General features: G+C 40.4%; 1 protein-coding gene across 2 annotated transcripts; it reads left to right on the forward strand.

The window, feature by feature from the left end:
• The first annotated feature begins 3,149 nt into the window (after nucleotides 1–3,149).
• Nucleotides 3,150–76,209, forward strand: KLHDC3 (kelch domain containing 3). Of its 2 annotated transcripts, none has more exons than XM_060754456.2 (11): nucleotides 3,150–3,412; nucleotides 27,262–27,514; nucleotides 34,338–34,514; nucleotides 39,297–39,412; nucleotides 44,656–44,727; nucleotides 44,901–45,114; nucleotides 46,595–46,681; nucleotides 52,295–52,403; nucleotides 72,017–72,090; nucleotides 72,312–72,390; nucleotides 75,264–76,209. In XM_060754456.2, the coding sequence occupies exons 2-11, from the start codon at nucleotides 27,361–27,363 to the stop codon at nucleotides 75,328–75,330; spliced, it is 1,149 nt and encodes a 382-aa protein (XP_060610439.2). In that variant the 5' UTR covers nucleotides 3,150–3,412; nucleotides 27,262–27,360; the 3' UTR covers nucleotides 75,331–76,209. The 2 variants fall into 2 exon arrangements, with proteins under 2 accessions (XP_060610439.2, XP_067319534.1); XM_067463433.1 differs by lacking the exon at nucleotides 3,150–3,412 and adding an exon at nucleotides 21,983–22,005.
• Nucleotides 76,210–107,319: the final 31,110 nt, after the last annotated feature.

Genomic DNA, 107,319 nt, shown 5'->3' on the forward strand with positions numbered 1-107,319 from the left:
TGACTGTCTCTGTATCTGTTGTGTGTCTTTGGCATTGAATGTTTGTCATATTTGGGCATATGGAATATTTGTGTCAAGTTTGATCCAGATCCATCCTTGTTTGAGTCCACAGTGCTCTCTGGATGTAGGTGAACTACAACTCCCAAACTCAAGGTCAATGCCCACCAAACCCTTCCAGTGTGTTCTGTTGGTCACGGAAGTCCTGTATGCCATATTTATTTATTTATTTATTTATTTTAGCTACTTATACCCCGCCCTTCTCACCCCCGAGGGGGGACTCAGGGCGGCTTACAAAAGACGGCACAATTCGATGCCCATGTCCAAATACATACATTCATCAAACAATTAAAACAATTAAACAATGTACAGATTAAAAACATCAATACATAACACAATAGCACAATAGTAAACAATCTCATGTTTGGTTGAATTCCATCATTGGTGGAGTTCAGAATGCTCTTTGATTGTAGGTAAACTATAAATCCCAGCAACGACAATTCCCAAATGACAAAATCAATTTTTTTGAGTGGAGGACATAAATTGCACTGTTAGGTGTCTTGTGTCCAAATTTGGTGTCAATTCCCCCAGTGGTTTTTGAGTTCTGATGGTAGCACGAACTAACATTACATTTTTATTTATATAGATATACATATAGATGCATACACACACACACACACATATACACACACACATATAGATGCATAGTCCCTTCTCTAGATCCTCCTTTCTCTCCATTCACATACTAAATACAGCCCTCCAAGATGAACTGAACCACCTCAACTGGGCTCTACAGGCCAATGGATACTCCACCTCAGACATCAGAAGAACTGCAAGACCAAGAACAAGCCACGAGAGTAAAGATGAAGATCCACCCAGAGGAAAAGTGTTCCTGCCATACATCAAGGGAACCACTGACTGCATAGGGAAGCTGATGAGGAAACACAACATACAAACAATCTACAGACCCACCAAGAAAATCCAACAAATGCTACGTTCAGCAAAGGACAAGAGGGATCCTCTCACCTCTGCAGGAGTCTACCGTATACCATGCAGTTGTGGACAAGTCTACATAGGGACCACCAAACGCAGCATTGACCAAACACGCATCAAGGAACATGAAAGGCACTGCAGACTACTCCAACCAGAGAAGTCAGCCATAGCAGAGCACCTGATGAACCAGCCTGGACACAGCCTATTATTTGGGAACACAGAAATGCTGGACCACTCCAACAACCACCATGTCAGACAACACAGAGAAGCCATTGAAATCCACAAGCATGTGGACAATTTCAACAGAAAGGAGGAGACCATGAAAATGAACAAAATCTGGCTACCAGTATTTAAAAACCCTAAAATTACAACAGCGAAACAGCAGAAAGGAAACAACCAGGCACATCTTAACACCTCTCAACAAAAGATTCCCCCAGGCTCAGCCAAGCCTTTCAATGCTAATGAAGGTGGTCAGTTAAAACATTAACACCTAGCTCCAGCAGAGAAGAGCTCTTTGCCTCACCCCAGTCATTCCACAGATATATAAACCCATTTTCCTATTTCCAACAGACCTCACTACCTCTGAGGATGCTTGCCATAGATGCAGCCGAAACGTCAGGAGAAAATGCCTCTAGAACATGGCCCTATAGCCTGAAAAAACCCACAAGAACCTAGCCCTCCAGGTGTTTTGAAGTCCAAAATACCTGGAGGCAGGGGCGGCTCATCCATTATGCGAAGTAAGCGGTCGCAGAGTACTTTTTTTTGCCAGGGGTGCAGAAGAGCCTCTGTAAATGTCCCTCGACCGCCACTTGAGGAGCGCCCCCTCAGCTCACAACAGCCCTAGCAGTCCAGGGGGAGCCTTGCTGCTGGGCAATCCTCTTCCCAAAGGGGCTGGGCCCTTGAGCCTTGCCTAGCCCCTCTTGTTTCTGCTCCACCCGGCCATCGGGTGCGCAAGCAGAGCCGGTGCTCAATTGTTCTCCGCGTTCGATCCCTTCCCCATGACCGCCTCCATTTCCCGATCCCCCGGCGCCCCACCTGCCTCCTCTCCTCTCCCCAATCCATGGGTGGGCCAATGGGCGGAGCCGCTGCGCCTGGCCCGCTTTGGATCTAGAGGTGTGTCTGAAGACCCCAGCACGCGCACCAAAAGCCGCCTCTTCTCCTGACTTTCTCTTCAGCCATTGGGACCAAAAGAGAGAGAGAGAGAGAGAGAGCCCCTCCGACTGAAGGTATCTCCCACCTCCGCTCCCTCCTTTGTTTTTGCGCCTACCTTCAGGAAAGGTGGGCATCTCCACCTCTCTCTCTCTCTCTCTCTTGGTCCCAATGGCTGAGGCAAAAGTCAGGAGAAGAGGTTACTTTTGGTGTACATGCCAGGGTCTTCAGGCACGCCTCCGGACCCAAAGCGGGCCAGGCAAGGGAGCAAGTGCGGCAAGTGTAGTTACTGGCAAGTGTAGTTATTGTAGTTATATATTCTATGTAGTCTAACATTGTTATTGCTGTTATTGTTGTTGTTGTTATTATTATTATTATTTCTGTAATCCCTATACATTCTATTTAGTCTAACATTATTGTTATTATTGTTGTTGTTGTTGTTATTCCCAGGATCCCTATATATTCTATGTAGTCTAACATTGTTATTGTTGTTATTGTAGTCTAACATTGTTATTGTTGTTGTTACCTACAATGACGAACAGAAAATATATATCAATGATTGTTTGGGGGGTTGGGGGCAAATACTGTTTGCTTACCGTTGAAAATTACCTAGGGCCGCCTCTGTGTGTGTGTGTGTGTGGATATATATATATATATATATACATACACACACACACACATATAGATGCATAGTTCCTTCTCTAGAGCCTCCTTTCTCTCCATTCACATACTAAATACAGCCCTCCAGGTGTTTTGAAGTCCAAAATACCTGGAGGGCTGAAGTTTGCCCATGCAAAATGAGCTTGACATCCCTCATCTACACTGACCACATAATGTGCCATTATAGACAGTGTAGATCCAGCCTCAGTCAATATAAGGACTAAGCTACCTTGCCTACAATAACTGAACAAGGACAGGTAGCCTTCATGCCTATACAACACAAGGAGAGGCCTTCTCTCTCTCTCTCTCTCTCTCACACACACACACACACACACAGGCGCCATTGAGGACTACGCTTCCCAGGCGCCTTCTGTGGGAGGGACTCTCTTCCCCTTCCTCCTTCCCTCCTTCCCTCTTAGGCCTTCTTCCTTCCTCCTTTCCTTCCTTCCTTCCTTCCTCCCTTCCCCGAGGCCTGGCTGGCTGGCTGGCTGCGGGGGAGGAGGAGGAGGAAGGGAAGAAGAAGAAGGCGAGGCCGAGGAGGAGAGACCCCTTGCAGAGCGGGACGACGACGACGAGGAGGAGGCCAGGCCGAGAGAATGGGCGCCTTTCTCTGGTATGTCTATGGAGGGATTGTATATATGTGTCTATATTTAAGACCTATGCGCCTGGAGAGGCTCAAGAGAAGAGCGTCTGCCTCTCTGTGTAGGTGTGTGTCTATGGGGAGATGGTGTAGGTCTCTTTATTTAGTATTTATTTATGTATTTAGTAAGTGAATGGGGAGAAATTAGGATTGAGAGAAGAACCCCTGCATGTGGATTTCAGTGTATTGTCTATGAAGGCATGTGTATATTTAGTATACATCTGAGTATGTAGTATATGAGGGAGAGAATAATGCATCTGTATCAGGCCTGGGCCAACTTGGGCCCTCCAGGTGTTTTGGACTCCAACTCCCACAATTCCTAACAGCCGGCAGGCTGTTAGGAATTGTGGGAGTTGGAGTCCAAAACACCTGGAGGGCCCAAGTTGGCCCAGGCCTGATCTATATCTATATGTACACATGTGTATGTATATTTAGGTGTGTGTCTATGGAGAGATTGTGTATATATGTGTGTGTGTTTAGTATATATGTGTGTATGTAGTAAGTGAATAAAGGTAAAGTAGGATTAGGAGAAGATAATAATAATAATAATAATAAAACTTTATACCCCGCCACCATTTCGGGGAGGCCAGCCAGGCCCTTCAAAATACAATGCAACACAGTACAAAATACAGAATACAAAACGAAAATGCATCAAAAAATAAATTACAATAGCAGAGTGAAATAATACAGCAAATTCACACTCTTGTGTGTGTTTTTAAATGTATTGTCTATGGAGAGATTGTGTATATATGTGTATTTAGTATTTATGTGTGTATTTAAATGTATTGTCTATGGAGAGATTGTGTATATATGTGTATTTAGTATTTAGTGTATTTAGTATTTATGTGTACATGTAGCATGTGAATAAAGAGAAAGGATTAAGACTGGAACCCCCATATATGTATTTAAGTGTATGTCTTTTGAGTAGATTGTGTATATATGTGTATTTAGTATTTATGTGCATATGTAGCATGTGAATAAAGAGAAAGGATTAAGATAGGGACCCCAATTTATGTATTTAAGTGTATGTTTTTTAGTAGATTGTGTATATATGTGTATTTAGTATTTATGTGCATATGTAGTATGTGAATAAAGAGAATATATTAAGACTGGAACCCCGATTTGTGTATTTAAGTGTATGTCTTTGAGTAGATCGTGTATATATGTGTATTTAGTATTTATGTGCATATGTAGCATGTGAATAAAGAGAAAAGATTAAGACTGGAACCCCCGTATATGTATTTAAGTGTATCTCTTTGAGTAGATCGTGCATATATGTATATTTAGTATTTATGTGCATATGTTGCATGTGAATAAGGAAAAATATTAAGACTGGAACCCCTGTGTACGTATTTAAGTGTATGTCTTTGAGTAGATTGTGTATATATGTGTATTTAGTATTTATGTGCATATGTAGCATGTTAATAAAGAGAAAGGATTAAGATGGGGACCCCAATTTATGTATTTAAGTGTATGTCTTTGAGGAGATCGTCTATATATGTGTATTTAGTATTTATGTAGTTATGTAGTTTGTGAATAAAGAGAAAAGATTAAGACTGGAACCCCTATATATGTATTTAAGTGTATGTCTTTGAGTAGATCCTGTATTTAGTGTTTATGTGCATATGGAGCATGTGAATAAAGAGAAAAGATTGAGACTGGAACCCCCATATATGTATTTAAGTGTATGTCCTTTGAGTAGATTGTGTATATGTGTGTATTTAGTATTTATGTGTACATGTAGCATGTGAATAAAGAGAAAGGATTAAGGTAGTAACCCCAATTTATGTATTTAAGTGTATGTCTTTTGAGTAGATCGTGTATATGTGTGTATTTAGTATTTATGTGCGTATGTAGCATGTGAATAAAAAAAAGATTAAGACTGGAACCCCAATTTATGTACTTATGTAGTATATTAATAAAGAGAAAGGAGGATGAAGAGCAGAACCCCTGGGCCTATGTTTGTGTATGTCTATGGAGGGATTGTGTAGGCATGTGTATATTTAGTATACATGTGAGTATGTAGTATGTGAGGGAGAGAATCTAGAAAATGGACCATGTATCTATATCTGTATGAATGCATGTGTGTGTTTATGTGTATGTATATTTAGGTGTGTGTCTGTATAGAGATTGTGTGTATATATGTCTGTGTGCAATATATATGTGTGTATGCAGTAAGTGAATAAAGAGAAAGGAGGATTAAGAGAAGAACTCCTGTGTGTGTATTTAAGTGTATTGTCTATAGAGAGGTTGTGTATATATGTGCATTTAGTATTTATGTGCATATGTAGCATGTGAATAAAGAGAAAAGATTAAGACTGGAACCCCCGTATATGTATTTAAGTGTATCTCTTTGAGTAGATCGTGCATATATGTGTATTTAGTATTTTTGTGCATATGTAGCATGTGAATAAAGAGAAATGATTAAGACTGGAACCCTGATTTATGTATTTAAGTGTATGTCTTTGAGGAGATTGTCTGTATATGTGTATTTAGTATTTATGTGCATATGTAGTGAATGATTAAAGAGAAAGGAGGATTAAGAGAAGAACTCCTGTGTGTGTATTTAAGCGTATTGTCTATAGAGACATTGTGTATATATGTGAATTTAGTATTTACGTGCATATGTAGCACGTGAATAAAGAGACAGGCTTAAGACAGGAACCCCTGTTTATGTATTTAAGTGTATGTCTTTGAGGAGATTGTGTATAAATGTGTGTTTAGTATTTATATGCATATGTAGTATATGAATAAAGAGAAAGGAGAATTAAGAGAGAAACCCCTGGGCCTATGTATCAGTATGTATGTGTATGTCTATTGAGAGATTGTGTAGGCATGTTTGTTTAGTATACATGTGTGTATGTAGTATATGAGGGAGGTGATCTAGAGAAGGGACTATGCAACTATATATGTATTCATATGTGTATATATGTTTGAGTGAATGTCTGTTGAGAGATTATGTATATATGTGTTTTTAGTATTTATGTGTGTATGTAGTATATGAATAAAGAGAAAGGAGGATTAAGAGAGGAATCCCTGGGCCTATGAATGTGTATGTCTATGGAGAGATTGTTTAGGCCTGTGTATATAGTATACATGTGTGTATGTAGTATGTGAGGGAGAGGATCTAGAGAAGGGACTATGAATCTATATCTATATGCATGTGTGTATTTATGTGTATGTATATTAGGTGTGTATCTGTGGAAAATTGTGTATATGTAGCATGTGAGTAAAGAGAAAGGAAGATTAAGACAATAACCCCTGTATGTGTATCTAAGTGTATGTCTATAGAAAGATTGTGTATGTATGTGTATTTAGTATATAGTAGGTGAATGGAGAGATAGGCGATTGTGTAAGGTATGGGTATTTTATGTGTGTGTGTGTGTGAGAGAGAGAGAGTATATATGTAGGATGTGAATAGAGAGAAGAGGATTAAAAGAAGGGCCTTTATATTTGTATCTATGTGTATGTCTATGAGGGATTGTGTAGGTCTGAGTATTTAGTATATATATGTGCCTATGTAGTATCTGAAGGGGGAGAGAGGAGGATCCAGAGAAGGGACTGTGCATCTGTATGTATAAATCTAGAGAGAAAGGAAGATTAAGAGAAGGGCATGTGTATGGAGGGATTGTGTATGTATGTATATTTAGTGTATGTGTGTATATGTAGCATGTGAATGGAGAGAAAGGAGAATTATGGGAAGGGCCTATGCATCTGTATGTATGCGTATGCATATGTGTATGTATATTTAAATACGTGTGTATGGAGAGAAAGGAGGGTAAAGAGGAGAGCCTATGTATGTGTATATTAATATGTCTATGGAGAAAGTGTATATGTGTCTATATGTTTAGTGTAACATACATGTGTGTATTGTATGTGAATGGAGAGAGAGGAGGATCAAGAGAAGAGCCTATGTCTGTATATATGTGTATGTCTGTGGAGGGATGTGTATGCATGTGTATTTAGTATATATTTGTGTATATAGTACATGAATGGGGAGAAAGAGAGAGGAGGATTAAAGGATGGATCTATGTCCTTTTGTGTTTAGTGTATATGTGTATATGTATTATGTGAATGGAAAGAAAGGAGGATCTAGATATACGCATGTATATATGTGCATTTATGTATATGTGTATGTAGAGAAAGGAGGATTAAGAGGACAGCCTATGTAATGTGTGTTCAGAATATGTTTGTATGCAGTATGTATGGAGGAGGATCAAGAGAAAAGCTTGCTTATGTGTATGCGTATTTATGTGTATTTAGTGTGTATATAGAGAGAGGAGGATTAGAAGAGCCTGTACATGTGTATGTATGTGTATGAAGACACTGTGTATGTATGTGTATTTGGTGTGTGTGTAGGTAGGGAATGGAGAGAAGGGAGGATTAAAGGAAGAACTTATGCATGTGTATGTGTAGGTGTGTGGAGTAAGGATATGGAGAGAGGGGGATTAGGAGTAAAGCCTATGCATGTGTATTAGGAGTAAAGCCTATGCATGTGTATAATTTTCAGTATATTTCTGTGTATGTGGTATGTGTATGAAGGGAAAGGAGGGTTAAGAAAAGAGTATACATGTGTATTTAGGTGTATGTGTATCTGTGTGTATATAGTATGTATTTGAAGAGACAGGAAGAGCAAAAGAAGAACCTGCGTATACACCTTTACGTAGGTGTATGTGGATGGAAAGATTGTATATGTATGTATCTTCAGTAAACGTGTGTATGTAGCAAGTATGGAGACAAATGAAAACTAAGAGAACAGCCTATGCCTGTGCATGTTTGTTTAGGTGTAGGGGTATGTGTATTGATGCATATGTGCATTTAACATGTGTATGATGAGAAAGGAGGATTAAGGGAAGAATCTATGCATGTGTATGTTTTTAAGGTGCATATTTACATGTATGTGTACATACTATATGTATGTAGTATGCGTTTGGAGGGAGAGGACAATGGAAAGGAAAAAATGTGCATTTTTCTGTGTATGCATTCTGTGTATTTATGTGTACCGTTGGCCTTCATATTCATAGAGTCTGCATCCATGGATTCAGCCATCTACAGCTTGAAAATATCCCCCTGCCCCAAAAAATAAAAAATAAAAACCTCAATTTTATACACAATAATATTTAAAATAATTGAAATATTTCTCTTATCACCTGTATAAATTAGGACCTACATTTCATCTGTAAAGTTCCCAATCCAAAATCAACACACGTTTTTGAAGTGAACTATTTAGATATGTCATGTATTCTGCAGGCAAAACACTGAGGCCAACAGATGCTTTTTGATGATAACTTTGAGCTCAGCAGGTTGCAAGTTTTCGGAATGTCTACTTCAGAAGCTATTAATTACTTCATATTGGCTTGGATGTGAGTATTGGTTCCAGAGATATGACACAGAAAACAGCACTTTTGTATTAACATGCACATTCAACCATAGTTAGAAATTTTAGAAAAAAAACCCCGTTACATATAGATCAGGCAGGCATGGGCAGATTTTGGCCCTCTGGGCTTTTTGGACTTCAACTCCCACAATTCCTAACAGCCGATAAGCTGTTAGGAATTCTGAGAGTTGAAGTCCAAAACTCCCAGAAGGCTGAAGTTTGCCCATACCTGGTATAGATGCACCCTTGTATTTTTGAAAATAGCAGACGTAGAGCATGGCCTCTTAAATGTTTTCTGCTTGTGATCCCTTTCTGCCCAAGAAAATTTTACATTGCCCCAGGTATTTAGGTACTGTATATAAAATAGGTATAAAAATAATTTACTGATAATAAATCAGCATTTGCAAGGCTTGCTAAACAGGCTGATTTTCCTTTTTATGACGTACAGCTGAAGCATCTTCTGCAGAGTCCACTGTAAACACTTCACAACAGAGTCATGCTAGTAGATGACATTCAGAAATCTTTCACTGTTGCCAAATTTTTCATGATCCCAACACTGAGCTAAGAGGACCCTGTTTGTACGTTTTTTATATTCTTATATTTTATGCTAAATGTTCTAAATAGTATTTTATGATAGTTTTATTTGCTTATAATTGTTGAGGCATCAAATTGTTGCCAACTATGAACTGCCCTGAGTCGCCTCTGGGCTGAGAAAGGCAGTAATATAAATGTGGCAAATAAATAAATAAATAAATAAATAAATAAATAGAGTTTGGGACCCACAGGTTAAGAAGCTGTGACGTAGAATAAACATGAGCATTATTCTTGGAAAATGATGCTCACAACCTCTAGACTAGGATTTTTATTTTTCCTTTCTCTGGTAGGAATATCAACAGAGTTCTTGTCAGTCTCACGGGAGGAAATAGGTTTTCATTGATTTGCCCTTTCATTCTCTTGGGCTTCTAAGGATCTCCAGAAGATGTGGTGGATTTCTAGAAATGGTTGGATAGTGCCATAGGAGGAGAAATTCCTAAAAAAATCCCCACTGGTGGAATCCTCCACTGGATTTTGGACTTGTCTGTAAAGAAGATAACTTCTTCCATTGCATCTAATTAGGATTGACTCATCAGTTCCTAAACCCTTAAGCCTGTTAATTCTTTTATAAACAAGCCTCCTATGTAGGATTTGCACATAGGACTGCACAACCTTTTCTAGCTGCTTCCACTCCCATTGTGTCATAAGATTAAAGTCGTGTAACATGGATTTGCTGTAACATGGTGCTAATAACGATCTTTGGCATATGCAGTTGTCTTCCTAAGCACAGTTAGAACAAGTCCAACCTTCAATTACTCAGCTGCTTTTGAGCAAACGGGTATTATATTAGGAGAATGTTTCTCAACCTGGGGATTATATTAGGTTGAGAAAATTTCTCCTAATATAATACCCGTTTGCTCAGGAGGGTCCTGAGGGGGGTTTCAGAGAGGTTGCCAAAGACCATCAGAAAATACATATTTCTGATGGTCTTAACCTTTTTGGCAGAGAAGCCTGAAGATATTTCCATCAGTCTTTCTCTTCCTTTTGGTGTTGGTGAACTACAAGTCCCAGAATTCAAAAGCAGCCCCCCCCCCCAACCCCACCAGTATTCAATGTTGGCCATGTAGGTAGTATGCCAAATTTGGTGCAGATCCATTGTGGGCTGGGTTGAAAGTGCTCCTTGATTGTAGGTGAACTACAAATCCCAGCAATTACAACTCCCAAATGTCAAAGTCTATTTTCCCCAAACTCCACCAGTGTTCACCTCTGGGCATATTGAGTATTTGTGCCAAGTTTGGTCCAGATCCATCATTGTTTGAGTCCACAGTGCTCTCTGGATGCAAGTGAACTATAACTCCAAAACTCAAGATCAGTGCCCATGAAACCCTTTCAGTATTTTTTTCTTGGTCATGGGAGTTCCATGTGCCAAGATTGGTTCAATTCCATTGCTGCTGGAGTTCAGAATGCTCTTTGATTGTAAGTTAACTATAAATCTCAGCAACTACAACTCCCAAATAAGAAAATCAATCCCCCAAACCTCACCAGTATTAAAATTTGGGCATATCAGGTATTTGTGTCAAATTTGTTCCAATCTATAAAAATACATCCTGCATATTAGATATTTGCATTATAGTTTATAACAGTAGCAAAACTACAGTTATGAAGTAGCAATTAAAATAATTTTATGGTTGAGGATCACCATAACACGGGGAACTGTATTAAGGGGTCGCAGCATTAGGAAGGTTGAGAACCACTATATTAGGATGTTAACTTGGTTGCATTTCACATGTTTTAACTGTGAAACTCCTATGCAAACTAAAGCCTGGAATGGAGAATTGTGTCATCTTCCATTAACTCTAGATAACATGAGCAATGATGAAACAGTACAACTGTAGCCTGATAACAACTGGACGATTACAGATTCTTCATTAAAGAGTAACATATTTTCTCTTTTTTGGGAAAAAGGGTGCACATGTAAAAAATTCAATTGTTTACTCTCTGTTGTTTTGCTGTTGTAATAGCAAACATTGTTGATATTAACCAGAAAGGCAGACCGGAGTGCTAGAATCATTGTCAAAAACTGTCAAAGGAAAGAAAATATGTTGAGAAATCATGCACAGAATTGTAGAAACACTAGAACTGTTCATATTTCCCCCTCTTTATAATAAGGATATGGAGATGACATGATTTCTCATTAAGCATCTTTCATATTCTAAATGCATTACAATGTTATAATAGAGTCATAGAATTGTAAAGATGGCAGTGACTATAGGCATACTACTCACTGATATTCATAGCTAAAGCATTTCTGACAGATGCTGCTAGCGTCTGCTTAAAAATCTCTGACAAAGTAAAATATGTAATTAACAAAAATATAATGGCATATATTATGATATCCAATGTGTTCGCAATATTAGTACTCCTTTCTTTGAAGCAGAAGTACTTCTAGGTCTCAGACATAATTGCCAAGAACGTTCTGACACCACTTTAACTGCCATGAGTCAGTACTATGGAATTCTGTGAGTTGTAGTTTGGTGACACACCAGTCATCTTTGGCAGAGAAGGGAAGAGACTTTGCAAAACTACAGCTCCCGTGATCCCATGTGGACAATTTCAACAGAAAGCAGGAAACCATGAAAATGAGCAAAATCTGGCTACCAGTATTAAATAACTCTAAAATCAGGACAGTAAATAAAGAGGAATACTCAAAAAAACAGGGGAATTCCAGATAAGAATCAATCAGGGACAGCTAACACCTCCAGGCAGCAACCAACTAGGCTTTGACGCTGCAAGGCCATTCAATGCTAATGGAGGTGGCCAATTGCAACATTCACGCTTACCTTAAACAGACAAGAGTTCCTTCTCCCACCCTGGACATTCCACAGATATATAAACCTCACTTGTCTAGTTTCCAACAAACCTCTCAACCTCTGAGGATGCCTGCCATAGATGTGGGCGAAATGTCAGGAGAGAATGCTTCTGGAATAGGGCCATACAGCCCAGAAAAAAATACAGCTATTCAGTGATTCCAGCCATGAAAGCCTTTGACAACACATTAAAGTAGTCTTGACTGCATTGATTATGCAATGTAGATGCACCCCTGATTTGATGAACTCAGTTGTTTTTTCCTCCTGCCCTCAAAGATAATTGCCAGATAGCTGTTATGATAAAAGTTTAGGTTGTATTTTAAGTTTCTGTTCAAACTAGTTCCCATTCAAAAAACAGGGGAATTCCACATAAGAATCAATCAGGGACAGCTAACACCTCCCAACAAAGGATCCTCCAGGCAGTAACCAGCTAGGCTTTGAAGCTGCAAGGCCATTTACTACCTCTGAGGATGCTTGCCATAGATGCATGTGAAACGTCAGGAGAAAAATTGCCTCCAGAACATGGCCATATAGCCCGGAAAAACCTACAACAACCTATAGTTTAAACTGTTATTAATTTCTGCAGAATGTAGGACAAGTCCCAATTCAATTATATTAATAGCTTGTCAGGATGCCCTTCTCAAGAAGAGTCAGAAGAAAAGATGTGTTTTTAGTTTTTCATAACCACTTAGTTGCCTCTTTAATTGTGAAATAAGATGCAAGTTTGGTTTTTGTGAAAATATGCATAGGGAACTATTAAGGAACTGCACCTGTCATTGGGAACTATTATGAGTTTCTTCCAATCTGCCAATAAAGCCTGATTATACATAAAGGACCCTTTTAAAAAAATGTAATGCACTTAAAATCATCCATTAGCAAAAGTTCTGTGGGTGAGATATAACCTGTAAAAAACGAAAATACTGTACAATAATGAAAGAAAGTAGTTACTAAAGATATAAACCCAAGGTAGAAATGGCAATAGATGATTAAATATTTCATTCTATAAAAACAAATTAAAAGCAAGCAGCGGTATATTTGTCATGGAGGCTAATGGGACTCTGGAGATTTTTTATTAATTGAGCAGTTAATTTTAGTTAAATGAAATTCACAGCATAGCCTACAGTAACATTATCAGTCAGTAGGTGGTAGCTTACTGTAATCACCTCAAAGGAAGCTATTTATTTTTTCAGTGGGCCTCCAGGTAGCTCCATTTACTGTTTCCCTTTACAGAATCCCAAACCCTGTAAGAGAGATTTCAAGGGAGAATGTATCTACACTGTAGAATTAAGGCAAGGTGACACCACTTTAATTGCCATGGTTCAGTGCTTTAGAATCGTGGGAGTTGTAGTTTCACAAGGTATTTTGCTATCTCTAAAACACTGTTGGTGACTCACCAAAGACAGCTGCCACGATTCCTTAGCATTGAACCATGGCAGTTAAGGTGGTGTCAAATTAATTCTACAAGTGTTTGTGTCCCTTGTGCAGCTGGATAGGTCTGCTAATTATCCTGTAATACGTTTTAAATGTATTCAGTATATATTGATATAAACATTGTAAATGACTTTTGCCATTGAATGGGTTTGAGCGGCATTCCATGTAATTACACTACAATTTGTATTTATAGTAGTTGTTGTGGATGTGACATAGCTCTTGTGGGTAGACCAGTTTAAAATATGAGCACACATTATACAATTTCTAATGATGGAAATAAAAATGTGTGACTATGTTTTTGTAACCAAGTCATTTATTACTAAAATGCTTTTATAGTTCTGTTTTTAAAGCTTTGGGTCCAACCTATTTTTGAAACTGCATCTCCTTCTATGAACCAGATCTCCCAGGGAGGCCCTTCTCTCGGTCCCACCACCATCCTGCGTCCGGTTGATGGGGACGAGAGAGAGGGCCTTCTCGGTGGTGGCTCCCCAACTCTGGAATGCCCAATCTAGAGAGATTAGTTTAGCCCGCATTTTTTAAACGGGGCTTTGATCTTGAGTAGAATTCAGTGGTTGCATGTGAAGACTGATTGTTTACTTTAGTTTGGCACTTTAGTTTGTTTATTTATTTATTTACCGTATTTCTATACTGCTGTTCTCAGCCCAAAGGCGACTCAAGACGGTTTACAGTCGGTATAATTCAATGCCCCCAACAACATAAAATATAGTTAAAATATTAACCTATAGTATAAACCATATAAAAACAGTAAAAGCAATAAAAAAAACCATAAAACACAAGTTAATTGAAGACAGCCAGTTTTATCCTTAGGCACTATTGTGTTTTATAATTTTTTAGATTTTATTCTGTGATGTTATGTGCGTTGATTGCAGTTGTAATTTTATGTTATTGTTCTCATGTTTCTGTATTATTTATTTTATGTGCAGCAGTCTGGAGTGCTTTTGTGAGCCACCCCGAGTCCCTTTGGGGAGATGGTGGAGGGGTATAAATAAAGTTTATTATTACTTGTTTCCAGGGTGGTAGTGATCAACATTTATCAAGAATTAGCATCATTGTAATCATATCATATTATTGTGATAGTGAGTTACAAAAATGCCATTGCATTATAATGTGATAGCTCTATTCTATCTGCTCACCTACCCAGAGAGAGAGATAGTGCTGTCATACTATTATAGCATAATACTACACCATAATACAATAATATGAATTTTAAAAACTTTTGGTCACTGTTTTAGCAGTTACCAGAAAAAAAAACCTTCTGGGTTTCATTTAAATAAGCAACCAAATTGGGAAGCATTTTAGCAACAATTAAATCATATAAGGTCACAAAATTGTGTGTATCACTACCAATATCATAATTAATATGTGCTGAGTTGTGACAAGCAATTGGGTTGCAGTAAATTCACTTTTCCAATATATCATCCATTTCCAAACCTTGCCATTTAAAAGATATGGGAAGGAGCCCCTTGGTTGTGCAATGGGTTAAACCCTTGTGCTGGCAGGACTGAAGACCGACAGGTCAGAATTTCGAACCTGGTGAGAGTGCAGATGAGCTCCCTCTGTCAGCTCCAGCTCCCCATGCAAGGATATGAGAGAAGCCCGTACAAGGATGGGAAAAATTAAAACATCCAGGTGTCCCCTGGGCAACATTCTTGCAGACAGCCAGTTCTCTCACACCAGAAACGACTTGCAGTTTCTCAAGTCGCTCCTGACACACACACACAAAAAAAAACCATATGGGAGAATATATATGGCAGCAAGTCCCTTCAAGACTTGTTTTCTATTTTTATGAAAAATTTATAATTTCTGTGATTGGAAAAATCATAGAAGAACCTTCAGAAAAATACAGGATGATAGTGATTAGATGAAAGATAATACGGATGCCTTCTTGAAAACAAACTGATAAAATCTGGTGATTGTACTTGGAAGCATTTACAATGGAAGCACTTTTTCCTGTTTTACAGCTTTTCGAGTTTGAATCTTGGGGTAAGAATGTTTCTTGAAACTCCTGCAAATTTCCAACACAGCTATTTTTGTGTGTGTTGCAAGACTGTGATGGTTTGGTGGGACAGGAGTGAATTCAAGGACTACTAATATATTTGGAGTTGAAAAGTGAATTAAGATTGAACAAAGGCTTCTGTGTTTTGGTCATTGGCAAGAGCTGCCCTTCTATAGCAGTTTCCTCTCTCAGTTGTTCAGATGACTAGTAGTGTTCATGGAATTTCTGGCTTGTTTCATGACTTCTTTTTATAGCAAGTTCGTGTCTAATGCACATCCTTAGAAGATTCCTGGGATTTTTGCTTGAAGGTGGACAAGACTCGGTACAGAATAAACTAGGTGGATAGGGAAATGCGGACATTGTGGTTTTGTGGTGTATTATTGAATAGAACGAATATAATGCAGAATAATGTTATGATGCTAGGAGGCAAAGATCTTCCTCTAACTTTCACGGCATATATTGGACTCCGTTTGTAGGGAAATACTAGAAATAGTGATTTTGACCAAGCCATGGAATGCATTCCCATGAAGCTTATACTGCTGCAGCTGCAGCTAGAAGAAAAACTTGAAAAACTGCCATTATGACTTGATGCTTCCAATCCATCTGCATTTTTCCATGTAACTGTATGTTCTCATGGTGTAGTTTGCTATAATAACTTGGGAACAATAGGATTTTTAAAAAGGAAGAGAGATAATTCTATGTTTAGGAATGTGTCATTGGCAATATCCTGACTTTGGTTATTACCCATCTCACTTTTCAAATTGATATCCCCTACTATGGTCTTAGAGCAACGTTTCTCAACCTGGGGGTCATGAGGGGGTTTCAGAGGGGTCATCAAAGACCATCGGAAAACATATTTCTGATGGTCTTAGGAACCCCTTTGGCAGAGAAGGCTGAAGATCTCTCCACCTGTCCTTCTCTTTCTTTTTTGGAAACAGACAGCAAATCCTCCCACCAAAAGCCCTCCTCCGCTGTGATTGGGCAGCCTCTCAGCCAAGAGGAGGGCTGTTTCTTGGACTCCAAGCAAGGAGGGAAGAACAGGAGTGTCTGGCACATGGCAGCGTGGTGCACATGTGCGGGCGAGGGAGAGCATGCGAGGCTGGAGGGAGGCTCGTGCCAGGAAGTCCCTTCAAGACATGGGGGTTCTGTGTGAGAAATATGGCCCAATTGTATCATTGGTGGGGTTCAGAATGCTCTTTGATTGTAGGTGAACTATAAATCTCAGCAACCACGACTCCCAAATGTCTAGATCTTTATCCCCCCCCCCCCCCCAAACTCCACCAGTGTTCACACCTGAGTACATTGAGTAGTTGTGCCAAGTTTGGTCCAGATCTATCATTGTTTGAGTCCACAGTGCTCTCTGAATGTAGGTGAACTACAACTCCAAAACTCAAGGTCCACCAAACCCTTCCAGTATTTTCTGTTGGTCATGGGAATTCTGTGTACCAAGTTTGGTTTGATTCTATCATTGGTGGAGTTCAGAATGCTCTTTGATTGTACGTGAACTATAAATCTCAGCAACTACAACTCCCCAAATGACAGAATAACCCCTCAACCCCACCAATATTCAAGTTTGGGAATATCAAGTATTTGTGCCACATTTGGTCCAATGAATGAAAATAAATCCTGCATATCAGATATTTACATTACAATTCATAACAGAAGCAAAGTGACACTTATGAAGCAGCAATGAAAATGATTTTATGGTTGGGGATCAGCACAACATGAGGAACTGTATTAAGGGATGGCACCATTGGGAAGGTTGGGAACCATTGTCTTAGAGAGAAGAAAGTCCATGTGAGAATAGGTGTCCCTTAAGATAGATTTATTGCAAGCTGTAAAAAATTTCATTTTTTTAAGTCATAGATTGTAGTCAACAACTAATTTGAAGCAAGTGGATACCAAGGTTAGATGCTCAGAGCAGGAAGTACTACTTGTGGTCAATTTTGTGAACCAGCAGAGAGGTTTCTGAATAGTTTCCCCCCCGACAAACTTAGCACATTGTAGTAATCAACTCTGAGTGTCAATTAAGGAATTTCTGTCCTCTTGGAAATTCTAGAGTATTTCTTGTCTCTGATGTCAGAATGGCTGCATTGCTGAGAGGAAGAGGCAGGGGGCAAGAGAGGATAAACCCTCCAAGACACCTTCAGGTGGTCAACTGAGGAGAATGACCACTTGACTGGCAGCTGCTGCTCGACATGAGAAGATGGATTAAATTTATGAGGTGGGAAGTGTTTGGGAATTCAGGATTAGATAAATTCAGAGTGGGTGGCATGCAAATGTCGCTTGCTGTAGAAGTCGGTTCCTCTTGATTTTAGAAGACAGTATCTGTTAACTCGACTTATGTAAGTGACCTTTCCTTTGGGGGAACTTTTTTACAGTTGGTATTCTTAACAGGCACGAGCAGTCTCTCTTTCTTCTGGTATGTTACATTCATTCCTCCATCACTTTAAAGAGGGGACATTAAACCAGAAAGGACGATTAAAACACCTGGGGTGTGTTGTCAGACATAAAAAAATTGTCATACTTCAGCCAGTGGTAGAGACAAAAAATAGTAATGGAGGGGTTGCAATGGTTAGGGGGTACAGTAGCTGCAGATAATGCCACATAGTTGGTGCCAAGCCTGAGCATAAAATGTGCCGAATGTTTGCTTGAAATAGATGGGGCCTTGCCAAGAATATTTGGTGATGCATTGGCTTCACAGTGCAATGTTGTGGATATGTTACCAGATTGCTATCCTCCCTGCAGTTGGTACTCCATAATACTAAATTATCCACTGCAAATTGTCTCCTTTTCAAGGTCATAAATAGAAAAGCTGCCTCAGAGATCAAATGAGTTTGGTTAGTACCTTCTTTCTTAAAAGAAGGTGTTTTTGTAAACTATCCATGCGTAGTTCCAGGGTTTGTGGCTACTCCTTATTTTTCTGACACATTTTACTTTGCCCTATCATTTGTACCATTAATGAACTAAGGGTTAGTTTCTTGAAACTACCAGGTGTAAAAACCCATGGCATTGTTTACAGTATTATTTTAATATAGTCTAACAGTATAGTCTAACCCGCAGTACTCTACAATGCCTGCTTTGACAACATAGCACAAATACATTAAGCCCCACAATTTCCCCCTCCACCCTACATAATATATATGACTTCCTACTCCTCAGGCTGAAATTACCAATACAAAGATTAATCACTTCCTTATTTGTGCCTGGTATATATTAATCTTCTATCTATTTTTTCTTTGCAGAAGATTTCAGTATTCAGAACCTCCAAGTATAATATCTTCCTCCTTTTAAAAAAATACTCTATATACTTGAGTATAAGCCGAGTTTTTCAGCCCCCTTTTTAGGTTGAAAAAGCCCCCCTTGGCTTATACTCAAGTCAAGGTTATTTATTATTTTACTGTTGTTATTATTGTTGTATTACATTTATTATTTTACTCTATTTATTATTATTATTACATTTACATTATTTTTCTCTGTTATTTTATTACATTTATTATTTTACTTTCTTTATTATTACATTTATTGTTTTACTCTATATATTATTGTTGTTATTACATATATTATTTTTCTCTATTTATTATTATATTCATTATTTTACTTATTATCATTATTATTACATTCATTACTTTATTTTTATTATTACATTCATTACTTTACTCTATTACATTTCCATTATTTTACTCTATTTTTATTATTTTTATTACATTTATTATTTTACTCTCTTTTATTATTGGAAGGATACATGAGCACGTTTATGTTGAAGGAGGTTAATATAATGGTTTAATCAGAATTGAACAGTCTTATCTTAATTACAGTTTTCTGTAATTATTCAAAAACATTTAAACTACTGATGCTTCAATTAATGTAATTTTATTGATAACTATTTTTATTTTTATTTTTGAAATTTACCAGTAGCGGCTGCATTTCCCACCCTCGGCTTCTACTCGAGTCAATATGTTTTCCCAGTTTTTTGTGGTAGAATTAGGAGCCTTGGCTTATATTCGGGTTGGCTTATACTTGAGTATATATGGGTAACTTAAAAATGTTTCTCAGCCCTTGTAAGATTTACCTATTGACTCCTCTCTAATCATTGTTGACAATTTATAAATTTCAGTTGTTTTAAATATTTTCAAACAACTGAAATTGTTGTTTGAAAATATTTCAAACAATATCTATCTCTGTTTTTTTCCAATTTTGTTAATACAACATTCTGGCTGCCAAAATCATACAGTGCACTACTTTGATGTCTTAATACATTCACTGCAGATACCCAAAAAGAAATGTTCAGGGTGGGAGAAAGAACTTTTGTCTGTTTGAGGAAATGTGAATGTTGCAATTGACCAGATTGTTTAGCACTGAATAGCCTTACAGCTTCAAACCTGCCTGGTTGCTGCCTGGGGGAATCCTTTGTTGGGAGGTGTTAACCTACAAACTAGTATCTACAGACCCACTAAGAAAATCAAATGCTACATTTAGCAAAGGATAAGAAGGATCCTCTCAACCCTGCAGATGTATACCTTGCAGGTATACAGCTGTCCACATCTGCAAGGTATACAGCTGTCCACAGCTGTATACCTTGCAGCTGTGGACAAGGCTACATAAGGACCCCCAAATGCCGCACTCAAACACGAGTCAAGAAACACGAAAGGCACTGCAGACTAATTTAGCCATAGCAGAGCACTTGATGAACCAACCTGGACACAGTGTATTATTTGAAAACATAGAAATGCTGGCCCACTCTAAGAACCACCATGTCAGACTACATAGAGAAGCCACTGAAATCCACAAGCATGTGGACAATCTCAACATAAAGTAGGAAACCATGAAAACGAACAACATCTGGCTACCAGTATTAAAAAAAAAACCCTTAAAAATCAGAAAAGTAAATAAAGAATGAGACTAAAAAAAACAGGAGAATTCTAGACAATAATCTATCAGGGCCAGCTAACACCTCCCAACAAAGGACTCCTCCCAGGCAGCAACCAGCCAGGCTTTGAAGCTGCAAGGCCATTTAATACTCATAAAGTTGGCCAATTGCAACATTCACACTTCCTCAAACAGACAAGAGTTCAATGTATTGAACAATGTATTTCATGGCTGGAATCACTGGGTTTTTCCTAGTTCCTTTTTCCTAGTTCCAACAGACCTCACTACCTCTGAGGATGCTTACCATAGATGCAGACGAAACGTCAGGAGACAGTGACTCTAGAACATGGCCATATAGCCCGAAAAAGCCTACAACAACCCAGACAAGAGTTCTTTCTCCCATCCTGGACATCATTCCACAGATATATAAACCCCACTTGCCTAGTCTCCAACAGACCTCACAACCTCTGAGGATGCCTGCCATAGATGTGGGTGAAATGTCAGGAGAAAATGTTTCTGGAATATGGCCATACCGCCCAAAAAACTCACAGCAACCCTGTATTTTGTTAGATAACCAATCTGTGTACATCGCCTTGTAAAAGATTTCATGGAGGCTGTAGCATGATATATCGTTTAATCCTCTGGTCCACATTCCCTTCAGGTTTTTTTCGGGGGGGGGGGGGGGAGGTATTAGACACGGCGTAGCTTGATATGTGTGCGCACTATCCGATTCCACTTCTTTGTTTATTCTCCTGTCTGCTACTGATACCACATTGTTTTTCCTCCTTGTCCACATTTTACTGTACTATATCACAAGGACAGAATGTATTTTGAAATGTTGTTCGGGGGCACCTTAATGATCACAATCTAAGCATTGTCTGTAGCACTCACTGTGAAGCCCCTATTCAAAGACTAACAAAGCTACTCTGAAATGTTGCTATACATGGATCTTCTAGGATCAGTTGCAAGTGCAATACTTTTATGGTGAATTTGAACATAGATGGAAGCAAGCCAGTGACTTTCAAGGGTCATCTTGAATGTGAAAACAGTAATATGAGAATGGTCTTGGCCCCTGGCTGTTTGTCAAGTTGTATGTCTTGTAGATCTTGGAGATTCACAAGTTTGTTGTCTTATTTTAGCAGCTGCATAAGTGACTCAGTCGGCCTAGCAGTCAGTTCACTGTTGACAAAGCTGCACCTCATTAGGAGAGACCAGTAATTATGCCGGAGTGGATACTGGCTTCCATTTCCTGCCGTCTTGGAATAAATAACCAAAGGAGTGAGTAAATGTCAGGAGTGAGAAAAGAAGTTGGATTATTATTCTGATGGATGTAACAGAGAGTTGGGATGTGCCTGAAATAGAACAGTCTATATGGCCTGCTTCAACCCTGCTGGGGCTATTTTTAAGTACTACTAAAGCATGACCACAGCCTTTCAGGTTACATATCTTGGACAACAGAGACAACAGCATGGTAGGAACTTCATTATTATATCTATTTCAGGGATGGTGGGTGTAGGATGGTTATTAAGTTGGGAGAAACAAAGCTTCATTATTGCTGGTAGTGGTGAGAATGTGAAGATTTGTTTGTCCCTTCCTGAGCTAAAGTCTAAATGGGTGTATTGAATATTGTCATATTTCTTATTATAATTTGAACTCTATGATTTTACCTATCATGTAAGGCATAATAAACAAACAAGGCTATTTAGACAATTTTGAAGTGGAATGGAGAGTGCATTGGGCACACCTTAAGATGTCATTTTACTTGGGTTCCTTCTCTGTCTTTCACAAAGATCAAAGTAATTTTATAATATTTTTACAATCTCATTTTATGTTTATTTTGATCACACAATGTAACAGAGTTTGAAAAATGTTCTGTTCCTGGTTTGAAAGTGTTATTTCCTGTTTAATTGTGCGGTACTTACTTTGAAAGTAGTTGCTAGACTCCAGAAGCTTTGTTTTTGTGGCTGCCACAAACTGTGTTTAATGGTTGAAGTTCTGTGAGATACTCATTGAAAAACTATAGCAAAATGGGCTACAAGGTGTCCCACAAAAACATGTTTTGGCAGTTTAATAAACTTTTTCCATGTTTTTATGATAGAACCAATTAGGAAGTGACATTTATTACCCAGGAACAAAAATCATGTTACACAGTGTTATTATTTTTGAGGGGCACTTCTAGGGCAAGTCTTGTTTATTCCATTTAGAACTATAATTTAGTTCATGTTCTTGTGTTTACCCTGTCTCTTTTCTCCAGTTCTTCCTTTGTTGTCTCTTTAGAGTTAGATTTTATATTGTCAGCTTCTTGAAGCAGCAACCTGCTCTGTTTTACTTTCTAAAACATCGTGGACATTGATGTCACTGTGAACAAAATATACTTTCCCTTGCTTGTAGAGAAAGTTGTTTAATATACTGGGTGTAAAAAAAAATGTTTCTAAAACTTCTCCTTTCCACAATATGGTGTTAGCTTTTTCCTTCACGGAAGGCAGGTGGACTATATCAGGTATGGGCAAGCCCAGGCCCAGGGGACGGATGTGGCCCTTCCTATCCTTCCTCTCTCCCTCCTTCCCTCCCTTCTTCCTTCCCCCCTCCTTCCCTTCTGTCCCTCGCTCCCTTCCATCCCTTTTGTCTTTCCTTCCTCCCTCCTTTCCTTTTCTCCCTCCCTCCATTCTCTTCCTTCCTTCCTTCCTTCCTTCCTTCCTTCCTTCCTTCTCTTCCTCCCTTCCTTCCTTCCTCCTTTCCTCCTGGGGGATGTTTAGCTTGGAGAAGGTAGAGAGGAAACATGAGAACCATGCTTCAGGATTTAAAAGGGTGTCCCATTGAGGAGGAGGAAGGGGAAAAGTGACTTTTTGCTGCTCTGGAGACCAGGGCACGGGGAAGCAATGGTTTCAAATGGCAGGGAAAGAGATTCAACTGAAAAGATTAGGAAGAATTTCCTGAGAGTAAGAGCTGTTGGAGAGTGGCATATACTGCCTGAGAGTGTGGTGGAGTCTCCTTCTCTGAAGGCTTTTCCTCAGAGGCTGTCTATCGGGAGTGCTTTGGTTGTGCCTTTTTGAATGGCAGGGGGTTGGACTGGATGGCCCTTATGGGTCTCTTCCAGCTCTAGGATTCTATATCAAGAGTAGGCAATTCAGAGAGGAAAGGGAGGGAGGGGACTTAAGGAGAACCCCCACTCTCCCGGCCCACTCATCCCGCTCCAGCCCACCATGTGGCCCCCAAGTTAGAAAGTTTGCCTATGCCTAGATTAGATGGTCCACGTGGTCTCTTCCAACTCTTTGATTCTAATGTTATATTTTCAGAAATGTTCTTTGCTGCTTAAAGATTTCTGGAACATCTGTCTACCAGTCCAAAATTCTCTGAGAAATATTGAATCATTTTCTCATGATAAATTGAACACATGTCTTGCATAATACATTCAAGCACCTGGATTAGTTCTGAATTTGTTAGTGTAAGTAGGAACTGAAGAGTTAAGCAGATAAATACTATTCTTTTCGGTGTTATTTTGAGCATTTGTATTGCTGAAATATGTTGTGATACTGTCCAAATGCTTAAGCAGTTCAATGTCCCTAACTTTTCAGACAAGATTTGGAGAACGCTCACTACAGTCATCACAAAAGAGAAGACTGGTCTTGATTTTTTGTTCTGTTTTAGATGTATAGCTAGGGAATGGTGTGTGGGTTTAAATCTCTAACTACTGATTTTCTCTCAAGGACTCATATTTAAAACTAATTTTCAACAGCCTACCTGCTTTCCTCCTACTTGTGTTTGAGAGAAGTCTGGCATAGACCTTGAGATCACAAAGGGACTCCCGTTTATTCTTCTGGGTCGCAATAGTATTAGAATATTAGATGATGGGGCTTGTAGTTCAGTGAGACTCAGGACATCTCTGGCTGAGCATTTTAAAGGACCCTCCCTAAACTACAACCCTTAGAATTCTGCAGGAGGCAGCCACAGGATTTCAGATGAGATACATACTCTTTGCCTACTCTTTCAGCTCTAGTGTGATACTGAGTTCCGCTGCTGCTGTGGTTAGTAGCTTGCTTCTCTTCCATTTGTAAGTCAGAGACCACAAAGAAGAAGGGACTGGTTGCATATCTGTAACTGTAGTTCTTCAATGGTTTCATCTGTGAACTCTCACAACCTTTCAATTTTCCTTGTTGTGACCTGTTTCTCCTTACATCAGTGGTTCTCAAACTGTGGGTCCCCAGGTGTTTTGGCCTACAATTCCCAGAAATCCCAGCCAGTTTACCAGCTGTTAGGATTTCTGGAGTTGAAGGCCAAAACATCTGGGGACCAACAGGTTGAGAACCACTGCGCAACACTGGGTACATAAGCTAGTTAGTAATAAATGGTTGTTTTGAGTGTGTCACTCTCTCCCAGCCTTACAATCTCAGAGAAAGGTGCAGACAGTCCCCTTTTAAATAAATTCTTAAATTGTTTTCATGAGTGTGCCAGTCTTTTGCCCTTTAATCACACTCTCTCACCCTCATTACAGGTTTTGTCATCTCCCCCGCCCCCTTCAAAATGCATTTTAATACATTGATTGCTTCCTTGACTGGTGAAGAAGTGCTGGCCATGGCCTTCAGGTCTGTAGGTTTTTGCCTCATAGGCATTTCATGGCCTAACTCCCTAAATGGCACCACATTCAACCTTTTCTTGGAAGTCATAACAATCTCTTAGCCCCAGAGCAAGGTGCAGGCACACATCTACATGCAGGCACACAAAATATAAATCCTCATTAAATTGGTTATTTTCTTTTGGGGTAGATGTCCCAATTTTGGCCTTCAAGGCTGTGTCATTTGCCTCATTGTAGGCCTCATTTTGTGGCTTTAATAAATAATACTATTTTGTCTGCCAGTAGCCAATCCTTTCTATCTATAGCAGTGGTTCCCAACCCTGGTCAAGGAACCACTTCACCAGGGACCATTCTCCAACATTAGTACCAAAAGGGTTACAAATCAGTTTTTGGTCAACTTTAGATTTGGTTTGGTTATTTGGGGTGCTAATTCAGAAAATTGCATTGGATGGACCACATCAGCTCTTGTTTCTGATAACAAACACATGCCATCCAGTGGTCGCCATCTGCTCGCCCACAGAAAACCATATTTAATAATCTAGAGCTGTTCTAGTAGTAATCTTTTGTAGGTAGTCCGCCTTTCCCCTCCCGACATCCCTGTTGCCTTGACATTATATGAAGGTTTTGTGAGACCAATCGCTTTTGTTGCTGTATGGTTTCTAGGCAATGGTGTAGCAATTGTGAGGCAGCAGACCATATTTTCATTCTTGCAGACTATTGGTGGTCCACGGACTACAGGTTGGGAACCACTGATCTATAGACTGCCCCTTGTGTTTGCATCTGAGCACTGCATACATACATATCTATAGACCAGCAGCTAATGTTTTCTATACACTGCCCTCTTGTGGTTGCATCTGAGTGCTACATACATATTTTTTACGTTTTGGGGTTGCTTTTGTAGTTCAAACCCCTTAATTATTTTATGTTGGAATACGAAGGATGTGTATGCCAAGTTTGGTCCAGATCCATCAAGCTTTGTAGCGGCCTTTGTGGATCAAACAAACATACTTTGACTTTTGTGTATATCGATGTTTGCAGTGTTCACCCTAGAGGTATTAGAAGGAAGAGACATGAATTTAGATAACAGTACAGATTGCTTTAATATATATTTCATGCATTGTTTATGATCCTTAATACATTGGCTAGCATATTATTTAGTTAAGAGTTATAGTCTGCTTTCCCCCTGACAAACTCAGTGTATCACACATGGCTCTCTTCTTCCCCACTTCATCTTCATAATAACTGTCCTGTGAAGAAGGTCACACTAATAGACAGTGACTCGCTCAAGGTCACTGAATCTATTTCATGGTTCAGGGGGGAAGAGCACCTGAATTTCCCAAGTGCCAGTCCATCACTCTAATGACTACACTCTCCTGGTTCTCATGCAGAATATTTACTGCAAGGGTCTCAGCGGTGAGTGGGAAATCTTGTGGGGTAGAGCAGTTTTGAGTCATGTGATCTGGTTGGATTCTAAGTTCTGCTGTATGGGCAGAACTATGTATTATAAGAAGCACGATTTGCCATTGAAAGTGTCAGCCATCTGGTAGTTTATTCCACCTTCTGTCAATAATATGTGATACATCTCACCTTGTATTTTGGCATAATGATGCTGAATGTTTCCCCATCAGTGCCAGACAATGTTGTGGAATTAGAATGACGCTCAGGTTTGAAAAATTCCATTTTGAAAAGCAGCTGCATTGTTCTTATAGGGATTTTTTCTGGAAAGGGCAAAAAACACCTCATAGTATAAACACACAGAACATATTATAGCCAACTTATGTTATTTGTTGACTTTAAAGTATGCATTGCATAATCAATGAGGACAATATTGATTCTAGCTGCCATCCTGATTATTTGAGACTTAGCGAACTCATCTGAACCATTTTTGTGCAGCAGTTAGGCATTATTTTTTCTCATTAAATATTCTGCCCTATCATAGACATGTCTGGGTAGCCTATTACATTTCTAACAGGCTTAATTGCTTTCTGACACCCAAGAGTGTTAAAAGAATGGAACAATGAGAGATAACTTTCTAAGAGGCTATTAAAATCTTACTCATTGGGAAAGCTGTTGTACAGGGAAGCGCTGGAGTCATTTTTGCACGATGCCTCCTGGGCTGTGCGTTTGAACACCTGTATTCTTTGTCTGTTGCAGAATTTGTGCCTGTGAGCCAACATGGTTGGTAGCCCTATGGGCATGATACTCTGATCCTGCCACCCCCAGCTTGGGGGAATCGAGCACTCGCAAAAGGGAATGTTACGGTGGACAGTGCATTTAGAAGGTGGGCCCCGGAGAGTGAACCACGCGGCTGTGGCTGTTGGACACAAAGTCTACTCTTTTGGAGGCTACTGTTCTGGGGAAGACTATGAGACACTGCGACAGATTGATGTTCATGTATTTAATGCAGGTAAGACTCATTCCTGAGATCTGAGAAGCTGGCACTCTTAATATGCATGATCATTTTTTTAGAGTGTCATTGTTCCTTTTTCCAGAATTGTGGATGTATAAATGCAAGGTGCATGTTCTGTCAAACAGAGAATAACTGTTTGAGTTACCCCAGATGAGTGGTTCTCAGCCTGTGGGTCCCCAAATGTTTTGGCCTTCAACTCCCAGAAATCCTAACAGCTGGTAAACTAACTGGGATTTCTGGGAGTTGTAGGCCAAAATTCCCAGGGACCCACAGGTTGACAACTACTGCCCTAGAGTATAAAAAGTGATGTTTTGACCTGTTTTGAACATCCAGGAGAAATCATATTACATCCACACTGAAGTCACTCCACTGACTGGCAGTTAGTTTCCGGGCAAAGTTCAAAGTGTTGGTGTTGACTTTTAAAGCCCTACCTGGTTTGGGTCCAAGTTACCTATCGATCACCTTCTCCCATACAATCCACTCCAAACACTTAGGTTTTCTGGGACACAACTACTCCAACCAGCCAGAACCTGACTGGTGACTGTCATCCAGAGGGCCTTTTAATTGACCCCCCAAGAATGTGGAACGACCTGACAGAAGAACTCTGACAGCTAAATGAGCTGTCGAAATTTAAAACACATTTGAAGACTTGTCTCTTCCTTCAGGCTTATGCAGCTAGTTTTAATCATGAATTTTAAACTTGCATTTTGTATTCACTATATTTTAAACGTTCTGTGTATTTTAATATATGTATTTAGTAGAAATACATTTTAATATGTGTATTTTATATAATGATTGTGTGTCTAGCTGTGTTGCAACCTGCCTCGAGCAATGAGGGGAAGCTGGTAAGAAATATAATAATAATAATAATAATAATAATAATAATGACTCTAACACATTCAAAGGTGGCAGCACAATTGACAAGAAGCAATTGGAAACGCTTGCATGGTACGAGGATTTAAAGATCAAACTGCAAAGTCTCTGGCACAAGCCAGTAAAAATGGTCCCAGTGGTGATCGGCACACTAGGTGCAGTGCCTAAAGACCTTGGCCTGCATTTAAACACAATCAGCGCAGACAAAATTACCACCTGCCAGCTGCAAAAGACCACCCTACTCGGATCTGCACATATTATTTGCCAATATATCACATAGTCCTAGACACTTGGGAAGTGTCCAATGTGTGATCCAGTACAACAGCCAGCATAGTGATCTTGTTTGCTGTGTACTAATCTTGATGTGTACCTAATATTAGTAATAGTAGTAGTAGTAGTAGTAGTAGTAATAATAATAATAATAATAATAATAGTAATAATAATAGTAATAATATCATCAACCCCAGGGTAGCTTCCAATGAGTCATCAGATTTAGATGATATCATTGAGAATTTAAAAGTATACCAAGCTAGAATAGTTCTTCAACTGATTCACGTACAACATATAATATATGTGTATTGCATGGTGGAAATTATGTATGTTGTGGCATCAAATTGTTGCCAGTCTGTACACCGCCTTGAGTCAACTTTGTGTTGAGAAAGGTAGGATAAAAACGCTGTAAATAAATAATAATTGTTTATGAGCCATTTACCTTTGTAGGGCAAAGTTTTCAGGGAAGCAAGACTTTAGGATTTACAGTTCGCTTACCAAGATGATGTATGTTTTGGGAAAGGTGTATCCCATGGAATGAATCACTAGTAAAGAAGTCATTTGTTCATAATGAAATATAAATGAAATCATAAATTATATTGGAGGAAAAACAAAACATTTATTATGAAAGCCAAGTTCTCTTATCATAAAAACAGTCAACCATATACACCAGCAAAAAAAAAAAAAACACAACAAAACATTTCACGCATTTGCTGCCAAAAATGCAGAGGAGGTCCCTTTGTTGTTGTTAAATTTCTTGCTCTATTGGCTCAGAAATGTTTTTAAAAATTCAGACATGTTCTTTCCAACAAACAAGCTGGACAAATATCTTCATTATTTATACAGCGAACACAACTGTGAGTGGCAGAATTTAAATTATTTTAAGACTATTGTAAGCAAGAGAGTGCGAAAGGCCTTCATATTGGTAACTCAGTAAGAATCCCTAAGTAATAAGAATCTGAGGATGGAGCAAATATTAAGATTTGAAACTAGCCAGTTGTTTGTTGAATATTGTAAATGTGAAGTAAAATCTATTAAAATGAAACCTGTTCATAGTTCACATTAATTCAGGTTAAGAAAACAAGCTGGCTTTTATCTGTTTTGTTACATGTTGGTTCATGCTGATATCATGCTTACAGTTTGGGGCACCCCAAGCAGTTCAAAGAAGGTATAAAAAGCTGTTTAATCCAATTGATAAAGCTGAGAAGCATCATTAGTTAGTAGCAGGAGCCCCCGGGTGGCTCGTGCTGGCTGAAAGGTCGGCGGTTCAGATCCAAGGAATGGGGTGAGCTCCTGTCTGTCAGCTCCAGCTTCCCATGTGGGAATGTGAGAGAAGCCTCCCATAGGATGGTAAAACATCCAGGCGTCCCCGGGGCAACATCCATGCAGACAGCCAATTCTCTCACACCAGAAGCTACTTGCAGTTTTTCAAGTCGCTCCTGACACGGAAAAAAAACCCAAAACAACAACAACACCACACAAAGAATAATGCTTTCATGCTTCATTCTGCATCTCAGAAGTTGCAGCTTCTAAAGTCGTGGCAAACTTAGGAGTTCAAGAAGGAATGGCACAATATGACCTAGGTGCAGCTGAGCCATATAGATGCCCAATTAAACTAGTCTTAAACTGGAAATACCTTTTTTTTTAAATGTGACAAACTTTTGGCAGCAATGAAATGTAGCTGAAGTTTTACAAACTAATTGCACATTTTCCTTTTCTCTCCTCTGGTCTGTGACAATCAAGCAGTATCCTTCTATCTTTTGTCCTCCATGGAGGGTAGAGTTATTCCTAAGTCAATGTGTTCTTCAGCCTTCACACTTGATAGGTAGCTTGATTATCTTAGTCGTAACATTTGCTTCATTACAGTGTTCCCAGGCTTTCATAATTTCTGAACAGCTTCTTTACCTATCCTTTTTACTTCTTTTTTCTGCCATATAGGAGACATGGAGTTAATCAGCATAGAGGAGCCAGACCAAATTAGGGTTTTGCAAAGAACCAAGGACTCAAAAACCGGGTGTCTTTTGTCACTTCTTATTCCTGGATGGTTCTTAATTTAAGGGATAGCAGTTAAACTAATTTTTTTCTCAACGTAGGTGTAACTGAATGGTTGTATTTATTAGCACCATAGGTGTCCCTGCATAGCAGGAGGTTGGACTGGTTTCTTCCAGTGCTATGATTCTGAGTGTGTACACTTTATTTCACATTGAACACAGGAGTATTTGCAATATTATCATTGACTTTTCTCATATTTTGTTCAATGTAGTTTACATAGGAACTATCAGTATAAAGCTTCTTGCATACCAGTTTGTTTATAAAAGCTCATTTAAAGCAGCTGAATGAACTGTAAATTCAGACATATATCATTTACCGTATATACTCGAGTCTAAGCCAACCCGAATATAAGCTGGGGCTCCTGACATGAAAAAAAACCCTAATTTTACCATTAAAAACTGGGAAAACTTACTGACTCGAGTATAAACCGAGGGTGGGAAATGCAGCAGCTACTGGTAAATATCAAAATAAAAATAGATACCAATAAGATTGCATAAATTGAGGCATCAGTAGGTTAAATGTTTTTGAATAGTTACATAAAACTGTAATATAAGGTAAGATTGTCCAACTCTGATTAAACCATTATTTTAGCCTTCTTCAATGTTAATATAATAAATGCAATAATAATAATAGAGTAAAAGAATACATGTAATAATAATAATAGAGAAAAATAATAAATATAATAATACAATCAAATAATTAATGTAATAATAATAATAGAGTAAAATAATGTAAATGTAATAATGATAGAGCAAAATAATACATGTAATAATAATATAATAATAATAACAAGTGAAATAATAAATAGCTGACTTGGGTATAAGCTGAGGGGGCTTTTTCAGCCTAAAAAAGGGTTGAAAAACTCAGCTCCTATTTAAGTATGTACCATATATATTTATCCATTTATTTGATATCAGAATAGCTTCCTATATTCACATATAGGAATTTAGGAAGCGAACACCCAGTGAATACCCATCCTGGAAGTGTTCCTAGGGGCAGGAGGGACTAATAATTGGTGAATCTTGAAGTCCTTTGACTTCACTTTGCTTTTTAAATAAAAAACTCTCAGGGAAGAATGTGTGCTTGTTTCACAAAATGCTGATTATTTCTTTTTATGTTGCCACTAAACTGAAAATTGCTCTTATATGGAAGAATGGCTACAAAATTCAGTATTAATAGAGAAGAGGTTATGAAACATGGCATCAGCAGAAAAATTTACTCAGCCAATAAGGGCAGCAATATTGAGTTGCACTTTTTCTGAGATTTCAAGTTCCCTTTATTGCATACATGAACCAATATAGATGAATCATTGAACCATAGAATTGGAGGAAACCATACAGACTATCCAGCCCAACCCCCTGCTATGCAGGGAAGCACAATCAAAGCACCTCTGAAAGACCTCAAGGGCCATCCAGTCCAACCCCCTGCCAAGAAGCAGGAAAATCGCATTCAAAGCACCCCCGACAGATGGCCATCCAACCTCTGTTTAAAAGCCTCCAAAGGAGTCTTCACCAGACTCTGAGGCAGAGTTCTGTTGTTGAACAGATCTCCCAGTCAGGAAGGTCTTCCTAATGTTCAGGTGGAATCTTCTTTCCTGTGATTTGAACCCATTGCTCTGAGTCCAAGTCTCTAGAGCAGCAGAAAACAAGCCAGCTCCCTCCTCCTCATGTCATCCTTTCAGAAATCACCTTATCAGTTTATGGAAGATACATTTAACTTGAACCATTTGTTTTGTTGGATTTTGACATTCTGTGTAATTAGAAAGCCATTGTCAATAACTTTTTCATTAATTTTTTCCCATTAGTTGATTGCTTTTCTTGTTAATCATCATTTACTGTTGTTGTTTAAATAAATATGGAGCCTTATTACCCACACACCACACAGGCTTTCTAACAAACACATTATGCTAGCATGTGTTTTTATTGTGTATGTTCCTACACATGACAAATGCTTGATGCCAAAGAAAAAGAGTTCTCTGAAATGCATTGTCGAAGGCTTTCGTGGCTGGAATCACTGGGTTGCTGTGAGTTTTCTGAACTGTATGGCCATGTTCCAGAAACATTATCTCCTGTGAATTCACACTTGCCTAAAACAGACAAGAGTTCTTTCTTCCACCCCAGCCATTCCACAGATATATAAACCCCACTTGCCTAGTTTCCAACAGACCTCACAACCTCTGAGGACGCCTGCTATAGATGTGGCCGAAACGTCAGGAGAGAATGCTTCTGGAACATGGCCATACAGCCCAGAAAACTCACAGCAACTCAGTTTCTTTGAAAGTTGCCAGAGTATTTGCAGATCCCGTTTGATGAGAATGATGCTTAAAGCTCGCACCCTGTTCTGTAGCTTCTTACAGGCTGTTTCTGTTAGATATCACCCATGTTGTTGCTGCCTTTTAGGAGGAAATCCTGTTCTGTTTTCTTTGGAATGGACCTAATATTTAGTTTGAGCCACTGGCTTTGCAGGACAGATGGTATGAATAATCAAAAACAAATGGGTCAGATGTATTATGTAATGTGCACATTCCAGCTGAGAATCAGAAGGAAATCAGTTTCGTAGAATTTACAAGGTTAAGTAGGTTTCAACTGAACAGGTGCAATGGGTTAATAATAATAATAATAATAATAATAAACTTTATTTATACCCCGCCACCATCTCCTCAAGGGACTCGGAGCAGCTTATTGAGCAGCGGTTCAAAGTTAAACCTTATGCCAGCAGGACTGCTGACCGAAAGGTTGGCATTACGAATTCAGGGAGTGGGGTGAGCTCCTGTCTGTTACCTCTAGGTTCTCATGCAAGGACATGAGAGAAGCTTCCCATAGGATGGTAACACTTCCAGGTGTCCCCTGGGCAACATCCTTGCAGACAGCCAATTTTCTCACACCAGAAGTGACTTGCAGTTTCTCAAATCGCTCCTGATATGAAAAAAAAAAAAAACCTGAACAGAATGGTAGATTTAGATATAGGAAGCCCATGTACCTTTGGGTATTCTCTCACGTATTGGCGGTCACAACATTATTATGAAAATAAACAGTAGAATTGTAAACCATTTGACAGTTGAACCTCTATTTCTATGTATACAACCTTGTATTTTTTAGCTTACCGTTTAGTTATTCGTTCCACTATTTCAAGTCCATAAACTGTGTGGCTTAACTGTTAAGCTAAGTGGGGGCTTCAGAGCATTTCATTTTGTGTGGAGGGTATTTGTTTGTGTCAATCCATTGAATATACGTTTCTGTTAGGGTTGAAATAACTTTTTCAAAGGTTGGAAATAATCTTCCTTTCTTCAAGGCTTTCTCTTTTTTCTAGCACTAACATTTAAAGAATGTCACATCTTTCTGACATGTATTAACCTCCTCCGCATTTTCTCTGAGTTGGATTATTAGCCTTTAAAAATTGCTTATGTTCTGTATCTGTACAGTCTTGGTCCTCCCTCATTATGGCATTTACCACCTACATACAGTTAAGGACATCATATAAAAATTGTGGTTTTTTTCTGTAACTAGTAAACAAGCCATTGTTGGTATTTATATTTATGTATTTTTCTCTGTTTTGTTGAGCTGTATTAGTCTAATGCTTGAAGGAAAGCTTGGCCAGTAAAACTCTCTCCCCCTTTCTCTTTTAGTCTCTCTGCGCTGGACCAAACTGCCCCCCGTATGGACAAATAGCAGGGACCATGTAAGGGAAGTTCCTTACATGAGATATGGACATTCTGCAGTGCTCATTGATGATACCATCTACATCTGGGGAGGTCGCAATGATACCGAGGGAGCCTGCAATGTATTATACGCTTTCGATGTCAGTAAGTGTTATCTGCAAGAGCCAGAGTGGTATAGTGGTTTGAGTGTTGGATTTAGGACACTGGGAGACCAGAGTTCAAATTGCTGCTTAGCCATTGGATGTCGTTGGACAAGTCACGGAAGGCAAGGAAGATCCCCCTCTCAACAAATTCTGTGGGGAAAAAACAACACAACACCCATGTCACATGGTTCAGAATTTCTGTTGTACCAAAGTTCACAGTCTGCCTCCATGTTTTATCTGGGAAGATATTGACCATAGAACCACAGTTAAGGACAATAAAATATATAGAGAGAGCATATTTTTGGTCACATAAGTCAGCAGAAGAAGCAGCAGCAAATACTATAATCTGAAGTTATTTAAATCTGCAGATATTGAACCTGCAAATGCAGATGGACAAACATAGACAGTTTCAAAGTGCTCAATTTGAGAATGTGTGCATTCCAGGGTTTGTTGGGTAGGTAAAGGTTTTCCCCTGACATCAAATCCAGTCGTGTCCAAATTTGGGGGGTGGTGCTCATCTCAATTTCTAAGCCAAAGAGCCGGAATTGTGCGTAGACACCTCCAAAGTCATGTGGCCAGCATGACTGCATGGAGCGCCGTTACCTTCCCGCCAGAGTGATATCTATTGATCTACTTACATTTGCATGGTTTTGAATTGCTAGTTTGGCAGAAGCTGGGGCTAACAGCGGAAGCTCACGCCGCTCCCTGGATTCGAACTTGTGACCTTTCGGTCAGCAAGTTTAGCAACATGGCACTTTAACTCACTGCGCCACGGGGGGCAGGAAAGTTAAAAATATGGTTTAGGATGCAAATAGACTAATACGGTATTGATAAAAATAGGAATGAGATGTAGATGGGGAGATGGGATCGCATGAATCAAATGAATCAAAGAGATGCTGGTGAGGAAAGATTCATTAGTAATTCAGTAGGGAGCCTTGCTGAATTACCATATTTGTAACTTTCCTACCCAAGAAACCTTGGAATTCAAACATTCTCAGATTTGCCACTTTGAAGCTGTCTGTTGTTGTCCATCTGCATTTGCAGGTTCAATATTTGAAGGTTTAAATATGGGTGTTCAGGATGTGATTAAGGCCTTTGAACTCATAAAATAGGATAAAAAGTCAAAAACTGGAAAACAGAGGAGGGAAAAGGTTTGATCTGGCAGATGGGCCAGTTAGGAAAAAGCTTAGTTGTGTGTGTGTGTGTGTAAGTATATGTGTGTGTATATATATATATAGGCAAAAAAGTATAATGGCACCAGAGAGGAAGGAAGTGAAAAGGCAGAAATTTGAATCAATATCACTTTGGTTGAGGCACCTTTGGAGAAATCCCTATTTTTGAGTTCGTTTAATTTAAAAGATATATTTTCTAATCAACGTCCTGATGTTGTTGTACTGCAGCTCCCATCAGCTCCAAGACAGCACTGCCAGTGTTGAGAGATGATGGGGTTTGTAGTCCAACAATATCTGGAGAGCCACAAATTGTCAACACTTTATCTAACTGGAACTAATTCCTTTGACGTTTTGAAAAAAACACATGGTTCAATATATTTATGTTACTATAGCGAGTAGACAGGGGCCTCCTGGTGGCACAGCAGGTTAAATTGCTGAGTTGCTGAACTTGCTGACTGAACAGTCAGCGTTTCGACTCTGGGGAGCATGGTGAAGTCCCACTATTAGCTCCAGCTTCTGCCAACCTATCAGTTTGAAAACATGTAAATGTGAGCAAATCAATAGGTACCGCTTCTGTGGGAAGGTAAAGGCACTCCGTGCAGTCATGCAAGACACATGACCTTGGAGGTGTCCATGGACAATGCCGGCTCTTTGGCTTAGAAATTGAGATGAGCACACCCCCCCCCCCCAGAGTAGGACACAACTAGACTTAATGTCAGAGGAAAACTTCACCTTTAGTTATAGCAAGCAGACATATATAGAGCCTCTGCTGTATTCATGTTTAGACATAGGACTGTTTACTCGAACATTCCCTGGAAATTAGTCATAATCAGGAAGAAGATAAGAGCCCTAATGTACAGCAAAACTGGCCATCACTGAGAGATGGAACAAAGTCTGCTATGCTTGGGCTCTCTTCCAAACCTGGTTTGTTTCTTTCAGCACATTTGCTTTCTCAGTATCTTGAAGCTCATTTCAGCTATTGATATGCACAGAATTCTGTTACGTAAGGTGTCAGCAGAAACCTGCCAAATTGGTTTTGCATTTGCAACTTATAAGTGAATAGTGGCTGAAAACTTCACGGGAGAAAGAACAAAACTCAGACACAGGAGAACTCCAGACAAGAAACAATCAGGAACAGCTAATCACCTCTCAACAAAGGATTCCCCCAGGCAGTGACAAGCCACACCTAAAAACTGTCAGGCCATCAAATGCGAATCAAGTTGGCCAATCCAAACATTCATACCTAGCTCCAACCTCTCCCACCCTGGACTTTCCACAGATATATAAACCCAATTTTCCTAGTTTCCAACAGAGTTCACAACCTCTGAGGATGCCTGCTATAGCTGCAGGCGAAACATCAGGAGGGAATGCTTCTAGAACATGGCCATACAGCCTGAAAAACCTACAACCGTTGTCCTGCAGAGTCGCCAGCAGCCTTGTGTTCCCTTGCTTGGGCAATTTTGTCCTGTCCCTGGAAAGTAAGCCACGCTGATCCTCCCACGCTAAAGGGAAAAGATAGAAGCCCTCTGGCGTGAGTCATTTCAGACTAGACAAAACCCCGAGGCTGTTCTACAGGCCATTGTCCTTTACTGCCTTGCAGATGTCATCTAGATTAGATGTCACGGCTCACTTCAGTCTCTGGTTTCATATGTTGCTCTTGGCCGAGGACTTTGGGGATAACACATGAGTAGATTTAGAAATCCAGGCATGGCAAAAATCCCAGTAGGAGCAAGGCTCACTTTCCCTTTGTGCTAATCATCTCCCTAGAGTTTATGTTGACCTTGCACTGGGCGAAAGTACAGCTCCAGGTTGCCTGCAGTGAATGGCTCTGAATGAAAGGGAGGTGGCAAGATATTGGGTGGATTTTGAACAGACCCCTCCTTTGCTACTTTATGGCATAAGCAGTTACTGTATACACTCGAGTATAAGCCGACCCGAATATAAGTCAAGGCACCTAATTTTACCACAATAAAACTGGGAAAATGTATTAACTCAAATATAAGCCAAGGGTGGGAAATGCAGCAGATACTGGTAAATTTCAAAATAAAAATCGATATCAATACAATTACATTTATTGAGCATCAGTAGGTTACATGTTTTTGACTATTTACATAAAACTGTAATTTAAGATAAGACTGTCCAACTCGGATTACTTATACTCGAGTATAAGCCTAATTTTTCAGTCCTTTTTTTAGGCTGAAAAAGTCTTTCCCGGCTTATACTCGAGTCAATGTTATTTATTATTTTACTTTGTTGTTATTATTATTACATTTATTATTTTATTGTTGTTATTTTTACATTTATTATTTTACTCTATTGTTATTGTTACATTTATTATTTTACTGTATTATTATTATTACATTCCATTATTTTACTCTATTATTATTATTATTATTATTATTATTATTATTATTTTACTCTATTTATTATTATTATCGGAGGACATGTAAGCATATTTACATTGAAGAAGGTTAGAATAATGGTTTAATCAGAGTTGGACAGTCTTATCTTGAATTACAGTTTTCTGTAAATATTCGAAAACATTTAACCTACTGATGCCTAAATTAATATAATTTTATTGGTATCTATTTTTATTTTGAAATTTACCAGTAGCTGCTGCATTTCCCACCCTCGGCTTATATTTGAGTCAATCCATTTTCCCAGTTTTTTGTAGTAAAATTAGGTGCCTCGGCTTATATTCGGGTCGGCTTATACTCCAGTATATACGGTAAATCATTCTAACCTTCAGTGTAAATGTGCTTACGTATCCTCCCAATAATAATAGAGTAAAATAATGTAATAAAAATAACAGAGTAAAAAAATAAATCTATTAATAGAGTAAAATAATACATGTGATAATAAATAGAGTAAAATAATAAATGTAATTAAAATAATAAATGTAATAATAATAACCCAGTAAAAATAATAAATAACTTTAACTCAAGTGTTAGCCAAGGGGGGCTTAAAAAGGGGTGACAAACTCAGCTTATACTGTATATACGGTAAATTGGTGGCTAGTTGTGATTACAGAATCTTCTCTTCCTCCTAAGAATTATCTGTATTGTTTTCCTGATGGTCTTCCAGAACATATGCTGCTGACTTTTGGATAATCGTACTGTCCTTCATGAAGAACATTTTTCATAGACTTGAAAAAAAAAACAATTTCACCTGCCTTTTGATATCTTTCGAAAGGTTTGCGAGCATTTCTTTCAGCTTCAGTTTGGAGTAGTTATATATGCTGGGGTGAAAATGAACCCACATGAAATGTGATGAGTGGCTATGGGGAGTTTTTCAAAATCGTGAAGCAGAGCCTAGAAACATTAAATTTTTTGAACGCACCTCTTAGACTCCCCCAGCCAACATTGCCACAGGCCTTGCTTTTGATAGCACATTCTAGGAAGTTAAATCCAAAGCTAGCTTGCAACCATCCACTAATCCATTGTCTTGACTGGAACGTTATGAAGTACCAGCTCCTTACAAGGATAGATGTGCATTGTATTTTTAGAATGATTTTTCCCTAGGGTATTCCCTTTGCTATTCATTCCTGAGCATGCCATTCTGGATCTACTAGTAACAGCTTATCTCTCTCTCTTTTATTTCTTGCCTATTAGGCACGCACAAATGGTTTACACCAAAAGTTTCTGGAATGGTTCCAGGAGCAAGGGATGGACATTCAGCTTGTGTCTTGGAGAAGAGCATGTACATTTTTGGAGGCTACGAACAACTAGTAAGCTTTTCTCTTTTGTGTTTGAGCTGCTTGGAAAAATGCTGCTTTCCATTCTTCTGTATTTGATCTCTTTCTCCCCCTACCCCTCCACCCCCATTTACCACCTTTCCCCCAAGATGTTCCTGTTCAAAGACACTAAGAGTTCTAGGTAATTCATGCTGATATTATATCAAGCTTTCATCATGGTAAGATGAACAGTTTTGCTCAACCTGAGGGTCGGGACTACTGGGGCTGTGTTGTGAGGGCGTGTCAGAGGGGTTGCAAAAGACCATCAGGAATCACAGTATTTTCTGTTGGTCATGGGAGTTCTGTGTGGCAATTTTGGCCCAATTCTATCATTGGTTGGGTTCAGAATGCTCTTTGATTGTAGGTGAACTATAAATCCCAGCAACTACAACTCCCAAATGTCAAGGTCTATTTCCCCAAGCTCCACCAGTGCTCACATTTGGGCATATTGAGTATTCATGCCAAGTTTAGTCCAGATCCATCATTGTTTGAGTCTACAGTGCTCCCTGGATGTAGGTGAGCTACAACTCCAAAACTCAAGGTCGATGCCCACCAAACCCTTCCAGTATTTTCTGTTGGTCATGGGAGTTCTGTGTCCCAAGTTTGGGTCAATTCTATCGTTGGTAGGGTTCAGGCTTTTTAATTGTAGGTGAACTATAAATCCCAGCAACTACAACTCCCAAATGACAAAATCAACCCCACTAGTATACCAATTTGGGCATATCAGGTATTTGTGCCAAATTTGATCCCGTGAATGAAAACACATCCTGCATATCAGATATTTACATTGTAATTCATAACAGTAGCAAAATGACAATTATGAAGTATCAACATAGACAATTTTATGGTTGGGGGTCACCACAACGTGAGGAACTGGATTAAGGCATCACGGCATTAGGAAGGTTGAGAAAAACTGATGTAGAATCAGAGCTGGAAAACACCACAAGTCCAACCCCCTGCCATGCAGCATTACACAATCAAAGCACCCCCCACAGATGGCCATTCCAGCCTCTTAAAATATCATTAGAGAAGCAGATTCCACCATACTTGGAGGCAGCATATTCCACTGTGTAAGAGCTCTCATTATTAGGAAGTTGTTTGTAATGTTTAAGTTCAATCTCTTTTCTTGTAAGTTCCATCAAAATCAGAGGAAGATAACACACATGGGCTGATTTAAATAGCTGATACCGTTGTTCCTCTTCCACCTTCATGATGATGAAATTGTCAGCAAGGCAAGTAAGGAATTTGTTGGACCTGATTTTTGTGGCAGAGTTTTCCTTCCAACAAAGATTAGGATAGTTGAAACCTCTCAGTACTGCTAAATCTCTCCTCTCTAAATGGACTATTTTCCCTAGCTGCTTATTCCAAGTCCGTCCCCCCTCTCACTGTTGGATTCTTGCATTATGCACCCACTCAGAGTATTATCTCCAGGACTTGAACTCCTGTCCTCAAGAATAATGTCTTCCTCCTTCACATAGCTCAGTTTATATTTATGAAACTCTTAGCAGTTAGGTACAACCCATTACTTGCAAGTCCATCCTGGTGAAACAAGCACATTCTCCTCTATCAGGGCACCCCTGGACCAGCAACAAGGATGATCACCATCTGGACTCAGCCTGCATCAAGGTCCAACATTAGGCTGAGATAATAAAGATTTTTATACCTTGCCAAATCAGAAAAGGCTACGTGCCACTCAGAACAAAGTCCTAATTAATCACACCTGTTTTCCATCAGCCAGCTGGACTAAGGTATCTTTCCTCATTCCAAGGCCCTACCGTCCCAATTAGTTCTTAACAATGAAAGTACGCAGATGAAAAAAACCCTTCCCTTAAAGGAGACTTAATTCCTTTAGGGCAGTGTTCTTTTTTCTTTTTTTTTTTATTATTGTTAAAACTGTTTATTTTGATTATGGTACATAACAGAAAAGCAACCCATGGCAAATCAGATATAATCAGGTACCAAAATTTTTGACGTGTACATGCCTCTCTACCTTATTCAATCAAACAGTTAATTTTGCCGTTAAGTAGGGCAGTGTTCTTAACCGTCCTAATGCTGCGACCCCTTAATACAGTTCCTCATGTTGTGGTGACCCCCCAACCATAAAATTATTTTCATTGCTATTGGCATTTTGCTACTGTTATTAATCGTAATGTAAATATCTGAAATGCAGGATGTATTTTCATTCACTGGACCAAATTTGGCATAAATACGCCCAAATTTGAATATTGGTGGGGTTGGGTGGGGGATTGATTTTGTCATTTGGGAGTTGTAGTTTCTGGGATTTATAGTTAACCTACAATCAAAGAGCAATGATGGATCTGGAGCAAACTTGGCACGAATCCTCAATATGCCCAAATGTGAACACTAGTGGAGTTTGGGGGAAAATAGACCTTGACATTTGGGAGTTGTAGTTGCTGGGATTCATAGTTCACCTACAATCAAAGAGCATTCTGAACTTCCCACACAGAACCCTCATGCCTTGAAGGGACTCTCTGGCGCGAGCCTCCCTACCACCTCACACACTCTCCCTCACCCGCATATGTGCATCATGCTGCCATATGCCAAACACACCTGCTGTCCCCTCCCTGCTTGGAGTATCACAGCCTTCTGTTTCCAAAAAGGAAGAGAAGGACAGGCAGAGAGATCTTCAGCCTTCTCTGCCAAAGGGATTCCTAAGACTATCAGAAATATGTTTTCTGATGGTCTTTTGCGACCCCTCTGAAACCCCTTTGTGATTCCCCTTAGGGGTCCTGACCCCCCAGGTTGAGAAATGCTGATTTCAGGCTTTTCAGGGAGCATAGACAGAGAAGAAGCAATGAGCATAGGAAAATGGAACAACTGCGCACACCACGTGGCTTGCCTCCTTGAGATAACAATGGTTTTTCACAAATCTCCCTTCCATATGCAGTGCCTTGCAGTGTCATTGGTTCCCACATGGGCCAAAAGTAAGAGGTAACAATCTCTGTTTTGTTAATCTCTCTGTTACATCATGAATCTTTGCCCCAGGATGATAGCACAGCACGCGAAATCTCCTGTCAGGCCCACCAGCCACTGCTTCTGTTCCCCTCAATACGGAGTCCCTTACCACTACAATAAGTCTTTCAAACTTGAGACCTGTGTCTGAAAGTATAGACATATTTTAGAGTTCAGTGCTTCTAATATTTCTTTGTTCACCTCAGCAAATTGTTGTGCCAGTGCGTATGTTGGCCTGTTAACATTTCAAGCATCATTGCTTTTATTGTCAAGCTTGTTGGCCAGTGGTGTCTCTCCTGTCATCCGTGCTGTACAAATATTAGGTTACAATTGTAGGTATACATTATTGTGTCATAAACTTCTAAAGAGTTGATTTGTATCAAGAGGATAAATGGATGTTAATTCACACATAAAAACAGTCCTCAAAGGAGATGTTAAAGGTAAAGTACTTCAGTAGCGTGTAATGTCAGATGATTATCCAATATTTTCTTAACTGCGACCAGAAAGAGATTTCACAGTATTCTGAGCAATCCTAATGTCATTTTTAACATGTACAGAATGGGTTGCTGTATGGCCTTGTTCCAGAAGATTCTCTCCCAACGTTTCACCCACATCTATGGCAGGCATCCTCAGAGGTTCTGATGTCTGTTGGAAACTAGGTAAGTGAGGTTTATCTATCTGTGAAATGCCCAGAGTGGGAGAAATAACTCTTGTCTGCTTGAGGCAAGTGTGAATGTTGCAATTGGCCACTTTGATTAGCATTTAATGGCCTTGCAGCTTCAAAGCCTGGCTAGTTGCTGCCTGGGGGAATCCTTTGTTGGGAAGTGTTAGCTGGCCCTGATTGATTCTTGTCTAGAATTCCCCTGTTTTTTTAGTGTTGCTCTTTATTTACTGTCCTGATTTTAGAGTTCTTTTTAGTTCTGGTACCCAGATTTTGTTTTAGGTGGTTAGTATCTATAAGAATCAGATAGGGCCAGCTTACTCTTCCCAAAAAAGGATCCTTCCAGACAGCAACCAGCCAGGCTTTGAAGCTGCAAGGCCATTAAATGCAAATCAAGGTGGCTATGAAAATGAACAATATCTGGATACCAGTATAAAAAAAACTAAAATCATAAAGAACAAAACAGTAATTCCAGACATGAAACAATCAGGGCCCGTTAATAGCTCCCAGCAAAGGATTCCCCCAGGCAGGAAGCAGCCAGGCTTTGAAGCTGCAAGGCCATTCAATGCTAATCAAGCTGGCCAATTGCAATATTCACACTTGCCTCAACAGACAAGAGTTCTTTCTCTCACTCTGGGCATTATTCCACAGATATATAAACCTCACTTGCCTAGTTTCCAACAGACCCCTCAACCTCTGAGGATGCCATAGATGTGGGCAAAACGTCAGGAGGGAATGCTTCTGGAACATGGCCATATAACCCGGAAAACTCACAGCAACCAAGTGATTTTGGCCATGAAAGCCTTTGACAACACATCTGTTTTGCCATTGGGGAACTGAGTCACTTGAAACCATCAATGTCCAAAGGCCTTCACTTGTTTTTCAATGACAGCATCATGTGCTGGATGAGACCATTTTCAGTTCATCTATGACACTGATTAATGTCAGGGAGGCAGGATGCTGAAGCGAAATAGGATATGGTTGGAGGATTAGTGGAACAAAGCGCAAATATTCATTCATCTCTGACTTTCTCTTTGATAGATCCATATTCAACAGATCTAGCCAAATTGTATATTTTACAGGTTGCTGCTAATTGATTATTCCTCTCAGAATATTTTGCTTCAGGCTCCTCCGTTCTTACTTACTGACATTTAACAACTCTTGCTGAGGTTAATGAAGGTAACTTACACTCAGCGCCTATTTGAAAAAGGAAAAAAGCCAGGCACTCAGAAGGAGTGGTTATTGCTGCAAATGATGACTTTAATCTCATTGCTTCGTTTTTGTGTCTATAAAACGATGTTTTATGATGGCAGGTAACTATAGCAAAACCCGCAGGGCTCATAATTTTGTATTCGGTGTCTAGTTTGAATCGTGTGTACTGCGATGAGGAAGTATTATTGAACAGCTGCTTTGCTTTCTGAAACACATCGTTCAGTTCCCTAAATATATATTATTTCCATTTGGAAATCCTGCAGAATTAAATTTTATAGAGTTTACACCTCTGGAGAGCAAGTTAGCCGAGGTCTCCTTCAGGAACTCTAGATTCAATTAGCCTTCCTACTTTTGGCTTATCTGTTCGCTTAATAATTCCTCTTTCTTACAGGCTGATTGCTTTTCAAATGATATTCACAAACTGGATAGCAGCAGCATGGTGTGGAGTCTGATCTGCACAAAGGTCAGTTGCACAAAGGTATCGGTGTGCGTGTATTTCTGTCCGGCGTGTGCCCTTGTTTCCTATTTAACGATTGTCTGCCTTGGTTTGAAGCCAAGCAGACCTTGAACACCCTTACTCTTAAAATAGCTTCCATTCCCTGAATGGACTGACTTAACTAGAGTTTCCTATTCCAGGGCACACCGGCTCGCTGGAGAGACTTCCACTCGGCCACTATAATTGGGACAAAGATGTATGTGTTTGGGGGAAGAGCAGATCGCTTTGGGCCATTCCACTCCAACAATGAGATCTACTGTAACCGAATCAAAGTCTTTGACACAGACACAAACTCTTGGCTGGACTCCCCTCCTACTCCCCTTCTCCCCGAAGGCAGAAGGAGCCATTCAGCATGTAAGCCAGCATAACACTTCACAGAGCACGAAAGGTTTGGGGTCTGAATCGGGCAGGATTCTTCCAAAGGTCATCCATTGCCCTGCTTTCTTGGAGAAAGCAGGCAGCACTGAGCTGAGATTTGGCAAATGTGGTTCGCTTGTGTCTCTTTTTCCATGTGCTTTTCCATTTCTACTAAAAACTTCCATGAGGGAGTTATCAAAAGATCTATTATGGGAAAATGTGGTGAGGAGAAAGGATGGGGAACAAGAACTACAAGTCAGTTGTTGATTGCCTTCTCCCCATCATCAGCTTGGGATGGATCTTGTTGACAGACCTTGGTTTGCTTTGAATCCAGAAGTAGCTCCAATCTTTTCTTCCAAGTCGAGTAATTAGTCTCCTTTTCTGTGAGTTTTGGAAGGTTCAGGAAGAACTCTTGCCTCCTTTCCATTCTTTGCATCATTCCAAAAATAAAAAAAACATCCAAAAACCTTTTTAAAGAAGGCTCTCTGCTCTTTTCAGCCTTCCTATTTCTCTTTCAAGCTCTTTCTTTCAGCACACATAGTGTAGGCACACAGATTGGGCACTTAGACTGGGCCCGAAAAACCCTTTTGTTAGGGAAAACTGCACTAAAATAAAGCAAAGCATCCAAAAACAAACAGGATACAAAAGTTGAGCATCCACTCATTAGCGAGCAAAGCCTGACATGTTGTGTGATGTGGCTGTAAAAAATTCAGAACTTAGGAGTCCAATCTTAAAAATCATAAAAGGTTTATTTACATTAATAAGAAATAAGCGTGGATGAGCTCCCTCTGTCAGCTCCGGCTCCCCATGCAGGGACATGAATCTTCCCACAAGGATGTTAAAATATCAAAATATCCAGGCGTCTCCTGGCAACATCCTTGCAGACGTCCAATTCTCTCACACCAGAAGCGACTTGCAGTTTCTCAAGTTGCTCCTGATACAAAGAAAAACCCCGTATTTCTTAATAATCAAGAACTGGGTCTGAGCTACTCTAACACCCATCTCTTCTAAGGTTTCAAAGAGAGGGACAAACCACTAATCACTACATCTCTCCTGACACACAAGCAGAGAGAGATCTCAAAGCACACAACACATCCTCTCCATACTAAAGTGTAAGAAAGTAAAAGTCATATTCGAAAAGGCTTACAGTAGAAAAGCATCCATTTTGAACTATCAGAATGAGAGCAGAGACAGAGAGGAGAGAAGAAATAGATATATTCCCAAATGTCATACAGGAGACACGGGGGAAAGGAAACCCTTAGTCTATTCAAAGGTAACTAAACTGTTCCTCATTGAGGAGCTGAGACCTGGGCAGTGGGGGTTGAATCCCAACACTGTTCTCCTTTTTCTGAAATGGTTTATAATGTGAAGCTAGTGAATAGTATCCATTCTGAAGGTGGGATACTCTTATTCAGTAAAAACCAACATCTCACTGAACTACATTTTGGATAATCTGACATGTTTCTCTTTCCTATAGTTGGCTACAATGGAGAACTGTATATATTTGGTGGCTACAATGCACGTCTGAACAGACATTTCCATGACCTTTGGAAATTTGACCCAGGTATATATGCTGAAACACCTTTTTATCACTTATTTTTCTATAATCTCAGAGGGCCCTTCCAGACAGACCCTATATCCCATGATCTGATCCCAGGTTTTCTGTTTATCCCAGATTATCTGGCAGTGTGGACTCATATAATCCAGTTTAAAGCAGAAAAACTGGGATCAAATCCTGGGATACAGGGCCTATCTGGAAGAGCCCTAAGAATCTCTATTCAGAGCTGCGGTTATGTGCTGAATATCTTTCACTTAGGTCACAAAAATACTCGGAGAGCTTCTACTGGAGAGGTCATATGGAGGACCAATTTGCATGTTTAGCTGCAGTTGTAATTTGCCATTATGCTTTGAGGCTCAGTCCACAAAAGGTCATTTTCTGCTGCCAAGAAGTCGTCAACATAAATAGTGGATTCTCAGAAAGTTCTAGGAATTCTTGCAGTTGCCTGGAGCATGGATCAGAAGTTGTGCAATGAATTCAGGTTGCCTTGACAGGTTGCAGCCTAGGGCTTCATGAATTTATAGGTTGTCACTGTGGGTTCTTATAGATTCTGCCTCTGATAACAGCAATATTATAGCCTGGCTTGGGAGCATGTGGTATCTGTAGAGTCACAGAGTTGACCATACAGCCGCCCAGAGCTGATTTATGGTTTGTTCCTTTGATGGATCAGATCACTCTTAAATGATAGTGTAACTGTATGGATGTTAACTGATTGCTTGAGGAGGAAATGTGTACAGAATTCTAGACTTATTCAGCAACAGCTGCAAAATCGGTATTGCAGCCATTTACTGTATGCATTTAAGCCAACATGAATATAAGCCAAGGCACCTAATTTTACCACAAAAAATGGGGAAACCTATTGACTTGAGTGTAAACCGAGGGTAGGAAATGCAACAGCTACTGGGAAATTTCAAAATAATAATTGATACCAATAAAATTACATTAGTAGGTTAAATCTTTTTGAATATTTACATAAAATTGTAATTTAAGATAAGACCGCCCAACGCTGATTAAACCATTATTCTAATCTTCTTCAATGTAAATGTGCTTACGTAGCCTTCCAATAATAATAGACAGTAAAATAATAGAAATGTAATAAAAATAATAATAGAGTAAAATAATAAATGTAATAATAATAATAAACCCTTCTGACTGACCCCCAAACTCCTCTTTTATTCTGCACTTTCAACTTTAATCAATCTACAGCTATATCCTTACATACTTACTATTAACTAAAGTTTCTGCTATTTTATTACAATCATGTACTTAAAAAAAAACTAAATAAATATTATTTTAAAAATAATAATAAATATGGAAAATGAACACATCAAACTACTCTGGGACTTCTGAATTCAGACAGATAGAGTTTTGGAGCACAATACTCCTGACTTCACAATCACATTAAAAAACGAAGTATGGATCATTGATGTTGCAATCCCAGGTGACAGCAGGATTGAAGAGAAACAACTGGAAAAGCTGACATGATATGAGGATTTAAAGAGCAAACTGCAAAGACTCTGGCACAAGCCAGTAAAGGTGGTCCCAGTGGTGATCAGCAAACTGGGTGCAGTGCCTAAAGACCTTGGCCTGCACTTAAACACAATCAGCACTGACAAGATTACCATCTGACAGCTGCAAAAGGCCACCTTAGTGGGATCTGCACACTTTATTTGCCGATACATCACACAGTCCTAGGTACTTGGGAAGTGTCCGATGTGTGATCCAATACAACAGCCAGCAGTGTGATCTTGTTTGCTGTGGATTTATCTTGTTGTGTTTCAAATAATAGAGTAAAATAATAAATGTAATAATAATAATAATAATAAATAAATAATAATAGAGTAAAATAATAAATGCAGTAATAATAGAGTAAAATAATAAACGTAATAAAAATATTAGAGTAAAATAATGTAAATGTAATAAGAATAAGAATAATAGAGTAAAATAATAAATGTAATACAAATAATAATAATAGAGTAAAATAATAAATAACTTTCACTCAAATATAAGCTGAGGGGGGCTTTTTCAGCCTTTAAAAGGGCTAAAAATGTAGCTTATACTCAAATATATACGGTAATTTTATGCAGGAATAACCAGTTCATTTAGGTACCCATCCAATCCTTCCACTTTCTTTAGAACCTTCAATACAGCTTACAGTGATTACTTATAGCAGTAAAACTAACTCTCAAAAATATAAAATCCACTTTAAAATAATTGTTTTTGTTCTCTTGGCTACAGTGAGCTATTAGAGGCCCAGGGAAATAAAATAATTTCACTTGGTGTGCCCAGGCTGACACAATCATTTCCTGGCAGATCTTACTGGGAAGACATTGACAGACTGGGGCACCATGACATGTTGGATAAATGATCTAGGAACTGTACTCCGAAAGATGAATTTATCAGGCTCTCTCAACATTTTCTTGGTTAGAGCCCTTTGAAGTAGGTTGACGACAATTACTTGAGTGGGTTTTCCATCCTCTTAATGTAAAAACGTAAGAAGAAAACACACCAGCGCCTGATTCATGCTGAAGTCTTTCTAGTCCACAACTCTCTTACTAACAATGACTATCCAGATGCCACTAGGAATCCCATATATAGGACCTGAAGGCAACTGTCCTCCCTTTTCTTTCTCTTCATAGAGTTGGAAGAGACCACAAGGACCATCCAGGCTAACCTCAGCCGTGCAGGAATACACAATCAAAGCCATCCCCACAGATGGCCATCCACTCTCAGTTCTAAATCCTCCAGAAATGGCAACTACATCACACTCCAAGGCAGCATATTCCCTTGTTCCTCACAGCATTCAGAAAACACTGCATCTGATGCTGGAAATTTAATATCTATTAATCATTTCTATTAACAGTGAGGTCAGGTAGTGAATGCCAGTTATTATAGCATGGCCACTAGCGAAAACTGGTGGCACAGGAGACCCAAGATTCAATTAAATATTGCAAATCCTGGTGAGGAAGGAGGAATGTGGAATGGAGTTGGGAACAAAATGTGTCTAAAGGAGGAATAGCTTGATCATTAACCACAAAATGTTGCATGTTGCCAGAATGAGGGGTGGTGGTAGAAATACACATGTTGGATGGAATATTTGGAGCGAACACCATGCACTATCATGGTGTTCATTACATAACTATGTATATACATTACATAACTATGCATATGTATATATCTATATACATAAAAATGTAATTTGTTTGTGAGATTAACATAACTCAAAAACCACTGGATGAATTGACACCAAATTTGGACACAATACACCTATCAGGCCAACAAGTGACCATTTATATAAATAAAAATGCAATGTTAGTTTATGGGATTAACGTAACTAAAAAACCACTCAACGAATTCAAATTAAATTTGGACACAATACACCTATGAGGCCAATGAGTGACCATCACTCATAAAAACACTAAAAAACACAGCAGAAGAGGTTAAAAAATCCAAAAAATAAAAAAATACATTACAGTGCATGTGCAAAATCACATATATATATGCAAACACATATATTCACATATACACAAATATATAAACACACTTATATACGCATACACATGCACAAAACACATATATACAGACCGGGCCACAGCAACGAGTGGCAGGGGACGGCTAGTCACTCATAGAAGCACTGGAAAACACAGCAAAAGAGACTTAAAAAGCCAAAAAACAAAAATACATTACAACACATGCGCAAAACCACATATATACACAAACACACATATATATATACACATACAAAACACATATACACAGACTGGGCCACAGCAACGCGTGATAGGGGATGGCTAGTGTGTGTGTGTGTGTGTGTGTGTGTATATATATATGTGTGTGTGTGTGTGTATACACACACATACATACACGTATGTATATATGTATACGTCCCCTGCCATGTGTTGCTGTGGCCCATTATTGTACATTTGTCACTTCTCTGTCTCCCCTATATAATAACGTAACAGCAGCCCTTCTCTGGATACAGATGTTGTGGAATTGCCCAATCCTAATTCATGTAGACATTAATCCACTAATGAAGACAAAAGCCCCTACAGAATCTTTTTTAAACAGATCCCATGTGATCATTAATACATAGATGCTTTGCCATTCATGAAATTGGTTTGGTTTCTAAGGTTGCAGTTGGCATACTTGGTGGATAGTGAGTTCCTTATATTAATAGGATGTCTTGTAGTGCAGACCTGTCTATTAGTTTGCCCTGAACTTGCTGCTGTTCCATTCCAATACTATCTGAGAGGAAAGCCTTTAAGATTTTCTCTTTCCACATTATGTTATGACATTCCTGGTGAGGGATTCTCATTATATGCATCAGGGAGCATGGGCATCTATGCCACTGTTTTCCTTCTACTTTTACACTCAATTTGCCCATTTCCTCCTGCAGGAGTAGAGGACTTTTCTCTAACTTCTGAATTTTGTAGAATTACCAACAGATGGCACTATGTCTGCATGTAGGCTTCCAAAGAATAAGCACAATTCTGCAGAATCTTTTTTGTCTATTCTTTATTTCTGAATCCCACAATTATCACCTCCTCTTTTGCGTTCCAATGCAATTACTTTTTTTTCAAGGATCGTTATGTAACAGGGATCTATGTTTAATGAACCCAGAACTAAATCAGTTGCAAACTTTAAATTCTGGTCTCCCTGGGCTTCCAAGGGAATTTTGAAGAGTTCCTTTTTTTACTTGGGAAGATATAATGTAGTGTTCTGTTTCTTCTGTGGTGTGAAAGGTATAAAAAAATCCCTTTTTTAAATGGTTGAGATGTTACACTTGTTTCCTGCCTATTAATAGTTAAAAGTTTTACATCAATTACTTTGCTGTATTGGAGCCCCCGGTGGTGCAGTGGTTTAAACTGCTGACCTGCTGAACTTGTTGACTGAAAGGTCATTGGTTCAAATCCGGGGAGCAGGATGACCCCCTGCTGTTAGCCCCAGCTTCTGCCAACCTAACAGTTTGAAAACATGCAAATGTGAGTAGATCAAAAGGTACTGCTCCAGCAGGAAGGTAACGGCGCTCCATGCAGTCATGCCGGACATATGACCTTGGAGGTGTCTATGGATAACGCTGGCTCTTCGTCTTAGAGATGGAGATGAGCACCAACTGGATTTAATGTCAGGGGAAAACCTTTACCTTTACCTATTGGTAAAAAAAAGAATATATAGCCTTATCAGAGGTCTAAGTAAACTGTTCATGTGTTTCTGTCTTTGCCAACAATATATCTAGTCCAGTGGGAATGACATGTCTAAGAGCAACAAAGCATTTTTGTTGGTGGGTGGAACTTATGACCCTCTGAGCACCCTTAAATCCTTGTGGGATGTTGAGTACATAAGCATTAATCCTTCCTCACACAGAAGGGGGTGATATCCTACATTTGTACCTGTAAAATAAAAATGGACAGATAAAACACCTGGAGCACAGTATTTTCAAGGTACTCTCCCTTTTCTTGTGAGTGAGAAGTGAGTAAACAGAGGTCAAGGAGGAATTGAGGGGTTGCTTCTCTGGATTAGGTTTGTAATCTTCCTGCTATTTGAACTTGTACTTACGGCTTGCCTGTACCACAGTTGCTTGAGATATTCAGCTTTCATCGTTCTGTGTGTTTTCTTCAGTTTCTGTTACCTGGAAGAAAATTGATCCCAAAGGGAAAGGGCCATGTCCTCGCCGCAGGCAGTGCTGTTGTAGAGTCGGGGACAAGATCATCCTTTTTGGAGGCACCAGGTGAGTGTTGTATCATCCCATTGGCTTTGGTAAACATTCTTCTTTTGGAAAATTCTTAAGCAGTAGCAGTGCTCCTTTCAGAGCACTGGTTCCCAACCTGTGGTCCGCGAACTACCAGTGGTCCGCAAGAACTAAAATATGATCCGCGGTCTCACTGTTACTACACCATCGCAACAAGAGCGAGTGGTCTCGCAAAACCCTCTTATAGTGCCAAGGCTTCTCCCATTTCTGCAATATCTTCACAGAAGAAGAGAGAGCATCTTTAAAACTGTTATTAAGAGGCTACATATATTTTCCCTTAAAATTTGACAATGGGGCCCAAACATTTTGAAGTTCAAGTAATCGGATCTTCTCTTTGATCTCAAATGTAGTAAAGTAATTTGCAGCCACAAAAACCAGCTTTTTCAGTGACTGTATCTAAATTGTGAAATTTCTTGTTTCATCGGCCAGATTGTTTGGCAAAGACTTCGCTTAGACTGGTGCTTTTGCCAATACTTTATTTGTAGCATCTCTATGTCTTTAGACCAGTGGTTCCCAATCTGTGGCACCTGAAAGCAGGGGTGCCTTGGTGTCTGTTTTTAGGCCTGTTCCTAGGGTTATTTGGGGTGCTGATTCAGAAAATTGCATTGGATAGACCACATCAGCTATAGATGATTAAATATGGTTTTCCATGGGAAAGATGGCAACTACTGGATGGCATATGTTCTATATCAGAAACTAGAGCTGATGTGGTCTGTCCAATGCAGTTTTCTGAATCAGCACCCCAAATATTCAAACTGAATCTAAAGTTGACCAAAAACTCATTTGTAACCCTTTTGGTACTAATGTTGGAGAGTCGTGCCTGGTCAAAGTGGTCCCTGGATAAAGCGATCCCTAGTCAAGTTGGCCCTGGTCAAGTAGTCCCTGGACAAAGTGGGCCCTGGTCAAAGTGGTCCCTGGTCAAGTGGTCCCTGGACAAAGTGATCCCTGGTCAAGTGGTCCTTCGACAGAGTGTTCCCTGGTCAAAGTGATTCCTGGTCAAGTGGTCCCTGGACAAAAAAAGGTTGGGAAGTACTGTTTTAGAGTGCCAAGAACAAGCCTGAATGTAGACATACCACTGACCTTTGTAAAAGCTGTCTTCTGTATCTCCAGTGTATAAGACTAAATCTGAGACCTCTGGTCTCTCTTGCAAGCCAAACTCCATAGCTATTATTTAGCTACTTTATTCTAAACCAGTCTTCCACAACCCGATGTCCTCCAAATTTCTGAACGACATCCTTTGGGCATTCTTTCCGGGGATTTTGTAGGGAATTGTAGACTAAAGTAACTGGAGAGCAGCAGATTCTGGAAAGCCCTCCTAAACCATTCCTTGATGTTGCAGGGTTGACCCACTAAGCCACTTGCAGCAATCAATACTTTATGAAATGTGGTTGTTCATGTATGGTACCTATGGTGCCTGGTGGATAATACTTATGTTTTAGTTTACTAAGTATTGTTTTGTTTTATTTTCTCATCACATTGCTTAATTCTTTATTGTAAGCTCACTGTTATTACTGTTGCTATATTGTGTATTATTTTGATGTTTGTACTCATCTGAGGTATTGAATGCTTGCCTTTTTTGTATGTGTAAACCACCGCGAGTCCCTTTAGGGAACGAGGGCAGTCTAGAAATACAGATTTATTATTATTATTAATGCTGAAATCTCAGTGATGCTGCTGAAGAAATAAATCATCATCCACATATTCACAGAGTAGTGCGGGCCACTCACCCTTTGCCCACACTACTGTGTAAATATGTGGAATGTGATGCAAGCCAGGGTAGGAAACTGCAATGGGGCAAGGACCTTCCTTCCACCACCCCTGAACCTCAGACCCACTGTAGGCTGTTATGTCCCTTTCTGACAAAAGAGTTCAAATGGTGAAAGGGCTTGTTTTTTATGGCTTTTGGAGATTCAGCTTTGAATGTGTGTATATACGTATGAGAGAGAGAAAAAGAGAGAGAATGGGGGAAACGGAAAGAGCCCCGGTTTGTGGGCACTACATGCCACATTGTTTTTCATACTATGGCCTTAGCTCAGTACTATCGCAGATGTCTTCCTAAAAATGGACTGCAGTTCTACATAAAAAAGCAAGAAGCAAAATGCAGCACAACATAAAGAAGTCAGAAGGTTGTCCCCTCCTTCCCACATGCTGTTTCTGTAGTTCTTTTTTAGTCCTTGGTTTAGAAAGATGCAGTGGGGTTAAGTAGAAGCACATGGCAAACCTTGTTCCAAGTCTCTGGTTCTGATTGATCACTCATTAGACTATTTTCATTTGGCCTTGAATCTTACTCTTTGGGTAATGTCACTTTTGGAAAAAATGAGAAAATCGTGCAGGAATCCTTCTTAGCACAAATGTGCCAAGAAGATAAAGGTATGCATGGAAAGGAAGCCATTGTTCCTCTGTTTTTTAAAAACTGCTTGGGCTCCAGGGTGTTCATATATAACATAAACATTGGAATCTGTATCCTTTGAATGGGACAATATCTATTTCCTGTGTTGACATTTTTCTCCTTTTGGTGAATGTTACTGCCTGCCTGGGGCTTTCTGCATAATGTGTAGAACATCCTCCATCCACACTCCATCCTTTCAAAGACATCCCCTGAGTCTCGTCCAACAGTTGTTTGATGTTCCATCCCACAGGAGATGGAGGTGGGCGTGTGATGAGTACAATGTTTTACATACAGATACACAGGCTTTTTGTCTTTTAAAAGTCCTGGTAAGATATATCTTCCAAAGCAGGAGTAAGTGGAGAACACCCATTTCAACTTTCAGGCAAGTAGTCCAACTTTTCCAGGGATGGAAATCATATCGCCATCCATTGTTGTTGGAGAGTAATTCCAAGAATTCCTCATCATTGTTTGTACTGGCTATGGCTGCCAGAATGTGCAGTCCAACAACTGAAAGGGTACAGAATTCCTATCCCAAAACTATACAGTTATTTTGGCTTACCGTTATTAATGACTTAGATGAAGGGTTAGAAGGCATGATCATCAAATTTGCAGGTGACACCAAATTGGGAGGGATAGCTAATGCCTCAGAAGACAGGAGCAGAATTCAAAATGATCTTAACAGATTAGAGAGATGGGCCAAAACTAGTTCAACAGTGACAAATGCAAGATCCTCCACTTAGGCAGAAAAAATGAAATGCAAAGATACAGAATGGGGACGCATGGCTCGACAGTAGTACATGTGAAAAAGATCTTGGAGTCCTCGTGGACAGCAAGTTAAACATGAGCCAACTATGTCATGCGGCAGCAAAAAAAGCCAATGAGATTTTGGCCTTCATAAATATGAGATAGTGTCTAGATCCAAGGAAGTCATTCTACCCCTGTATTCTGCCAAGGTCAGACCACACCTGGAATCATACTGTGTCCAATTCTGGGCACCGCAATTGAAGGTAGATGTTGACAAGCTGGAATGTGTCCAGAGGAGGGCGACTTAAATAATCAAGAGTCTGGAGAACAAACCTTATGAGGAGCGGCTTAAAGAGCTGGGCATGTTTAGCTTGAAGATGAGAAAGCTGAGAGGAGACATGATGGCCATATATAAAGATGTGAGGGAAGTCATAGGGAGGAGGGAGCAAGCTTGTTTTCTGCTTCCCTGGAGACTAGGACACGAAACAATGGCTTCAAACTACAGGAAAGAAGATTCTACCTGAACATGAGGAAGAACTTCCTAATGGTGAGAGCTGTTCAGAAAGAGCTGGAACTTTCTGCCCTGAAGTGTGGTGAAGGCTCCTCCTTTGGAGGCTTTTAAGCAGAGGCTGGATGGCCATCTGTCAGGGGTGCTTTGAATGTGATTTCCCTGCTTCTTGGCAGGGGGTTGGACTGGATGGCCCACGAGGCCTCCTCCAACTCTACGATTTAATGAACACCTGCAAAGGAAATAGTACACCAAAGGTAATAGCTCTTGTGCATCACCATTCACTGTTATTGTGTTCTTTTTAACATCATATAAAACAGCCAGTGGATAGGGTTGTTGTAGGTTTCAGACCCCACAACCTCTGAGGATGCCTGCCATAGGTGCAGGCGAAATGTCAGGAGAGAATGCCTCTAGAACATGGCCATATAGCCTGAAAAAACCTACAACAACCCAGTGATTCCGGCTATGAAAGCCTTCGACAATACAGCCAGTGGATACTTCTGACTCACCTCTCCCCACCCAAAAAATGAATACAATTCCTGTGAAAGATTGTAATGTAGGTGAGTTAAAGAAATTGTGTGAACCCAATTTCCTCATTTGCAAAACAATTGCACATTTGTTGCACTCTGAACAGTCCAGAAAGAAACACAGACAGGAAACCATTTGGGACTCATGACTCTGACAATAGCTACAAAGCTGCAAATTCTAGATGAGTGATGGCATTACCTTTGTCTTTGTAACAAAGTTAGTTTTAATTGAGCTGAGTCTTAACTGTAAGAGTTGTCAAACATAGGCAGTGTTTTGAGCAGGATGGAGGTCAGCTGGAAGTGGTCAAGATATATACCAGCTGTCAAAACCCAGGAAGTATGTGAGTGTAGTGGAATCTTTGCCATCTGAGATTTTTCCGATGATGGTGAACATACTAATGCATGTAAGCTGGTGACTTGATTATAAATTACATTATTTTCTTACCTGTTTATTTTGAAAGTTTTAAGATATGTTAAACAGCCTAGTACACAAAAAATAAGAATAGCAGAAATGAGATCCGACTAAAGCAACTCTCAGAATGTCTTAGCCAGTAGCAGTTTGCTACCAAATATTGTGCCAATATGGACAATTCTTACAGTCGTCACCATTTATTAATTCATATTAATAATTAGCAGGGAACTGTGGCTTAATGGGATGTAGAATCTCATCACCAAAGTCAGCATGCAACAGCAGAAGGGAGGAGAAAAAGGAGTGGATGGCTTAGTCATAAGAACAGAGATACTGTCTTGCCTAGTTCACAGTTTGCAAACCAAGAAAAATACATAGGATATAGGATTCTGAGTGTTGGTGAGGATACAGTAGTCCTTTGAATAGGAGACACTTGGGAGTCAATGTATGAAAAGACATCAACAAATGTTTTATGTGTTGTTGAAGGCTTTCATGGTTGGAATCCTTGGGTTGCTGTAAGTTTTCTGAGCTGTATGGCCATGTTCCAGAAGCATTCTCTCCTGATGTTTCGCCCACAGCATATTATTTGAGAACACAGAAATGTCAGACCACTCTTAATAACTTACCGGTTATTAAGACAGAAAGGACAAAACAATGAAAATGAACAAAATCTGGCTGCCAGTATTAAAAAATTATAAAATCAGGACAGTAAATAAAGAGCAACACTCAGAAAACAAAGGAATTCCAAACATGAAACAATCACGGGCAGTTAACATTTATTTACTTACTTACTTACTTACAGTATTTTTGTACCGCTTTTCTTACCCCTGGGATACTCAAAGCGGTTTACACAGAAATAGTGGTAAAATTTAATGTCTTACTAACATACATCAAATTACAATCAACACCATAACAAAGTATAAAATCAATGGCTCTTCCCAACAAAGGATTCCCCCAGGCAGGAAGCAGCCAGACTTTGAAGCTGCAAGGCCATTCAATGCTTATCAAGCTAACCAATTGCAACATTCACACTTGCCTCAAACAGACAAGAGTTCTTTCTCCCACCCTGGACATTCCACAGATATATAAACCCCACTTGCATAGTTTCCAACAGACCTCACAACCTTTGAGGATGCCTGCCATAGATGTGGGTGAAATGTCAGGAGAGAAAGCTTCTGGAACATGGCCATATAGTCCGGAAAATTCACAGCAACCCAATAAATGTCTTCTTTCAAAGAAATTCCTGCATGGCAGGAGGCTGGACTAGATGGCCGATGTGATCTATTCCAACTATGATTCTGTGGAATGTGTGTATTTTCAATTAGTCAACATATCTAGTAACTAATTTATTTTTAAAATAATATAATCTTTTAAATGTTGCTACTTTAAGGTGTATTGTTTGATAGTCTAGTGAGGTCATAGAACTAAATGTCTTAGGAGCTACCAGTATTCACTGAATTAGTTCACCAGACGCAAGATATTCTTAATGTATACCTGAGACCGACAGTGACAACTCAATTTTTCATGTCATTGCTCTGGGTTTGCTGCTTCCTTTTCCTTTATACCTTGCCCTAGAGTACAGGGCTAAGTGGGGATATCTGATTTGATTGACTGAGCCATTGATCTGACCTCAAGCCCATTAAACCAAAAGACAGGGATAATTGGAAAGTCATAATGTTAAATACTTCTCCATAAAGCAAGGTTCTTTTTTACACTTACATATGGAGCATACCCACACATACATATCCTATCATTAGAAGAGTATCCGCGTGGATAAGTTGCATTGAAAAGCCTTCGATTCCCCAAGAAATTGACCCAAAGGCCATTTAGTTGTGGAACAGATTTATGAGATGACAAGAATGGGTAGCTTGTAACAGTTTTGGATTGCTCCACTGAATTATCTTCTCCTACACAAAGAGATGTATATTATGTGACGAAGCTCAAAACAAAGCAAATGAAGAAAGTAGCTTTATCGAATCATTCCATCTCAAAAATGCTGCTTCACATCATTTCATCTGAATAATGCTTTTTCTTAGGTGTATCTGTAATTGACCAAGCAACCAAACTCAAAGAGCAATTCCTCTTAATCCTCTTCAGTGGTTCCTTTTCATACTGGAAATAAGTGACGAGTGCTGCAGGGTTCGGTCCTGGATTCAGTTCTGTTCAACATCTTCATTAATGACTTGGATGAAGGTTTAGAGCAGTGGTTCTCAATCTGTGGGTCCCCAGATGTTTTGGCCTTTAACTCCCAGAAAATCTAACAGCTGGTAAACTGGCTGGGATTTCTGGGAGTTGTAGTCCAAACACCTGATTGAGAATTGGTTTTAACCCAATTTAAAGTGTGGGTCTTGGCCTATCAAGCCCTAAACGGTTCTGGTCCAACTTATCTGTCTGAACGCATCTCCTCTTATGAGCCTATTAAAACTTTAAGATCTTCTGGGGAAGCCCTGCTCTCGGTCCCACCTTCTTCGCAAATTAGAGAGCTGGGCCACAATTAACAAAATAAATGTCAACAAGGACATATGTAAGATACTACACTTAGGCAGAAAAAATGAAATGCAAAGATCCAGAATGGATGATTTCTGGCTCGACAAAAGTACTTGTGAAAAAGATCTTGGAGTCTTCATGAGCAACACATTAAACATGACCCAACAGTGTGATGTAGCAGCTAAAAACAATGACAATGTGGAATGAATTTATGGATTCTGACCTGGCGAACGTTGAACATTAGATTGGTTTTATTGATTGCGATATATAACTTGCTTGTTTTAATTGTTTATAATTGCTATTGATACATGTTTTATCTTATTGTTTGTTGTTGGCATCGAATTGTGCCTTTTGTAAGCCGCCCTGAGTCCCCCCTCGGGGGCTGAGAAGGGCGGGGTAGAAATGCGTGAAATAAATAAATAAATAAATAAAAAGGTAATGGTATTTTGGGCTGCACCAAAAAGAGTATAGTGTCTAAATCAAGGCAAGTCATGGTGCCTCTCTTTTCTGCTTTAGTCACCACAATTTAGAAGAGATATTGAGAGGCTGGAAGGTATCTAGAGGAGGGCAACTAAAATGATCAAAGGTCTGAAGACTATGAATCCCTATGAGGAGTGGCTTAAAGGGCTGGGATTGTTTAGCCTGCAGAAGAGAAGGTTGAGAGGAGAAATGATTGCCATTTATAAATATGTGAAAGGATGTTATAGGAGAGGAAGGAGCAGGCTTGTTTTCTGCTGCCCTGGAGACTAGGCGCAGAGGAATGGGTTCAAATTACAGGAAAGGAGATTCCACCTGATCATTAGGAAGAACTTCCTGGCTGTAAGAGCTGTTTAGCAGTGGAACTTCCTGCCTCAGAGTGTGGCGGAAGCCCCTTCCTTGGAAGCCTTTAAACAGAGGCTGGAGGGCCATCTGTCAGGGGTACTTTGAATGTGCTTTTCCTGCATAGCAGGGGGTTGGACTAGATGGCCCATGCAGACTCTTCCAGCTGTGATTCTGTGATTCTATAAACTTTCTTCCTTCTGTTCTTCCTCACAACTACCCTTTTCTCCCATTGTTGTTGTGACTAACATTTGGATTTAAATGGAGTCCATTAATGATAGTACAGAATGTACTAGCGGCATAAAATAATGGCTTTCAGAATTGCCTTTCCACTTCTAACAAGATTGTGAAGGTGCTATATCATGGTGGTGATTAGAATACAGAAATAAGGAAAGGGAAATTAAAAGGATGTTAGCCTGTTTAAAAATAATATCCTTATATCTAAGGATTTAAATACAGGGAATGTATCAAAATGTTGTGAGCAGAGTATATATTATCTTGGATCTCATTGTTCCAAAACATTGGTAGAAATTGACATTTTTTTTTACCAAAGGGACATCAATAGCAGCACATTAAATGTACAGATAATGTGATGTGCGCATATCAAAGTGATGGGTTGCCTTGGATTTTTTTTTCCTCCTGGAGGCTTTTTAATGCTTTTTGCCATCGGTTTTCAGGGTTGTGTTATCAGAATAAGGATGTACTAGATGTGCTTATTTTGTAGCTAATTGTTGGCAACAAGTTTCATTGCACACTATAGTTGCTTCCCACATTTTTGCTGCTTTGGTAGGACTGTATTTATCCATGGAAAAGGAGGATAAGAGAGCCAGAGGTTGGTGGGGGGTGCAAAGCTTGGTTCACTTCCTCTGAACAGCTATCAGGTTTTCTCTGAAGCTGGCTGGCTTGATAAGACGTTTTCCAGGAAGTCATCGTAAACGAAAAGGTTCCTGCCTCTTATATTGTCCTGAAGGTGACAGGTCACCAGGAAGTTGGGGCAGGCGGAGGGGAGAGATAAAAATTGCAGCGTATAGCAAGGTTTAGAGGAGACATTAGTGGAAGAATAACACCCAGCTTGTCTTTGAATCCATTATTAAAATGGTGTAAGAAACAGCAATTAAAGAGAACCAAATCTCATCAGTTTGTTGTTCAGACTCAAAGGAGCCCTTCTCTCCTTTCATGAGATATGTTGTGTTTCGTTATTACAATTACAATTCTATGTAACCTACATTTTTCCTCTAGTTTGCAGCAAAGAAAGAGCATGTAATAGCTTTCAGAAAGGTAAAGTGAAAGGCTTGCTGTGGTGTACCCACACATTCCTTTTGTTCTGTTATCAAATTAGCCTTTGATACAGATTATGATGAGATGAATATACATGATGGAAAATCATCCTATTTTCATATGTGATCTTAGAAATTGTATTCAGAAAATTGGGTTATTGTTGAACAGGGCTGTTTCTCTTCATTGATGTGTGCTTTCATCTGTTTTTAGGTCTTAATTTGTTTTAATTCAATTTCATTGTTAGCTGCCCAGGGTCCTTTCAAGAGATGGAAAGAAATGTAGTATGTTTTGAACTCGAGTATGAAAAGCAAAGCAAATCTCACAGGGTCATGCGTGCTCACCCCTAAAATACAGTGTTTGTCCATCAAACCTGACAGTTTATCTGCAGATAATGGAGTTACAAACCTTAGACTGTTGTATTAATAAATACAGGTTGACAGTCTCTTATCTATAATTCTAAAGTACTTTAAAATCTGAAATTGACCCCATGGGTGACTGAGACATTGACACTTTTGCTTTCTGGTGGTACATAAACTTTATTCCATTCACAAAGTAAAATTGTACATAGTCTATGTATAAAAGGTATATGCGCAACAAAGTCGAGGTGACTGGCTTGATTTTGAAGGAGCTGGGGGTGGCCATGGCTTAGAGGGAGCTGTGGCGTGGGCTGGTCCATGAGATCACGAGGAGTTGGAAGCAACTGAACGAATAAAAAACAAACCACAACAAAATGAATTTAATGTTTAGATGTGGATCTAATTTCTAAGATACAAGGGATATCCGGAAAGTAAAATTTCAAGATTTGTTTAAAATATAAAAAATGAATTTTTTTTAATAAAACTTACATGGATTGTAGCATAGATATTATTTTTCAATACATTTTGTAATCCATTTGATGAGTTTTTTGACGCTTGTGTCATAGAAGTCTCCCACCGCCTTTTTCAGCCAGTTCGTCACTTTGATTTTCATCACCTCCTCGTCGGAAAAGTGTTTTCCACCCAAGTGTTCCTTCAATTTAGTGAGCAGATGATAGTCACTGGGTGTGAGATCGGGGCTGTGAGGGGTGGCTTAAAAAATCCCAACCAAATGAAGTCAACAACTCTTGTGTTACATGAGTAGTGTGCGGACTCGCATTGTCATGCAGGAGATAGACTCCCACCATCAGCATCCCATGACACTTGTTTTGGGTGGCTCTGCAAAGTTTCTTTGTGGTTTTACAACATATTGCAGCATTGATTGTTTCACCTCTTTCCAAAACAATAACAAGCAGAAGCCCTTTTCTATCCCAAAACACTGACGCCTCGATTTTTCTCATGATGAATCGAAGCAGCATTCATGCCCTTAGCTTTTAGCTAGTGTATTACAGCGGGAACTTCGCACTTGGTGGGAAACAGAATAAGGACACTCATCTCTAACCTTCACTACAATGCCAGTCGATGAGTTACTGACGCCTGGCACTGCTCGTTCACTTCCACTGGCTTCCCGCTACATAGCAGTAATACCAACTTCTCCTGAGAAAATTCCCCATGAGAGCTATGTGCTTTGTAACCTTACTTTCTGGATAACCCTTGTACATAATGCTTTATATAGAAAGATTCAAAATACAAAACGTTTCTGGTTTGAAGCGTTTTGGATAAGCAATATTGAATCTACTAGGTTCTTGTAGGTTTTTTTGGGCTATAGGGCCATGTTCTAGAGGCATTTCTCCTGAATCTGTATGTGTCACAAAGCTGGGCACCAGAGCTTTCCAAACTGTGTTGCGGCACTTCAGTATGTTGTTGTGTCACACAAACATAACGAGAAACCTCTGAGTCTATGTAAAATAAGCAATACATCACATATTTTTAAATATATACATGGAAGATTTTCATGAGATATGTTGTGTTGTTCCGTTATTATGATTTGCATATGTATCGACATGTCTTATAAGGGGTTGGTTGAACCTCCAATTTGCTAGTCGTTAGGGTTGCAAAATGATGCATGTCTAAAAATCGTTTCAGCACAACAAAGTGTTTGGAAAGCTGTGCAATATGCCATCATTCAGGATGTTTAAACCCCCACAGAAAGTCCAACAGGTATTTTAATCAGAAGATTGGCCACAATGGAGTGTCTGTAGCTGAAAAATATCGCAAAACAGCTTCTCTCCTTAGAGAGCTGATTCCCTGTCCCTCTCCTCTCTTTCCATTGCCTGCCAACAGATGAATAGAAGGCACAGCCTCATGAATGCCATGAAAAGAAAGAGAAAGAAATGGTCAGAGCATCTTTGTTACAATTGACCTTACATAAGCAGTATATTCACTTCTTAAACCGTGAGATGGATTTATATATAGAAACAGAGAATCTTATTTCCAGGGTTTCACTGTTACCCCGTGTGAAACATTAAGCAATGCTCAGTGGTATTTCAGCAAAGGACTCTTGTAATGTGCATGCACTGCATAGTGTTGATAGAAGGAGACTGCAAGCGGAACTGAACCCTGGTCTATTTGATCCTTCCCAGAGGAGTTCTGAGCACGATAGAAGGCTCATAAGCTCTCTCTTTCCTGATTTCTATGGGTCTAGACTATTGCACTTTGGCGTTTTGTGAGGTTTTTTGCATAGGATATGCAGTGGTTGCTAATAAATAATTGAGATTAGGCTTCACATGAAGTCTGTGGGCTTGCATTTACTCTGGGGAGCCCTTTCAAAGATTTTGCTGCCTTCTCTTGTTGATAGCTTTCCTCCACCTGACTTTGGCTGAGCAAACTCTATAGATAAACTTACAAGCGACATAGACTTCTGCTCAGATTGGGCAGTGGGAAAACAGCAAAGCTATCCCACCAACTTGAATAGCTCCGGTGCCTGGCCGATAAGAGGAGGTGCCCTAAGAAAGCCATTCAGCCTGTCGTCTGGCCTCCCTCTTCCAGCGGTCCTTTTGGCCTTGAACTCTGACTTCTCTTAACCCTTAAGGCTTGTCTATAATACTGTAGACGCTGCCCTTGTCTCCCTCACAAAGATAAGGAATGCATTAGGGTTTCCTGCCTTGTGGATGTGAAATAAGATTAGATTATTCTGGCTGGGAAACTATAACACCGTGGTGTGGCCTGAAAGTGTTTTCTATTTTGCTCAGATGTTTTTCAACAGGTGTTGTCTCAAGGAATAATAAAGTAGATTTGAGGTTGACCTGTGTGCTCTTGCTACTCAGGGTGAAAATTAAAAGAGCCACGGTGCCTCCTTTTTCTGATAAAAAGAGTGAGAATCTCCCACTGACATGTATTTCAACTGAGACCTAACATTGTACATTTGCTCATGAAATCATAGTCTGAGTGCACTTAATGAAGCATTAATATGTCGATGAGCCTTACTAATGGCAAACCCATGCATTTTGTAACATTGCCTTAGCACACTCAGAGGTCCTCTAAGTTTCATCTTCTGAAGTAATAGCCTTAATATACACCTACCTTAAATCCATGCATTGACTTTCAATTTTGGAGTACATTTTGTGCCTTTTGAATTACTTAATAATATTGTTGGCAGTAATTCTGATTAACTAATGCTAAAATCTAGAATAGGTATGAGGAAACCCAGGCCTGAGGGCTGGATGTAGCCCCTTGGCCTCTTTTCTCAGACTCTCTCTCACACCATCTTTTCCTTCCTTCTCTCTTTGCTTCTTCTCTTCCTTCCTTTCCTACTCTTTCTCCCTCCCTCCCTCCTTCCTTCCCTTCCACCCTTTGTCCTTCCTTCCTCCTCTCTTTCCTCCCTCCTTCCCTCTCTGTCTTTCTCCTTCCTTCCTTCCTTCCTTCCTTCCTTCCTTCCTTCCTTCCTTCCTTCCTTCCTTTTTTCTCTTTCCTTCTCTCTTTCCTTTCTCCCTACCTTCCCTATCTCCATTCCATTACACCAGTGGTTTTCAACCTTCCTAATGCCGTGGCCCCTTAATACAGTCCCTCATGTTGTGGTGACCCCCAACCATAACATTGTTTTTGTTGCTATTTCCTAACAGTCATTTTGCTACTGTTATAAATCATAATGTAAACATTAGATATGCAAGATGTATTTTCATTCACTGGCACAAATACCCAATGCACCCACATGTAAATGCTAGTGGGGTTGGGGGAGGACTGATTTTGTAATTTGGGAGCTGTAGTTGCTGGGATTTATAGTTCACCTATAATCAAAGAGCATTCTGAACTCCACCAGCGATGGATTTGAACTTAATTTGCCACACAGAACTCCCATGACCAACGGAAAACACTGGAAGGGTTTGGTGGGCATTGACCTTGCGTTTGGGAGTTGTAGTTCACCTACATCCAGAGAGCACTGTGGACTCACGTAATGGTGGATCTGGACCAAACTTGGGACAAATACTCAATATGTGCAAATGTGAACACTGGTAGAGTCTGGGGAAAATAGACCTTGACTTTTGGGAGTTGTGGTTGCTGGGATTTATAGTTCACTACAATCAAAGAACATTCTGAACCCCACCAACGATAGAATTGGCTCAAACTTCCCACATGGAATACCTATGACCATTAGAAAATAGTGTGTTTTCTGATGGTCTTTTGCGACCCCTCTGACACCTCTTCACGACCCCCTCAGGGGTCCCGACCCCCCGGGTTGAGAAACACTGCTTTACACCCTCCTTCCCATCCATCCATCCATCCATCCATCCATCCATCCATCCCTTCCCCTCCCCCATCCATCCTTCCTTCCTTCCTTCCTTCCTTCCTTCCTTCCTTTTTTTCCTTCCTCCTTTCCTCCTGAGGAATGTTTAGCTGGTAGAAGAGAAGGTTGAGAGGGAACATGAGAACCATGTTTCAAGATTTAAAAGGGTGTCCCATTGATGAGGAAAGGGAAAATGTGACTTTCTGTTGTTCTAGAGACCAGGAAACAAGGAAACAATGGTTTCAAATGGCAGGGAAAGAGATTTGACTGAAAAGATTAGGCAGAACTTATTGAGAGTAAGAGCTATGGAGAGTGGCATAGGCTGCATTGGAGTGTGGCGAAGTCTCCTTCTCTGGAGGCTTTTCTGCAGAAGCTGTCTATCAGGAGTTATTTGATTGTGCCTTCTTTCATGGCAGGGGTTGGACTGGATGACCCTTGGGGATCTCTTCCAGCTCTAGGATTCTATATCAGGAGTAGGCAATACGGAATGTAACGGATACACTTTTCCTCTCCCTTCCACCATCTTATCCTGACCAAGGCTAAGCCTTTTGGGATCCAAATCTTTCCTATCTTTCCTCCACTTTCTGCCTCCGAAAGAGAAGAGGAAGGGGAGGAAAGGACAGGGAGGGGGGTTGGGGAGAACCTCCTTCCTCTGGGCACACCCACCCCACTCCAGCTTGCCATGTGCCCCCCCAAGTTAGAAAATTTGCCCATGCCTGATCTAGAAGCTACCCCACATACTACTGGGGGTATCCTGCAAGTGTTAATCCAAAAATGTAGCCCTTCCAAACTCTAAAAATCAGTGTAGAGATGTTAGTTTTGCACATGAATCCTACAACAAACTAGATGTCAGATTTTCTTTAATAGACATTCTTTTAGGCCTCTGATTTAAAAATGGTTATTGTCTAGCCACTCCGATACATCAATTCTCTGTCCTTTTCTTTGTCCTTTCTCTCATTTGCCCCTTTCACCAATTTTCTAATTATTGAAACCAGTCGTGGTGTTTGTTTCATTTCTCTCTTTGATGTTAACATCATAATACATTCATTTACTCTGTTTGGGTCATAACATCTAATAGCCTCTGCTGCATCTGCCTTGCATCCTTCCTCGGTTTAATTAATAATTGTTGATTGAGTAATAGCAGGACCCATTTCTTCAGAGACCAATTCCTAAGGGTCCTGCAGAAAATAAAATATGAACCTTCTTCTTAGCTTTATTGGATTTACTTGACTGTGGCCATTAAGCAGTATATAAATAGGAGCTAACAGATCTCCTGACTGCTGGAGTAGCCAAGGTACAATGGATTGTACACCAGAGTACAGTATTGTATTTTAGTGCTGTCAAAAGCACAGGAACTAAAGAGAAGAAACGAATAGTACACAATTTGTCTTGTTAAAGACCGCTGCTGCCATACTCAAGGCTCTGTATTAGATCCAATGTTGAATAGAATGATTATCAAGAAGTGGTAGACCAGGGATAACCAGCTCCTGTGTTTTCAGCACTTTTTCATTCACTGTAGTGGTCGATGGGGCAGAGGTCAATTTAACTCCGTAAACTGACCACCACATAAGAATTCTGGAGCTGCAATGAAGCGGAAACCATCTACAGCAGTGTTGTGGTCAGATTGCTTATGTTATCAGCAACCTTGTGATTGTGGCATTATAAGCAATCCAGTCTATCCAGATTTTAGCGACAGGCAGAAAAGATTGGCTGTTTTCTTCTTCTTCTGTAGAATCAAGTTTTCTTTTTAATTGCTTTTAAAATGTGTTTTTAAAATACAGTTTGAGCATCTCTTTTCTGGAATTCCAAAATCCAAAATTATCCACATGGGTGTCAGAGATACCCATTGCTTTCTGAAAGTTCATTGCTTCTGAAAGAGATCATTGCTTTCTGAAAGTTCATTGTACACAAACATAGTTTCATGCACAAAATTATTAAAATTATTGTGTATAACATCTTAAGGCGATAACAACTTTATTTTTGTATCCTGCCTCCATCTCCCCAAAGGGACTCAGAGCGGCTTACATATGGCACAAAGTTCCTAAGTCAAAGCATAAAATAAGCACACAATACAATACAATAAAGTAAAAACTATAGAATACAAAAACAATAATTTAAAACTCAGAACAACCCAAATGGTGACAACTACCATAAGACATAGCCAAACTGTAAACAAGACAAGGGAATGGGATAGTGCAAATTGTAGCTAAGTAACAGAGCATGGGATGAAAATGCAATGCTGTGTCATTGATTGTAGACCATTGGGGTTAGACGTTCTCAAAGGCTTGTTTAAACATCCAAGTCTTCAGATCCCTACGGAAGGAGGACCGTGTGGGGACCTGCCTAATCTCCTTGGGGTGGGTGTTCCAAAGCCGAGGGGCCACCACTGAGAAGGCCCTCTCACTCGTCCCCACCAATAACGTTTGTGATGATGGTGGGAATGAGAGGAGGGCCTCCCCAGCAGATCACATCTCCACCCCCACCCCCCATGTACCTGCTCAAGTGTTGAGCAGGTACATGGGGGGTGGGGGAGGAGATGTGATCATGAAGATAGAACTGCTATATATCTTAAAATTGTAGAGTTTATTTATTTACCATATTTATACCCTGCCCTTCTCACTCTGATGAGGACTCAGGGCAATCTCTGAGTCAGAAGGGACCACAAGAGCCATCCAGTCCAACCACCTGCCATGCAGGAATATGCAATCAAAACACCCCCAATAGATGACCATGCACCTTTTGCTTAAGTATAAGCTGCCTATGAAACCTTTGTGTTTAGATGTGGGTCCCATTTCCAAGATATCTCAGTACATACATATTTGCAAATATTTGTATTCCTGGTTTCAAATATTTCAAAATAAGGGATACTCAGCTTTCATTTGCTTTGCACAGTTCCTCTCTCTGCTTTGATATTTTGGTTTTGTTTTCTGAAAAAGCCATTTTCCCAAACAAAAAAGGACCCTTTGAACTTTAGAGAACTCAGATGTCATTGATGTTTTGGAGTCATCTAATACCAAGCCTCAATCTGATTCCCCCACTCCTCTCCCCCTGCCCCAAAGTTGGCTGCCTGCTAGGGGTCTGTGTGACCTTTTGTGATAATGAAATCTCCAGATGGTGCCAGAACATCCGGCCCTGTGTGCTGCGGGGAGGAGTGCAGGGGACCTTGTTTGTTTCCTAAGGAAGAAGGGAGGCCGGAGAAAACCCAAGCAACTGGGAAGATGCTTGGACAAACAGATCTGGCCCTTGCGCCAAAGTATCATCTTCCTTACATGCTCAGGTTTCTCCTTTCTTAAACCGTGGTTGATGGATCTCCTTGTCTATTCTGGGAATTAGTTGGTGTCCACCTAGAAATCCAGCTTGCAAATATTAATTTTGTTCCATAATTATTCATGGTATTTAACAAGATGACTTCAGGCAAAGCTTTTGCTTTTTGACTAGAACACTAAATTACCATCTTGAGGAATTAAAGTGCAGAGGTCAAAAATATGTTAGGCTTTCAGCAGAGTTAATTTAAATTATGGGAGCGTAGCAAGGCTTGTGCAGAGTAGGCTTCAGTAAAAAAATTGTGTCTAGTGGGCAGGAACAAAGGCTGTCAGTGGTTTTGTTATTGTTGTATGCCTTCAAGTCATTTCCAATGGCAACCCTAAGGTGAGCCTGTCAATGGGGTCTTCTTGACAGAATTTGTTCAGAAGGGAAGAATGTGACTTGCCTAAGGTCACCCAGTCAGTGTGTTTCTATGGATGTATCCTGGTCTCCCACCCTCCTAGTCCAACATTCAAATCACGACACCGCATTAAGGTGTGACCTTAATCAAAAAGCTTTCTGCATCACGTAAAGCTGAATCTAAATTATGATTGGTCATGGAAAACCAATAGACATCCTTATCAATGATGCAGGGACTCCTGTAATGGATAAGGATTATTTTTTCGGGTTCATGTGCCTCAGAGGTTTGAGACATTCCTAGATGTATTGCTATACCTTAGGCTGAGGGTGCAATTTTTTAAAGTGCTACATCCCCCTTTATAAATACTCAGATATAATCACTAGTGGCCTAAGGATTCAGCACTTTAATTCTCCATGAAATTCCTCAGGTCCAGAGGAAACAGCTCAGGTCCAGACTATTTGATGAACTGCATCTCCCACTGTGGACCAACTCTGACACTGTGGTCATCAGATGAGGTCCTGCTCTCGGTCCCACTTCCATCCGAAGTGCGGCTGGTGGGAACGAGAGAAAGGGCCTTCTCTGTGGCCCCCTCCCACCTCAGGAATTCTCTTCCTAAGGAGTTAAAGATGGCCCCCTCCCCGCTTTCAAGAAACACCTGCAGACATACCTCTGCTCACTGGCCTATGGGGGGAAGGAGGAGTCGATGGTAATACTACCATTATACCTCTGATTAATAGCTACCATCCGTTTCCGTGCCCTGTTCGCCCCACCAGCTCAACAGGCATCTTGAGCAATGATCAATCTATTTGCCCCCAAGGAACTGGAAAATTGAAGCTTCTGTTCGATGTTTGATGTTTTGTCTTAGATCTGATGTAACAGGTTGCGTTTTTTAATTTAATTTTAGTTGTTAAGACATAAATTGTTTTTTATGTTGGGTTGTCAATTTTCGTTATTATGGGTGTATTGTTGTGTTCAAGCATTGAATGTTCGCCTTTTATGTTTGGAATCTGCCCTGAGTCCCTCTAGGGAGATAGAGTGAAATATAAATAAAGTTTTATTTTACTGACACAAAAACACAGTATGACACAGCAAACGAGATATGTATGCTGGATTTCGTATCACAAAATCACAAGTCGAACACTTCCCAAGCGTTTAGGACTGTGTGATATATTTTTAAGTTTGTTGTTGTTGTTGTTGTTGTTGTTGTTGTTGTTGTTGTTTATAGTAGTTCAGCCAGTAAGTCCCTGGGAGCATTTTATGTTGATGCTTCATCTTCTGTATTTGGTTCCTGATGATGATGATGATTCCACTACCATAACCATAAGCAACATGACTCAAACCCAATAGAGAACACAAGCTTATGTCCTACTTGACAGATTTCTAGAGGCCTCTTCTTTGCTAATGGGCAAACAAAGTGTTAGAATAAGTGTGCCGTTACACAGTTCTAACATTTTTAGCAACATTGAACTGAAAAGCAGCGCTGGCTGAAGACATTTTTGTTCTGTGATAACAAGTCTGGTCCCTCCAGCTGAATACACATGGTGTGGAGAAAGGAAATAATCCCAACAGTTAAAGGAATTGATAATAGCCTTGGATGTCATCGAGGCAGGACTCTTTGATCCTGCAGTGGCATGGGGTTGGATTAAACAATCCTTGCAATCTTTACCATTTTAATGATCTATAAACCAAATAGGCGCTGAGAACACAGACCATGTGTGGGAGGGTGGGTGGCAAGAACAGAGATTAAAGGGAGTCGTCAGAACACACCCCTGCTTTAGCTGTTCATGAACATATGTTTAGGCGTCAAACAGCAAGAAAATCTGCTTTTTGAAATGTTGTCAGCTTCTATCAATGTATATGCCTAGCCCACGTTCATATCTCATGTACTTCTCTCCTTTCATCTTCCCCCCTCCCAATGTTATTTGCAATTACACATTCAGAACTCCTGTAGTTGTTGTTTTTTCCTCCAAAATTAGAGAATAACGAGAGTTCATTGGTATTAGCAGTTGCAACAGTTAGGTTCCACTGAACTCAGGGAAGCACTAAGGAAGACTCCCAAACTAGCTAGGAATCAGCTTCAATTGGAATGGGGTTGCAGTGATTAATGATGTCCTCTTTTAATCCCTCAGCCCATCCCCAGAGGAAGGCATGGGAGATGAATTTGACCTGATGGATCACTCAGACCTGTATATCTTAGACTTCAGTACGTAAGCACTTCTTCGGGTATTTCATCTTGGTTTAACCTCCTGTCGGTGTTTGGTGATTTTAAAAAAATCTTATTGTGATAGCTTTAGCCCCACTGTCCCCTTTTCCTATTATTATGTTGCAACTATCCTTTAGTCTGGCTTGCCCTTATTGCTGCTTTTCATGGATTTTTCCCCAGGACATCATTATTATAATGCTGCATGTTTCCTTTTTCCTAAGGTCCCAGCTTAAAAACGCTATGTAAACTGGCAGTGATCCAATACAACCTGGACCAGTCCTGCCTTCCTCACGATATCAGGTAAGCTATTTGTCATTGTGGAAAGGCATTCAGTGTTCAGGCTATATAAAAAGGTCAGATTATTTGTCCATTATTTGCTTGGTGGTATGGGGATACCAGGTCACCTTGTCTGTCTCTGAGAAATCTGTATAATGACCAAGTAGCAACAGTAAGAACAGACCATATAGAGGTTTGTGGCTCCCACAAAGTATGTTGAATTGTGCATTTGAAGGCCTCCATGGCCCCTTCCAAGATCCTGCAAGGTAGACTCCTGCAATGGAGCGAGAGTGGCCAAATGTACAAGCTGCGTTCAGAAAAGGCAGAGGAACAAGATACCCAATTGTCAATGTCCTCTGGATAATAGAGAAAGGCAGGGAGTTTAAGAAAAACATTTACTTCTGTTATATTGACTATTCTAAAGCCTTTGACTGTGTGGATCATATTAAACTGTGGCAAGTTCTTGGTGATATGGGGATCCCAAGCCTGTCTCGTGAAGAACCTATAACAACCAAGGAACAACTGTAAGAACAGACCACGGAACAATAGACTGCTTCAAGATGGGGAAAGGAGTACGGCAGGGCTGTATACTCTCACCCTGCCTATTCAACTTGTATGCAGAACATATCATGCAATGTGTGGGGCTTAATGAATCCATGTCTGGAGTTAAAATTGCTGGATGAAACATTAAAGATATGCAGATGATACCACTTTGATGGCTGAAAGTGAGGAGGAGCTGAGGAGCCTTCTAACCAAGGTGAAAAAAGAAAGTGCAAAAGCTGGTTTGCAGCTAAACATCAAAAAACCAAGATTATGGCAACCAGACTGATTGATAACTGGCAAATAGGGGGAGAAAACATGGAGGCAGTGACAGACTTTGTATTTCGAGGTGCGAAGATTACTGGAGACGCAGACTGCAGCCAGGAAATCAGAAGACATTTACTTCTTGGGAAGAGAGCAATGACCAATCTCGATAAAATAATGAAGAGTAGAGACATCACACTGGCAACAAAGGTCCACCTAATTAAAGCAATGGTATTCCCAGTAGTAACCTCTGGATGCAAGAGCTGGACCATAAGAAAGGCTGAGTGAAGGAAGATAGACGCTTTTGAGCTGTGGTGTTGGAGGAAATTCTGAGATTGCCTTGGACCGCGAGAAGATCAAACCAGTCCATACTGCAGGAAATTGTCAGAAATATTAAAAATTAACTGGGTATTTTTGATTACAAAAGTGTTAGTCAAGCACTGAAAGAGTCAATAGGTCAGAGCCTGTTAGAGTTAGTGGGCCAATGCTAGCATCACCCTGAGGAAAATTAGTAGGCCAAAGAATGTTACTGTTAGTTTGCCTCAGTGAAGGAACTCCTCAGTCTATGTGAGGACACTTCTCTATGAGGTAGGCCTCACAGTACGAGGAAGGCCTGATATGAGAAGGCCTGATATGAGAGAAGCATCCTGTGTAAAGCTCCAGTATAAAGGCTGCTGTGTGTAAAGCTACTATGTATTTGTTTATTTGTGTTATAGAAACCTTGTTATTGTATATAGTACAACTGTATTATTTTTCCCACCAGCCGCACTTGGGATGGAAGTGGGACCGAGAGCAGGACCCATATGAGGAGCAGCTTAAGGAGCTAGGCATGTTTAGCCTGAAGAAGAGAAGACTGAGAGGGGATATGATAGCCATGTATAAATATGTGAGAGGAGGCCACGGGGAGGAGGGAGCAAGCTTGTTTTCTGCTTCCTTGGAGACTAGGACGCGGAACAATGGCTTCAAACTACAAGAGAGGAGATTCCATCTGAACATGAGGAAGAACTTCCTGACTGTGAGAGCCATTCAGCGGTGGAACTCTCTGCCCCGGAGTGTGGTGGAGGATCCTTCTTTGGAAGCTTTTAAACGGGCTGGATGGCCATCTGTCAGGGGTGATTTGAATTCAATATTCCTGCTTCTTGGCAGGGGGTTGGACTGGATGGCCCATGAGGTCTCTTCCAACTCTTTGATTCTATGATTGCTCTGTGCTTTTGTTCTTTCTATCACTTTGAGTTACTGGTGCTGGGTCACGCTGCTGCTGATAAGCTACTCTGTTGTACATTTATGAGGAGGATCTTTTGTTATTAAGCCCACTCACCCAACAGAAATAATACTTGACTGCTCACTGGAGGGAAGGGTAGTAAAGGTAAAGGTTTCCCCCTGTCCAGTCATGTCTGACTCTGGGGGTTGTTGATCATCTCCATTTCTAATCTGAAAGCCAGCGTTGTCCGTATGGACCGCAGTTACCTTCCTGCTGGATCTACTCACATTTGCATGTTTTCAAACTGCTAGGTTAGCAGAAGCCAGGGCTAACAGTGGGAGTTCATGCCACTCTCCGGATTCGAACCTGCGACCTTTTGGTCAGCAAGTTCAGCAGCTCAGTGCTTTTAAGCCATTGCACCACCAAGATATTAGAGGCAAAGATGAAGTACTTTGGCCACATAATGAGAAGACAGGAAAGTTTGGAGAAGACAATGATGCTGGGGAAAATGGAAGGAAAAAGGAAGAGGGACTGACCAAGGGCAAGATGGATGGATGGTATCCTTTAAGTGACTGGCTTGAGGTTTAAGTAGCTGAGGTGGCCACGGCAGACAGGGAGCTCTGGCGTGGGCTGGTCCATGAGGTTACGAAGAGTTGGAAGCGATTGAACGAATAAACAACAACAACATCCGTGGATTTTGAGTGTTTTGAGTAGGAATCTTCAATCACTTGCTACCTGGCTCTGTTTAGATGGGGATGGCAGGGGTTGGTGTAAAAGCTTTCTACAACTGAGCATTTTTATTTTTTGAGGTGTCCCCAAACAATGTTTAGCAGCTGGAAAATCTTGGCTGTTGCTCTGTCTTGTACCTAATTCTACTCTGTTGTCTTTGCAGATGGGAGCTTGCAGCGATGACAACCAACAGCAACATTAGCCGGCCAATCTTCTCCTCCCATGGATAACCCCACCTCCTCTTCCCCCCTCCTGCTGCCCTCAAGCCCTTGCCTTGCAAACATCATTTCCTTTATCCCTTTCTGTGCATGAATGTTTAGCCTATTGGAAAGGGCTACTGCTTCACGTAAAGGATTTCTTTATCGTCCAGCACTTGGGGGGACTTTAGCTGCCCGTCCTGTTGCCACACCTGCCCAGCTGTAACTTAACCAAGACCTTGGCCTGAAGGCAGCATGCACACAGAACTGGATGGCGCACACTACAGAGAAGGAAGGCGGGTGGTTTTGCTGTCACTGCTGGAAGCTCCAGTTTACATCTGTCTTCTGGTGTAGTACAACTTGAATTAATAGGAACAGCAGAAACAAAAATCTCAGGACTCTCTAGTGTACAACCAGCATATGCTTCACATCACCAAGGCAAACAAAGCAAGGACTTTTCAAGGCTCTACTTCTCTTCGTCGCCAGCCATTTTGAGTGCCTAGCCCTCAGCATTCACCCAAGGGCTGAACTGAGCGCCCTGTCTTAAGCCATGTTCCCTGCTCTGCTGTGGGCACAGAAAAGCATGCCTGGTCTTTCCCATTTTAGAGCTTGGCTGGGTTTGTCCTCCCCGGTAAGCATCCACAGGAACTCCGAATATGATGCTCAAGCACTTGCTGCCTTTATAGTCATGCAGATTTCTCTGAGATTAGTCTTCACTGGAATTGGAGAGGGATGATGACTGGATGGCAAGGAGCGGTCACCCCGTATCTTGAAAGACTGACTTGAAGAGAGACTTGTCTGTACTTGGGGCAGGAGGTGTCCATGCAAGATTTCAGTGCTGCTTGCCCAGTTTGGTTTGAAATGTACAATCAGCAGCTCCGAATTTATAAATACTGGAGAGGAAAACCAAAATGGTGTCAGTGCTTTGTGTGAATGAAGAGTGGGTGGAGGGTGTTTTTTTAAAAAGGTGTTAAGGTGCCGGTTCTGGAGACCACAAGCTGAAACTGAAATTGGTGAACGGGCGTAGCTTTCTGATTTAGGGCATGAACTGGGATATCCCATTTAAGTCCCCTTTTGGACCTTGACTCATTAGTTGGCCTTAATCAAATCATGCAGCCTTAGCTTCAGTCCCTCCTTTATATGAACTGAGCAATATATTCTTGCATCACAGGACATGGTAAAGATTAAAGGTAAATTTTTCCCCTGACATTGAGTCTAGTCGTGTCTACTCTGGAGGGTGGTGCTCATCTCCATTCTAAACCGAAGAGCTGGCGTCCATAGACACCTCCAAGGTCATGTGGCCAGCAGGACTGCATGGAGCTCTATCTCCCTGCAGAAGTGGTACCTATTGATCTACTCATATTTGCATGTTTTCGAACTGCTAGGTTAGCAGTAGCTGGGGTTAACACCAGAGCTCACCCCACTTCCTGGATTCGAACTGCCAACCTTTCGGTCAGCAAGTTCAGCAGCTCAGCGGTTTAACCTGCTGCGCCTCTAGAGGGCTTATGGTAAAGATTATAGGATGAAAAAAGTGAAGTTCTTAGAATATCTAAATGTGTTATATAAATGTTAAAGATAAAAGTAAAAGTTTTCCATTGACATTAAGTCTAGTCGTGTCTGAGGTGTAGTTCTCATCTCCATTTCTAAGCCAAAGAGCCAGCGTTGTCCATAGACACCTCCAAGGTCATGCGAATGTCATGACTGCATATTTATTTATTTATTGTGTCAGGAGCAACCAGACAGTTGTATTACATTTTTAACAAAACAAACAAACAGACAAAACACAAAGTTTGCAACTTGGTAGTTGATTAAATGTCCTTTGACCAGTATCTGGCCACTTGGAGTGCCCCTGGTGTTGCTGCAAGAAGGTCCTCCATTGTGCGTGTAGCAGGGCTCAGGTTGCATTGCAGCAGGTGGTCAGTGGTTTGCTCTTCTCCACACTCGCATGTCGTGGATTCCACTTTGTAGCCCCATTTCTTAAGGTTGGCTCTGCATCTTGTGGTGCCAGAGCGCAGTCTGTTCAGCCCCTTCCAAGTCGCCCAGTTTTCTATGTGCCCAGAGGGGAGTCTGCATGGAGCACCATTACAAATGTTACATATTTATTATTAAATTTGGCTTCAACATTATTCCTATTAACAAGGTTTTCATCCAACTAAGGTAACCCATGTGTCATAAATCAATCTGCCTCAAATATTCTATCAAACTACTCGTATTTACTTGGATCTAATGCACCATGAAATCTAATGCACGTCTCAATTTTCAAAACCCTGAAACCAAAACTATTTACTGCTGAATTCATGCCCATTGACAAAAAGTGCACTTTTTGTCATTTGGCCATTAGTGCTGCTGCCTGCTTAGAATCCATTCTTTAAAAACAAACATGTTAGAACGTCAAAGCTTCCAGTGATGGGAAAAAAAACCTTGGGGTGCATCTCTGCTGTAAAACAAATCCACTTTAACTGCCTGGGTTTAATGCAATGGGATCATGGGGGCTGCCTAAGAATGCTGATGCCTTACCAAACTACCAATCCCAGGATGACGCAGCATTGAGCCATGGCAATTAAATTGAATAGGAGCTCCAAGCACAGCTCCTGAAGTAGCTTTGTCTTTGGCTCAACACTAAGATTACCATTCTGCGTGAATCTAATGTGCACCCTGATTTTGGGAAGGTAATTTAGCCAAAAAAGGTATTAGATTCGAGTAAATATGGTATTTAATTCAGTATTGCATTATATAATTCGGGGGAGGAGATGAGAACCGGATATTTTTTGTCTTTCAGCATCTCGGTCCTTTAGCAATCTATATTTTAATAGAAACCTCTGAATGGTCACCACCCTCACTGCAGATCCAAAGGTGGAGGACGTGCACGCCCCTTCTTTCACTCTAAGATTATTTTTAAACACTGCAGAACCAACTCAACATTGTGTTCCCTGTGTTTGTGTATGATGAACAAAAGCCACTGGCTTTCAGCACATCACATCGTTAGAAAAGAAATTTAGTATAGCTGGTAATGCAATAAAGTATGAATAGATTATGTGTGTTGCAAGAGGAAGGCACAGAAGACAAACGAATACGGTAGGAACAGTGGGTAAGATAAATTCAGAACAAAACAGTGTAACAGTGGAGCTCTGGTTCAAGGAAATGTTGCTCGGTTATTTCACCGTGGCACAATTACAAGGCTAGTTCGTTTCTGGTTTACTTGATTTGTAAATGTGCTCTCATGGGATTGGATTTCACAGAGAGGCGTTTTGGTCTCGCCTTCACATATCAGCCACAATGTAGATCACTTGGTCAGGCAGCACTGATCAAAAGTGTGAACAGTTCCTCAGGCTAATTTTTATCATATATGAAGCAATGAAAGTATTGTCCCAACCCACCTTTTCCTTCCTTATTTTTTATCGCACATGAGATAACAGGAGTTGCCCCAATCCCCTTCCTCCTCCTGCCCTTTGTTATTTGAATTTTATTTTTGCATAGATTTGCATAGACCAGTTTCCTTCCCAATATTTAGAGAGTTTTTCCTTCTGGATTAATCCTTGGGTGCCTCACATTAAGAATAAGAATAATACAACAACAACACTATTCAGAAATACATCAAACAGTCATTCGAAAATGCATCACACAGTCATTTGAAAATCAATCACACAGTCCTAAAGTGTTTGACTTGTGATTTTGTGATACGAAATCCAGCATATATCTCGTTTGCTGTGTCATACTGTGTTTTTGTGTCAGTAAAATAATAATTATAACAACAACAGCAATAATAAAAGCTGACACAATATGAGGATTTAAAGATCGAATTGCAAAGACTCTGGCACAAGCCAGTCAAAGTGGTCCCCGTGGTGATCAGCTCACTGGGTGCTAAAGACCTTGGCCTGCACTTAAACACAATCGGCGCTGACAGAATTACTATCTGCCAGCTGCAGAAGGCCACCTTACTGGGATCTGCACGCATTATTTGCCGATACATCACACAGTCCTAGACACTTGGGAAGTGTCCGACGTGTGATTGAGTACAACAGCCAGCAGAGTGATCTTGTCTGTTGTGGACTCATCTTGTTGTGTTTCAAATAATAATAATAATAATAATAATAATAATAATAATAATAATAAGACACATCAAACTACTCTGGGACTTCCGAATTCAGACTGGCAAGAGTTTTGGAGCACAATACTCCTGACCTCACGATCGTGTTAAACCAAGGATGGATTGTCAATATTGCAATCTTGGGCAATGGCAGGATTGACAAGAAGCAACTGGAAAAGCTTAAACGATACGAAGATTTAAAGACAGAACTGCAAAAACTATAGCACAAGCCAGTAAAGATGGTCCCAGTGGTGATCGGCACACTGGGTGCAGTGCCTAAAGATCTTGGCCTGCACTTAAACACAATCAGTGTTGACAAAATTTCCATCTGTCTGCTGCAAAAGGCCACCTTACTTGGATCTGCACGCATTATTTGCCGATACATCACACAATCCTAGACACTTGGGAAGGGTCTGACATGTGACCAAATACAAAAGGCAGCATAGTGATCTTGTTTGCTGCGTACTAATCTTGTTATGTATCAAATAATAATAATATAAAACTTTATTTCTAGACTTCCCTCTCTCCTTGAAGGGACTCAGGGTGGTTTTCACACAAAAGAAGGCAAACGTTAAATGCCCTAAATAAGTACAAACACATCCAAAAACACAGAACAATACATAATAATAACAGTAAACTTATAACAAAAGAATTAAGCAAAAAAGTGGAAACAGGACAAAAATAATCCAATAAGTCATAACACTAATAGCATGAATTAACATTGAGATATATACCCTGTAAAACAATTAAAAATACATTAGAACAGGCATTAGCAACCTATTTTTTGGAGGAAATCTAATCTAGGGCTTGCTGATGCAATGACCTTGGTGAAGAAGGCAATGATGACATGCTTATCTGTTCCTTCTGAGTCAATATAGTTAAAACTAGTTACATTCTGTTGAAAACTACTCATCCCAACATCATATCCTTGAATAAAAATGTCAAACATTAGTCACACTTGCGAGAATTCAATGTCTATTAATGTCTCCTCATAGCAGTGAGAAGGCCGTTGTCGAGATGTCTCTTGCTTTAAAACCAATTCACAACAACGAAACCAGAAAGTGAGCACGATGGCCATTTCCAAACAGATTTGGAGAGCTTGAGTACATGCCTTCCTTTTTATTTCTAATGCTCTCTTATAGTTGTATAGACACTTTAAACTTTTTGCTATATTGGGAATTGTACTCTGGGGTGGAGTGGACTGGGGAGACTCTCCAGAGAGTATAAGTGTTTTATAATCTCCCAGCTGTTGATTATGTTGGTGAGGGATATTGTGAGATTTTGGTGCAACAAAGCAAATTTTCCAAGTAAAATATATCTTAGTGGTAGAGTACCTACTTTTCAAGCAGGTAAGAATTGCCTTCAGTTCCTGGTACTTTCCAATGTCAAGAAGAGAAGATTGAAAAGTGAAATGATAGTCGTATTTAAAAACCTGAGAGAATGTCATGTAAAAGGTAGAGCAAGCTGTTATGGAGACTAGAACATGAACTAATGTCAGAGCAACCAGTCCATTATATATTACATTTCTAACAGAACAAAGCAAACAGACAGAGAAATACACATCTTGTGAGTTTGGTAGTTGGTTAAATGTCCTTTGACCAGTATCTGGCCACTTGGAGTGCTTCCGGTGTTGCTGCAAGAAGGTCCTCCATGGTGCATGTGGCAGGGCTCAGGTTGCATTGCAGCAGGTGGTCAGTGGTTTGCTTTTCTCCACACTCGCATGCCGAGGATTCCACTTTGTAGCCCCATTTCTGAAGGTTGGCTCTGCATCTCGTGGTGCCAGAGCGCAGTCTGTTCAGCACCTTCCAAGTCGCCCAGTTTTCTGTGTGCCCAGGAGGGAGTCTCTCATTGGGTATCAGCCATTGGTTGAGGTTGAACATCCCTTATCCGGAATCCGCAAATCCAAAATTGTCCACATGAGTGGCAAAGATAATGACACTTTTGCTTTCTTGTGGTTCTATGTATGCAAACTTTTTTCATATACCAAATTATTAAAAATATTGTATAATAGTATTTTCAGGTTGTGCATATAAGAAAGTTCTTAGAGTGCCTTGGACCGCAAGAAGATCCAACCAGTCCATACTTCAGGAAATAAAGCCCGACTGCTGATTAGAGGGAAGGATATCAGAGGCAAAGATGAAGTATTTAAGCCACATAATGAGAAGACAGGAAAGCTTAGAGAAGATAATGATGCTGGGGAAAATGGAAGGAAAAAGGAAGAGGTGCCGACCAAGGACAAGATGGATGGATGGTATCCTTGAAGTGACTAGATTGACTCTGAAGGAGCTGGGGGTGGTGACGGCCGACAGGGAGCTCTGGTGTGGGCTGGTCCATGAGGTCATGAAGAGTCTAAAGTGACTGAATGAATAAACAACAACATATAAGATCTATATGAAGCAATAATGAAGGGTCTCATCTCCAAGATATCACTTTATGGGTAGATGCAGGGAATGCCATGGTTGTAGCGTATCTGGATTTCAGTAAGGCCTTCGACAAGGTTCCCCATGACCTTTTGGCAAACAAACTAGTCAAATGTGAGCTAGACAAAACTATGGTTATGTGGATCTGTAGTTATTTAAGCTAACGAACCCAGAGGGTGATACTCACCAATGTCTCCTCTTCATCCTGGAAAGAAGTGACGAGTGGAGTGCCATAAGCAAGGTTCCGTCCTGGGTCCGGTTCTGTTCAACATCTTTATTAACTTAAATGAAGAGTTAGAAGGCATGATAATTAAGTTTGCAGATGACACCAAATTAGGAGGGATAGCCAATCCCCAGAAGACAGGAGCAGAATTCAAAACCATCTTAACAGATTATAGAGATGATTAGCCAAAACTAACAAAATGAAGTTCAACAGGGACAAATGCAAGACACTCCACTTAGGCAGGAAAAAAATGAAATGCAAAGATATCAAATGGGAGGCACCTAGCTTGACAGCAATACGTCTGAAAAAGATCTTGGAGTCCTCATGGACAACAAGTTAAACATGAGCCAACTACGTCATGCGGCAGCTAAAAAAGCCAATGGGATTTTGGCCTGCATCAGTAGGAGTCTAGTGTCTAGATCCAGGGAAGTCATGCTATGCCTCTATTCTGCCTTGGTAGGACCTCATCTGGAATCACACTGTGTCCAATTCTGGGCACCGTAATTGAAGTGAGATGTTGACAAACTGGAATGTGTCCAGAGGAGGGCGACTAAAATGATCAAGGGTCTGGAGAACAAGCCCTATGAGGAGCGGCTTAAAGAGCTGGGCATATTAAGCCTGCAGAAGAGAAGGCTGAGAGGAGACATGATGAGTGCCATGGATCAAGATGTGAGGGGAAGGGAGCAGGGTTGTTTTCTTCTGCCCTGGAGACTAGGACATGGAACAATGGCTTCAAACTACAGGAAAAGAGATTCCACCTGAACTTTAGGAAGAACTTCCTGACCAAGAGAGCTGTTCAGCAGTGGAACTCTCTGCCCCAGAGTGTGGTGGAGGCACTTTCTCTGGAGGATTTTAAACAGAGGCTGAATGGTCATCTGTCAGGGGTGCTTTGAATGCGATTTTCCTGCTTCTTGGCAGCGGGTTGGACTGGATGGCCCACACAGTCTCTTCCATCTATGATTCTATGTACATATATGCAACTATATAATTATTAACAAAAAACCCACCCCAAATTGAATCTAAAACAGTTCAGGTCCAGACATTATAGATAAGGGATACTCAACCTGTACAAGAAAAGAGTTTCCACCTACACTTTGGAAGAACCTCTTGGCCTTTAAGAGCTGCTTGATAGTGGACCAAACTGCCTCAGAGGATGGTGAATTCACCTTTGGAAGGCTTCAAACAGAGGTTGGATGACCATATTTTAGAAATGTTTACATTCTGCATTCCTGCATGGCACATGAGGTTGACCCAAATTACTACTGAGGTTCCTTCCAACTCTATAATTATATGATAAACTGAATGATATGACTTCGGCTAATATACCAAAATGCCAGGGAGAGAAAGCGGGGAACAGCTTTCCTACAGCACAGATTTCTTCTGCAGGCTGCTTCTAATCTCTAACAGCACATCATCAATATTTGTGGGAGAAAATTATCATCCACCTGATCACAATAAAAAAAACGAAGCCAAATCCTTGTCCAAGGCAATGTGAAATCAAATACGATTGATTAACAATCTAACAACATCATAGAACTGCTAGGAAAATTGTCAGCAGCGGAGTTGTAAAAGCAGCCCATTGCTTCACAACCTAAGACCCAACTTTTTAGAAAGATTTGTTTTAATCGTGTCAAGAAGTGACCTGAAAACATATTGTAAGTAGCTTCTGGTGTGAGAGAATTGGCTGTCTACAGAGACATTGCCCAAGGGACGCCCGGATATGTTACCATCTTGCTACGAGACTTCTCTCATGTCCCTGCAAGCTAAAGCTGATAGACAGAAGCTCACCCCGTCTCGCGGATTCAAACTGGCAACCTTCAGTTCAGCAACCCAATCTTCAGGTCAGCAGTCCAGCTAGCACAAAGGCTTAGCCCATTGCACCATTGCGGCTCTTTTAGAAGGATGTTTCCAGGTATTTCTTAAATCATTTGCAAAGAATGATAATAAAACTCTATTTATATTCTGTCCTATTTCCCTGGAGGAACTTTTAAATAGCATTTGCTCTGTCCCATTCATGGACTTGTTAGGAGAGTCCCAGCAACTTCTTTCTCCCTTCTCCCGAGGCAATTCCAAGCTCATAAAGCAGACAGAGATCCTACCAATCTCTGTGGCACATATCTCTTGAGTAGATATGTAGAACTGGGTGGGATGGTTGCAGTCATCTTATAGGAGGTCACTGTTTTAAAATAATTTTATTGTTGGAATTGGACAATCTGAACATTTTATTGGATCATCCCTCACCATTATCTTTTTGGAGGTGGGGGGGGGGGGTGGGGGAATAGTTTTCCTAAAAAATAACTAAAGGTTCTCAGCACAACTTCCTCTCTGCACCTGGTTCGTGTCATTTCATTTCCCCAAATTGCTTTGGAAGCCTATCTCTTCCAGGAAGATAACCAAGTTGAGACTAAGGGGTTGAATTTGGATAAGGCTGCTGTTCTATTGAGATGCAAAGCCACAGCACTCTAGGCTCCTGGATGAGTGAAACTATATAACACATAATTTTGACAGAGGAAAGGGGAAAACTGTTTTATTGCTATGGATTTGTGTGAGCCTCTAAGCCAGCCATGGGCAAACTGTTGGAGCATGCAAGGAATCAGTGAGTGTGTGTGTGTCAACTGTAAAATAAGATGCATGAAGCTGATTGGTTGGGCAATGCCCAGGGAGCAGGCTGAGTCCGGGACTTTTGGTTACTGTTACATTTTTGTTCAGGCTTGAGCAGAGAGAGTTGAGAGAAGCAGAGAGAGACAGAGTTTGGAATGTGCTCTCACGTCATGAATTGCTGAAGGAGTTTATCCAACATGGACAAAGAAAGGCTATTTTAAATCTCTCATAAAAGGACATTATGTGAGTCGATGTAACTGATCACATTGTAAATATGTTGTTCTGAATTACGAGGAGTAAACTACTTGTTCTTTATTGATAATCTGCATGGCATATTTTCTTTCTCTGGCAAGGCAGTGCATGGACTGAGCAAACATGAACTACATGCGATTTATTTTACATTACGCCACACAAACTTGGGCCCTCCAGGTGTTTTGGATTTCAACTCCCACAATTCCTAACAGCCTTAGACCCTTTCCTTTTCCCCTTCAGCCACATAAAGGGTCTAAGGCTGTTAGGAATTGTGGGAGTTGAAATCCAAAACACCTGGAGGGCCCAAGTTTGCCCATGCCTGATGTAAGCCATATACTTGTAATTGTGTACATACATCAAGGGATTTGATCTATACATCCCGCTGCTCGGCTACTGCATGAGTGGAGATGCTTTTTGAATTGTTAAACGTATTCAATAAAATTCTTAGAAGTGTTTGTCTTCACCATTAAAACTTTAACCAAGAGTTTGGAAAAGCTATGGTTTTGAACCCCAGCTTCCAGAATCTAGTATGGCAGTGGCCAAGTTTGTTGGGGAATTATGGGAACTGGAATCCTCCTATTGTGCTTTCTTGAGTTGAAGCATTTTTCTGAAACTCAGTAGAGGACTTTTTTCAGGCAGCTTCAGCTATTCAAAATAGCGGGTGAACATGAACACAGGCTATGAAAATCAAGGCATTACAAACAAGCCCTTTGAGCCGCACGCACAGCTTTCTTCCAGCAAATTGTTTCCGTACCAAACGTCTCTTGATAGTGTTTATTAAATTCTCTTTACTAAAAGAATCATAATATTTTTTTTTACTATGTGATCAGAGAGCTGATTTCCCCACAACCACCCCAGTGCCATTTGTAGAAGTGAGGCAGGTTTTTTCTCTCTCCCTCCAATTACCAGCTTCAGAAGAATTGTGAGAAATCTAGCATTTACACTTATCTTAATAAATATTTTTGTCTTCAATGTAAGGGGAACTGTAAGGTAACCCCCATTATGCTTTGGGCAATTGCCTCTTTTGTTTCCTCTGCGCTGCCACACTATTAGTTATGCTATCTGAGCACTGTTCCAGATTCTCTTAACCATCCGCACCAGAGGGACAGCCCATTTGTCAAATAAAACATACTTTCTTCTAATTCAAGAGATGCATTAACCTTTATCTCTCTTCCAAATTAACCTTTACAGTCTTGTTGATTAAGTTTGTCCCACTCGCTTTTCATTTTCTTATTATTCTCTTGTGAGGGGTTTGTATGCAATAGGAAAATGAAGCTTGCGTTGAGAAATAATCAGCAGAAAGCATCTACTATACTCACAGAGACAACTCTCAGTGCCCCCAAACCAACACTGAGAGCAGAAGTAACTACCCTTCCTAATTTGGTGTCATCTACAAAGACTTAAACAGACCCCGAAGGCCCTTCCAGACAGGCCCTATATCCCAGGATCTGCTTTAAACTGGATTATATGAGTCCACACTGCCAGATAATCTGGGATCAACAGAAAACCTGGGATCAGATCCTGGAATATAGGTCCTGCCTTTAAGGGCCCTTGGGGTCTGTTTAAGTCTATGTCGATGGCACCAAATTAGGAAGGGTAGCTAATACCCCAGAAAACCTTATATGGTTCTGGCCCAGCGTACCTATCCGAACATATCTCCTTCTATGTCCCACCTCAGAGCTTAAGATCTTCTGGGGAGACCCTGTTCTCGCCCCCGCCTCTGTCTCAAATGCACTTGGCAGGGACGAGGGCCAGGGCCTTCTCGGTGGTGGCCCCCCACCTGTGGAATTCACTCCCCAGGGAAATTAATTTAATGTTTTTAACTATATATAATTATTGGTTTTGTTATGTATTTTATTATGTGTACATAGAGGCATTGAATTGTTGCCAGCTGGAAGCCGCCCAGAGTCCCCTCTAAGCTTAGCGGCTGAGGGGGGAAAGGAAGGGGCCTGAGGCTGTTAGGAATAGTGGGAGCTGAAGTCCAAAACACCTGGAGGGCCCAAGTTGGCCCAGGTCTAAATTATCTGTGCCCCCGATTCATCTGTGAACACTGAGAAGCATCTCTCTCTGTCTCCTTTCTCTGCCTATGGAACCCTATGGAACTAAGGCCCAAACTTATTACGGTTTTACATTTCTTTTGACCAAGCCCTTATTCCAAGTTATCTAATTCAAACAAGGCTGTTCATAAAGCACTATTCATAAAAAGAAATAACACCAACGAAAGAATTCAATTGATCTGAGACATCTTCGGGATCAAGGCTACCAACAAAAGAGCTTTCAAAGATTTTTAAGGGCTTTCGACATCCAATGTGGCACTTTGAATGGCGAGCAGAAAGCGATTGGCAGCTGATAAGGCTGTTTTAAGATTAGGATCTGTTCTTATCAACTTATGTGGGGCAAAAGGAAAAGAGCACAATTTTCTTTCTTATATGCCTTTGTGCCAATTCCGACTTATGGAGACTCTCTTGTATGGTTTTTTTTGCTGAGATTCATTCAGTGCGGGTTTGCCATTGCCTTCCTCTTAGAGAATGTGTGACTAGTCCAGGATCACCCAGTAGGATTCTATGGTAATTATGGCAATAATGATATGGTATCCTAGAGTCCTCTGAGCTGAAGGGCCGGGCTTTAGCACAGCAGGTTAACCACCAGCTGCAATAAATCTTGCTAATCGAAAGGGTGGCAGTTCAAAACCCGGGTCGGGGGTGAGTGCCGACCTTTAGCCCAGCTCACTGCTCACCTAGCAGATCAAAAACAGCTGTGAGTAGGTATCACTTAATGCAGGGAAGTATTTTAATGGCATCATAAAGAAATACCAGAAAAATGCCAGTGATTCGATCAAGGAGGAAGTTTGTGAACAGGGCTCTTCGGCATGGTGGATGGATCGACAACACTCCTTTGTGGCCAGAATCAAGCACAACCTCCAAGATGCCGAAAATGGGAAAAGCCTTGATTATCTATGTACTGTGTCTCCTGCCAGTGTATAAAGACATTGAATGTTTGTCATTTATGTGTTCTGTGATCCTCTCTGAGCCCCTTTCGGGCTGAGAAGGACAGAATATAAATACTGTAAATAAATAAATAGTTCAATCCTCAAACCATTTCACCATAGTGTTTTACTACCATTGTTCTGGAACGGCTGTTCCAGGGGCTCCAATTTTGTATTTTGCACTGAGTGTTTGTTCATAGTCCTAAGTTGCAGGGACTTTGCAGATAGGTGGCTTCCTTTGGCTGCATTCATAGGGCAAGCCACCTGTCAATAATAGTTAGGATCCCTGGTCCCACCCCTCTCTGGGTTTTTTGGAGGGAAGGGGCCATTTTTCAGGCAGTCACACAAGGAAGCCAGCCTATAGGACGCATATCACTTTGTCCCGTAGGAAAGGCTTCATTCCTCAAAACCTTCCGGGGAAATAGAAACAGCGATCCGAGGTCTATCCAGTGACCATCCAGGGTCCAAACTGACTATCCAGTTCCAGGGAAACGGAAGGAAAAGGTCCCGAAGGCTCTGGCTGAGAGCTCACAGCCTCTCAGCCTCACAGCACCAGAGGGGGAAAACAGCCCTGAAGTTTCCGCAGGGCAGCATTACAGAACAACGGAACTCCAGCTGCTATATCTTCAAGCCTTAGCCAGTAAGGTCTGCTCGATACCCAGACGCACGTGGATTTCGGTAGCAGCACCCACGCCGACTAGGCATAGATAGAAAGCGGCCTGGGAAGGATTATAAAGAGTTCCTTGTTATGCTGAGATAGTACAGTTAGTGCCAGTCTCTTAAAGACTAGAATAGTAAAGCCTTGAAGTTTTGTTTGAAGATTTGTTCCTTAATAAAGACTTTGTTGTACTTTTAAAGACTCTAAAGCCCATTACTTCTGGAAGTCTCTAACAATCTCTCTTCGGGCACCCCGGCTTCCCACTGGGTTTAAAGTGTGCGTCCTGTAGAATAAAGACAGGCCCAGTGGCAACAGAACAACCATGTTATATGAAGCTGAACTTTTCTGACCATTATTAAAATGGGAGTGCATCAATAGTCTATTGTGGATTGGCCAACGAAAGGAAGGTGACATGGGAGAAAAGGCTTTTTGTGCAATTCCCCAACTATCTTTACATAGTATCCATCAGTGTTGCAGGAGAGCTGCTGCCCAAGTGGTGAAAATGTTTTTATTTATTGGTAGGAATGATGCCTTTTATTATATGTGAGAGTTAGAAAGCTTTCCCTTAGAAGACTGGCAGGTATTTCCTATTATAGGGATTTGAGAGTTTGAAAACCTCTCCCCCCACCTCTCTATATACGCAAACACATCCACACACAAATACACACATACACATACAGACACATATACATCTCTCTCTCTCCCTCCCTTCCTCCCCCCCTCTCTCTATATAACTATTTGTTTCCTTATAAAGCTCCATGAGCAGTGATAGCACTATATAAATAGATGATGATGATATAAATATATAGAGGAAAAGATGCCAAAAATTCTATATTTTGCAACATGGCCCTTTAATAAAGACAAGAAAAATTATGTTAATTTATGAATGTGGACAATATGTTCATTTTAAAGAGAAATACAGGGAAAGATTATTTTCATTTGGTATTTGAATATAACACAAACTTGTTAATTGCTGTTTCCTGATTGCCAATCCTCCATGTCATGAATTTCAACTCTCCCTTATTGCTATTTTGAAAACCTAGCAACACTAGCTGGGGTGAAATTTGGGACTTTCGGAGGAGGAGGAGGAGGAGGAGGAGGAGGAGGAGGAAGAGAAAAAAGAAGAAGAAGAAGAAGAAGAAGAGGAGGAGGAGGAGGAAGAATTAGAAGAAGAAGAAGAAGAAGAAGAAGAAGAAGAAGAAGAAGAAGAAGAAGAAGAAGAAGAAGCAGCTCTTGATCTTGAATAGACCACACAAGCTTGATAAAAGACCTGCTCTGGAAGGAGAGCAACAGATGGCAAGTGCAGTACATAGGTTTTGTTACCTTCGGGAGCACATAGGAAGCTCCCTCTTAGAACGAAAATCAGCTTGACATGAAAACAAGCAGGAGCCAATCATTGACCCCCCCTCTGGTTTCGTGAGCACATGGCACTCCATGCCTCCTTGCCTTGGAAAGAGAGAGTGCATATGTGGCGTGCAGGCCAAATGCGCATGCCTGCCTGCAGCTGAGTGCCTCCTCTAGAGTAAGAAAATCAGAACTTGCCTCCTTGCCTTAAGAGAGTGCATGTGTGGAGTACAGGCCCAGTGTGTGTGTGCCTGCCTGCAGCCAGGTGTCTCCTCTAGAGTAAGAAAGTCAGAACTTGCCTTGAGAGAGTGCATGTGTGGTGTGCAGGTCCAGTGTGTGTGCCTGCCTGCAGCCAAGTGCCTCCTCTAGAGTAAGAAAGTGAGAAACTTGCCTTCTTGCTTTGAGAGAGTGCATGTGTGGTGTGCAGGCCCAGTGAGCATGTCTGCCTGTAACTGAGTGCCTCCTCTAGAGTAAGAAAGTCAGAACTTACCTCCTTGCCTTGAAAGAGTGTGTGTGTGTGTTGTGCAGGCCCAGTGTGCACACCTGCCTGCAGCCAAGCCCCTCCTCTAGAGTAAGAAAGTCAGAAAAAATGTGAGTGTGGCACGCAGGCCCAGCGTGGGCATCTGCCTGCAGCTGAGTGCCTCTCCTCTAGAGTAGAAGCAGGTAAGACACCTCCTTTAAGCGTGCACCTGCCTGCAGCCGAGTGCCTCTCCTCTAGAGCAAAACAGCTTAAAAGCCTAAAATGATGGGAAAGGGAGCCTGGGAAGCCCCTCGCCCCATAATGGGCTGATAGAAAACAGATCTTTTAGCACCCTAGAGCAAAAACAGATATCTGCTCTCCTGATTTCAGGAGGCTCCCAAAAATGGATCGGGGGCCCCACCGAAAACCGGGACATGAAACAGGTCAAGGTTTACCCTGAATGCACAAGCTTAGTATGAAAGCACTCTTAGTCATCAACATCTGGAGGAAGCTGACCACAGAATCACACGGAAACACAAAGAGATTCCAAGGAATAATATTTTCATCAAATATGTGAATAGTTAAATCTGCAAAAATCAAACCTGCACTTGTAGAGAGCCAAATCCAAATGTATTTGGATATGACTTAACTCTGGAAAAAAGGGGGAGGGATGCTGGAGTGCCACATTTTGAGTTCGTTATTCAAGTTTCACCTTTTTTAAAACCAAAAGAAACTCATGTGGGACTGGATTTAATAATCCTTTGCTTTCAACGGTTGGCCTTTCTGTGATGGCTTCTTTGAGCAGGACATCACATGGCAAAACCTTAAAAGTGGCACGAAGCTTGCACATTCCTTTTTACCATTTCTTTTAGACCTTCATGTTGTACGCCGGCACAGTGACTTAACAATGAAAACAACAAAGAGACATCCACTTCTCCATAGGCTAACAAGATTAATTATATCTTATGTTTTTGTAGACTACTGGCAACTTTATCAAACTCAAACAGACTTAACTGCAATGTTTTCTTTAAGGACAAGCCAGGCGTCAGATTCGCCCTTTCCTGGATAAGGAACAACTTCAGTACAAGAAGGGCTTCTTCAAAAGCACTGTGGATAAATATGTATTAGTAGCAACACTTGTAAATAATCAAAGTTCAACGGATAAAACACTGAGGCTGGCTTTACACTGTCAAATGAATTCAGTTTGAACCCATTTTAACTACTATAGCTCCTTGCTATGGAATCCTGGAAGTTGTACTTTGGGGAGATGCAAGCACTCTTTGGAAGAAAAGGATAAAGACTTTGCAAAACTATGAATCCCATGAGGACATAGCACTGAGCCATGGTGATTTAAGTGGTGCCAAACTGCATTAATTCTACAGTGTAGATACATCCCAATAGGTATAAATTATGTACCATATGTAGCACAGAAATTAATATTTCTTTTTGTAGAGTTTAGGCCAGGCGTGGGCAAACTTTGACCCTTCAGGTGTTTTGGATTTCAGATCCCACCATTCCTAACAACTACTGGCTGCTAGGAATGCTAGGCGTTGAAGTCCAAAACAGTTTGCCCATGCCTGGTTTAGGCAATTATTGCATAGATTTTGTTGTTGTTATTAAATGCACAGAATACATGGTCCAAAGAAGAATTGCTAAGTTGATGCTTAAAGGTTATTCTAGATCAGCGTTTCTCAACCTAGGGGCTGTGAGGGGGTTTCAGAGGGGTCACCAAAGACCAACAGAAAACATATATTTCTGATGGTTTTAGGAACCCCTTTGGCAAAATTACACCTGTCCTTCTCTTCCTTTTTGGAAACAGACAGTGAATTCTCCGCTTAAAGTCCTCCTCTGCTGTGATTGGCTGGCCTCTCAGCTGGCCTCTCAGCCAAGGGGAGGGCTGTTTCTGAGACTCCAAGCAGGGAAGGGAGAGCAGGCATGCTCAGCACATGAGAGCGTGGTGTGCATCTGAGGGAGAGCGTGCGAGGTGGGAGGGAGGCTTGAGCCAGCTAGTTCCTTCAAGGCATAGGGGTTCTGTGTGAGAAGTTTGGCCCAATTCTATTATTGGTGGGGTTCAGAATGCTCTTTGATTGTAGGTGAACTATAAATCCCAGCAACTACAACTCCCAAATGTCAAGGTCTATTTCCCCAAGCTCCACCAGTGTTCACATAGAGTATTTTTGCCAAGTTTGGTCCAGATCCATCACTGTTTGAGTCCACAGTGTTCTCTGTATGTAGGTGAACTACAATTCTAAAACTCAAGGTCAATGCTCACTAAACTCTTCCAGTCTTTTCTCTTGGTCATGGGAGTTCTGTATGCCAGGTTTGGTTGAATTCCACCACTGGTGGAGTTCAGAATGCTTTTTGATCGTAGGTGAACTATAAATCCCAGCAACCACAAATGACAAAATCAACTCCCCCCCCCCCCCACTCTGCAACTCCACCAGTATTCAAATTTGGGTGTATTGGGTATTTGTGCCAAATTTGGTTCAGTGAATGAAAATATGTTCTGCATATCAGATATTTACATTATGATTCGGAACAGTAGCAAGATCAGAGTTATGAGGTAGCAACGAAAATAATGTTATGGCTGGGGGTCACCACAACACGAGGAACTGTATTAAGGGGTTGTAGCATTAGGAAGGTTGAGAACCATTGTTATAGATCATGGTTGTGTGCAAAGCCCGAATCTAAGTAAGACGAGGCTCCATCTCCCAAACATTTACAGTATTCATTCTGGGTTCCTGTGGTCCTACATAAAAAATTCCTTCCAGTTCCTCTGCAGAACAGCACCGTCAATATAATTGGTTACTGTTAAATAAACCACTAGAAATATTTGGATGAGACTGGATGAAGCACAAACATTTATATATATATTCTCCTATCATGCTACTTTCTAATCTAAACAGAACATGCTGGTCCTGAACCAGGTGAAGTATGTCACTTTCAGAACAAAACACGTTAAAGCTGGGGAAAATGAAGACTCCACTACATCCTTGATAAAACCAAGATGTCAAAACACATCTGTGAGTTGTGACGAGCATCAATGCATTTAAATGACCCGAGGTCGCTCAAACAATCCTGGTAGCAGGAACCTGAGTGTTTCCTTATTGTTTTTCCATGTTGATTCAGCGAAACAGAGCCAATTAAGCATCATCCATTCACAGCTGCCAGATGTATGCGAGGCTGGCCCCAAAGTTTGGTGAGATGAGACAGCCAACCTTGAAGGTGGCAAACTGCAAAGGGAGCAAACGGCATTCTGCTATTTTAATTCTCAATTTGAACAACCAGGGGAGGTGTCATCTAGATTGTCTGCCTTATTCCACTAAGGGCCCTTCCAGACAGGCCCTATATCCCAGGTTTTCTGCTTGTCCCAGATTATCTGGCAGTTTGGACTCATGTAATTCTATGTAAAGCAGAAAACCTGGGATATAGGGCCTGTCTGTAAGTGCCCTATGTTACATGATTTTTGTTCTTGAATTATAAATGTAATTTCCTAATTGGTTCTATGAAAAAATCATGGAAAAAGTTGATCAAACTACAAAAACTTTTTTGTGTGTGGAATATCCAGCAGCATGATTTGCTATAGTTTTTCAATGAATATCTCACCAAGTCTCAACCAATTCAACCTTGTTTGTGGCAGACACAAAAACAAAGTTTCTGGAGTATAACAATTACTTTCAAAGTAAGTACAGCACAATTAAACAAGAGTAACATTTTCAAACCAGGAACAGAAGAATTTCAAATTTTGTTACATAGTGTTATCTGCCTTGTGCACACAAACATCCTTAATATTTATTTATTTATTTATTTATTTTGGAGGATCAGGAATGTTTTCCCACTTTGATGGATCACTCTTTATAGATTCATGAAAAAAACTAGTCTTCAATATGGTTGCATCTACATTGCAAAATGAATGCAGGTTGACACCACTTTAATTAGGGTCAAGAGAACAAGCCCTATGAGGAGCGGCTTCAAGAGCTGGGCATGTTTACCCTGCATAAGACAAGGCTGAGGGGAGACATGATGAATGCCATGTATAAATATGTGAGAAGAAGGCAGAGGGAGGAGGGAACAGGTTTGTTTTTTTGCTGCCATGGAGACTAGGACATGGAATAATGGCTTCAAACTATAGGAAAGGAGATTCCTCCTGAACATTAGGAAGAACTTCCTGAATGTGAGAGCTGTTCAGCAGTGGAACTCTCTGCCCCAGAGTATGGTGGAGGCTCCTTCTTTGGAGGCTTTGAAACAGAGGCTGGATGGCCATCTGTCGGGGGAGCTTTGAATGTGATTTTCCTGCTTCTTGGCAGAGGGTTGGACTGGATGGCCTTCGAGGTCTCTTCCAATTCTATGATTCTATGATTCTAGGTCACTCTTTACGAATTCATGAAAAAAACTCAGTCTTCAATATTTAACTTGGAGTGCATCTACACTGTAGTATGAATGCAGTTGACACAACTTTAACTGCCATGACTAAATGTTATAGAAACATGGGAGTTATAGCTGTAAGTGGTCTTCTGAGAGAGTGCTGCTTGGCAGAGAAAGTTAAATTGCTGGTAAAGCTACAGGTCCTACAATTCCAAAGCTTTGAGCCATGGCACCTAAAGTGATGCCTAACTGGGTTGTTGTACGTTTTTTCGGGCTATATGGCTATATGGCCATGGTCTAGAGGCATTCTCTCCTGACGTTTGCCTGATGCCTAACTGTATTAATTCTATAGTGTAGATCCAAACTAAGACAAACCATAGCAAAAAACAAGAGAAAATCCAGCTTAATCAAAACAAAGACCAATTTAAAAATAGTATCCTGTTTCTTGGGAGCCAACAAGTCTGTTGTGGTGCAACGAGTTAAACCGTAGAGCTGCTGAACTTGCTGACCTGAGGGTTGGCAGTTCAAATCTGCGGGACGGGATGAGCTCCTGCTGCTTGCCCCAGCTCCTGCCAACCTAGCAGTTCAAAAACATGCAAATGTGAGTAAATCAATAGGTACTAGGTACCGTCTTGGCGGGAAGGCAAACAAGGTGGTCCATGCAATCATGCTGGCCATACAATCAGGAGGTGTCTACGGACAAAGCAGACTCTTCAGCTTAGAAGTGGAGATGAGCACCTCCCCTAGAGCCAGAGATGAGCACCACATCCAGAGCCAGAGATGAAAGGAGAAGCCTTTGCCTTTGTCTGTATATTTGTGTTTCATTGTATCAAGGCATTGAATGTTTGCCTGTGTCTGTATGTATGCTGGAATCCGCTCTGAGTCCCCCCAGGGAGATAGGGCAGAATATAAATAAAGTGTTGTTGTTGTTGTTGTTGTTATTTAGTGGTTTGAGTGTTAGACCAGAAGAGAGTTTGAATCCCTGCTCAGCCAAGGCAACCTACTAAGTAACCTTGGGCAAGTCACATTCTCTCATCCTAGAGAAAGCCAAAACCAAATCCCACCTTAGGGTCACCATAACTTGGTGCAACTTGAAGCCACACAGCAATTCTATTTCTCATAATGACCAACTCCTAGGTGCCCGAAATGATTTATATATAATATAATTTTACCCAGAAAATGGTATTTGGAGGCATGCTGCATCTGATCCTGGAAGGAATGCTTAGCAATCATGACTAGTAACCTAACCATGGGAAACCTCATTAAATCTAAGTGATCGCTCCTCAAAACCCCCTATATATTAATATTTATGCTTTCCCAATATTTTCACAGTGCGCAAGATGTCAATATTCTGTGATTTATTCAAGATCAATAGTATTCTGCCCAACCTAGATGTGGCCTTTGGTGAAATCTAACACAAATTGTTTTGAAAGAAGGATTAAACAACCTAAAGGTGAGCCCCTGAAGATGAGAATGAGTTTTAATGATTTTTTTTACCAGTGCTGGATGCTGAAATTTGCAGAAAGAAAAGGTATATTCTGGGTAATGCTGAAAGGAAAGGACTGTTGTGGCATGTAAGAAATCAGTTGGTGAGTGTGTTAACTGTAAAATGCAAAGCACTAAGCTGATTGGTTGGGCCATGCCTGTGGAGCTAGCTGAGCCTGGGAATTTTGGCAACAGTTATATCTTTAGGCTTGAGCTGAGCAGATCATTGAGGTTAGGTAAGAAGAGAGCCAGCAACAGGTAACACCTGTGAATTTAGGATTTAAGGAACTTAGTTGCTGGCTGCAATGTCAGTTCTAGGAGTTATGACTTTGGACTCTTGATATCTTGTTTCCTGAATCCTAGACTTACTTTGGACCTTGGTTTCCAGACTCTGATTCAATTTTATATAATGACACTCTGGTAATCAGCACACAACTCTGGAATGGACATTTGGATTCTCTTTTGTGTTATCTTGTTAATATTTTCATCTCTGTTTAACTGCTGGCTTGACCTTGGACGGTTAATTAATGCTCTGCTAGTATTTGGGTGTTGAGGCTTTGACACAGAAGATGAAAGGATAGGTGCCACTGGATTAAAGTTTCCAGAATCATCCAGCCAGCATTGAATAGGGTTTTGGCTGAGGGTTCTGGAGTGTTATACTGAGGCTGAGGGTTTTGGAGTTGTATACAGTCATCCCTCCTCATTTGCTGCAGTCGGAGGGTCAGGATGCTCCTGAAGGTGAAATACTGGCTACCTTTTCAACCTGAGAAGACACCTTTCTAGGAATCTCTAGGACCCCTTCTATACTACTATATAAAATCCAGATTGTCTGCTTTGAACTGGATTATATGGCAGTGTAGACTTATATAATCCTGTTTATGTAGATTATATGCTTTGGAAATCTGGATTATATGGTAGTGTAGAAGGGGCCTAGATCAGTGGTTCCTGACCATAAATCCTCCAAGTGCTTTGAAATTTAGATCCAATAATTCCTGACAACTGACCAAGCTGACCAAGTCTTTAGAGCAGTTGTTCCCAACCTTTGGTCCTCCAGGTGTTTTGGACTTCAGCTCCCACAATTCCTAACAGCTGATAAACTGGCTGTGATTTCTGGGAATTGAAGTCAAAAACACCTGGAGGACCAAAGGTTGGGAACCACTTCTAGAGTGTTGAAATTGCATATACTTGAGGGACCAAAGATTGGGAACTGCTGCTCTAGGTCCTCCCGCATGACTCTATGGACAACTTCCATCAGATGTTGACCATGAATGAACTCTGGATGACGTTCAATTTCCAAGAGAAACATTCTGTTTTGGTATCCCTAGATTCTTCAGCATGACTTTATGGCAAACTTTCACTAGATATCAACTATTAAATTGCACTGGAGGACCTGGAGGTGACTACAGAGAACATATTAATCAAACCCATGTATAATTGAATCCACAAAAGTCAAACCTGCAATATGGAAGGCAAACTGCAGATCAAAAAACCACATTACAAATCATACATAGTTGTATGGATCACTGGACTACCCTAACAACTACCATGTCAGACTACACAGAAAAGCCAATGAAATCAACAAGCATGTGGACAGTTTCAATAGAAAGGAGGAAACCATGTAAATCAACAAAATTTGGCTACCAGTATTTAAAACCTCTAAAATCTGGATAGTAGATAAAGAGTAGGGGAATTCCAGACAAAAATCAATCAGGGCCAGCGAATGCCTCTCAACAAAGGATTCCCCCAGGCAGCAATCAGCCAGATTTTGAAGCTGAAGGCCTTCAAATGCTAATCAAAGTGGCCAATTGCAACATTCATACTTGCCTCAAGCAGACAAGAGTTCTTTCTACCTCCCTGGACATTATTCCAGAGATATATGAACCTCTCTTGCCTAGTTTCCAAAAGACCTCACAACCTCTGAGGATGCCTGTCATAGATGTGGGCAAAACATCAGAAGGGAATGCTTCTGGAATATGGCCATACAGTCCGGAAAACTCACAGCAACCCTATGTGAAATGTGTTTCTAGCACTCTAAGCTGCACTAAGGAACTGCATTTTTATGAACTCTGCTTGGAGAATCCCATTGATCCTGTCCTTAAGGACCATCTTGTCAGCGTCATCAGCCACATCACTGGGATCCAGGAGGAAAAAGTGAAGATAATCCCCTTGCCCCACCAGCAAGCCCCCCAACCCCAATTCCCTGCTGAGATGACAAGCTGGTTTAAAGAGCCAGGCGTCCCTTTATTGCTTCCCCTATCAGATTACAGGCTGTAGGGTTGGGGGCAGGAGAGGCTATTTTTAGAAACCAGCCTTCTAAAAATAGCCCAGAGATGTTTGGAATTGCGTCACAAGAGGTAATTTTATCCCCTGTTTGGCCTGAAGGGCCCCACTTCTCCCCCCTCCTCCCATCAAGGGGGCGAATACAAAAGGAGGGATGGCTGGAGGAGGCCAAGGCGGCAATTTCAGACCCAGGCCGAGGAAGCAGAAAGGTAAGAGACCCTTTGAAGGTGGGGAGAGAGAACTAGAGTCAGACATCATCAGGGGTCACTGATCTTAACTCAGTGCCAATATTGTGCGGTGGTGCTATTTCAGAGCATGGAACCGTACATTTCGTGGAACCTAAATCCCCCAATTCGGCTACATGAGCAGAGGGATCCTGGGAATTCTGATCTCTTGCCCTCCAAAAATTGCTTCCAAGCACTGAGATTAGCAAAGTAGTAGCAATGACCTTAGAGTACCTTGCTCAGCTCAGTGCCTGGCTGATGCTTCATAGCACTTGAGTCCCGGCAGTACCACCCAGCGGCCAATGGAGACACTAAAGTACAAGGGGATGTTCATTTGGCAGATGCAAAACAAAAAATCTGATCTGAAGCCAGTTACCAGCTGGCTTTGGAAATCCAGAGGCATGGAAAGATCAGCTTATGCCGATTTCTAGAGAATTTGTCTCTGGCCACAGTGACATATGTCTCATCTGGACTACTTTAACACACTCTATGTGGGGCCGGCCTTGGAAACTGTTCAGAAACTCCAATAAGCCAACTAACAGGGAGGATATGACTCCTGTATTAAATATTGTTACTGAGTATCATCTTTTGATGCAAGTCAAGGTATTGACTCTATACAGCCTAATTCCAGAGGCTTAAGATAAGAGCCCCCATTGGCGCAGTGGTGGCGCACTGAGCTGCTAAACTTGCTAACTGAAACTGAGTTGTTGTAGGTTTTTTCGGGCTATATGGCCATGTTATAGAGGCATTTTTTCCTGATGTTTTGCCTGCATCTATGGCAAGCATCCTCAGAGGTAGTCAGGTCTGACCTCACAACTTCTGAGGTTGCTTGCCATAGATGCAGGCGAAACGTCAGGAAAAAAATGCCTCTAGAACATGGCCATATAGCCTGAAAAAACCTTCAACAACCCAGTGATTCCGGCCATGAAAACCTTCGACAATACATTGCTAACCGAAAGGTCACAGGTTCGAGTCCGGGGAGCAATGTGAGCTTCTGCTGTCGGCCCCAGCTTCTGCCAACCTAGCAGTTCGAAAACATCCAAATGTGAGTAGATTAACAGGTACTGCTCCGGAGCGCTCCATGTAGTCATGCTGGCCACATGACTTTGGAGGTGTATACGGACAAGGCTGGCTCTTTGGCTTAGAAATGGAGATAACGAGCACCAATGCCCAGAGTCGGACACGACTGGACTTAATGTCAGGGGAAAATCTTTACCTTTACCTAAGATCCTTTAAAAGTGGGCTTTCTTTCAGTGCCTCCATCATCAGAGACCCTTCTCACTGTTGCGAAATCCCCTTCTTCAGGAGGTCAAGTTGTAACCTCCTTTGCTCTCTTTTCACTACTAGGCAAAGACTTATTTTCTATTCCAATGGCATGTCATTATTAATTGGTTGCAGGGAATATTATTAGCCACTCACGCGCGTCTCGTATTTTTGACTTTGTTATTATGTTTTGAAAGGATTTACAGTATTAAAAAATTCACAGTGCTTTGCATAATAATTTGATTCATTGCATTTTAACTTTCTAAATATTCAGGTTTTTAACTTTACCTTGTTTTAGCCTTTTTATAAGCCACCACAAGTCCTATGCCAGGAGAAAAGCAGCATTAGAGCAATCTATATAAATAAAAATGTAATGTTTGTTTGTGGGATTAACATAAACTCAAAAACAACTGGAGGAATTAACACCAAATTTGGACACAATACACCTACCAGGCCAACGAGTGACCATCACTCATAAAAACACTGGAAAAAAACAGCAGAGAAGATTTAAAAAGCCCAATACAAAAATAAAAACCCTTACAACGCATGTGCAAAACTATATATATATATATATATATATATATATATATATATATAATCATACACAAACACACATATATACACATATACACAAATACATACAAACACATATACACATATATATACACACACAAAACACATATACACAGACTGTGCCACAGCAACAAGTGGCAGGGGACAGCTAGTGTAAATATATATTTCCTTTCCTATCTTCACATCAGGGAGAGAACCACCAAAGAATTAGTACAGAACAGTTAAGTCTACCTGCGTGTTGCCCCTTTTCACCCAAAGACCTGTCTTTCTACACTCCAGACATTTAGACACCATGAAATAAATAGTTACTTTGAGGAAACAGTGGGAAAACTTGGGGAGGGGGATAGAAATGAAAACTGTCATAATTTGAACATTACCGACACAAAATTCATTAAACAGGGCAAGGTAACTGTATACTGTAATAAAAATGTAATTTTCTCTGGAGAGGAGAAGGTAGAAGACTGAGGACTAGGATGAACCCTTCCTTCCTTCCTTCCTTCCTTCCTTCCTTCCTTCCTTCCTTCCTTCCTTCCTTCCTTCCTTTGTGATTGGAGAAAGCTCAAGTCTGAATTAGTGGAGGATGCAGGAAAAGAGAGGACACGAATAGACATAGATGCCATGGCTCCAGGCCAAACCTCCTTGCAGTTTTTTTTTTCTAAAAAAGGAAGATAAATGTGAAATGTTCTAGCCCTGAAATGATCACGTAATGTCTCCTTTGGCTGTGAGATATATATTCTCGAATAGGTTTCAATAACAGAGAAAACAATTCAAAAACAGTAACAATTCAACAATTATTTATAGTCTTATAGAAGTCTTCCTTCACAATCCCAACTGGGTTATAATTGTTACTATATTGTAACTCTAGACATGGTCTACATGGATGTTTACAGGAAAATAGTACACATGTCAAATTAAACAAAACAAACACAACAACAAGTAATCCCGGGTAACTGTTCTTGTTTCGGGGATCCTTCTTCAGGTTGTGTGTAGTCTATAACACTCTTCTGGTGTATATTTTCTTCATAAATTCCGTGGTCACAATGTCTCAGTTCTGCTCAAGTTCTAGGCTACAGCATATATAGTCCTATGGTTCAACTCGAACTCTATTGGATCTCTTCTCTTGCAAATGCTGTGCCTTTAATTACACTTGCTCATCCTGTTACAATTCCAGGCTTTTGTTGCTTGTCTTCTAAACAAAACATAGGTACATTCTAATAGTAATTTTACTAAACAAACCAGAATAGATAAGTACAATTACCCCTGTGTTCTCCATAACCTTAGTAGAATATATGCCAAAGAATAAAGAATAATATTATGTGATGGACTTACATGCTGTGGCTCCTGCAGAGCTCTGTATAGTCTCTCTACCTGCAAGTTCCTTGTGGTCTACATCCTGTCTTCAAATAGTTTGTATCACTAAAGATAACAGGTGAAGTCCAGTCTGTCATTAAGGCCTTTGGGGAATGTGGAATTCAATTTAAAGGACCAAAAGGTCTCCCTTTGTAAAAGAAGTATTTTTACATCACCTCTGGGTTTGACTTTCTCTATTGCAAAAAACTTAAAACTCTCATGGGAATGGGCCTTTTCCTGAAAATGTGTATACAGAGTGGAGTCTGTACACCCATTCTTAATTCTAGAACGGTGTTCATTAATACGTGTTTTCAAAGCCCTAGTGGTCATGCCCACATAGTACATTTGGCACGGGCATATGAGTACATATATAACATATTCGGATGTACATGTGGTAAACTGTTTCAGTGTAATGTGGAAATGTGGATCAAGGTATATGTCCTGTTTAATGGTTAGGGATTGCTTGCAACAATTGCAGTGTCCACATGGATAATGTCCTACTATGTTGTTACTGTCGGTTATCTTAGGAGTAGTGAGGTCTGTATGAACTAGAAAGTTTCTAAAATTTCTTGATCTTCTGTAGGCTATCATTGGAATTTTTTCGCAGCCCCTAATATCCTGTATCAGGTGCCAATGTTTGTTGATTATGTGTTTTATTTTAGGTGATAATGGTGTTAAGGTAAGTGGCCAAACAATGCGATTTTCTCTAGGTTTTGTTTGTTCCTGTAGGAGAATACTTCTGTCCACCTTTTTAACTCTCTTTACTGCAGAGTCCAGAATTCTTTCTGGGTATCCTCTCCTCTTTAAGGAGTCTTTAAAGGATTCTATTGTGGATTCAAATTCTTCTTGCAGGCTGGTGTTGCGCTTTAGTCTCAATAATTGATTGTAAGGTAAATTAGTTTTCAACGCATGGTGGTGGAAACTGTTAAAGTGTAATATGGAGTTTCTATCGGTAGGTTTGGTGTAGTTTCTGACGTACAGTTTGTTTGATTTTCTAAAGACACATACATCTAAGAAATTAATCTTAGTATGGTCACAGGTACTTGTGAATTTGATATTGGCATGTATGGTGTTGATCCACGAATAAAAGTGTGATGCTGCCGTTTCAGATCTGAAAATTGTGAAAATATCATCTATATACCTGCCATAATAAATCATATCCAAAAGATCTGAGTTATGTGTTTGGTTGTAGACGAATTTAGTCTCAAGATGCCCAACAAACAAATTGGCTACAGAGGGAGCAAGGGGGCTTCCCATGGCTACTCCACATACTTGTAAATAGAATTGTGTACCAAATTTAAAGTAATTGTTTTCTAGGACAATATCTAGTAGATCCATAAGGAAATGTGTAGGGGGTGTCGAAAATGTTCTAGTGTCCAATATATCCTTAATAACCAGCCTCGCTTCCTCAAGAGGAATGTTAGTATAAAGTGCTGCAATGTCTAGGGTCATGAGTATAGCCCCTTCTGGTATGTAAAGAGATTCTACTGTGTTAATAAAATGTCTGGTGTCTTTAATGTAGGATCTGGTTTGTATAACAAATGTTTGTAAAAAATGGTCTAAATATTTGGCTATGGGTTCCAAGATAGAACCTACTCCTGATACAATAGGTCTCCCAGGAGGAGGGTTGATGCCTTTATGTATTTTGGGAAGCATGTAGAAAAGTGGTGTTCTGGGAAATTGTTTTTGAAGAAATTCGAAAGTTTGTATGGAGATATAGCCTAATGCCAGTCCTTCCGAGCATACTGTTCTGATTATGGATCTGATCTTGTCAATAGGGTCTTTGCTCACTGTTTTATAAAAATGTTCATTGGAGAGCTGACTCTCAGCTTCTTTAATGTAGTCAGTGGTGTTAAGGAGTACTATAGCGCCTCCTTTATCAGCTGGTTTCCATGTGTACTCAGGCATATTTGCTAATCTCTTAATAATATCTAATTCTGTGTTGGAAATATTGTGATAAGTTCTGAATTTGGTTTTAGCAAGGATATCAATGTCTCTAGTAACAGCTTTCTCAAAAGCTTTAATCATAATGTTATCTGTGTTAGGGCAAAAATAACTCTTAGTTTTGAAAGGATTATGTGGTTCGACCTCTGACTTATCTCCAAAGAACTGTCTTAGTCGGATAGATCGGAATAGATGGAATAATTCAATTCTAGTTTTAAAGTGGTCAAATTTAGGAGTGGGAACAAAGCTTAGTCCTTTGTTGATTACTGTAATCTCCTGTGGTGAAAGTTGATAATCAGATAAATTAACAACTAGGGACGTGTCTTTTTTCTGTAGGCCCTTTGAAAATGGCGTGTCGATTGTTGGCTCCTAATTCTGCTCGATCTACGGGGTAGTGATGTGTCAGTAGATGTTATGGAGCTATCTGAGAATCTTGCTGGATCTTCTTCTGTGTAGGATGATGGTTCTGTGGAGTCTGTCCCAAAGTGGACATTCCTCCTAGGAAAGCGTGATTGGTGTGACCAGTTATATACTCTATTGTTTTCATAGTCCATTTTATCACGCTTATATTTTTTAATTTTGTATTCTCTGATTTGAGTAGCGAGATCCTTACATCTCCGTTCTATCTCTGTAAGTTTCTGACCTCCTTCCGGTATAGCTTTTAGGTTCTCTAATAGTGGATCAATTTTGCTTTTGTGTTCCTCAATGAGAGAGTTTGCTTTTTGTATAATTAGTACCATCAGATCTAATGAGCATTTATTTAAGATGGCATTCCACTGGTTGACAAAGTTAGGATCATCTGTGAACATTCCTGGTGGTTTGAAGATTCTAAGTCCCCTAGGGATCATTTTGTTTTTGATATAATCAGCTAGTGTAGATGCATGTAAGTCCAATTTAATGCATTTCTTTTTAAGTTTTTCTAGTTCTACAGGGAAATCAGGGGTCTGTGCGGACGTAGCCTGTGAATGTAAGTCCAGAATGGATCTATCCTTAATTAAATTGGCTATAAAGTCATCCTTGAAACTGTATGTCTCCAGGCCGTCAGCCATGGTATAGGCAAACTATGTATAATGCACAGATATCTATGTAGCAATATAACAGAATAGGTTTCAATAACAGAGAAAACAATTCAAAAACAGTAACAATTCAACAATTATTTATAGTCTTATAGAAGTCTTCCTTCACAATCCCAACTGGGTTATAATTGTTACTATATTGTAACTCTAGACATGGTCTACATGGATGTTTACAGGAAAATAGTACACATGTCAAATTAAACAAAACAAACACAACAACAAGTAATCCCGGGTAACTGTTCTTGTTTCGGGGATCCTTCTTCAGGTTGTGTGTAGTCTATAACACTCTTCTGGTGTATATTTTCTTCATAAATTCCGTGGTCACAATGTCTCAGTTCTGCTCAAGTTCTAGGCTACAGCATATATAGTCCTATGGTTCAACTCGAACTCTATTGGATCTCTTCTCTTGCAAATGCTGTGCCTTTAATTACACTTGCTCATCCTGTTACAATTCCAGGCTTTTGTTGCTTGTCTTCTAAACAAAACATAGGTACATTCTAATAGTAATTTTACTAAACAAACCAGAATAGATAAGTACAATTACCCCTGTGTTCTCCATAACCTTAGTAGAATATATGCCAAAGAATAAAGAATAATATTATGTGATGGACTTACATGCTGTGGCTCCTGCAGAGCTCTGTATAGTCTCTCTACCTGCAAGTTCCTTGTGGTCTACATCCTGTCTTCAAATAGTTTGTATCACTAAAGATAACAGGTGAAGTCCAGTCTGTCATTAAGGCCTTTGGGGAATGTGGAATTCAATTTAAAGGACCAAAAGGTCTCCCTTTGTAAAAGAAGTATTTTTACATCACCTCTGGGTTTGACTTTCTCTATTGCAAAAAACTTAAAACTCTCATGGGAATGGGCCTTTTCCTGAAAATGTGTATACAGAGTGGAGTCTGTACACCCATTCTTAATTCTAGAACGGTGTTCATTAATACGTGTTTTCAAAGCCCTAGTGGTCATGCCCACATAGTACATTTGGCAATGATAGCCTACAGAAGATCAAGAAATTTTAGAAACTTTCTAGTTCATACAGACCTCACTACTCCTAAGATAACCGACAGTAACAACATAGTAGGACATTATCCATGTGGACACTGCAATTGTTGCAAGCAATCCCTAACCATTAAACAGGACATATACCTTGATCCACATTTCCACATTACACTGAAACAGTTTACCACATGTACATCCGAATATGTTATATATGTACTCATATGCCCGTGCCAAATGTACTATGTGGGCATGACCACTAGGGCTTTGAAAACACGTATTAATGAACACCGTTCTAGAATTAAGAATGGGTGTACAGACTCCACTCTGTATACACATTTTCAGGAAAAGGCCCATTCCCATGAGAGTTTTAAGTTTTTTGCAATAGAGAAAGTCAAACCCAGAGGTGATGTAAAAATACTTCTTTTACAAAGGGAGACCTTTTGGTCCTTTAAATTGAATTCCACATTCCCCAAAGGCCTTAATGACAGACTGGACTTCACCTGTTATCTTTAGTGATACAAACTATTTGAAGACAGGATGTAGACCACAAGGAACTTGCAGGTAGAGAGACTATACAGAGCTCTGCAGGAGCCACAGCATGTAAGTCCATCACATAATATTATTCTTTATTCTTTGGCATATATTCTACTAAGGTTATGGAGAACACAGGGGTAATTGTACTTATCTATTCTGGTTTGTTTAGTAAAATTACTATTAGAATGTACCTATGTTTTGTTTAGAAGACAAGCAACAAAAGCCTGGAATTGTAACAGGATGAGCAAGTGTAATTAAAGGCACAGCATTTGCAAGAGAAGAGATCCAATAGAGTTCGAGTTGAACCATAGGACTATATATGCTGTAGCCTAGAACTTGAGCAGAACTGAGACATTGTGACCACGGAATTTATGAAGAAAATATACACCAGAAGAGTGTTATAGACTACACACAACCTGAAGAAGGATCCCCGAAACAAGAACAGTTACCCGGGATTACTTGTTGTTGTGTTTGTTTTGTTTAATTTGACATGTGTACTATTTTCCTGTAAACATCCATGTAGACCATGTCTAGAGTTACAATATAGTAACAATTATAACCCAGTTGGGATTGTGAAGGAAGACTTCTATAAGACTATAAATAATTGTTGAATTGTTACTGTTTTTGAATTGTTTTCTCTGTTATTGAAACCTATTCTGTTATATTGCTACATAGATATCTGTGCATTATACACAGATATATATTCTCCTCATCCGAACATTAAAACAAAATTACCAGCTATGGATGCTGTTGGATTTAGGCGTTTAAAGGCAGCGTAAAACTATTAAATTCATTCTCTTATTAGTTCTGGTGAGAGTTTGCATCCTGGGGTTAGATGCTGCAGGTGGGTAATTTTTCTGTGGAACCATGGCAGGGATGGAAGGGAAGTAGGTTAATA

Source organism: Anolis sagrei, chromosome 1, assembly GCF_037176765.1.
Source record: "Anolis sagrei isolate rAnoSag1 chromosome 1, rAnoSag1.mat, whole genome shotgun sequence".
NCBI classification, from domain to species: domain Eukaryota; kingdom Metazoa; phylum Chordata; class Lepidosauria; order Squamata; family Dactyloidae; genus Anolis; species Anolis sagrei.

Coding starts and splice junctions, on each gene's coding strand:
- KLHDC3 (XM_060754456.2), top strand. CDS start 27,361: ATGTTACGGTGGACAGTGCATTTAGAAGGTGGGCCCCGGAGAGTGAAC. Junction 39,413..44,655: donor TTGGAGGCTACGAACAACTA/GTAAGCTTTTCT, acceptor TCTTTCTTACAG/GCTGATTGCTTTTCAAATGA. Junction 72,391..75,263: donor TGCCTTCCTCACGATATCAG/GTAAGCTATTTG, acceptor TTGTCTTTGCAG/ATGGGAGCTTGCAGCGATGA.